The sequence below is a fragment of the Pecten maximus genome, chromosome 10 (assembly GCF_902652985.1).
Source record: "Pecten maximus chromosome 10, xPecMax1.1, whole genome shotgun sequence".
In the NCBI taxonomy this organism is placed as follows: domain Eukaryota; kingdom Metazoa; phylum Mollusca; class Bivalvia; order Pectinida; family Pectinidae; genus Pecten; species Pecten maximus.
This window is the reverse complement of record NC_047024.1, coordinates 4730862-4846071: the sequence shown is the minus strand read 5'-3', so window position 1 is coordinate 4846071 and position 115210 is coordinate 4730862. Positions and strand designations below refer to the sequence as shown.

Here is a 115210-nt window from a genome sequence, read left to right as displayed (position 1 = left end):
TTTTGATATAGTAGGTCGATATTTCGAGAGTTTGAGATAGTAAAATTATGAGATGATAGACCGATGGTTCGAGATACAAACACTCGAGGTACAATGAGTACAATCACTATCAGACTTAATTCGGATTCAACCTTGGCCGTATCCAGTTCCCTCCAGTATTTTGTATTCTGACGTCGAAGTCAACTTCTGAAGAAAGGAAAACAACAGGATAACACGCCAGACACAACAGATCGGAAAGGCTGATAAAAATGATTAAATCAATGGCTTACATCCGTTAAAAAACTTCCTAATACGTCGTTTATACCAATACACATCAACATATTGTTGACCGATATACACCACCCTCCCGTAGATATAAACTAGTAACACGATGTAGACCACCAATACTATACACCAACCTCCCGTAGATATAAACTAGTAACATGATGTAGACCACAAATACTATACACCACCCTCCCGTAGATATAAACTAGTAACATGATGTAGACACCCAATACTATACACCACCCTCCCGTAGATATAAACTAGTAACATGATGTAGACCACCAATACTATACACCACCCTCCCGTAGATATAAACTAGTAACATGATGTAGACCACTAGTACTATACACCACCCTCCCGTAGATATAAACTAGTAACATGATGTAGACCACCAATACTATACACCACCCTCCCGTAGATATAAACTAGTAACATGATGTAGACCACCAATACTATACACCACCCTCCCGTAGATATAAACTAGTAACATGATGTAGACCACCAATACTATACACCACCCTCCCGTAGATATAAACTAGTAACATGATGTAGACCAATACTATACACCACCCTCCCGTAGATATAAACTAGTAACATGATGTAGACCACCAATACTATACACCAACCTCCCGTAGATATAAACTAGTAACATGATGTAGACCACAAATACTATACACCACCCTCCCGTAGATATAAACTAGTAACATGATGTAGACACCCAATACTATACACCACCCTCCCGTAGATATAACTAGTAACATGATGTAGGCCACCAATACTATACACCACCCTCCCGTAGATATAACTAGTAATATGATGTACACCAATACTATACACCACCCTCCCGTAGATATAAACTAGTAACATGATGTAGATCATCAATACTATACACCACCCTCCCGTAGATATAAACTAGTAACATGATATAGACCACCAATACTATACACCACCCTCCCGTAGATATAAACTAGTAACATGATGTACCAATACTATACACCGCACTCCCGTAGATATAAACTAGTAACATGATGTAGACCACCAATACTATACACCACACTCCCGTAGATATAAACTAGTAACATGATGTAGACCACCAATACTATACACCACCCTCCCGTAGATATAAACTAGTAACATGATGTAGACCAATACTATACACCACCCTCCCGTAGATATAAACTAGTAACATGATGTAGACCACCAATACTATACACCACCCTCCCGTAGATATAAACTAGTAACATGATGTAGACCACCAATACTATACACCACCCTCCCGTAGATATAAACTAGTAACATGATGTAGACCACCAATACTATACACCACCCTCCCGTAGATATAAACTAGTAACATGATGTAGACCACCAATACTATACACCACCCTCCCTTAGATATAAACTAGTAACATGATGTAGACCACCAATACTATACACCACCCTCCCGTAGATATAAACTAGTAACATGATGTAGACCACCAATACTATACACCACCCTCCCGTAGATATAAACTAGTAACATGATGTAGACCACCAATACTATACACCACCCTCCCGTAGATATAAACTATTAACATGATGTAGACCACCAATACTATACACCACCCTCCCGTAGATATAAACTAGTAACATGATGTAGACCACCAATACTATACACCACCCTCCCGTAGATATAAACTAGTAACATGATGTAGACCACCAATACTATACACCACCCTCCCGTAGATATAAACTAGTAACATGATGTAGACCACCAATACTATACACCACCCTCCCGTAGATATAAACTAGTAACATGATGTAGACCACCAATACTATACACCACCCTCCCGTAGATATAAACTAGTAACATGATGTAGACCACCAATACTATACACCACCCTCCCGTAGATATAAACTAGTAACATGATGTAGACCACCAATACTATACACCACCCTCCCGTAGATATAAACTAGTAACATGATGTAGACCACCAATACTATACACCACCCTCCCGTAGATATAAACTAGTAACATGATGTAGACCACCAATACTATACACCACCCTCCCGTAGATATAAACTAGTAACATGATGTAGACCACCAATACTATACACCACCCTCCCGTAGATATAAACTAGTAACATGATGTAGACCACCAATACTATACACCACCCTCCCGTAGATATAAACTAGTAACATGATGTAGACCACCAATACTATACACCACCCTCCCGTAGATATAAACTAGTAACATGATGTAGACCACCAATACTATACACCACCCTCCCGTAGATATAAACTAGTAACATGATGTAGACCACCAATACTATACACCACCCTCCCGTAGATATAAACTAGTAACATGATGTAGACCACCAATACTATACACCACCCTCCCGTAGATATAAACTAGTAACATGATGTAGACCACCAATACTATACACCACCCTCCCGTAGATATAAACTAGTAACATGATGTAGACCACCAATACTATACACCACCCTCCCGTAGATATAAACTAGTAACATGATGTAGACCACCAATACTATACACCACCCTCCCGTAGATATAAACTAGTAACATGATGTAGACCACCAATACTATACACCACCCTCCCGTAGATATAAACTAGTAACATGATGTAGACCACCAATACTATACACCACCCTCCCGTAGATATAAACTAGTAACATGATGTAGACCACCAATACTATACACCACCCTCCCGTAGATATAAACTAGTAACATGATGTAGACCACCAATACTATACACCACCCTCCCGTAGATATAAACTAGTAACATGATGTAGACCACCAATACTATACACCACCCTCCCGTAGATATAAACTAGTAACATGATGTAGACCACCAATACTATACACCACCCTCCCGTAGATATAAACTAGTAACATGATGTAGACCACCAATACTATACACCACCCTCCCGTAGATATAAACTAGTAACATGATGTAGACCACCAATACTATACACCACCCTCCCGTAGATATAAACTAGTAACATGATGTAGACCACCAATACTATACACCACCCTCCCGTAGATATAAACTAGTAACATGATGTAGACCACCAATACTATACACCACCCTCCCGTAGATATAAACTAGTAACATGATGTAGACCACCAATACTATACACCACCCTCCCGTAGATATAAACTAGTAACATGATGTAGACCACCAATACTATACACCACCCTCCCGTAGATATAAACTAGTAACATGATGTAGACCACCAATACTATACACCACCCTCCCGTAGATATAAACTAGTAACATGATGTAGACCACCAATACTATACACCACCCTCCCGTAGATATAAACTAGTAACATGATGTAGACCACCAATACTATACACCACCCTCCCGTAGATATAAACTAGTAACATGATGTAGACCACCAATACTATACACCACCCTCCCGTAGATATAAACTAGTAACATGATGTAGACCACCAATACTATACACCACCCTCCCGTAGATATAAACTAGTAACATGATGTAGACCACCAATACTATACACCACCCTCCCGTAGATATAAACTAGTAACATGATGTAGACCACCAATACTATACACCACCCTCCCGTAGATATAAACTAGTAACATGATGTAGACCACCAATACTATACACCACCCTCCCGTAGATATAAACTAGTAACATGATGTAGACCACCAATACTATACACCACCCTCCCGTAGATATAAACTAGTAACATGATGTAGACCACCAATACTATACACCACCCTCCCGTAGATATAAACTAGTAACATGATGTAGACCACCAATACTATACACCACCCTCCCGTAGATATAAACTAGTAACATGATGTAGACCACCAATACTATACACCACCCTCCCGTAGATATAAACTAGTAACATGATGTAGACCACCAATACTATACACCACCCTCCCGTAGATATAAACTAGTAACATGATGTAGACCACCAATACTATACACCACCCTCCCGTAGATATAAACTAGTAACATGATGTAGACCACCAATACTATACACCACCCTCCCGTAGATATAAACTAGTAACATGATGTAGACCACCAATACTATACACCACCCTCCCGTAGATATAAACTAGTAACATGATGTAGACCACCAATACTATACACCACCCTCCCGTAGATATAAACTAGTAACATGATGTAGACCACCAAGTACTATACACCACCCTCCCGTAGATATAAACTAGTAACATGATGTAGACCACCAATACTATACACCACCCTCCCGTAGATATAAACTAGTAACATGATGTAGACCACCAATACTATACACCACCCTCCCGTAGATATAAACTAGTAACATGATGTAGACCACCAATACTATACACCACCCTCCCGTAGATATAAACTAGTAACATGATGTAGACCACCAATACTATACACCACCCTCCCGTAGATATAAACTAGTAACATGATGTAGACCACCAATACTATACACCACCCTCCCGTAGATATAAACTAGTAACATGATGTAGACCACCAATACTATACACCACCCTCCCGTAGATATAAACTAGTAACATGATGTAGACCACCAATACTATACACCACCCTCCCGTAGATATAAACTAGTAACATGATGTAGACCACCAATACTATACACCACCCTCCCGTAGATATAAACTAGTAACATGATGTAGACCACCAATACTATACACCACCCTCCCGTAGATATAAACTAGTAACATGATGTAGACCACCAATACTATACACCACCCTCCCGTAGATATAAACTAGTAACATGATGTAGACCACCAATACTATACACCACCCTCCCGTAGATATAAACTAGTAACATGATGTAGACCACCAATACTATACACCACCCTCCCGTAGATATAAACTAGTAACATGATGTAGACCACCAATACTATACACCACCCTCCCGTAGATATAAACTAGTAACATGATGTAGACCACCAATACTATACACCACCCTCCCGTAGATATAAACTAGTAACATGATGTAGACCACCAATACTATACACCACCCTCCCGTAGATATAAACTAGTAACATGATGTAGACCACCAATACTATACACCACCCTCCCGTAGATATAAACTAGTAACATGATGTAGACCACCAATACTATACACCACCCTCCCGTAGATATAAACTAGTAACATGATGTAGACCACCAATACTATACACCACCCTCCCGTAGATATAAACTAGTAACATGATGTAGACCACCAATACTATACACCACCCTCCCGTAGATATAAACTAGTAACATGATGTAGACCACCAATACTATACACCACCCTCCCGTAGATATAAACTAGTAACATGATGTAGACCACCAATACTATACACCACCCTCCCGTAGATATAAACTAGTAACATGATGTAGACCACCAATACTATACACCACCCTCCCGTAGATATAAACTAGTAACATGATGTAGACCACCAATACTATACACCACCCTCCCGTAGATATAAACTAGTAACATGATGTAGACCACCAATACTATACACCACCCTCCCGTAGATATAAACTAGTAACATGATGTAGACCACCAATACTATACACCACCCTCCCGTAGATATAAACTAGTAACATGATGTAGACCACCAATACTATACACCACCCTCCCGTAGATATAAACTAGTAACATGATGTAGACCACCAATACTATACACCACCCTCCCGTAGATATAAACTAGTAACATGATGTAGACCACCAATACTATACACCACCCTCCCGTAGATATAAACTAGTAACATGATGTAGACCACCAATACTATACACCACCCTCCCGTAGATATAAACTAGTAACATGATGTAGACCACCAATACTATACACCACCCTCCCGTAGATATAAACTAGTAACATGATGTAGACCACCAATACTATACACCACCCTCCCGTAGATATAAACTAGTAACATGATGTAGACCACCAATACTATACACCACCCTCCCGTAGATATAAACTAGTAACATGATGTAGACCACCAATACTATACACCACCCTCCCGTAGATATAAACTAGTAACATGATGTAGACCACCAATACTATACACCACCCTCCCGTAGATATAAACTAGTAACATGATGTAGACCACCAATACTATACACCACCCTCCCGTAGATATAAACTAGTAACATGATGTAGACCACCAATACTATACACCACCCTCCCGTAGATATAAACTAGTAACATGATGTAGACCACCAATACTATACACCACCCTCCCGTAGATATAAACTAGTAACATGATGTAGACCACCAATACTATACACCACCCTCCCGTAGATATAAACTAGTAACATGATGTAGACCACCAATACTATACACCACCCTCCCGTAGATATAAACTAGTAACATGATGTAGACCACCAATACTATACACCACCCTCCCGTAGATATAAACTAGTAACATGATGTAGACCACCAATACTATACACCACCCTCCCGTAGATATAAACTAGTAACATGATGTAGACCACCAATACTATACACCACCCTCCCGTAGATATAAACTAGTAACATGATGTAGACCACCAATACTATACACCACCCTCCCGTAGATATAAACTAGTAACATGATGTAGACCACCAATACTATACACCACCCTCCCGTAGATATAAACTAGTAACATGATGTAGACCACCAATACTATACACCACCCTCCCGTAGATATAAACTAGTAACATGATGTAGACCACCAATACTATACACCACCCTCCCGTAGATATAAACTAGTAACATGATGTAGACCACCAATACTATACACCACCCTCCCGTAGATATAAACTAGTAACATGATGTAGACCACCAATACTATACACCACCCTCCCGTAGATATAAACTAGTAACATGATGTAGACCACCAATACTATACACCACCCTCCCGTAGATATAAACTAGTAACATGATGTAGACCACCAATACTATACACCACCCTCCCGTAGATATAAACTAGTAACATGATGTAGACCACCAATACTATACACCACCCTCCCGTAGATATAAACTAGTAACATGATGTAGACCACCAATACTATACACCACCCTCCCGTAGATATAAACTAGTAACATGATGTAGACCACCAATACTATACACCACCCTCCCGTAGATATAAACTAGTAACATGATGTAGACCACCAATACTATACACCACCCTCCCGTAGATATAAACTAGTAACATGATGTAGACCACCAATACTATACACCACCCTCCCGTAGATATAAACTAGTAACATGATGTAGACCACCAATACTATACACCACCCTCCCGTAGATATAAACTAGTAACATGATGTAGACCACCAATACTATACACCACCCTCCCGTAGATATAAACTAGTAACATGATGTAGACCACCAATACTATACACCACCCTCCCGTAGATATAAACTAGTAACATGATGTAGACCACCAATACTATACACCACCCTCCCGTAGATATAAACTAGTAACATGATGTAGACCACCAATACTATACACCACCCTCCCGTAGATATAAACTAGTAACATGATGTAGACCACCAATACTATACACCACCCTCCCGTAGATATAAACTAGTAACATGATGTAGCCACCAATACTATACACCACCCTCCCGTAGATATAAACTAGTAACATGATGTAGACCACCAATACTATACACCACCCTCCCGTAGATATAAACTAGTAACATGATGTAGACCACCAATACTATACACCACCCTCCTGTAGATATAAACTAGTAACATGATGTAGACCACCAATACTATACACCACCCTCCCGTAGATATAAACTAGTAACATGATGTAGACCACCAATACTATACACCACCCTCCCGTAGATATAAACTAGTAACATGATGTAGACCACCAATACTATACACCACCCTCCCTGTAGATATAAACTAGTAACATGATGTAACCACCAATACTATACACCACCCTCCCGTAGATATAAACTAGTAACATGATGTAGACCACCAATACTATACACCACCCTCCCGTAGATATAAACTAGTAACATGATGTAGACCACCAATACTATACACCACCCTCCCGTAGATATAAACTAGTAACATGATGTAGACCACCAATACTATACACCACCCTCCCGTAGATATAAACTAGTAACATGATGTAGACCACCAATACTATACACCACCCTCCCGTAGATATAAACTAGTAACATGATGTAGACCACCAATACTATACACCACCCTCCCGTAGATATAAACTAGTAACATGATGTAGACCACCAATACTATACACCACCCTCCCGTAGATATAAACTAGTAACATGATGTAGACCACCAATACTATACACCACCCTCCCGTAGATATAAACTAGTAACATGATGTAGACCACCAATACTATACACCACCCTCCCGTAGATATAAACTAGTAACATGATGTAGACCACCAATACTATACACCACCCTCCCGTAGATATAAACTAGTAACATGATGTAGACCACCAATACTATACACCACCCTCCCGTAGATATAAACTAGTAACATGATGTAGACCACCAATACTATACACCACCCTCCCGTAGATATAAACTAGTAACATGATGTAGACCACCAATACTATACACCACCCTCCCGTAGATATAAACTAGTAACATGATGTAGACCACCAATACTATACACCACCCTCCCGTAGATATAAACTAGTAACATGATGTAGACCACCAATACTATACACCACCCTCCCGTAGATATAAACTAGTAACATGATGTAGACCACCAATACTATACACCACCCTCCCGTAGATATAAACTAGTAACATGATGTAGACCACCAATACTATACACCACCCTCCCGTAGATATAAACTAGTAACATGATGTAGACCACCAATACTATACACCACCCTCCCGTAGATATAAACTAGTAACATGATGTAGACCACCAATACTATACACCACCCTCCCGTAGATATAAACTAGTAACATGATGTAGACCACCAATACTATACACCACCCTCCCGTAGATATAAACTAGTAACATGATGTAGACCACCAATACTATACACCACCCTCCCGTAGATATAAACTAGTAACATGATGTAGACCACCAATACTATACACCACCCTCCCGTAGATATAAACTAGTAACATGATGTAGACCACCAATACTATACACCACCCTCCCGTAGATATAAACTAGTAACATGATGTAGACCACCAATACTATACACCACCCTCCCGTAGATATAAACTAGTAACATGATGTAGACCACCAATACTATACACCACCCTCCCGTAGATATAAACTAGTAACATGATGTAGACCACCAATACTATACACCACCCTCCCGTAGATATAAACTAGTAACATGATGTAGACCACCAATACTATACACCACCCTCCCGTAGATATAAACTAGTAACATGATGTAGACCACCAATACTATACACCACCCTCCCGTAGATATAAACTAGTAACATGATGTAGACCACCAATACTATACACCACCCTCCCGTAGATATAAACTAGTAACATGATGTAGACCACCAATACTATACACCACCCTCCCGTAGATATAAACTAGTAACATGATGTAGACCACCAATACTATACACCACCCTCCCGTAGATATAAACTAGTAACATGATGTAGACCACCAATACTATACACCACCCTCCCGTAGATATAAACTAGTAACATGATGTAGACCACCAATACTATACACCACCCTCCCGTAGATATAAACTAGTAACATGATGTAGACCACCAATACTATACACCACCCTCCCGTAGATATAAACTAGTAACATGATGTAGACCACCAATACTATACACCACCCTCCCGTAGATATAAACTAGTAACATGATGTAGACCACCAATACTATACACCACCCTCCCGTAGATATAAACTAGTAACATGATGTAGACCACCAATACTATACACCACCCTCCCGTAGATATAAACTAGTAACATGATGTAGACCACCAATACTATACACCACCCTCCCGTAGATATAAACTAGTAACATGATGTAGACCACCAATACTATACACCACCCTCCCGTAGATATAAACTAGTAACATGATGTAGACCACCAATACTATACACCACCCTCCCGTAGATATAAACTAGTAACATGATGTAGACCACAATACTATACACCACCCTCCCGTAGATATAAACTAGTAACATGATGTAGACCACCAATACTATACACCACCCTCCCGTAGATATAAACTAGTAACATGATGTAGACCACCAATACTATACACCACCCTCCCGTAGATATAAACTAGTAACATGATGTAGACCACCAATACTATACACCACCCTCCCGTAGATATAAACTAGTAACATGATGTAGACCACCAATACTATACACCACCCTCCCGTAGATATAAACTAGTAACATGATGTAGACCCAATACTATACACCACCCTCCCGTAGATATAAACTAGTAACATGATGTAGACCACCAATACTATACACCACCCTCCCGTAGATATAAACTAGTAACATGATGTAGACCACCAATACTATACACCACCCTCCCGTAGATATAAACTAGTAACATGATGTAGACCACCAATACTATACACCACCCTCCCGTAGATATAAACTAGTAACATGATGTAGACCACCAATACTATACACCACCCTCCCGTAGATATAAACTAGTAACATGATGTAGACCACCAATACTATACACCACCCTCCCGTAGATATAAACTAGTAACATGATGTAGACCACCAATACTATACACCACCCTCCCGTAGATATAAACTAGTAACATGATGTAGACCACCAATACTATACACCACCCTCCCGTAGATATAAACTAGTAACATGATGTAGACCACCAATACTATACACCACCCTCCCGTAGATATAAACTAGTAACATGATGTAGACCACCAATACTATACACCACCCTCCCGTAGATATAAACTAGTAACATGATGTAGACCACAATACTATACACCACCCTCCCGTAGATATAAACTAGTAACATGATGTAGACCACCAATACTATACACCACCCTCCCGTAGATATAAACTAGTAACATGATGTAGACCACCAATACTATACACCACCCTCCCGTAGATATAAACTAGTAACATGATGTAGACCACCAATACTATACACCACCCTCCCGTAGATATAAACTAGTAACATGATGTAGACCACCAATACTATACACCACCCTCCCGTAGATATAAACTAGTAACATGATGTAGACCACCAATACTATACACCACCCTCCCGTAGATATAAACCAGTAACATGATGTAGACCAATACTATACACCACCCTCCCGTAGATATAAACTAGTAACATGATGTAGACCACCAATAGTATACACCACCCTCCCGTAGATATAAACTAGTAACATGATGTAGACCACCAATACTATACACCACCCTCCCGTAGATATAAACTAGTAACATGATATAGACCACCAATACTATACACCACCCTCCCGTAGATATAAACTAGTAACATGATGTAGACCAATACTGTACACCACCCTCCTGTAGATATAAACTAGTAACATCATGTAGACCACCAATACTATACACCACTCTCCCGTAGATATAAACTAGTAACATGGTGTAGACCACCAATACTATACACCACCCTCCCGTAGATATAAACTAGTAACATGATGTAGACCACCAATACTATACACCACCCTCCCGTAGATATAAACTAGTAACATGATGTAGACCACCAATACTATACACCACCCTCCCGTAGATATAAACTAGTAACATGATGTAGACCACCAATACTATACACCACCCTCCCGTAGATATAAACTAGTAACATGATGTAGACCACCAATACTATACACCACCCTCCCGTAGATATAAACTAGTAACATGATGTAGACCACCAATACTATACACCACCCTCCCGTAGATATAAACTAGTAACATGATGTAGACCACCAATACTATACACCACCCTCCCGTAGATATAAACTAGTAACATGATGTAGACCACCAATACTATACACCACCCTCCCGTAGATATAAACTAGTAACATGATGTAGACCACCAATACTATACACCACCCTCCCGTAGATATAAACTAGTAACATGATGTAGACCACAATACTATACACCACCCTCCCGTAGATATAAACTAGTAACATGATGTAGACCACCAATACTATACACCACCCTCCCGTAGATATAAACTAGTAACATGATGTAGACCACCAATACTATACACCACCCTCCCGTAGATATAAACTAGTAACATGATGTAGACCCAATACTATACACCACCCTCCCGTAGATATAAACTAGTAACATGATGTAGACCACCAATACTATACACCACCCTCCCGTAGATATAAACTAGTAACATGATGTAGACCACCAATACTATACACCACCCTCCCGTAGATATAAACTAGTAACATGATATAGACCACCAATACTATACACCACCCTCCCGTAGATATAAACTAGTAACATGATGTAGACCACCAATACTATACACCACCCTCCCGTAGATATAAACTAGTAACATGATATAGACCACCAATACTATACACCACCCTCCCGTAGATATAAACTAGTAACATGATGTAGACCACCAATACTATACACCACCCTCCCGTAGATATAAACTTCTAAGGTGCTAGTTGACACCAATAGTTTAATCGGCTATAATACCGTATGCACTAATAAGCTCAGTCACTATGATGGCTATTTTTGTCTTGACGATTGGACAAAAGATGAAGTACAGAAATTGTTGACTGCACATAAATCGTGGAATTTGTTTATTCGTAGTCACAGTTACACGTACAATATATTACAGTTGTAAGCAATAAGGCAATAATGTTTCGGGGTCGTTTAGGGTCTAATAACTATTTGTAGACACAGGATTGGCCGCACTGTCAATAATTGTTTTATTGCACGTGACGCTGTATTGGCTACTCTTTCTTAGAACTTGCAGGGTCACGTGTTCGTAGTAGTCACGCCATTGGCTGCACTCTGGGAACATGCATGGTCACGTGTTCGTTGTAGTCACGCCATTGGCTGCACCATGGGAACTTGCAGGGTCAGTGGTTTTTTAAAACTCGGTGTTGGCTATGCTCACAAGGATATTCAGGATTTGTTTGTAGAAACAGTATCGGCTACACTCTCCAGGAACTTGTAGTAGTTATACTTGATATCAAACTGCATGTCGTACCAGAAATTAACTGTAACAAGAATATACCATTTTATTTCTTCTAGAGCGTCCTGTCGGGGAAATAAAACAAATACTATTACAAACAGGGCAGTTGTTATGTTTTTACCAAAAGAGAGTATTTTTCCCTAAGCTGGTGACTCAAAATCTGTCTCCACTCTCATAGCGAAAATAAAAAATAATACGAAAAATATCAAAAACGTACATTAAGTTTTGTTTTACCAGTAACGATTGAGGGTCTGAAATACCTTCTTTAGAGCCGCGGTAGTACGAAATATACCTGCAATACAGCCGTGTGATTGGCTGACGTGGTGAAACCAGAGTGATGGAAGATACAGCATCTGACCAGCATGAACGGTCACCTCCAGAGGTCGTGTGTGCCGATACTGGGGGTAGCGGTCAAGGTCTGGACACAGGGGATCAATCGCCACCCATGGCACCTATATAGGGAGTAACGTAGATGATGTAATCCTGTTAGTAGAGTGATCAATTTGTACAAATATCATACCATTTTCCTCAGATGGTAAGTTTAGACATGTATGTGAATGTCACAACCACTATAGGATGTATTCGTGTTGTTTTAGTGACTACACTTTCTCATCAGACAAAAACCAGTACACCATGTGTAAAATGTGTGAGATTGTATTAAATTGTTCCGAGATACTATACAACGCTTTACGAACCAGCCAAGAAGGCTGCTGCCAGGCCAATTCTTTTATAACAATCACACCAAAATCTTCTCTTAGCAAATAAAAAAAATACTAGCCTTCACTTGTAATCCATCAAAAGGCTCAAATGACCAACGAATTATCCAACTATTGATACAACCTTATAGATTTGTAACAATCCCCAGCACAGTATACATACTATATATATTATGGACCGTGGTTTTGGGAACGGTGCCGTGTCAATGTGTAAAAAGCAAATACTGGGAGATGAGTAAGTCTTGTCACATATAGTATAGGATGACAATGACAATTGTTTATTCTCATAAATAGTACAGCGCAGAGAATATGAACATTAACAAATGGATAACAATGATATATTGTAAAACACGATGGACATCAGTATTGTGAATTAATTATTGTGAATTAATTATCTTATTTATATCAATAATAAATTTAGTCAATGAATATGTGTTCTTGCTTGTCTTACCGAAATTAAGACCAATCAAAGTATAATTTTTCAAACCATTCTAGATGCATCATAGTACAAAAATGGTCATTTTAATAATTAGTGATATTTCAGGTATAAGTAAATTGTAGGAATATTTCAACATGAGACTATGGAATTTATATTGTTTATATTTTATTACTAGACATTTGAATTAGCTTGGCAGTCAGTTTTATTAGAATCGTATTGTATTTTAGAAGCTTTGATGTTTTTAGGAGTCAGCCAGGTAAACTGGATTAGCCTTAATTGAGTTGACACATATCTACCTGTGAACCCTCCAGCTGACAGGTGGTCACTCAACAGGCTCAATTAAAGTAATTGTAGGATAAACACTTTGAGACACAATAGGACTTTGTATGATTTACTACTGACCATAGCTGTTAGGTAATTGGTGTCAACATATCTTAATTACTATAGGCACCATCTAATAATTAAACTCCACCTCTTACTATTTTATTAACCAATGAAATTGAATGTTATAGTTTTGACTGTTTTGTAAAGAGTATACATAAATAGTTTTTAGAGAGAGAGAGAAGAGTGCAGAAGGAGAGAGCTAGATTAGGACCCAAGCGAGTGTGAGGGTGCTGGCCTTTTACAAGGACCCGTGGACTTTGACCAACTTTGAAGTAGGGGCCAGCACCAGAGTGGACAATTTATATAGAACTTCTGTATTGGTTGAACCCTAGTGAAATATTGATTCCAGTGAGTAAAAATAAATATCTAAGAAGAAGAGACTGTCTCCATATTGTTTCAAAGGAAATTACAGTTCACCACGGGGTTTATACGAAAGGGGTTTCATCAGGGTGTGGCTTATTCTACCAATGCTAATTCCCCAAACCAATAACTGTGTAGCCACATCCTGACGGACACACCCCACACAAGAAACACACACACCCCACAATCCTCGTGGTGACAGAATGTATCATAGTACAAAAATGGTCATTTTAATAATTAGTGATATTTCAGGTATAAGTAAATTGTAGGAATATTTCAACATGAGACTATGGAATTTATATTGTTTATATTTTATTACTAGACATTTGAATTAGCTTGGCAGTCAGTTTTATTAGAATCGTATTGTATTTTAGAAGCTTTGATGTTTTTAGGAGTCAGCCAGGTAAACTGGATTAGCCTTAATTGAGTTGACACATATCTACCTGTGAACCCTCCAGCTGACAGGTGGTCACTCAACAGGCTCAATTAAAGTAATTGTAGGATAAACACTTTGAGACACAATAGGACTTTGTATGATTTACTACTGACCATAGCTGTTAGGTAATTGGTGTCAACATATCTTAATTACTATAGGCACCATCTAATAATTAAACTCCACCTCTTACTATTTTATTAACCAATGAAATTGAATGTTATAGTTTTGACTGTTTTGTAAAGAGTATACATAAATAGTTTTTAGAGAGAGAGAGAAGAGTGCAGAAGGAGAGAGCTAGATTAGGACCCAAGCGAGTGTGAGGGTGCTGGCCTTTTACAAGGACCCGTGGACTTTGACCAACTTTGAAGTAGGGGCCAGCACCAGAGTGGACAATTTATATAGAACTTCTGTATTGGTTGAACCCTAGTGAAATATTGATTCCAGTGAGTAAAAATAAATATCTAAGAAGAAGAGACTGTCTCCATATTGTTTCAAAGGAAATTACAGTTCACCACGGGGTTTATACGAAAGGGGTTTCATCAGGGTGTGGCTTATTCTACCAATGCTAATTCCCCAAACCAATAACTGTGTAGCCACATCCTGACGGACACACCCCACACAAGAAACACACACACCCCACAATCCTCGTGGTGACAGATGGTGCAGAATCTAAAAGACCGGACCTCTCAACAGAAGCCAAGCCAAACCAAAGGCACTAGGATAACAGCAGCTATAAACCTTGAGGACAGAAGCCAAAAAGAAACAAAAGTGAGTACAGCCACTTTGTGCTTTCCTTATAGACACATGTGACAAACTAAAATTTTTGTAATAATAATTTGTTTTTCAAATTAGGCTAGAATAACAGTATGGCTAATAGGTATAGAGAAAGTCTTTGTAGGAAAAATAAGTGTAAACAAATGAGCCGTACAATTTCAAACATTTCAGTGGACAATGACGTCAAAATTCATAGTACGCCCATAGTAGGAAACAAAATTTTTGTTAAAGTAGGAAGCCAAAAGGTTAAAGCTTTAGTTGATACAGGAGCTGACATATCCTGTGTTACAAACTCATTTGTAAAACAGTCATGTCCAGGGACAGAGATCAGGCCTTGCTATTTAAAAATGGTTATTGGTGTTTGTGGCGAACGTCACACAGTTCTTGGTCAAGTGGAAATCCCAATAAAAATTGATGGCTTGATTTTATACCAAGATTGTTTTGTTCTGGAAAGGTTACATTCCACTATCATTTTAGGTGTAGACTTTCTGAAAACCCACCAAGCAAACTTAGATTTCAACAATAATATATTAGTACTGAAAAATGGTTTTGCTCAAATATCTCTAATTTCTAAAGTAGCAGAAAATTTAGTAAAACTTACAGATAGTGTCACCATACCACCATTTTGTGAGGCAACTGTGAAAGTAAATATTTTTAATGTCCCAGAGAAATCTTCAGTTTTGTTAGAACCAAGTCAGACACTACAAATGCATCATAATTTAGCTGGGAGTAAATGTTTGACAACTGTTAATCAAAGGGAAGGGTTCTATCAATTTTTAAATCCAACCAATGCTGAGGTGCATTTACCAAAATTTACAACAGTAGCCCTGGTTGCATCTCAGATAGATGACGAATCCATCACAACAGTATCAAATACAAATGCCCAGAGAAATAGGGACAGCCATCAAAGAAATCAGGAAATACATGTACATAATGCACAGGACCTTGGGATATCATTAGATGATGCTGACCTAACAGAACAACAGAAACAAGATCTACTAGCACTTATTGGGAGACATAGGAAAGCTTTTGCTAAAGACTTATCTGAAATAGGGAGAACAAATCTTGTACAACACCGTATAGAGACAGGACATTCCAGACCAGTGTCATCACCTTGCTATAGAAAAACACCACAGCAAAGGGAGATAACTGAAAAACTGACAGAGGATATGATGAAACAAGGGATAATAGAGGAATCAACAAGTCCATGGCATTCACCAGTAGTTTTAGTCAAGAAAAAGAAACTTTCACCGGACCAACCACAGGAATATAGATTCGCTGTAGACTTTAGGAAGTTGAATGCTATCACAGAAGATATGCATTTCCCATTGCCAAGATTAGATGACATCCTTGACACAATAGGGGACTCAAAAGCTAGGATGTTCTCCACGCTGGATCTTGCAAGCGGATTCTGGCAAATACCATTGGACCCAGAAACAAAACACAAGTCTGCTTTTGTGACACATCAGGGTGTTTTTCATTTCAACAGACTTCCATTTGGACTCAAAAATGCACCAATGTCATTTCAGGCTTTGATGAATAGAGTGTTAAGAAACCTCAACTTCAAATCAGCATTAGTTTATATTGATGATATTTTGGTATACAGCAAAACATTCCCAGAACATTTAGAACATTTAGATATGATATTCACAACATTAGCTCAAGCCAATCTCACCCTAAAACCTACAAAATGCAAGTTTGCTGCAAAGCAAGTGAAGTACCTAGGCCACATCCTCTCAAAGGATGGTGTCAGTGTGGATCCAGAGAAAACCAGTGCAGTTGCAGAATTTCCGGTACCAAAATCTTCCAAACAACTGAGAAGCTTTCTTGGCATGTGTAATTATTACAGAAAATTTGTAAAAGATTATGCCAAGATTGCTCAGCCTCTCAATGAACTCATGAAGAAGGACCTCAAATTTGTTTGGACAAAGCACTGTGACAATGCATTTCAAGCTCTGAAGACATGTTTGACAACAGCTCCAATTCTAGCATTTCCAGACTTCAGGAAGCCATTTGTTGTTTCAACAGATGCGTCAGACTTTGCCATAGGGTATGTACTAGGACAAGTGGACGACGAAGGAAAACGAGAACATGCTGTAGCGTATGGCGGTAGATCACTGCATGCAGGAGAGAGACGATGGAACATAAATGAAAAAGAGGGACTTGCTTTAGTAGAGGCTATCAATACATTTAGACCATATCTCGAAGGAGGAAAATTTACAGTTTACACCGATAATGCTACAGTCAAATGGATACAGAACAACAAGAAGTTAAACAGCAAAGTGGCACGATGGGCACTACAGCTGCAGGGATACAACTTTGAGGTAAAACACAAAGCAGGACAGAGGAATCTAAATGCTGATGGACTTTCAAGGAGGGAGTACAAACAAGACAAAGATTTACAGACCAAAGTACCTACAGAACAGACACCTGATGTTCCAGGCTATGAAATCAAATCAGATTCAATTCATGTAGATGAAATACATGTGCAAGAGATGGACCAGAAAGATTACATAACGGCAACCTTTGAATATTTCGCTGATTCAGAAAAGGCTGTTCGTGTATGTCAAACCAATACTCAGGACAATGTACAGGATCTAGAAGACGAAGATGAAGCAAGCATAGATGACGACCAATTGAAAGACTTTTATGAGGAATTTCAAATAAATCCAGTTCTTTCACAGCTACAGCAACAATGTCCAGATTTTGCCAGCATCTTTAGTTACAAGAAAGATGGACTGGTACCTGACAACCACATTACTGCAAGGAAGGTGGTGGCTGAAGCTTTCAATTATGAAATGAGGGATGGAATTTTATGTCACATTTTCCAAAGAAGATTCAAGAATAAAGAAGCAACAGAAAGGCTGGTTTTTCAAGTAGCGGTACCACAATGTCTTCGACATGAAGTTCTCCTTGCTTATCATGACAGTAAAGTAGCTGGTCACCAGGGACATGAGCGGACATATGAGGCAGTCAGAAGCAAGTATTATTGGCCTCGAATGTACCAAGAAATTAAAGACTATGTTCAGGGTTGTGAAATATGCCAACAAACTAAACGACACTCAGCTGGTCGTCCTACACCACTAAATCCAATGCCAGTAGAAGAAGTCTTCAGTAGATGGCACATGGACATACTAGGAGGACTACCTACAACTACAGAAAAGTACAAATACATACTCCTGGTAGTAGATAGCGCTTCAAAATGGTGCGAGGCATTTCCATTGAAAACACAGGCTGCAACTGAAATTGCAAATGTTTTGTTCAAAGAGATTTTTACACGCTATGGTGCACCACGGACCTTAATATCAGATCGAGGTAAAAACTTCATGTCTTCACTTATCCAAGCCTTGTCGGAGATGTTTCAAACAAAGCGAGTATTTACCAGCTCGTATCACCCACAGACAAACTCAGCGTGTGAAAGGATGAACTCCGTCATATTACAGCAGCTGAGAATACATTGCAACGAGAAACAAGACACATGGCCAGAGGTTCTACCAGCAATCATGATGTCATATCGTATGACACCGGCGACCCAATCGACATTACATTCTCCATATTACATCCTCTTTGGTCAGGAAATGAGGATGCCAATCGACTCAGATCTGATTCCGAAGCCAACACTGCCACAGAATTTCAGAGTACACCTCTCACAACATTTAAAGAATTTAGAAGTATCAAGAAAATTGGCAAAGGACAACATGAAGATTGCACAGGAAAAATACAAAAAGCAGTATGACAAGCAAGCCAAACCTACTGAGTTTGTAGTAGGAGATAAAGTATGGCTCTACTGCACACAAGTTCCTGTTGGTACAGCTCCAAAATTGCATAGAAAATGGGTTGGACCCTACAATATAACACGCAGGGGACCAAAGGACACATTTAAGCTCAGAAGATGTAGAGACAACAGAGATGTACGCTCACTGATCCATGCTACGAGGTTGAAACCATACTATGATCCAAAGAGGAGACCAATTCATCCTCCGGAACAGTATGAGGATGACACAGAGGAGGCAGAACTCAATGCAGAAGAAATTGATGAGCAGGATAGACAGCAGGAACCAGGGAACAATGTCCCACTAAACAATCCACCTCCACAACAAGTACATGTACAACAAAGGACACAGGATCAAACAAATATAGCACCACCAAACGATACATCTCAAACTCAACAAGATCCATTAGGAACTCAAAATCAGGATGACATGAAGAAAAGCCAGGACATACAGAGTCAAGTACGTCATAAGGAAAATAAACTGATTTCCAAAATATTGTCAGCAAAACGTAGCAAGGACACACTGTATTACTATGTACAGTATAAAGACAAAGACATACCAAATGCATGGCTCTTTCAGAGCATGGTTTCTGAAGAGCTCAGAAAGCAATTTCACGATAATAAAAACATGGATGGAAGAAAAAGGAAGCGTCCTCTCCATAGACACAAATTCTTCGACAAACAGGATGGAGATAAAGATGCTGTAATTGTTGCATCGGCTAATTATCATCGTCAAGCAAAGGACCAGTATTTTAGAGATCCATATCAAGTGCACACTACTCGCCGTAAATACAGGGAGTCAGACGGCATAACAAGAATAGCATATTCAAAACAACACAAGGCATTTTACTGTAAAGTTCACTACTTGGACACAAAAGAAGAATCTCCATGGATTCCACTGATACATGATGAATATGTCAACTGCAATGTAGGCCCAACACTCATACTAGAATACGTCACCAAGCAACAGAACAAGTTACAGGACAGAAATTTAAAATATTTATATCTAACAGAGGAACAGTTAAGACAACGAAATAGTGCCTGGATACTGGAAACGGCCTATGATGGGAAGGATACATCTTATCTGCTACAGTATCCAGGACATCGACCCGTGTGGACCAAAGATGCTAATATGGCTCAAGTTGCTTTTGGTAATACCCTCAACACAATGGTAAACTTAGTATGGAAAGCAGTATCTGAAATACCAGAACTCTGGTATAATCCAAAAAGTGTGTTTGCTCCTTATTAAGAAAACTTTAAAGGAAACACAATTTCTGTAATTGAAAAGGGATGCACAAGACTCAAATCAACTAGTTAAACTCAATTATCATATCGTTGTTTAAGTATTGTTTTTAAAAACTTAAAGTAAATTAAACCTGCTTATTTCTATCAATTAAGATCAAACATTATTTGCATATAGTTTAATAGCATGTTGTTTAGTGCTACATTTTGTAAATAGTAAGATTTTTTTTAAACGTTATTACAGTGTAGGTGACTATAGCATTAGAAATTTTGTTAAGGTATAGATTTAGGATTCCCAATACTGTACTAGAGTGTTTGCGAGAAAGCTAGCTGAGTTTGAACCAAAACCATGCTCTTAAACTGCTAGTAGACAACACAGTATGGTGGGGTAATACTTTAAGAAAAAAAAAATAGTATTCTAAAGTGTCAGATTATAAAAAAAAAAAAAAAAAAATGTAGAAATATTCTTGAATTGTCACATGAAGTCTTTTATGGAAAAAATTATAGCACATGATATGTGGTTGTATCTCTTAAAGTTTACTATTCAGCATACCAGTACAATGAAGTCTATAGGACAGAACCAAGTGGATTGTGAACCCTATTCCAGACTCAGTGATGCTATAGTAACTTCAAGGACACAAGATATATGTACATGTGTGAAACCAGGAGCTAATCGACAATAAGAGACAAGAGACAAACATATGGTTGATAAGAAAAGACAAACTCAGAGAAAGTGTTCCCTTACATACAGGATGTTATTTGAGGAAAAATAAAGTAACTGAACTCATAGTGATTAAGAATGATATACTTTCAATGTTTTGAAGGAAATGGTGCATTCAATAAATGATGGTGTAATTAAGTAATAGTGGCTTTTAAACTAAAGGACAGTGACAATTGCTCATGCAGCTCGAGACATATCTGTACTCAGAAAATGAAGTATTTCGTGACACATGGAATTATGTTATTGTGTGTAACAATGAAATCAGCACTGGATGATGTGCAGTAACTGTATGGATATATTATAAATGGATATTACAAAATGATAACCTGATGGACAGTGGCATTTATATCCAATATGAACTCGGTATACACTACAGAGTATAACAGTCATGGTACTATAATTAAGTCAGTGATAGACATTCACTTCTAAGGACCAATTATAATCAATGTTGATTTTGTTTTCCCTTCTCAAATGGATTACTGCAGTTTGTATATAAATTATTAATATGTATTGTGATAAGAAACATTTGTATTCCATGACTTGAGAGTGTGAGAGTGAACCCGTTAGAATAGATGTATAGTGGTTAAGTCTTCATTATGTGAAATATGTCTTCTTATTATATATATAGCTAAATTTTGTTATAAATATATCTGGTTATTACTGTTTATTTCAAGTTTAGGAAAAGTTCATATAAGATTTTTTTGTTAAAAAAAAACCAACTTAAGCTGTGCATTCATGTCTATAGTCTGATCACCTATATACATGAGTGTTATAATGTCTGTCTGTCATGACTTGATCAATCATACAGGCATGTACATTAAAAATTTATATTCCACACGCTTTTCTATGACGTAACATTTTGATTTTATATTGTGCATAATTAGGAATATAGCTATAAATTTTAATAGTTGTTTTAAACATGTTAAAATGATATTTTCTATAAATGTTTATTGTTGATAGATAGAGATATGTTATTATGTATTTTGAAATTTTCTAAGTTTGCGGAGCAAACTAAGTTGGTAGGGAGGAATGTATCATAGTACAAAAATGGTCATTTTAATAATTAGTGATATTTCAGGTATAAGTAAATTGTAGGAATATTTCAACATGAGACTATGGAATTTATATTGTTTATATTTTATTACTAGACATTTGAATTAGCTTGGCAGTCAGTTTTATTAGAATCGTATTGTATTTTAGAAGCTTTGATGTTTTTAGGAGTCAGCCAGGTAAACTGGATTAGCCTTAATTGAGTTGACACATATCTACCTGTGAACCCTCCAGCTGACAGGTGGTCACTCAACAGGCTCAATTAAAGTAATTGTAGGATAAACACTTTGAGACACAATAGGACTTTGTATGATTTACTACTGACCATAGCTGTTAGGTAATTGGTGTCAACATATCTTAATTACTATAGGCACCATCTAATAATTAAACTCCACCTCTTACTATTTTATTAACCAATGAAATTGAATGTTATAGTTTTGACTGTTTTGTAAAGAGTATACATAAATAGTTTTTAGAGAGAGAGAGAAGAGTGCAGAAGGAGAGAGCTAGATTAGGACCCAAGTGAGTGTGAGGGTGCTGGCCTTTTACAAGGACCCGTGGACTTTGACCAACTTTGAAGTAGGGGCCAGCACCAGAGTGGACAATTTATATAGAACTTCTGTATTGGTTGAACCCTAGTGAAATATTGATTCCAGTGAGTAAAAATAAATATCTAAGAAGAAGAGACTGTCTCCATATTGTTTCAAAGGAAATTACAGTTCACCACGGGGTTTATACGAAAGGGGTTTCATCAGGGTGTGGCTTATTCTACCAATGCTAATTCCCCAAACCAATAACTGTGTAGCCACATCCTGACGGACACACCCCACACAAGAAACACACACACCCCACAATCCTCGTGGTGACACATACAATATGCCAGCTAGAACACTACAGACACAATACCTTGCCTGTTTCTTCATCATCAACGATTTCAAATCCACCCTCTTCTTTCTCTCGGTAACAAGCACTTTGATATAATTCTGGAAAGAGATACAAATTTGCAATCACAATAACAGAACAGGGTAATATTTAGTAAAAGGGAACCGCACGATGGAGGTATTAATTATAACTTACATGTACAGAGAGTCTCGTCATAAGGAAGATATAATGGTCAACATACCATACAGGATATAGACGAGATCGGTCGGGGTATAATGGTCAACATACCATACAGGATATAGACGAGATCTGTCGGGGTATAATGGTCAACATACCATACAGGATATAGACGAGATCTGTCGGGGTATAATGGTCAACATACCATACAGGATATAGACGAGATCTGTCGGGGTATAATGGTCAACATACCATACAGGATATAGACGAGATCTGTCGGGGTATAATGGTCAACATACCATACAGGATATAGACGAGATCTGTCGGGGTATAATGGTCAACATACCATACAGGATATAGGCGAGATCGGTCGGGGTATAATGGTCAACATACCATACAGGATATAGGCGAGATCGGTCGGGGTATAATGGTCAACATACCATACAGGATATAGACGAGATCTGTCGGGGTATAATGGTCAACATACCATACAGGATATAGACGAGATCTGTCGGGGTATAATGGTCAACATACCATACAGGATATAGACGAGATCTGTCGGGGTATAATGGTCAACATACCATACAGGATATAGACGAGATCGGTCGGGGTATAATGGTCAACATACCATACAGGATATAGACGAGATCGGTCGGGGTATAATGGTCAACATACCATACAGGATATAGACGAGATCGGTCGGGGTATAATGGTCAACATACCATACAGGATATAGGCGAGATCGGTCGGGGGTATAATGGTCAACACACCATACAGGATATAGGCGAGATCGGTCGGGGTTATAATGGTCAACATACCATACAGGATATAGGCGAGATCGGTCGGGGTATAATGGTCAACATACCATACAGGATATAGGCGAGATCGGTCGGGGGTATAATGGTCAACATACCATACAGGATATAGGCGAGATCGGTCGGGGGTATAATGGTCAACATATCATACAGGATATAGACGAGATCGGTCGGGGTATCATGGTCAACATACCATACAGGATATAGGGGAGATCGGTCGGGGGTATAATGGTCAACATACCATACAGGATATAGACGAGATCGGTCGGGGTATAATGGTCAACATACCATACAGGATATAGGGGAGATCGGTCGGGGGTATAATGGTCAACATACCATACAGGATATAGGCGAGATCTGTCGGGGGTATAATGGTCAACATACCATACAGGATATAGACGAGATCGGTCGGGGGTATAATGGTCAACATACCATACAGGATATAGGCGAGATCGGTCGGGGGTATAATGGTCAACATACCATACAGGATATAGTCGAGATCGGTCGGGGTATCATGGTCAACATACCATACAGGATATAGGCGAGATCGGTCGGGGGTATAATGGTCAACATACTATACAGGATATAGGCGAGATCGGTCAGGGGTATAATGGTCAACATACCATACAGGATATAGGCGAGATCGGTCGGGTGTATAATGGTCAACATACCATACAGGATATAGGCGAGATCGGTCGGGGGTATAATAGTCAACATACCATACAGGATATAGACGAGATCGGTCGGGGTATAATGGTCAACATACCATACAGGATATAGGCGAGATCGGTCGGGGTATAATGGTCAACATACCATACAGGATATAGGCGAGATCGGTCGGGGGTATAATGGTCAACATACCATACAGGATATAGGCGAGATCGGTCGGGGTATAATGTTCAACATACCATACAGGATATAGGCGAGATCGGTCGGGGTATAATGGTCAATATATCATACAGGATATAGGCGAGATCGGTCGGGGGTATAATGGTCAACATACCATACAGGATATAGGCGAGATCGGTCAGGGGTATAATGGTCAACATACCATACAGGATATAGGCGAGATCGGTCGGGGGTATAATGGTCAACATACCATACAGGATATAGGCGAGATCGGTCGGGAGTATAATGGTCAACATACCATACAGGATATAGACGAGATCGGTCGGGAGTATAATGGTCAACATACCATACCATGCGAGATTCGTCGTCATTGTCATTGTCATTGTCATTGCGGGGATAAAAATGATCAACTTACCGTACGGGACATAAGCGAGATCGGTGGGAGGTATAAGTATAAATTTCTTCCATCCCTTCACCACACAATAGAGGTTTTCGTAATGATCTCTGTGCACTGAAGGAATAAAACATGACGTAGCGCATTGTTAAGATATTTTAATGAGACAGATGGTAAGAAATGACAACATGTCTTCAAACACAACCAGAAATTCCGTGTCAGATATCGTGTAATGGTTCGGATGTCATGTAGTTAATACATTACTACGGTCACGGAACGGATCAAACATACACATTAGATAGTGATATTTAACCCTAAAATAATATCACAACTTGGATACACCTTCTGACAATGGTTCCGGAAACGTTACATAAGAATAACCAGACCGTTTTGTTACCTGGCGGAAATACAAACCGGTTTTTTCTAAGTTGTAGTAATCAAAAACAAAGAACTGACTACCGACATGCGTGATTCTACTTCAAAATGAATAATACATGGCGAGATATTAGCAAAGTGTATATTCATAGCGATACTGCTGACATGAAATAGAAGTAAAATGAGGCCAGGTAATCCACAAGGTTAAGCGCCTTTTGCTTTATAAATGACATCCCTCACAAAAAAACTTCACCATGATCTTCGTCAACAGTGTCACAAAACACTAAATGCTGGAAATTTTGTTTTGTTGGCAGACGACATACATCTTTCTTTGAAATTAGGAAGCAATGTGAAATTATAATCGCAACATACTTATTTGTGGCATAAAGGAAGGAAATGCATGTCATTGGTTTACTTACTCATACCACACTAGATGACTGATATATATCTGATATCAAGGTACAGCTGACATGTCTCTAGCCAGAGTTTCCACTGGCCTTACATCAGACATGGTGTCAGGGCCATAGTAAACTCGGACTACATCAGACATGGTGTCAGGGCCATAGTTAACTCGGGCTACATCAGACATGGTGTCAGGGCCATAGTTAACTCGGGCTACATCAGACATGGTGTCAGGGCCATAGTAAACTCGGGCTACATCAGACATGGTGTCAGGGCCATAGTTAACTCGGGCTACATCAGACATGGTGTCAGGGCCATAGTTAACTCGGACTACATCAGACATGGTGTCAGGGCCATAGTAAACTCGGGCTACATCAGACATGGTGTCAGGGCCATAGTAAACTGGGGCTACATCAGACATGGTGTCAGGGCCATAGTAAACTCGGACTACATCAGACATGGTGTCAGGGCCATAGTAAACTCGGACTACATCAGACATGGTGTCAGGGCCATAGTAAACTCGGGCTACATCAGACATGGTGTCAGGGCCATAGTTAACTCGGACTACATCAGACATGGTATCAGGGCCATAGTAAACTCGGACTACATCAGACATGGTGTCAGGGCCATAGTAAACTCGGGCTACATCAGACATGGTGTCAGGGCCATAGTAAACTCGGACTACATCAGACATGGTGTCAGGGCCATAGTTAACTCGGGCTACACCAGACATGGTGTCAGGGCCATAGTAAACTCGGGCTACATCAGACATGGTGTCAGGGCCATAGTTAACTCGGGCTACATCAGACATGGTGTCAGGGTCATAGTTAACTCGGACTACATCAGACATGGTGTCAGGGCCATAGTAAACTCGGGCTACATCAGACATGGTGTCAGGGCCATAGTAAAATTGGGCTACATCAGACATGGTGTCAGGGCCATAGTAAACTCGGACTACATCAGACATGGTGTCAGGGCCATAGTTAACTCGGACTACATCAGACATGGTGTCAGGGCCATAGTTAACTCGGGCTACATCAGACATGGTGTCAGGGCCATAGTAAACTCGGACTACATCAGACATGGTGTCAGGGCCATAGTAAACTGGGGCTACATCAGACATGGTGTCAGGGCCATAGTAAACTCGGACTACATCAGACATGGTGTCAGGGCCATAGTAAACTCGGACTACATCAGACATGGTGTCAGGGCCATAGTAAACTCGGGCTACATCAGACATGGTGTCAGGGCCATAGTTAACTCGGACTACATCAGACATGGTATCAGGGCCATAGTAAACTCAGACTACATCAGACATGGTGTCAGGGCCAAAGTTAACTCGGACTACATCAGACATGGTGTCAGGGCCATAGTAAACTCGGACTACATCAGACATGGTGTCAGGGCCATAGTTAACTCGGACTACACCAGACATGGTGTCAGGGCCATAGTTAACTCGGGCTACATCAGACATGGTGTCAGGGCCATAGTAAACTCGGACTACATCAGACATGGTGTCAGGGCCATAGTAAACTCGGGCTACATCAGACATGGTGTCAGGGCCATAGTTAACTCGGACTACATCAGACATGGTATCAGGGCCATAGTAAACTCGGACTACATCAGACATGGTGTCAGGGCCATAGTAAACTCGGGCTACATCAGACATGGTGTCAGGGCCATAGTAAACTCGGACTACATCAGACATGGTGTCAGGGCCATAGTTAACTCGGGCTACATCAGACATGGTGTCAGGGCCATAGTTAACTCGGGCTACATCAGACATGGTGTCAGGGCCATAGTTAACTCGGACTACATCAGACATGGTGTCAGGGCCATAGTAAACTCGGGCTACATCAGACATGGTGTCAGGGCCATAGTAAACTCGGGCTACATCAGACATGGTGTCAGGGCCATAGTAAACTCGGACTACATCAGACATGGTGTCAGGGCCATAGTTAACTCGGACTACATCAGACATGGTGTCAGGGCCATAGTTAACTCGGGCTACATCAGACATGGTGTCAGGGCCATAGTAAACTCGGACTACATCAGACATGGTGTCAGGGCCATAGTAAACTCGGGCTACATCAGACATGGTGTCAGGGCCATAGTTAACTCGGGCTACATCAGACATGGTGTCAGGGCCATAGTAAGCTCGGACTACATCAGACATGGTGTCAGGGCCATAGTAAACTGGGGCTACATCAGACATGGTGTCAGGGCCATAGTAAACTCGGACTACATCAGACATGGTGTCAGGGCCATAGTAAACTCGGACAACATCAGACATGGTGTCAGGGCCATAGTAAACTCGGCCTACATCAGACATGGTGTCAGGGCCGTAGTAAACTCGGGCTACATCAGACATGGTGTCAGGGCCATATTAAACTCGGGCTACATCAGACATGGTGTCAGGGCCATAGTAAACTCGGACTACATCAGACATGGTGTCAGGGCCATAGTTAACTCGGGCTACACCAGACATGGTGTCAGGGCCATAGTAAACTCGGGCTACATCAGACATGGTGTCAGGGCCATAATTAACTCGGGCTACATCAGACATGGTGTCAGGGCCATAGTTAACTCGGACTACATCAGACATGGTGTCAGGGCCATAGTAAACTCGGACAGTCTACATCAGACATGGTGTCAGGGCCATAGTAAACTCGGACTACATCAGATATGGTGTCAGGGCCATAGTAAACTCGGGCTACATCAGACATGGTGTCAGGGCCATAGTAAGCTCGGACTACATCAGACATGGTGTCAGGGCCATATTAAACTCGGCCTACATCAGACATGGTGTCAGGGCCGTAGTAAACTCGGACTACATCAGACATGGTGTCAGGGCCATAGTAAACTCGGACTACATCAGACATGGTGTCAGGGCCATATTAAACTCGGGCTACATCAGACATGGTGTCAGGGCCATAGTAAACTCGGACTACATCAGACATGGTGTCAGGGCCATAGTAAACTCGGGCTACATCAGACATGGTGTCAGGGCCATAGTAAACTCGGACTACATCAGACATGGTGTCACGGCGATAGTTAACTCGGGCTACACCAGACATGGTGTCAGGGCCATAGTAAACTCGGGCTACATCAGACATGGTGTCAGGGCCATAGTTAACTCGGGCTACATCAGACATGGTGTCAGGGCCATAGTTAACTCGGACTACATCAGACATGGTGTCAGGGCCATAGTAAACTCGGACTACATCAGACATGGTGTCAGGGCCATAGTTAACTCGGGCTACATCAGACATGGTGTCAGGGCCATAGTAAACTCGGACAGTCTACATCAGACATGGTGTCAGGGCCATAGTAAACTCGGACTACATCAGACATGGTGTCAGGGCCATAGTAAACTCGGGCTACATCAGACATGGTGTCAGGGCCATAGTAAACTCGGACTACATCAGACATGGTGTCAGGGCCATAGTTAACTCGGGCTACATCAGACATGGTGTCAGGGCCATAGTTAACTCGGGCTACATCAGACATGGTGTCAGGGCCATAGTTAACTCGGACTACATCAGACATGGTGTCAGGGCCATAGTAAACTCGGGCTACATCAGACATGGTGTCAGGGCCATAGTAAACTCGGGCTACATCAGACATGGTGTCAGGGCCATAGTAAACTCGGACTACATCAGACATGGTGTCAGGGCCATAGTTAACTCGGACTACATCAGACATGGTGTCAGGGCCATAGTTAACTCGGGCTACATCAGACATGGTGTCAGGGCCATAGTAAACTCGGACTACATCAGACATGGTGTCAGGGCCATAGTAAACTCGGGCTACATCAGACATGGTGTCAGGGCCATAGTTAACTCGGGCTACATCAGACATGGTGTCAGGGCCATAGTAAGCTCGGACTACATCAGACATGGTGTCAGGGCCATAGTAAACTGGGGCTACATCAGACATGGTGTCAGGGCCATAGTAAACTCGGACTACATCAGACATGGTGTCAGGGCCATAGTAAACTCGGACAACATCAGACATGGTGTCAGGGCCATAGTAAACTCGGCCTACATCAGACATGGTGTCAGGGCCGTAGTAAACTCGGGCTACATCAGACATGGTGTCAGGGCCATATTAAACTCGGGCTACATCAGACATGGTGTCAGGGCCATAGTAAACTCGGACTACATCAGACATGGTGTCAGGGCCATAGTTAACTCGGGCTACACCAGACATGGTGTCAGGGCCATAGTAAACTCGGGCTACATCAGACATGGTGTCAGGGCCATAGTTAACTCGGGCTACATCAGACATGGTGTCAGGGCCATAGTTAACTCGGACTACATCAGACATGGTGTCAGGGCCATAGTAAACTCGGACAGTCTACATCAGACATGGTGTCAGGGCCATAGTAAACTCGGACTACATCAGATATGGTGTCAGGGCCATAGTAAACTCGGGCTACATCAGACATGGTGTCAGGGCCATAGTTAACTCGGCCTACATCAGACATGGTGTCAGGGCCGTAGTAAACTCGGACTACATCAGACATGGTGTCAGGGCCATAGTAAACTCGGACTACATCAGACATGGTGTCAGGGCCATATTAAACTCGGGCTACATCAGACATGGTGTCAGGGCCATAGTAAACTCGGACTACATCAGACATGGTGTCAGGGCCATAGTAAACTCGGGCTACATCAGACATGGTGTCAGGGCCATAGTAAACTCGGACTACATCAGACATGGTGTCACGGCGATAGTTAACTCGGGCTACACCAGACATGGTGTCAGGGCCATAGTAAACTCGGGCTACATCAGACATGGTGTCAGGGCCATAGTTAACTCGGGCTACATCAGACATGGTGTCAGGGCCATAGTTAACTCGGACTACATCAGACATGGTGTCAGGGCCATAGTAAACTCGGACTACATCAGACATGGTGTCAGGGCCATAGTTAACTCGGGCTACATCAGACATGGTGTCAGGGCCATAGTAAACTCGGACAGTCTACATCAGACATGGTGTCAGGGCCATAGTAAACTCGGACTACATCAGACATGGTGTCAGGGCCATAGTAAACTCGGGCTACATCAGACATGGTGTCAGGGCCATAGTAAACTCGGACTACATCAGACATGGTGTCAGGGCCATAGTAAACTCGGACTACATCAGACATGGTGTCAGGGCCATAGTTAACTCGGGCTACATCAGACATGGTGTCAGGGCCATAGTAAACTCGGACTACATCAGACATGGTGTCAGGGCCATAGTAAACTCGGGCTACATCAGACATGGTGTCAGGGCCATAGTTAACTCGGACTACATCAGACATGGTGTCAGGGCCATAGTAAACTCGGACTACATCAGACATGGTGTCAGGGCCATAGTAAACTCGGACTACATCAGACATGGTGTCAGGGCCATAGTAAACTCGGACTACATCAGACATGGTGTCAGGGCCATAGTAAACTCGGGCTAACACGTCTCTTACGATTATACTCACTGGAGGTTACCGCTCTGCCGTCACCCATCCAGAAATTAACAGCATCTGGAGCTTGTCCTACAGTAGAATATCATCACAGTTTAATGGCGTCATTTCATTTGGAATCGGACGGGTTAATGGGAAAATGAAATATCTCTGACCAATGAAGTTCTGCAAGTAATTTTAGCTCGAATGGCAAAACCTGGTTCAAAAACTGACATTCAAGTTCAATTATAATTGAAAGATAATAAAAATTAAGCGCAATAAAGTTCTGTTAGTTTATTGCTGATAAAGGGAACCTTATCTTCTCGGGTGGAATATGGAAACAAAGGCCTCAGCATTCCAGACCTTTCAAATTCCTCTGAGTGGCCCAGACAAGCAATTCCTGTCATGAGCTTGAAATAAATAAACCGACTTTAACGCGTGGAATCAGAAAATCGGATGAATATTGAAAGAAGAAAACCTGGCCGGGTATTTGTAGGTCGGTCAGTTGACATTTATGTCTAACTTACAGAATACGACAAAATGTTGTAAGGGCGGGAACAACCGTAGTCAATGGTAATAACTACCAGTCTGTCAATCGCTCGATCTACCGGGACTAAGTTAACATTAGACAAGCAGTTCCTGTATGAAGCTTGACCTTACTGAACTGAGGTTAATGTATGAAAACAGAGAATAGAACTATCTATCCGGACTTAGTTAACACTAACACACGATGACAGACGTTTAGTTAACACTAACACACGATGACAGACGTAGGTATGTTATATAAACGTGTTGATAGGACGTTAAACCGTAACAAACAAAAACTAAATTGTGGTCGTAAGATAATAGAAATCTCACCGAATGCCTCGGTGCCCCAGTCAATTTGAGTGTCTACATCACTGATGATATTGGAGAACTCGTCCGTCAGGTTCGAGTTCTGTTTCTGTATGTAGAACACTCTGTGATCGTCCGGTCTGTCCAACTCGTCCAGGAAATTAGACATCGACATTTTTCTTTCATCAGGCATCACAAATTTGCCGTCCGTTACGGCGTCAGCGTACCCGTTAGGAGTGACCGTCACAGATACCTCAACATCGCCGATCTTCTGTCTACAGAAAAAAATAAACAGCAATCAAAATTGATAAAATATCATTTACTGCCAATCAAAACACAAAGTTGGAAGCTTCTAGTGCCAATAAAAACACGCATCACATTATATAGATACTTGACAGCCAATGACGAATAAGATACACTGTTAACGTCATTTAATTGTAAATCGTCACACAATGTGTAGCGTTACGTCTCGTCTTTATTCATTCTTCCTCACACTTGGTCAGAGTTTTGTTTTTAACTCATGTCTCAATAAGGCGGTTTGGTCGCATTCGTTAAGATCAAGCTGTGATGCTTGCTCTACCGATCTTGATAAACTACACTACTGTAGTTTGTTTATTCAGTGGCACCACCAGTTTCCTCAGCTTTTATAAATTATGTATCTATTGTGTTATATAAAGTGAATATTGTATAAAAAATGTGAATTCAATTCAATAATTTCAAATATTATACACCAAAATATTACTGTGGATGCTATCAGGATTCATCGCGTGAAGACATTTGGTGTACGATTTGGCGCCAACTACACATAGACGATCTAATGTCGCCAACGCCGATATTCCTCATCACAAAATAAATCAACACAGAACAATCAGATCAATAATTTAAGAATTTTACTTAAAATGACGGCGGTATAGGACCCATGCCATTAGTACCTGAAATAAGACTCTTCCCAGAGATGTAGAGCCGGCCAGTGTTGGATGGCTCCTTCCACAATTAATGGTTTATTAGGGGCCACATATTCCCTGTAAAAGGTCAGCGGGGACACGGGAACGCTGAGGACGGGCACCTCTTTATCCAGGTACAGCTCTGAAACAGACATATATACATTGTATAGAACGGGTCATATACAACCAGATACAGCTCTGAAACAGACATTCATAGAACGGATTATACAGCAAAGTACAACTCTGAAAACAGACATATACATGTACAGAACGGATTATACAAAACAAGCTACAGCTCTAAAACAGACATTTATAGAACGGATTATACACAGCCAGGTACAGCTCTAAACAGACATTTATAGAACGGATTATACACAGCCAGGTACAGCTCTAAAACAGACATTTATAGAACGGATTATACACAGCCAGGTACAGCTCTAAAACAGACATTTATAGAACGGATTATACACAGCCAGGTACAGCTCTAAAACAGACATTTATAGAACGGATTATACACAGCCAGGTACAGATCTGAAACAGACATTTATAGAACGGATTATACACAGCCATGTACAGCTCTAAAACAGACATTGAAACATGTACAGATGGATTACATTATTACAATATTGCAATGAAAAATGACGTGATAGTATACAGTTATTGTATGGGTGTGAGGAAAATAGCACTTTTATTGTCCCCCGAGACATGAACTATTTTCCGAGGCGAAGCCGAGGGAAATAGTTAATGTCAAAGGTGACAATAAAAGTGATATTTCCAGAAATACCCAAACAATAACTGTTTTATTATACAAACATTTAAATCATTCCATTTTTTTCTCTCGAACCAGTGTTCATATCCTCTACTAATACTAATTATTTTTCCCGAGGATAGTCTTTCAGCATGCTAATTCACGTTTTTATTACCCTTTGTGTGTTAGCGCTGTCTTTTTCAGAAAAAACAAAATCCTCTCTAATATATATAGCATTTCTTCATCCAGATTATCGAAACCTGTAGATGAAGCCATTTTCCGAAGTGTTCCTGTATCATTCCCTTAAACGATTACTGTGTCTCTTCGTCTTGGTGACGAAAACGCGTATGCATTGTCCAATCACAATGAACGAAGCAAAAAAAACCCGCGAAAATCTGAATGGGCTCATTCCGGGTAAATAGCACTTTTGACTATTATAATTAACCTGGTTAATAGCGTTTTTGGAGAACGTGGTTCAAATAACATTTCTATTGTCTACCTTTTATATAGTGTAAAATAAGGAAAGGTATAATAATTAAAACAAATGTATATCAGATGATGATTCCTCATAGCTACACATGTAGGTGGACTATACAGATGAAATGTCCAATGATTGATTGTCTGTGTCGTCATGTTCCACAAGACAAATGATAATAAACTGACCCATGATTTTTGTTTGTTTACATACTAATTTACTAAACATTATTAATAATTTACTAAACATTATTATAATGTATTAGTTTAACAGAAACATCTAGTCTATAATAAACTTCATGTTGGTATCAAGTCTTGACAGCTATTGAGAAAAGTCATATTCATTCCAGAGGAGTTCAATAGATGTCTTTGGTGTAGGGTGGGTAATTGAAGTGATCGGAATCTTTCAACGGAAGAACATGACTATTGGATAGGTAGAAACAAAAGTTTAAATTTTAATACATGACAAATTTTCTCAACTGACAAAGGATAATGTTAACTTTTATATCTCCATTATATTTAAATGTAAATGTGTTTAAATCCAGATCGTTTTTTTTCACAGCTATTATTCATTTTTTATAAATAAATCTGTGTATTTCGTAACATTTTATCAATAAATCCGTGTATTTTATAACATCTTATCAATAAATCCGTGTATTTTATAACATTTCATCAATAAATCCTTGCATTTTATTACATTTTATCAATAAATCCGTGTATTTTAGGTTTTGGGATATAGTCAAATTGTGTTAAAACTGAACATGTAATGCAAAGTAATGGGACCAACGGATGAGTGACCGAGTCAATCTCTACCTACAAATAATGAGGTGTTTCATGTAAATATTTTATGTGGAAAAATCTGAATAAAAATGTCAAAAGTGAAAAAAAAAATCATGTGTTTCTTGAGAGATTCCATTATAATAGCTGTTGATATGTAAGAATAGATCAACAACAAAAATACGCTACAGTGTACATGTATTTATAAACGATTGATAGTGGTCCCGTGTAATATTATTTGAATAAGTATTTTGTAATGTTGAAGGACTTGAGCAAGACTAGTGGTCAGGAAGGTACATGTGTAGGCCAACGCTAATGGTCTGATAGTATAGCTGTATAGTAACTGTCCCGCAGACCTCATACAGTTGTAACTCTTAAATCTGACCATTTTAGGAGATGTGGTAACATGTAGATGTATAAAAGTATGTGGAGGTAGAATATTAAACCCTGCTAGTGTAACAGGGTTACCTACCCCTTGCTTCTTCCGCCACGTTCCTTATGCATTCTGTTATTCCAGTATGGATGTCAGATGTCATGACGTAATCCCAGCACACCTGACTGATTGATGACACATTACGTAATCCTAACAAAGTTGTGTTTAATAGGTTTGGCGGATATATAGACGAAACACGCTAATCTTCACGAAACCACGGACTTAGATGAAGCATAGCATGTGGCTGCCAATAAGAGTTTCAATACAAAGAGAGACAACTCTCACTGAAATCAATCGCATGGGCGCGAACCACAATATAAGTAATAAAACACTGCAGATTTATTCGAGTGATCGTATGCGGTTTTTAGGCTGATGGATTCAAGAAGTTGAAGGAAAGTCCAGTTTACATGGCCAGATATATTCACGACACGATTGTTTGCCGCTCCGTTGGAAAATAATGTATTCCTCAAAAATGGGAAGATAAAATATTGACAAGTTTTGTATGTTAGTGACTGTATACTTGTGCTTCTAAGGACCACCAACAAAAAATGCCATCCTTAAACAACAGAGCCGTTATGTAAAATGTAAAATCTACGTCTTCTGGAGGACGGCAGAATGATAAAGTACAGTACAAGACACGCGCGGGATCAAACTCCAAGGCGGAAGATGGGGAAACTCGGAGATAACGGTGTTGTAACGACTATTGTTATGCTAAATTTCTTGAAATGAGAGAACGTCAGCAAAGGGCTAAAATTCCTTCTAAATGTGTGGTTCTGTGTGCCATGTAGAGTTATTGTCGAGAAAAATTTGTATAAAAATCTTGAAGTTCAACGGATTTAGCAAGGAAGAAAAGTTATGAGACAGGATAAGGAACATAGAGGATATGTTATATCAAATAAAGTACTTAAAAGATGAAAAGAACAATCCTAGTTTTGTTACATTCACTTATACAACTGATAAATAAAGCTGTTTGAATAAAAAAAAAACACAAAAACACCAAAACACACACATGATAAAACGGAGAGATCTAAAACGGCGATCATACAAAGTCAGAAAGAAACACCGAATCAGAATTACAAGAAGCGAAGAAGCGTACAGCAGAAGAGTGATTTAAACCAATAATATTAATTACTTTGTTTAACTGTTTTATGATCACTAAACACATTTTTTTCTGAAATTGAATTTTTTTTTATTCAGATGATATAGGTCAATACTCAATAAGGTTTTATGTATGAAAAGTATCGGTAAATATTTTCAAGAAGTAAAGCTAGAAATAAGGGATTGTGCTTTTCAAGAACTGTTTAACCTTCATATAGAGGCCACAGGCATGCGTCCATTATTTATATTATCTTTCTATTATCTCTCTTACACCTCTCTGCTGACAGAATATGTTTTCTATAACGTCTGTTTATTCTGTGTTGTATTACAGATGATAAGGGTGTTTTGAACCTCTCTTTTTGTCAAATCCTAGCAGGTCTCATGTTTGATATGAAAGCATCTGATGTTCATTTTCCTTATCACGAATTTCACTTTCTTTTCTATCAAACTCGTAAGATTTATTTCCGCTGCTTTCAAACCTTAGATTCTAATGTTTAATCATGGACGATTATCTCTGATGTTTTTTCACCAACAGCGAATTTCAATACCAAGTTCGTGATCCTTTTCTCCTAATGTTTCTTTGGAACACTTATGTTTGCTTTCACATCCTCGGCAAATTTCTCATTTTTAGTTGAGAGTCCAGAAAAACTGGTCCTGTGACAATTGCTGGCAAACTTAAAATACTCGTGCTATAATAGAATAACATTTGAATATGATTCTATTTGAAAATCAACTTTTTGATATATCTCTTTTCATAACATGGACTTTAACTGCAATTTTGTGTTTTTGTGGGATCAGATTTTTAACATCATTTTAAATGTCTGTTTGACCTCTGATCTTTCTGTAGTTAGCATACGGTTAGTCTGCGCTCCACCTAAATTTAGGAATGTAACTGTGTTTTTAATGCTTTCCAGAATATGAGATATACCTCTGCTCGAATGGCTTGACGTGTTGGTACATGCCCTGGAAACCAGAATGTCCCGTAGAGGAATCTAACCCGTAGTAAAAGATATGCTGACTGTAGTGCAGTATTACTCATCAGTTTGTCCATAGATAACGATTCTGATTAAAATTCAGTTAAGCCTATCAGTTGATACTCATCTCCAATATTTTTCATTTGTAAATCTTCGGTTGACATCTCATCTGTCATAAGGCCCTTCTTCATAGCCTTCTGGAGCTATGTTTTTACTCCATGCTTCATTCCTCATGCAACGAATTACATCTGTTTTATTCCGGGTTCCCGTTTCACTTTATTCTAATGTATCTGGCGTAGTCTCTATAAAGGAAGGACAACAAAGCCACCAATCTTTATAGGGCCCTGGAGAGCGACATTAAACGGTCCCACCGTCTTTCCTATGGTTTATGAACTTTTATTGTAAAAAAAAAAAAAAAATATCCAAGAATAGCTTCATTTTCTGAGATTGTATTTCTTAATTAGTTGTACATGTTTAGTTTAAACTTTCTTTTATTCAAATATCAAAGTACATTACATACATACAATACAAAATAAAAGGAAAATAGAAACAAGTGTCTAAGACACTTATATAAATCTATCACCTATACATAAATAATCAATTGAAAAATGGACAGCATAATTAAGTCAACAATGTATTTAACAATGAAACCTATACAATTGGGACAGATGACAGAGAAAAATTAAATATAATGGAAGAGAGAAAATTAAGGTGGAAGAGAGGAAGGAAAGGAGTAAAGAGGGGTATATTGGGTTTTGTTTTAACTTGTACTGATTAATCACATATTATTCAATAGTTGAAAATCTGTACGTTTTCAAAATATAGTTCTGTACTGCTTCAAAGACAACCTTGGTTTCATTTATGGATAATGTCTCGTCCCCAAAAAGTATAAGATCTAGTGTAACATGGAAAGGTAATGAGTGTAAATATCGTATTCTATCGTCGGCATATCTAGTACATTCCAAAAGGAAATGTTCAGTTGTTTCAATTAGACCACATAAACACAAGAGGAATGAACAATATTATTACGAAATAAATAAACTGCACTCCATACGTATTCGGGTATCATAAACTTGCCCTTTACGGGTTCCAAATGTGTAATACATTGTAAATGGGTATTTTTAATGATTTTTTTTTATCAAAGTGGGATTTAAGTAAAGAAACAGAAGGATTAGATCTGACATCAGATGGAAGATTGTTCCACAGGTCTATTGGAAATGTTTGTCATCTTTTAAACTTCTGTTTCATTTGGGTTTTCTTGTGAATTTCCTTTAATGCCAATTTTATTCTCTGTAGTTAAATTAATATTTTACTTGGGGTTGAAGTTCTTCTCTATGCTGACAGTGATGTTGGGACATATTTAGAATCACAATATTACAAAGTTTACTTTTGATTGTGATACGTATTCACTATCATCATCATGGGATCGTTATAATCTTTTAAAATGTATTTTGATCAAGTAAGGATATCTATCTGGTAAACAAACTCCAATTTGATTTTCTTTACAGCTTCAACAATTCCGTTAATATATGATTTTGTGACTTGATATGTAGACAGACATGTGGAGATAGGACCAGATCAATGTCATTCCCAGAGATGGCAATGCTCGAGTCTCTAATACAATTAAATGTGATTTCAGTCAACAATTTGTTTCCATTGATTGTGTTTCCATTAAAATATCCCAAATTGGTTTGATTTCCTAAGCTAGAACCACGCTGATACAACAATGGAAATCTCATTCAATGCTATTACTGCTTAATGTTATTGAAAGATGGAGGCCATCCAAAAGAGCTACACATTTGTAAAATAAATCTATTTAATCTCATTCGGGATTCATTCTATTTCAACATATCAACAGTCCAACGCGGATTACCAGTGGAAGCGAACCTAGCATATTGGACTATTTTTATATTTTATATCTTTATATTGGAGGATTTTCAAATGAACATGATATGAGAAGGTCCCTAGAAATTAAAGTGGACTGGAGAAAAGTGATCATGCTATCATATTTTTAGACCTGCACAGAAAAGTATGAGAACAACAGAACAGTCAAGGGAATTACGTTCAAATCCAAACAGATTTATCAATTTATTGGAAGGAGATATAAAAAATATGCACAATGTGCAACATCAGAATATATTTTATAAAAATTTCAGCGAATTATTCAAGCCCCCCATTGATCTGCATATACCCAAATCAATTCTGTCAGCAATGAAAACAAGGACAGCGTTTGATAATCAAACAGTTCAGACAATAAAGTAGCAACACGTGCTGGCAGAGAAATGGAAAACAATATATATTGAAAATGATCGAGCCAGGAACAAAATAAACTCATTAGTGAGGAAATGGAAAGTGAATATTGAAAAGGATATCGCAAGTGAGGAAAAAGCAACCCAAGGATTTGTGGAAATACGAGGCCTCAAAAATCGAAAACTGGGATATCGAAACTACACGCGAAGATGGGAGAAATCACTGAAATAGCCCAAACCGACTAGAGAACAGCGTATGTGTTGTCCAAACTTACTGGGGAACAGCTTATGTGTTGTCCAAACTTACTAGAGAACAGCTTATGTGTTGTCCAAACCGACTAAGAAATACCTGTTGTGTTGACCAAACCGACTAGGAAATAGCTTAATGTGTTTGGGATTTTTGTCCTATCTTTGAAAACGACCTACATTTAGGTTATACTTACTACTCCCTGAAAACTCTCGATACTCGTGTAACTTTCGTTCGTCATCCGTTCTTAGTTCCTCTAAAAAATCACCTTGCATATCATTAACCCATTTTTCGGTAATGTTTTCGTTTACTGGTTCCTCAATTACATTTTCAAGTAAAATTATGGAACATGTTATTCTATTATCCGAGATCAAATGATAAAAATCAAGTACTTCAAAGTCATTCAACAACAAAAAAACATTTGATGATACAATCAAATAGACAACTAGACTTACAGTTTTTACACTGTTCCTGCCAACATATCTGTCATTTCCAATTCTACCATCGGCGATATAGGAATTACTAGTATTGCGAAATTCAACGGTACTTCAAAGGAATTTAGTCCTACTAGATCCTGACTTGTTCTTTGTAGTGTGGCAAGTGTCTCAAAACCATATAATTCATTATATAACTCAAATACATTCATCGATTCAATAAAATTATCATCCAATATTTCACAATCATTATAAAAAGATGTTCTGGTATCTAAATCGCCTGTAAGCATGACCTTTTTATCATTTTTCATCAAACTAATTTTTTCATCTTGAATTTAAGAGAATGATTCATTAGATGTGTACTTGAATGCTTCCGGTGGAACATAAGCACAGACTAGTAATAAAGCAGGGGAGTTACTACACACACGTATCTCTACACATTGAAAACATTCTGACAAACTTTCCAGAAATAAAAACACTGACTTACACTTGTCTTTAAATATTATAATAATTCCATTCTATTGATCTGTTTCTAGCTACATAACTATAACCAGATTCTAACTCAATAACGTTCAGAACATCCATTTTAGTCTCGACTAATATAGTGACTTGTTACTTGTCATCGAGCTCTTCTGCTTGGGAGCCTCCCTGAGCCATTTGGTTGCCTTCCCATTATTTCCAGTTCGGTATTTCCGGCAGTAAAGCAGTTGGGCAGGAATATGGCGGTCCTTTCCAGTGTTTGTTGATTTTTGATTTTAAGAAATTTAATGTTTCAGCACACACGGTTTCATTTGGTAAGGTGTTCCAGTTATTAATAACTCGTCATGATCAACAATATTTCCTTGTAACCGTTCCCTCTGGTACTGTTGTTAGTTGGCGGAAATAGTTTATCCTTGTCACAAGTGTTTATGTTGTTCATAATTCGATAAATTGCCAACCGTCAGCCCGTAAGCGACGGCTTTCTAATGAAGAGATTCTCAGTTCTTTCAATCGTTGTTGGTAAGGTTTGTCATTGGTGGATTTAACTACATGTAGTTTACTTGGTCTCCTTTGAACCTTCTCGAGAGAAGTTCTCCTTTGAACCTTCTCGAGAGCAGCTCTATCCTTCTTTGTTGTTTTAATTTTTAGTGCTGATGTTTCGTATTCCAGATGGGGCCGAACCAGAGATTTATACAGATGGGTTTGTCTATGGATTTAAAGGTTCTCCTTATAACTCCAAATACACGGTTTGCCTTTTAAGCAGAGTTCTCTACATATTTACGGAATTTCAGTTTGCGGTCGACAGTTATTCCCGAATCTTTTTCATTCTCAATTTCTGCTATGTTTTCCCCTATGATGTTGTAGGTGCCTAGGTCAGAGCTACCTAGATGCAGATGTTTACATTTGGTAGAGTTGAATAGGAGTTTCAATCGTTCGACCATTTGTCTGACAATATCTTGATGGGAAGCATTTTGGTCGTCGAGGGAGTCGACTGTCGAGGAAATTTTAGTGTCGTCGCAAACATATAAATCGTATTTCTGACGACATCGGGTAAGTCATTGATGTAAAGTTTTAGAAAAGTGTTGGCCAAAAAACACTCCTTTGTGGGTTTCCACTTCTGACACCAATCTAATCTGGGCCCCGTTGTTCAAAGGGTGATTAGCGTAATCATTAGATTAACGAGAATATCATTTCTCCTTTACCTCCAAAACTGTGTGTATTCCTTGAATTAGGCTGGTAAGAAGAGACATACGAGTGCTATAAAGTTTCATAATTTTGTCAAGTTAGTTTGCCAGAAATGATTTTATCATGATTTTAAAAATTAACTCAATCACATTTTGAACAACCGGGCCCAGATGATTTGCCATTAATGGTTATCCGTTGTCTCCTATTTGTAAGAAATTCTTCTATCCAGAGTAGAAGTTCAGTAGCCTTGTTAATTTTTAGTAATCTTTGGTGTGATACAGTGTCGAATGCATTTCGAAAATCAAGGTATAAAACATCAATACTGTCAAATTAACTTATTAGTTGTGTGACACAAGATCGACCTTTTCGAAACCATGTTAGTAAACACTGAGCAAGTTGTTTCGTTACATGTAGTCCAAACCTGTATCTTTTACTATCTTCCCGATGACCTATGAGACAACTGGTGTAAGGCTTATTGGAGTGTTCTTTTCTGGCAACTATTTTGATCTTTTTCTATGAATAGCCGTCACATCTACAGCTTTCCAGTCTTCTGGGACGATTCCCTCATTCGATTAAAGTTTGTTGTTGGTGGCCCCTTCTCGCGTAGTCCTTGGGCTGGTCCCTCCGGTCAGGGACTGGTGCTGTTTTTATGGGTATAAAGGGGGTGAGACTGAGTAAGGTTCCCTGATGACGTATCGTTTCGTTGTGGGCATGTTCAGATGTGTATGAGTTTTGATTACACGTACTGTTGTACATCCTTGTCTCTCATGTTTCTCACGTATACCAGTACAGAATTTAGCAGTCAATATTGTTTTCAAGGACGGGACGTCTGTGGGGAGGTCTCGCTGTCAGGGGATGATATCAACGACCCGACATGTAAGGTTTATATCCTCGTGAAATTTCGTATTAGATTATCTATTACAAGGCGCGATACGTCATTGGACACTCCCAGGGGGTAAACAGACGAACGCCTAACATGTAATATTTAATAAATGTGGTTTGATTGTGATCGACATTATTTGTATATTGTTCACGTAATTAAATCCTAAAAAAATGAGGAATTATTCCGTCAGGTATATTACAATCTTCCCGGAAGGGGACGCTGTAATGTGCTGCATCACCGTAAGTTCTATTCATGTTATCAATCAATGTATTGGTGTAAATATTTTCTTGTTTGAATATCATCAATAATCACTTAAGCGGATCAAAGCTAAATTCGCCATTCATAATATTTTAGATCCGTATTTTGACTAGATATCTTTAACGTGTCGTGAACGAGGCAGTGTACACTTGAAGCCTTAGTTATTATAACGTGTCGTTAACGAGGCAGTGTACACTCGAAACCTTAGTTATTATAGCGTGTCGTTAACGAGGCAGTGTACACTAGAAACCTTAGTTGTTATAACGTGTCGTTAACGAGGCAGTGTACACTAGAAACCTTAGTTTTTATAACGTGTCGTTAACGAGGCAGTGTATACTAGAAGCCTTAGTTATTATAACGTGTCGTTAACGAGGCAGTGTACACTAGAAGCCTTAGTTATTATAACGTGTCGTTAACGAGGCAGTGTACACTAGAAACCTTAGTTATTATAACGTGTCGTTAACGAGGCAGTGTACACTAGAAACCTTAGTTTTTATAACGTGTCGTTAACGAGGCAGTGTACACTAGAAGCCTTAGTTATTATAACGTGTCGTTAACGAGGCAGTGTTCACTAGAAACCTTAGTTATTATAACGTGTCGTTAACGAGGCAGTGTACACTAGAAACCTTAGTTATTATAACGTGTCGTTAACGAGGCAGTGTACACTAGAAACCTTAGTTATTATAACGTGTCGTTAACGAGGCATAACAGGAAGAACTCTCGTTGAAATCCTACATTGAAATCGACTATATTTTGCTGATAATTTATTTTTCTTGTTAAGTCTATGTTTTGATTTCTTTTAATACAATTGATATCTTGTATGTTATTAAGTTAATTTCAGCTTTCTGCCAGCTGTTTTGATAGAATGTGATACTTTCTTCATGCCATGATGATGACGAAAGAGAGAAAAATATAAAAAGCACACAATGGTAAAATGTGAGACAATTAAAACAAAAACAGATCCACTTTTCACTACCATTTTATTTCCTCCGACATGGTAAGGTAGCTATCATCAACAAAGTATAAACAATATATAGTTTCATCGTGTATATTAATCACTTTTTACATGTAATTGAAATTTAACAGTTATTGCTAAAGAATTTGAGCGAAAGAAAAAAGTAAAACAAAAAATAATGTGTACGTGAAACAAAAAGAGATATATACAAAATTCATGGCATTTATTCATTTGTAAGTCCTCTCACTGGCCTTCTGGGTTTTGTTTCTTTGTTATTTTTCCATATTATAGAGAAAATAAAAACGAAAATGTTATAACAACCTTCTCATTGATTATTATAATACTTCCGGTTCTTGTGTATGACATAATTTCCTGTTCATTTTGATGTCATTTCCTGTTTGGTATTGCGTAATTTACTGTTCGTTATTGTATTCACGGAGAACAACAAAATTCAATACGCAATAAGTTCAGAGCTCTGTAACTTTTGCAATACATAAAACGTAAATACATGTGTATTGAATGATGTGTGCATTCACTTAGTTTAATCCATGTAGTACAAACCAACCGTCACTTATTACGAATATCAACCCTCACACACTGTAGATCGTAAACTTAAATCACAATGAAAACCATCTTAATTTGCATAGACCTCAGTAATAGTATCTCAAGTACTATCTAATAAGTCATTGTGTATTTGCATAAGTCGCGTGCCACTCAGTACGTACTATTGTGCGTACAAGATTCCTGTATACAAACACCACATATTATGTACACTATTTACATCCTAATTAGGTTTGTATACAAAATCCGTTAGCTCGGATTGCGGATATATTACCAAAACAAGAACAAATATTTCCCTGGATGAATGATAACCGTATAAGTTAAACTATTTAAGGAATAATAAAAATAATACTAATACAGTTTTTATGTCAATAGCAGATGGATAATTCATTAACAGTGATTATTCAGTGTCTACGTTAACAACAACAGGATAATGAGTTAAGAATACTTTCCATTTTAATGAGTTAAAGCTGTTTCAGTGTCTATGTTAGCAACTCTGGAAAAACAGGTTAAACTGTTACAGTGTCAAGGTTACAGGAATACTACTTTAACTGGTTTAGTTTCTAGGTTAGCGTCATAAGATAAAGGGTTAAAACTATTAAAGTGTCTATGTTAGCGTCATAAGATAAAGGGTTCAAACTATTGCAGTGTCTGGGTAAGTGTCACAAGATATAGGGCTTAAACTATTGCAAGGTCTAGATAAGTGTCGCAAAATAAAGGGTTAAAACTATTACAGTGTCTAGGTTAACGTCACAAGGTAAAGGGTTAAAACTATTACAGTGTCTAGGTTAACGTCACAAGGTAAAGGGTTAAATATGTTTTATTTTGATAGTACAACACTGACCCGGTATGCTCGTGTTGATATATTCGAATAAAGCGTGTGTATAATTGGCGAGTTTGGAGTCGGTATGGTTTCTGCTGGTGTATTAGCCCTATAGACGGAAGGGAAGACTATATATACAGCACAATGGCTACTGACAGACATCAGATGGAATGTTTGTGCCAATGATAAGTGAAAGGTCCCAAAGGTGAATAATTTTATCACACTGCTACCGTATTGTGAAGCGTGTAAATACGTGTAAATGCTGCATTCACGCGTGTGTAACGAAATTCTTTTAACTGCTACAAAGCGGAATAGCTCAGTAATCAGAATATTTTTCTCCGAATCAAACAATAACTTATCTTATAGGAAGTTAACGCTTCATCGCTGTTACCATCCAAAGTGAGAAACGCACAGCATCAAAATGAGGGATAAATACGTTTACAATAGAAGTAAGTGTACGTTACTAAAACTCCTTGTGTCGTTTCATCAATTATTAAAACAACAATAAAGTCAAAAGATTCCGAATGTTACATAAATGTAGCGTGCTCTGATTGTGGTATCCTGAAATGACCCATTTATAACAAAAGTGCTACCTTTTCTTAAACAGATGATTATGTGTTTTACCGTGATAAACCAACAACAGTCGGACTCTTTTTTTCAGACGGTTGTCTCTGGCGGTTCTATCCGATAGGGTTTCTATTCTGAGCCCTATGGATAGGCTATTTCTTTTAACTATATATAGAATGGTACGTGTAAAGCATGGCGTCAAATCCAGCTGTACGTCAATACTAGTCATAAAAAACTGTGTCTTAACGTACTCAGGACGGTGATTATTAAACAGCGTTTAAGAAGTGAGTTTTAGGAAGGTTAAAGTATGGCCAATAATGAAAGAATGTATACATGTATATGGAAGTACGTTAGAGTACGTTCAAAATTTTCGACCTTTGGCAATGTCATAGTTATCTTTTAAGCATGTTCACAAGATATGTTTACAAGTTGGAAGTTAAAATATGCCAAGCTAAACAGAAAGTACGTTGAGTAAGTTAAACTACCGGCCTCTGATTGGTCCAAATTTAGATATTGTCTGATTTCAATGGAATAGGGGTATTATGGGACAGCAAATTCAACTTTATGGGTTTCATTTCCTTGGCAACAAGACAGTTTTACTTGTTTTTGTTTAACGTCCTATTAAAAGCCAGGGTCATTTAAGGACGTTCCTGGTTTTGGTGGTGGAGCAAAGCTGGAGTACCCGGAGAAAAACCAGTACCAGCTAGGTAACTGCCCGACGTGGGTTTCGAACTCGCAACCCTGAGATGGACAGCTAGTTATAAAATGTTGGGACACCTTAACCACACGGCCTCCGCGGCCCAACAACACATAGTCTTCCCATTGGTTGAAATTTAGATATTGAGCGATTTTGATGAAAACTGCTGAAACAGAGTTATCGCCCTCACTACGCTTCATTCTTTCTGTGACATCCTTCAGGTGTCACCCAACTAGTAAGTTAAACTATGCCGAAATAAACAGAATTACGTTGAGTAAGTTAAACAAGTCCAAGCTTAAACAGGAAGTTCGTAAAGTAAGTTAAACTATGCCGAGCTAGACAGGAAGTACGTTAAGTAAGTTAAACTATGCCGAGCTAGACAGGAAGTACGTTAAGTAAGTTAAACTATGCCGAGCTAGACAGGAAGTACGTTAAGTAAGTTAAACTATGCCGAGCTAGACAGGAAGTACGTTAAGTAAGTTAAACTATGCCGAGCTAGACAGGAAGTACGTTAAGTAAGTTAAACTATGCCGAGCTAGACAGGAAGTACGTTAAGTAAGTTAAACTATGCCGAGCTAGACAGGAAGTACGTTAAGTAAGTTAAACTATGCCGAGCTAGACAGGAAGTACGTTAAGTAAGTTAAACTATGCCGAGCTAGACAGGAAGTACGTTAAGTAAGTTAAACTATGCCGAGCTAGACAGGAAGTACGTTAAGTAAGTTAAACTATGCCGAGCTAGACAGGAAGTACGTTAAGTAAGTTAAACTATGCCGAGCTAGACAGGAAGTACGTTAAGTAAGTTAAACTATGCCGAGCTAGACAGGAAGTACGTTAAGTAAGTTAAACTATGCCGAGCTAGACAGGAAGTACGTTATAAGTAAGTTAAACTATGCCGAGCTAGACAGGAAGTACGTTAAGTAAGTTAAACTATGCCGAGCTAGACAGGAAGTACGTTAAGTAAGTTAAGCAATGCCGAACTAGACGGAAGTACGTTAAGTTACGTTATCCTGTGTGACCTCGGGTTTGAATCGCTCTTTATTTTTTTTCATTTTCATCATATCTAACATTTTCCGATCTACTATTATAGCATTACAGATATTAAGTTAAATACCCAGTACTACATAAACTATGATAGCTAATGATAACATTTTGTAGAGTTTAATGTTTATTTGCTGTGTGCGTAATTTTCCATTAGGGAACACCACTATCATTGGCAACTCGTTGATACATTGGCCACCGCCAGCGGTGCAGATATAGTACATCTGATATATATATATATATATATATAATCTTGGTATGAAATGACTATGTACAAGGACGTAGAATTGTTTTAGTTCGAACTATATAAGCTATCACTGATCAAAAATGATCTATTGCTGTACAAGAAGCATTTGGTCAATGCATAGATGAGCGCCTCTGTGGTGCTAGATCGGAGGGTAGGGAGGGTGAGAACTGGTCCAGACTTTTGTGAGACATGTCTGTAAGACGTGTTTTAATAGTGTCCGGTAACTCCAGCTGTTTAGCGCTATTGAACGCTCTCGAGGGATGATGAAAGGTATTGTTCCTATTTTGAAGTATATCTTTGCCAGGACAATTTGTTTGTACTAAATTAGACATCGATTCTTCACTAACTTTGTTAGGACAGGAGCTATCACTAGAACACGGGGAGTGACCAGGGGTGTCACTAGAACACGGAGAGTGACCAGGGTTGTCACTAGAACACGGAGAGTGACCAGGGTTGTCACTAGAACACGGGGAGTGACCAGGGTTGTCACTAGAACACGGAGAGTGACCAGGGTTGTCACTAAAACACGGGGAGTGACCAGTGTTGTCACTAGAACACGGAGAGTGACCAGGGTTGTCACTAAAACTCTGAGGGTGACCAGTGTTGTCACTAGAACACGGATAGTGACCAGGGTTGTCACTAAAACTCTGAGGGTGACCAGTGTTGTCACTAGAACACGGAGAGTGACAAGAATTGTCGTCACTAGAGCTCAGTGTGTGACAATGGTTTTCAGTAGACATATGCTGAATGTCATCAAGGTTGTCATTGGAGTTTTGCTGCATGTTTACATTTGACGGTGTTTCCCGTATCAAGGGCTCCAGTGGTAGATGGGGACTGTCGAAGTGTGTTTCTGGTATTTGTATTGGTTGGAAACCGGATGTGATGTCATTATTCGATGTATGTACACTAACAAAGCCAGACGGGCTTGGGGAACGGTGTGCCGAGGGACTGCGGGATGGGGTCGAATTTCTCAACGCTGAATTAGGCGATCGTATGCGACAGTTTTGTAACGGAGACGGTGTTCTGCTTGGTGTTGTTGATCTGTTGTTGTTTGGTGATGGACTTCGGTTGTTTGGTGATGGTGTGCTGTTGGTTGGTGAATGACATATGTTGTTGTTGTTGTTATTGTTATTATTGTTGTTTGTTGAAGGAGGTACATTGCCTTTTGGTGACGGTGTTCTCTCGATGTTAAGTAAATTTGAGATTGCTGTATTTCCACTTTGTGGGGATGTTTGGTTTGAATCTAAGAAAGGCGTGTTTGAATTCATTGAAGGTGTTCTGTTTGTGGACATTGGCGATGGTTTGTTTTCTACACTCTGTGATCCATTACTGGGGATAAATTTTGTTTGACTCTTTGGATTTGTTGTGCTGGACATTCCAGCTATATTTTTGTTCACTGATATGTCGGCTGTTGATAAAGGAGTTCTGCTTGTTGAGTTAACTGTGCCAGATAAAGGTGTGTTGACAGGACTAGTGTATGACAGGTTATCGGAACTGATATCAGAGGTGGTATACAATGTACTTCCGGTGTTATTTGTTTGTATGCTTTGGGAGATTATATTCGGCAGGTGTATTCTGCTGGCGGGCACGGCTGTATCTAGAAGATGCATACTGTTCGAGTGATGCCATGGATTTGGCAAAGGTAATCCTTTTGTGAGACTCGAACCATTTGGTGAGATCAAAATGTTATCTGGTAGTGTGGGGCGTTCAATTGAAGGTGTAATATCCGGGTCGGACGAACGTTTTACCGGATGTTGTTGCATAAAGATACCTGATGGTAACCCTGACTCACCAATGGCCGAATTTGACGGCATAGAGCGCTTCCTTGACGCTACACTACCATGTGGTGCGTCATAGTTTTTGTGCTGAGCTTTGTTTGGTATGCAGTTATAAGAATGACTATGATGTCCACAATCCAGACTTGGCAAATGTCCGACATGCGTACTTTTACGATCAAGTGTAATATCCGTTTCTGAATTAGGATTCAGTATTTGTTTATGATCTGGTGAGGAAGGGTCAATAGGAGCAGCAGATGGTACTTCCGGATCCTGAAGCAGCATTGGTGCTATTTCACTATCGCTGTATTCTATATCCACAGCTATTTCCATTGTCCGTCCACCGGATGTGCGACTTTTTAGCGAGTCTTTACTGCCTCCGGTAGAAAAAGTAAGACTATCACAATCGTCTGTACTACACGTGGTCACGATGATGTTGGTTTTAGACGGTCGGTTTTGAGTCGCATCCCCGACAATCGAACCTTCCTCTAGCTTGTCCTCCATACATTCATTGATCACATCATATGGTGACAAGGACAATCGTCCAGGACCTTCATCTCCAGTTTCCATATCAGTCACACTTTCAATATCAACACTTTGTAGCGGGGTAATATTGTCGGAGGACGATAGTCTATCTAGAGAGAAGCGTGAATTCTTGTCAATTGTTTCCGTCGACGAATACGAATCGACTGTTTCCTGTCGCTTCAGCAGTCGTTTGAGGGCCTTCAGTCGCCCTCGGATTGTGGGCGGGGTTCCGGGGTCGCTTTCTGTAGTTCCCTGTTGTGTCAAGGATTGCGATTTCTTTGCCTTTTTCATATCTGATATCCCCGACACAGTCCATAACCTTTCATTGAATCGCATCGAATGACTGTCCACTTTTGAAACGCCTAGTTTTCCCTCCCATTCCTCTGATTTACCCCTTTTCAATTTCGGTGTGTTTAGAAGGTTCCAGAAACTCGTGCCGTTAGATTTACCTCCGCCTATTGCACCCATAGCCAAACTAGCGAACGATCCCATAATGCCTTTTCCCGGACGCGAACTTGACCGGGCTGAAAGATAAAACAAGAGTATATTTGTTTCTGTTATAAGTTTCATAGACATTTCTTTTGGCCTATTATGTAAGAAATGTTTCATGTATTATAACCTTAATCGAGGTTTATATAGTATGAAAGATCACATAAAATACGAAGTACAAGACGATCTCCTGACGTGGTTAAAAGGCACAGATAACCTCCCCAGCTACCTGCCTTGTGTACGCCACAGAATGGACCTGTTACAAGTAACCATCTTGAGTTGCAATTCCTACTCCAGTGTGTGGGATATTATGTCACCATGAACATGGTTACCCCCTCAAGCAACAAACGTCAATAGCGCCATCTGATACTGTTTGCCTGAAGTCATTTTAGAAAACGAGACTTAAGATCCTATTATCATAAAAGAGTACATTTACTTTTGACGCTAAATTTATTTAAATTACCAATACGTACGTCGCCGGGTATAGAAATTAAGCAATGCAAAAATCAACATGGTTATTCCTTACCAGTCATGTGTGTGTGGAGTGCTGCCCTGGTGGAGAGTACAGAACTAAGGGAGGAAACCAGTCTATAATTAGACACACTCGGAACTCCGCGAATGATACCCACGCCAAATATCATCCGAGGAGTTCCGATTTTATAAGACATATATAAACTTACTCATGCTCTGCTGGATCCGGAAGTCGTCAACGCCTTCGCCTAAACATAGTCTGCGCAATGAATCGACCTGGTCCTGTAACAGAGCATACATGTAATATAGCGACATAAAGCCTAAGTGGACCGGAAAAATACATTTAACACAAGATGTTGTCCTACACGACCATCAGTTTCTTATGATGTGAGACATGTACGGGTATCATTAGATATCCATACTGAGGCCGATAATGACAAATTTACAATGATGTTCACTTACACTGAGTTTCTCCTTTTCCTGTCGAAGATTTTTATTATCGCTGTCGACTTTCTTCTTCTGAGTGTACAGCAGCTTCAACCGGAAGTGCTCATGATCTCGAACAACTACAACTAAACCTGAAACGAAGTTTTAAATGACATTTCATCTTATGTTATATTGAATCAAGAAGAAAACACTAAAGGCTCAACGTGTTTTACTATAATTTACCACCCTTTAAGAACTGAAGTAAGATGTTAGGTAAGGCAAAAGACATCATTTATCATCAATCGGAAAATAATGGACTTTCGAGTGTCTCCCAGATTGCATTCTATAGAAGCATATGGCAGTTCCGGTCAGTACAATATCGTCTAGACAAAAACGCTAGGGTAACCCGAACGAGCATTTGGTCAACTACCGAATATAAAATGGCATATGATAAGACACGGAAAAAAACACAGACAATGCTTTATTTGACATGTACGTACTCGATTTGCTATCTATAAAGAATGTGATTTTCTCTCATCAACGGATGAGCTATCAAACGGAAATACTGGAAAGTTGATTGACTGGATATGGAGAGCGATTGTGGAACAGTGAATGCATAGTTATAGTGGTAATTATTGGAACATTGCCACTTGTTCTCTGATTGGATCCATACAGTTGTACTAAAGATCTAGCGCGCGTGTTCATCAACCCACCACAACGTTAATTGCTAATTCAATCGCATTTGACAATTGGAATAAAAAGGGGATGTGCAGGACATTAAACGTCGATCGAATAAATATCCCCCATGTGCAATAATGATATCCACAGAGGTGTTCCGAGTAGAACATGCATCACCCTTGACGATCTAATTGCATTTTGATTGGTCAATAATTGACAGTAGCCGATATAACAGCACTCGAGTCACGTCTGTTGGGGACCTTCTTTCACGTGTATAACGAACTAAGGGGACAAGCAATCAGGTTTGAGACGGGCTCTCACAACATTCTAAATCAGTTTGAATTCAATTTACGTATCTCTGATAAAAACCAATAAATCAACAATAATTGGCTGAGCCATTGGCCTATCGAATGGATCCAAGAAAATAGCGCCGCCGGAGGCAGGCAACACAGCCATATACATGTACACATGCATTGCTCCATGCAGCATAAAGTTAACGTGCCGTTTTTTCCCAGTTTCACACATTGAGTTTCAAATCACCACTTTGATCTTTTGGTTTTGTTTTGTGAATCGCTTTTTTTAGGTATCATTGTATTCAGATTTGGTGATATACAATAGTTGCGAGGCTTGCTGCTATGTTTTCTAAGAAAAAACAAACATACATACAGATCACCTCGTATGGGGATTCGCGTTAGAAAAGTGTTGAAATCAATGCTATAGGCCTATTTCCTCCAACATTAAGACCCCTCGCGCGCTTCAATCCGAGCCAACAAGAGTGGTTAATATAAGATGAGATATAGAGATTACACAACGAGCTTAAGCGAGTATCTTTGTGTAACTATGGAAAACTAACAAGCGTTACTCACATACCAACAACCACAAGTTTGTGTGGCCTGTTTCTACCACAAACAGAAGCTATTCTGATGATGAATATATACAACAACCACGAGTTTGTGTGGCCTGTTTCTACCACAAAGAGAAGCTATTCTGATGATGAATATATACAACAACCACGAGTTCGTGTGGCCTGTTTCTACCACAAAGAGAAGCTATTCTGATGATGATTTAACCTATGTTGTGTCAATGTGTGTTCTTACCACAATATCAGTCCTGGCGTAAGGATATTATCTAAAGTGGTATGCCACTAATCAATATTCGAAATTTTCGGAAACGTGTGGATATATTACAATTTATTGCAAATCATAAAACTTTATTGGCAAATTTATTATTTTCAAAGTCAAAATTTGATGGAAATCTGTATAAAATATTAATGAACACAAACAAAAATAGCGAACTCCTTTTTGTGTGTAATCACATGTGGTTTAGTCTGAATGTGTTTTATCAGTTATAATGATTATTCATGCCTTGGGAGTTGAATAACACCCACCTATTGTGGTAGAAATGAAAATAAATAAATGAATACCGCCCTTGGCTGAACAACGAGCAACAAATGTTAATACCAACATTAAATTGATTTGAGCTTACATTCAAAGTCAGTTGAATACTACAGATTCAACACAAACTTAATAAAATGGGTCGTTTCTATTCAACAGGTGTAGTTCATTTTGATTTTCGGTGCCAACTGAAATCAGTTCAATGCTTAAGTATATGACGTCATTTACGACTATGATACGTACTGTTGACGACCCGGATGACGCCCCACGGTAGTATGAACGCCAGGATGTACACAAAATCCTCTAAAGAATAGGCGGACAGACCCTCCAGGAATATCAGATCCACGACGAACGATATCAGCACGATAAAGGCATCGAACACCTGTAACAGAGAATACCTATACGTTTATGTGTGATACCTGTGGTGAAACCTGTGCGTCCACAATGGCGGAATGAAGTCAGAAAGACTGTTTTCTTTAGATATCAATTGTATGAATAATATACAGCATTAGGATTACAGGACAATATATTTGGGGATGCGGCACCATCTTTGTTTTCCGGTATCGAACAAACCTTGGACGGTGTTACCACACGGTAACTGGATTAGTTTATTGATAGTGTTAACAGTGCATTGGTTCATGTTTTAGACTTTTTATCATAGCTTTACGTCCAAGGTCATATGCGGATATCAAGATGGATAACGAAGAAAGGGTAGACAAAGGTGTTCCAATGGATGGATGGTGCTGCAGATATATTCTGGTCACTTCAATGTCACCTACTGAGGAGACACAACAAAATGCAGGAGAAACTTTTTATACGAATTTACTGGGTAGAGTAAACAAATAGTTCCGGTACTTACTTCAATCTTATGTTCAAAGAATTGCTTTCCGAAACAGAACATCTTAAGTAGGGTCTCCACGATAAGCACACATACAATAAAGAGACTAGTTTTATGTAGAGCATTAGCCACCCGCTCTTCAATACTGACGGAAGATGAGAGGCCGGAAACGGTTACTGGAAAATCACAGGAAGAGCTTCCGCCGGCACTTCTTTTTACACGCATGTGCATTTGACCTGAATTTAATGTCAAAGAGTCGTTGGCTATGCTGCCATGCGTTGTGTTTGGTCTAGTTTCTGTAGCGTTGATGTTTGTGTAAGGGAGAGTCGTGGAAGAGCCCACATCGTCAACAAATTCCCAGTCTATCTTAGCTCGAAGTATCTGCTCATAAATCTTCTTCAGATCGTTAGTATCAGTATACACGATGTTCTCAGGATAGCTGGCCTGTAGTCTCTGTAGGAAAACTGAGGACGTTTTCTGAGAGTGGGACAGAATATCTGGAAAACAAAAGAGGATAAAGTTTGAATTACGCTCAAGATGATAAGACCTCGGTGTAAAGCTTTTAAAGACTTTTTTCTACACGTACTGATAAGAATAGATAATCAAGTCGTACGCGTCGAGTTTTTTTTCATTGGAATACAATCGGACAGTATTACCAGTGGTGATATACTATTTCGCAAAAAAAACAATTCCAGAGCAGTGCTAAGGTTTGCCCCTTTTCATCTTGTTGTTTCAAAAACGTTTTTTTCACAGAGTCGTAAAATATCGGTTTGCAAAATGTACGTCATACAGTATCGAAGTAAATGACGTATTTGTAAGAAATTGTTTGTATCAGACTGCTAAAGTACATCAAGCTGTACTGAAGCAAATGCAGTAATTTTGACGATCTGGGAGGACGAGATTGTTTGTTTTTTTTTGTTTTTTTTTTGTTTTTTTCGTTTTTTTGTTTGTTCAATTATATAGTCAGACCAATTGAATTAGAAAAATAATAGATACTCTCTTGTTTTAAGGACGGACTGGTCAAGTGGTTGTAGGTTTATGATATTATGGTATTCATATAAGGAGACATTTCGCGTTTTTATGTTAGAAATTTCATTTAGACTGAACAACACCGTCTGGCCAAAATTCTGTCGAAATAAATTGATACAATAATGTCGACTTTGCTGGTTATCTTTTTGAAAGATATTTTTTGTGACTATTCGTGCATTTAAAATCTCAACGAAAAGGACACCATTTCACAGTGTTAATATTTATATACATCCATGTAAAACTATCCTTAAGTGACAATCTCAATATTAACTACACATACATTTATTGTATAACATGATGACAATGAAGGTCAACATGGTGCTATGTACTACACCTGATAATAGGATTTCTTTATCTCCACACTTAAACAATATTCGTCAAGATTACAGGCGATATATTAAAGAAAAAATAAAAGATGATTTCCAGCACCTAAGTTTGCGTTAAACTGTTAAACCGCATCGCTATTGAGTACGAGGAACAATGTTATTTTTTCTGCTTTTTGATGAATTTATTGCCACAAAGGTGACATCCTTTTCTTCGTACTATCAAAATCAATAACTAAATAATAATGCTGCCAGTTGATTAAAAAAAAGTATGACATAGGGTCCTATCTGTTTTTGAGAGAGAAAAACACAGGGATTCCTTAAACACCTGTTTGATCAATATCAGAAATAAGTTGGTGAATCTAGCGGTTAGAAGTGTGAGATAGCGATATACACTAACGTGCCAAATTCCAGTTTGAAAGTGCAATGTTTTTACCTCCATTGAACAAGCGTTGTGGTTTATGTATACAATAAAAAAAACGACCTACAGTTGACATTGGATGATCGTAACAGCTGTTCTTATTTAATGCGAATGCTGCAGTTGTGATGCAGGCATGGCTTCCGACATAAACACTCCTCTCCGACTAAACAGTGCTCGCGAGCAGTGCGGGCTATTAAAACAGCGCGTTAGTGAGAGACAGTGCTCGCCAGGCAGTGATGCCGAGACATACACATCTCAATCGTTTGGTAATTCAATTCCTATTTAATACACAAATCAAACCTCGACTTTGCTTACGGAAACATTTAAAAAAAATGAATTAATGTTATTGTGTGCTACGTGACTGAACGTCTATCACCATTACCCTCTTGGTTTACCATCCACTGAGGAGTCAATGATCGGCTAATCATTATTTACAAAGCTTTCATTGTATAATTAATCTTATGTAGGCATACATTTGTACCGACAATTAATTCATTAGGGACGAGGAGCAATTAAAGCATTACCGCGCACGTGTAATATATAGCATTTTATTGCTCGTGTCTCGTTTTTTTTTCGTTTTTTTTTTTTTTTTTTAGATCCTGAATAATTTCATTAACTTTGTAAGACGTCTGGAAGGAAAATGGAGGCCACGTCCACATTTTACAGAATTAAAAGGAAATGTACATTGAATGCAACTGAGCTTTGGTAGTTTTCCACACAAATGTGATATAACCAAGCAAATGAGATCGATAGAATTCGAGGTATAAACACGGACTTCAATTACTGTTTTGATATTTTGTCTTTCTCTCTTGACACTTTCAATCAAGCTTGCTATGTAGAACAAGAATCAAAATGCAGTTTACATAATTGTAGTAACATTTTATACATCTTCGCCAAATTCGATAACAGATTCAATGAATTATTTGCGCAGCCATTCCAGCCTAGCTGAGATAAACCGCATGCACTGTTTTCACATTGGTAAGTGCTTATGCTCCATTAACCATAATTACGGAATGCTTTCAGAACAATATCTCGTCACGTGGAGAATTCTTTCATAATAGATCTAAGGAAGCTGTTGTCTTTTGGGATCAATAGTGACCTTACATGTTACGTCACGTTTGCTTTCTCTTTGTCTATCGATATCAATGGTGACCCAGATAGTAACGTTACGTCATGGTGTTTGTGATTTTTTGTTTTGTTTTGATTTTTGTTTTTTTTGTTTTTTTTTTTGGAATGAGGAAGATGAGTTTAACTTATTTGTTGTTATACTCTGATGTTCCTTCCGTTTGTGTTCATTACATTAGCATGTCTAGCCGGAAACCAGGTCTCGGAATAGTTTTCTGTTCGTACCTTTCACGTGATGGAGATCCAGCACGAGCTCACCCAGCACGAGGGCACAATCTATAACGTTGAGCACCACCACCAGTAACAACATGTGTTTACCGTGTAGGATTTTCCCGCCCCTGTGACGTAATCTGAAACAAAATAAATGTTACGTTATTACTACAAATCTTTGGTTATTCCAAGGTCTCCGTGAACTGGTACAGTGCCATTTATTTTTGTTAAATATAATGTAATAGCTAAGAATGGTTTGATGCTTTTAAAACACGACTCGATAGTAAAGGAAACGGACTTTTTTTTATTACTATGCAACCATTCAATTACATCACAGTGGAAAGAAATAGACGAGCTGTATCTAACTCTCTACTGACAACAGTCGATCCCCTCAATGGATTATATATGGTTAGATGTTTCTTCTTGTGTGAAAGGTATTACTTCAAATGTTTCAAACATCAACATGATTATCTTGGTTTATAACAAGTAACTCCAACGATCACTGTACTATAGCCTCTGTAATACAGGTGTGACCAGTCTATGGTTAATATCAGGAAATATTATTTTATGATAAATGTGGAAACAGATTATTTGTTTCTTTACATCAAACGTGCTGGTTGTAAAGGTTATGTTTTAGGCCAATAAAGCCATATTAATGAAACAAAGAGACCGTTAAATCTTGTTCAATCACAAAAATATGATCGGTCGCGGGCACGAAAAGAGGTAAATACATCTTGTGTTTATGTGTGATAGCAATCACAAAAATATGATCGGTCGCGGGCACGAAAAGAGGTAAATAAAATTGTTTATGTGTGATAACAAACTTAACACACTACCGACGTGCAAACGAAATAGACCTTACGGGTCAAATATGAACAAAATATCGATTTGCTCGGCAACCCTTAAAAACTGTAAAGGAGAATGAGACCATGCGTTCAGGAGTAGTAAGTGTCTCCTGCTTCATTGAAGCTACTATACAGGTCTAGGTTGAATTCAGGGTTAAGTCACCTCCTTTAAATGACAACAGGTGTGGTGAGAACGGAAACACGGAAATTTAAATTGTAATATTTTCATACATTTCCGAAATTGCCAGTTTTGCATATTGATAAGCGGTCTTTCACTTTAGGTAATTTCCTTATTGTGAAAAGAACACACGTTCAATTCATTCTCAGGATAGCCTTTCTACTGTGGTGGAAACAGGTCACACAAATTCATGGATATGTAACCTCTATATATATCATTTGGTAGTAAATGTCGATTTAGGTAACCTTTTCAATTTCGACATTTCCAATAATTTCCGAGTGACCGGGGACAGAATAACATTTCAGTATGAGAGCAGTAAAAATTAAAAAAAAAAAAAAAAAATGAAATGCAAATCGGTTTTCCGAATGAGGAAATATTATCAATATTACAATATTCTGAATTATCTTACTTTTTATTTCGATTGTAATTACTTCAAATGACATTAAGTGACATTAATAGAAAGGCGAAAAAATGTTACCAGCAACACTTTAAACCTCTACTTATATGTAAGTGTGTGCATTAGAAATTGCGAGATACAAACTAACCCTGAATTCCTGTATTGGCTCGGGAGAGTGTGTAGTTTCGCGTTGTTGTGTGATGATGACATGAAGCTACCGAATGATTTATAATATTTCACGTATATTGTCAGCTTTCCAAAAGTTTTATATCACAGATGTATATTTGGTATCAATCCAATATAATCTACAACAGGACGACATGTTGTCTTCCTCACGGCTGGTATGTCCCTGTATCTGATATCACCAGTAGAAACAAACCTTTGTTGGGTTACTCCTGGTCTTTAGTTAATTGTACTCGCATTTCACTTAATTAAATTTAGATTTTTTTCGATAGAATCCAAAATTAATTTACAGAATACAATGTACTTTGTGGTCTGTAGTATTATGGTAACACAGTAAAATAATAATTCAGAACTTTCCATTTTTTATCTTTCCCAACAAATATTAAAAGGTATCCAAAATTAATATACTGATTACACAGTAAGTTTGATTGGTGTAGCATAATGTTGCAATAACCGTACAAAAGAAAAAAAAAATAAGAGAAAAAATTAAGGAAACATGAGAGCGGGATAGTGTCTTGTTTTATATAATACAGTATGATTCATTACCGTTTCAATTATAGATAGCAGAGTTTGGTGGTTTTATATAGACTTAATGTAATTGTCTCTTTATCAAAAACAAGATGAGAAGCTTGTGAGAAGCTGCTACTATTGCTCAATCGATGGAGTCACATTGATCTCGGTGAGGGAGATGCTTTTGCGGGTGGGCAACATGTGTTGTGTAGGCGTGTGGAGTGGTCTTGAGGAACTAATCGGCATATGCAGCATACCAGCCGAAAACATACAGCTGATCATGATAGAAAAACCTTACTGTATAGATATTAATAAATAAAACAACCACTGAGAAAACTCCACTTGGATACTTTTATACGTTATATCCCTTCTGAAGCTTGGGGATTACATAAAACAATAGATATTGAGAAAATATATTGTTTTTGTTACATATAAACAGAAATCAGGGAAGAATTAATAGAATAAGGAAGATTACATAATAAAAGTATTTACTGAAACTGGCGATATCCGACAATTGTACGAATGTATCTGAAATAAATGTTACCAAGAGATGATTGAACAAGGCATGTGGGATTAATCATGTAGGATTGGATTAGGGCATTTATAACAAACGAAATGCAAAGTAGTTTATCGAGTCTGTATGAATGACATTGATTCAGTATTTAAGTCTTCCCGTTACATATCTATCTGTTATATTTTGTTTTAAACGGTACAAAATAATCTTAACAAGCAAAACAAAGGGAATATCGAAAAACATCATTTTTAGAACTCAAGATTAATACATAGTTATGAATTGTACGTGAACTTATCTAAGACTAGGAGTTGGTCTAGGGAAACACACCTAGCATGAAATCGTGAGAATGATTGAATTTCTGATCGACGACATCTTTGTTGAGATTGGTAACCAGATTTACCAACAGACTGTTGACATAACACACTGTTGTCCCTCTGTTGGCTGTTCTTGTTTTTGTACGAAGCTGATTATATTAAAGAGGGACAGTTTACAACTTATTCTCCATTCCTAGGTAGCAACATCAGAAGCAGAAGACGCTTACTCTTCCGGAGCCATTGGTTTAATTCTCCTTATACTCCATATTAATCTGGGGTTTTTTCTTCTTAATTTTGCCCTCGTTTGATTTATTTTGATGTTGTTTTCGCTATTGTTAGTACTTTATTGTTTTTGTAGGAGCATCTCGTTAGTATTTATATTAAGACGAACGCCACATAATCGTAAAGTAAAATCGCTATACAAACGGAAACAGGAAATTACAAACTTATCAAAGCGATCAAAATTTACCACAGCATACGGACTGAATAAACTTTTTAAAAGCTACAGTTTGTAATTATCTACATGAGTGCATACGGCCCGTGTGGTTTTAACCTATATCGTCTGTACACTAGTTTGTGGTTGATGTATTGATAAAGTAAAAACATTGATTTGGGGGAGGACTCAAATCCCCACTTCTGATCTATAAACCATTACATCACTTATACAATGTTGAGAGTTACAACTGGTATGTTTCATTTATGAAATGCATGCATTAACATTTTGATAAAGTCGGACAATTCCAATATATAATCGAGATGATAGATACATTTATTTTTTTTTGGGGGGGGGGGGGGGGGGGTATATAAAGCTAACAACAAAATCATAAATGATACGCGATGTCGTGTTGCCTTTGACACTTTGATCACATTTTGTCGTATACCTGCCTACACCATAAACACATGGTATGTGCTTTGTTGAAATTAATTTGATTTTAAAATTAATTTTTAAAATTTTACAACTGAACGACGAATGCTACAATCAAACTCATTGAAAGCAAGTGGTTTTCCCTTTAGGCAGTATAGATCAGAATGATAGTGTGCTGTTATCACTTTTAAATGATTTCATATGCACACTTCACATGGAACCCTGATAGTCCAATACAATCATTTTGCATTCTATACCAACTGAAATATATTGAGTAAAGCTCGATTCTTAATTGGTGTACAGCTAAAATCACATTTCAGTTTGTATATCGCGTGTCTGTTTACATACTCATCCAGCTCGGTGTTGATACCCACGAGGGAACCATTTATTGACATGCTAAATAATAATAATAATAATACAAGTCTTTATCTATACTTAATTCGTCCTAGTTTCTCATATACCATGTGATATATAAGGGCATGTGTACCTATCGTCGCCTTACTATTCCGTAACAATCAACATCCATCATTATTATATTGTTCCATATGTTATTCTATTGGACGGGGTTTAACCTCCTCCGAACAGCCAGGGCCGTATTAGTAGGATATAATACTAGTACTGGTTCAGCGACCTGTTACCTATTATCACACAGTCTACCATATCACACGGACCTACCATATCACACAGACCTACCATATCACACAGACCTACCATATCACACGGACCTACCATATCACACGGACCTACCATATCACACAGACCTACCATATCACCACTGTAAGAGTCAGGGCCGTATTAGTAGGATATAATACTAGTACTGGTTCAGCGACCTGTTTTATCACACGGACCTACCATATCACCGCTGGTGTCTTAGATTTCACTCGTAGAGTTCAATATGTTCCCTCCCAAACTCCGCCTAAACCATATATACAACAAATGAGGATTTGTTGCGCTCATTTGATTAAAATTATCATGTGAACAATCTGCCATGATTCTAAAATTCATTTTAAAAATGTTTTTAAGTCACTAACGAAATTAATATTTTGACTAGTCGATTCATTCATTGCTGGCTGTCCGTTATGATTTCAGACCAATGTTATCAGTTTCCCATGGGGAGCCTAAAAAATCACGATTTTAACTGAGGACGTGTCGATGACATCAGAAAGCACGTGCTGTAAAGGGGTTCAATGAGGTCTTAAACCATCGAGTCCGCGTCAGCGAGACGTTAAACCACTCAGCCACTGACAGTCGTTTCTTGTGTCATTCCGAATCCACACATAATTTATATTTTACTGCCATTCAACTTAAATAGATGGGAACAACAATGGACTGTTTCAATAGCTTCACCACATATTTTCATCTTAAGCAGTACGAATTATTAAACAGTACGGTATATACCAGCGATAAGGTGAACCACGGGTAATCGGAATTATCTGGTATACATTTGTATATGGTATTCATTAAACAAGTCTCCCTACCTAAGGTCGTCTCTTTACGTAGGTCGTCTGTTTACTAAGGTCGTCTGTTTACTGAGGTCGTCTGTTTGCTAAGATCGTCTGTATGCTAAGGTCGTCTGTTTACTGAGGTCGTCTGTTTGCTAAGGTCGTCTGTTTACTAAGGTCGTCTGGTTACTAAGGTCGTCTGTTTACTGAGGTCGTCTGGTTACTAAGGTCGTCTGTTTACCGAGGTCGTCTGTTTGCTAAGGTCGTCTGGTTACCAAGGTCGTCTGTTTACTGAGGTCGTCTGTTTACTAAGGTCGTCTGGTTACTAAGGTCGTCTGTTTGTTAAGGTCGTCTGGTTACCAAGGTCGTCTGGTTACTAAGGTCGTCTGTTTACTAAGGTCGTCTGGTTACTAAGGTCGTCTGTTTACCGAGGTCGTCTGTTTGCTAAGGCCGTCTGGTTACCAAGGTCGTCTGTTTACTGAGGTCGTCTGGTTACTAAGGTCGTCTGGTTACCAAGGTCGTCTGGTTACTAAGGTCGTCTGTTTACTAAGGTCGTCTGGTTACTAAGGTCGTCTGTTTACCGAGGTCGTCTGTTTGCTAAGGTCGTCTGTGTACTGAGGTCGTCTGTTTGCTAAGGTCGTCTGTTTACTGAGGTCGTCTGTTTACTGAGGTCGTCTGTTTACTGAGGTCGTCTGTTTACTAAGGTCGTCTGTTTACTGAGGTCGTCTGTTTGCTGAGGTCGTCTGTTTGCTAAGGTCGTCTGGTTACTAAGGTCGTCTGTTTACTAAGGTCGTCTGGTTACTAAGGTCGTCTGGTTGCTAAGGTCGTCTGGTTACCAAGGTCGTCTCGTTACTAAGGTCGTCTGTTTACTAAGGTCGTCTCGTTACTAAGGTCGTCTGTTTACTAAGGTCGTCTGGTTACCAAGGTCGTCTGGTTACTAAGGTCGTCTGGTTGCTAAGGTCGTCTGGTTACTAAGGTCGTCTGGTTACTAAGTTTTGTTTCAAACTTATTATCATGACCTGCTTATGAATGCTTAACTGGTTCCTTGTTACATAAGCATGGTAAAGTAACAGGAGTTTGTTGTAGTTGGTCGATTGAGGAAATTTGCCACAATTCATATCGAGTCTGTGATTCATCTCCATCGTGATTCATTACGGTGTTAAACTAAACAAAACAAAAATCAGACTTACAAGGTGATTATTTTTATCCCGTTTTTGGTTATTTATTTTCAGGACGTTATCAAATACACAGACTTCTATCGATTGGAAAGGAAGATTGCTAGATATTCTTGTAACGGTGATATATGGTGATGGCTTGTGTATCTCTAAAACATATGCTTTGAAACAAGCAGATCAATAGCTGTGTAGATTTTATCAGGGTCAAGTGAAGGATTAGCTCAGGAGTTGTGTATGTAAATGAATGTTTTTAGGAGAAAATTATTTCCCATAAAACAACTATATGAAATAGAACGGCGGTGTTCGTTTATGTATTACGTGGTGTTGTACGTTAAGCGGGCAGTTGTTCACTCGTATATTGCTGTAACAATGACTATCAATTTTAAAGCTTATTATAAAACGTTAGACAAGAGAATATGGATGTGTCGCCATCAGACTGGGATATGTCTCGTAGTGAGGAAACTTTCTCCCAGAACAAATAGAAACAATAGATAACTTATTGTCTGACATAGGCTGGGCCCGTTATCCAATATCTGGAGGAGGCTTCAACGTGTGGTGATTTCATTTAAAGTTTCACGAAAAAATCAACCAATATCATTATTGCTTCTAATGCTTTTTGAATATGAATATACACAGACATGCTCCGTTTAAATTGTGGAATATTATAAGGATCTCCCTGTCTTTCCTTCTGAGTTTAAACACATATGGCCCATAAAATCCCTGATTAGTCCTAAAAGGACAGAATAGCTGTATGATATACCTAGCATCACTGACGAATCCTTGAAGGACGAAACAGCTGTATGATGTCCCTAACGTCACTGTCAAGTCTTAGAAGGACAGAACAGTTGTTTGATGTTCCTAACATCACTGACGTGTCCTTGAAGGATGAAACAGCTGTTTCATATCTATGTCTAATGTCACTATTGAGTCCCGAGAAGAAGGAAATGTTGTTTGATGTCCCTAACATCACTGACGAGTCCCAGAAGAACGAAACAATTGAATGGTATTTCTGAAATAACTGACTAGTCTTAGAAGGATGCAACAGCTGTATTATTTCCATAACATCATTGACGAATCTGAGAAGAACAAAACAGATGTGTGTTGTTTGTTTATCTTCCATATTTGGAATTTACTGTACCTGTCACTTAACTCACATTTATTGACATTCACTTCAGTACGTTTTTTACAGTCCTTGTCAGCATGCTTTGTCTCTGAGGAGTTTAAATGATTTGTGTGACAATATAACCGACTTAATGTATTTGATGTTGTCGGCATATCTAGGACGACAGCAATTGCAATCTCATAAAACAATCAAAGATTGGAGCTCAGTCATGGCTGAATCTGGGACAGAGACACACTTAATTTTTAAATGATCAATTTGACATACATGTATCTAGTCAGACCCTAGTTTCATAAACGTTCCTTAACTTTATTTCTTGAAATTAAAGTTGTGCATACTTTTCCGTGGAATATGCAGTGTCTGGCCAAATTCCATATCGCATAAATCTATATTGAAGGTTGTTGTTTTTACAATCTGGTTTTAATTTATCCATGTCCTTGTCACATAATGCCATTAGAACAGTAAATCGTTGGAAATAATGTTTCCTTTTACACAAAGCCTGATTTTGATGTTCCTAATTATTCTGACCCCGTGAGTCCTAGAAGCTAGCCAATATTCGGTATTTTCAGGTGTTATGGTGGGTTTTTGAACTATTCAATTCAAACAAGTTATACATGTATATGATATTATATATCTATCTTTGATAAATAGGAAATATATCACCCAAGTGTTCCAAACTATTAAAAATGAAATCAGACATTATATAATAATCGATTCTTGATGGTTTTTTTTTTTTTTTTTTTTTTGCAACAATTTCAGTTTTGTGTGTTATATCGATATATTTGTCAATTAAATAATCGACTTTATTTAACAACAAGTATCAATATACCGACACTTTTATCGGACGATATTGGCCAGTATTAGAGAAGAACACAGCCATCAATCATCGTGCCAGATGGAAATGCTATGCGATACTGTTATCCGCAGATCAGATATGCTGTATAAGGGTTTTTTATCACTGCTGATTGTGCGCCTGCGTGGCTCTCTGCCACGTGACCTTACATATAGACAGTAATTACGACAACTGTTGATAACGATCGTCCAGATAGTCGCTGACTGTGTTTATCATATTGTGGCCAGGCACTTTCTATCGAAATAATCGTTTTCTCTGTAATAGAAGATGACAGTCCTAACCCAAAAGACTTTCTATAAACACTCGATAGTTATAGATGTATTGGAGAAGTCAGTTCATATAAACACTCTATATTCGTTTTTTGTATTCCATATCAACATCAATCTATATAATGTTTTCCATGTTTTCGGTAAACAAATGTTATGCTTGCATCAAGATATACGTTATAATTATATCAGCAGGAGATATCATGATGAAAACGCATCGACATAAAATTTACTTCCAGAAGCCCATAGGAAAAATAATAAATACATTAAACACTCTCCTTGTAAATTTGATATATTGGGTACCGAAAGTAAAAGCCAGACAGATTTGCTAGTAGTTAATATTTATTTCAATCCTCGTGGAACACAAGTATGAATACGTAATACTTACATGCGCACATTGACACTGCTGCCTTGCAGGTAGGGCATAAGAATAGCACCTGCTGCCCTCATTGCATGATCGTAAGAGATGTAAGAGGCGACTAAATTTGGGATCCTATATTTTCTCTTCTTTCTGAACAACGTTCTTCTCCCTAATGTCTCCCTTGACAATGCCTCACATTTGGCCTTTAGTTGAGCTTTCGCCCCTGTGACAAAGGCTTTTTGTATTCTTTCCCCTAGCCGAGACATACCACAGTCTTGAAAATATTATATATAGTCGCTTCTCATGTTTTGCGCTCAGTATATTGGGAGTGGGACGACTGGTTTGCCTGATTTCAGTATAATGTGACCGGGTGGGGTGTCATGCTGGGTGTCTTCGGCAGTATGCTTCAGTGAGGTAGCCCTATAAATCGGAAAAAGTTCGGGACTATCACAAGGAGACTTAACACGAACATACCGCAGCCTCCGAAAACACATATCGAAAGCAGGGGAGGCCGTCCTTCATTGATATTAGCTGTTGATAGGACGTTAAACAAATAAAACCAAACCAAAACCAAACATTGACACTGTTGGAGCATTCAATTAGACAAGTTAAGGATATGAACATATTAATTCAAATCAGGAACACAAACCATACGTAATTGACATCCGAGTCTCCAGAGGGTACGTCATACACCACATGCCGTACCCATAATTGGAGCTCATAGTATTATTTGGGGTATAGTTGTGAGACTGTCTGCTAGGAAACCCTGGTAAAGTAAATTATAGCTAAACAGAAACTTAATTACAAAGCATGAAGATAATATAAACCCGGATGTCATGGGCGTTCATACTAGGAATGTAAATTTTAAACCGCAGTTTGTCACATGTCTCAAGTGCCCTTTAGTATATTATAGCAATGCTTTTCTACTTTAAAACCCTATTACATTTATCTTAAAATATTAAGTGTCTTTCGCACCGGGATTTTAACTTCAGGAAAAAGATAAACTACACAGGCAAATTTCCTTTACGTGAATTTTTTCACATAAAATTCACATGAAAATGTTCATGTGAATTTCACATGAATTTCACGTGAAGGAATTTTCCCTTTGTACATTGATAATTCTTGAAAGAGATATGGGTTCTCAATTTTATATACTAGTAATAAATAGTATATCAACCTGAGCGTCCAATCTCTTTCAAGAATTAACTTACAGCGCAAAAAGAAATTCCGTCATTTTTTGTCTTGGTACATTTCCCATAGATAGTGTTCGATCATCGGTTACCATGACGGAACGCCTAGAAATGGAACTTTTCCGCGCGTCACATTGTATAGGTTATTGCCAACTGTTCAAAAGGAAATTGAAGTTGTCACATCACTTGAGTGAGTTGGACTACGTTTACCTCTGTTTTTAAATCACGTGATACGGATGTAATGTAGGTACTCGATAGACTTGGCCCGGAGCCAAGCCTAACAGAGAATGATACTCATCTCTGTATCTCTGTGTACCGTTTTGGCTGCCTCGTCCTGACCCGGAGACGTTCGACCGGCAGTCCTTATATCCATTACCCCACGCCCGAGTACGTCGACAGGAGCATTCGTGATTTATATCGACGTTAAGTCTGGCAACGCTGCAGAATTACAACATTTATATCAAATCCCTTTTGCTGCGACTTTATGTTAACGTAAGTCCTTGTTTGATGTAGAGTTTGTATTTTTTTTTTTTTTTTTTAAGTTTTAAGTAATAGGTTTTACTTCCAAGACGTAAATCGCTACATATATAAAGAGAAGACCGTACCTCAGGGCCTCTATTAAAGCATGTTATAATTTTCCTGAAATTGTCTCATGCTTTGAGATCAGTTTTTGTCGTGTACATTACCAAAGCCATTAAGGATCACTGGTGTCAGTCTCGCTGGTAGATACTTTATTTGTTAACGTATTTGATCTGTTGGCCAAAAAAGGTACATTGTGTGTATCGATTCGTACTTTTCAATCTCAACCTGTATACTGATGCTCAGATGAAAGCTTTTGACTCTCGGCAACACAAGGGAAACGTAAAACTTTAGATGAATCAGTATATCATCAGGTATCGCCCGATTTGCGACTTGCCTACAAGGTAACCCGAAACTCTCCAGTGTGCACGTGATGTTACGTATATACATATCCTACTTGAGATAATCCATATCGACCCTCATATATACCGCTTTAATGGATTGTAAACACGACCGTCTACATGTCGTGCCCTTGGCATTCACGTTTACATTTTGGGTCCAAACCTCACCTCACAATATCGGTAAATGGTATTACAACTTTTTCTATTGATAACTAGGATTGGATTAACGAAACATAATATATTTGGCCCTATTCGAATACAGAAGACTTCTGGTGGCCCAGTATTCTCGTCTCCTATAATTCTATTTCTCATTTAGCTGAATCGAGACAGTTATGTGGGTAACACATCTCTTCAGTATAATCTGAGTGTTCAATAATGACAGATGATACTGATGATTTTTTTTATTAAACTTTTTTTTAACAAAAACAAGAGACAAGTTGGTATATAGTGACGTGTTCTTGTTAGGCTATATAAAAGAGAAACTATAATTAGGGAATTGGTCGCCATTTTGAAATTAAGTCAGTTGTTCGGTTGCGGCGTAACGACGCAGTAGCATTTCACATTTTGTAGCTTGTAAAGGTACCGTTCATGACCGTCTGAAATATAAACCAATACATGGTCCGTTCTGAAACAGGCTCAACTATTCAAACTTGTCCTTCGCAATAACTGTTTTCATTGTGCAAACAGTTTGTTTGATTTTGTTATTTATCTTTGGCAGTTTCAGGCCGTCAAGTTTACAATGTCCCATCACTTTAAAATTAAACTTTACAGAAAGAAACATTAAGAACGACAATATTAAGAATTTAAGTACATGAGAAAATTTCAATTTGACAGAAGTGTTGTCATTAGATAAAACTTGTTTGTGTTTTAGACGCATCGGGTCATAATTTTCATATTCCTTGGACAAAGAGGTAGGTTTATTATAATGAATGTATTACTCGATTGTTCTAGGCTGTACACTTGTATTTTACAGCTCGATCGGTAAGGACAGGTTGATTTGTTGCGATGAAATTTTCTAGGAAAACATTTGATATAAAAAGGAAATACTCGATCAGTATTAAAACAATTCGCCCTAATGCGCTAGTCCTGAATGTGTATCTGGTGTTCATTGAAACTCTTCTTTTTTTCTTATCGGAGATGTTAGGAGTTGTTAGAATAATAATAGATCTACTCTGTCGGTATACACCGCCTTCAATCTGATTGTTTGGATTTCTCATTTTATTGTTTCTAAGTAGTCAATTTTCAGTGACATAGCAACAAGGATCAGATAGATACAGACAATAACAGGGGGACTTACAGGGGAAAGTAAACCGGGCTTCGTAGACCACAGCTCTATAATCTTACGCTGGTCTATAACAAGGGAAAGTAAACTGGGATTGGTAGACCACAGCTCTATAATCTTACGGTGGTCTATAACAAGGGAAGTAAACTGGGATTGGTAGACCACAGCTCTATAATCTTACGGTGGTCTGTAACAAGGGAAAGTAAACTGGGATTGGTAGACCACAGCTCTATAATCTTACGGTGGTCTGTAACAAGGGAAAGTAAACTGGGATTGGTAGACCACAGCTCTATAATCTTACGGTGGTCTGTAACAAGGGAAAGTAAACTGGGATTGGTAGACCACAGTTCTATAATCTTACGGTGGTCTGTAACAAGGGAAAGTAAACTGGGATTGGTAGACTACAGTTCTATAATCTTACGCTGGTCTATAAAAAGGGAAAGTAAACTGGGATTGGTAGACCACAGCTCTATAATCTTACGGTGGTCTGTAACAAGGGAAAGTAAACTGGGATTGGTAGACCACAGCTCTATAATCTTACAGTGGTCTGTAACAAGGCAAAGTAAACTGGTATTGGTAGACCACAGCTCTATAATCTTACGCTGGTCTATAACAGTACAGTGGTAGTGTGATAAAGATCACTAGTTTGTGTTGGGGGGTTTTCAAGGCGATAATTCTACATAAGGTATTTACCTGCTAATGTTGCTACAACTGGATAAACATGACGTGTGTAAATATACTCTAGGCTCTTTGTACGTTTATGATAAACAATTAAAGAGTAGCATATGCTGACGTATGCAAAAGCACGATGACGTCAACTGCCAGAGTGATGTAGCCCGTATGACTAAATAGCGAAGAGAACCATGATGACGACCCGGATGTAAAGACAGGGTCGTCAACACGCTTGCTTTTAATGACCCCATGATGTTTACGTTCCTGTGATGTGTCTGTACGTGAATATAAACGATCGGAGTTCATAATATGCCTGATTGATGGTGCCATCGTCAGACTGTCCAAAGACGTTTAGTTAATCAATGATTATCTGTTGATAATGACATTGAATGTAAATATAAAGACTAGTCATCTCTCCGGTTTGCAAAATAAGGTGATTCATTCAAAGTGTCGCCAACATTTCATCCGACAAGGTTTCTGAACGGCGATTGGTTCTATCGAGTGAAGAGACAGTTAGACGATAGTAGAGAAACACGGGCTCTGTCAATGACATATATCAAATGTATATGGCTGTGGACAATACCGGGATGTATATCGCGAAACCTAAGGCAAAGATGACATATAACGAGGATAAAATCGTGAGTTGATTGGCTGATAACATCCTGATTGAATTGTGTTGCAATATCTTCCAACATACCCTTCTGATACAAAACATGGTCCTATTCTGGCCAACTTGTTTTCACAGCAGGCCGGTTTGATTTGACCGAGCGGGTAAAAAAAACCTTACAGAACCCTTGAATTACACCGTACTGATGACCTGTTGTCTGAATAGCCCTTTATCGTATAGAACTTTAGGCACACCAGTCACTTATTTTCACCGTAACTAACAGGGACAGCGCACCAATAAGTTGGATGATCATATGATGATAAGCGTGAGGATTTAAATATCCAAATTGAGAATTTTTATTAATAGATAACAACAACACGGTTTCCTCATGTTTCCATGAAATAGTTGATAACAAGATCATAAGATATTCAACGTCTTGTTCCCTATTTCAAATTTTATGTGATAGATGCTGGCTTATCGCAGATAAAAATGCTTACAAAGCATGGTTTCGAGAGCTTGACGAATATATGGAAATCATTTTGTGATAGGCATCATGACCTGATTGGGAAGTTTTACATCTTCTTGTATTACATAAACGTAAAGGTTACTGATTACCATGCTCATTGTCCAAATCCGGATGCAAATTTCCAAAACTCGACTTTAACACGATTAGATCCTACCTTTCCGGGACACGTGATTTTATTCTCCCTGTGTATTTTTATGGCCCTGTGTCAAGTTTTTAAAGTCCTTGTAACGACCAGAGTCTCAAGAACTGCTCCGACCAAGCATTCAACTATATTACATCGTGAAACATAATAATGTGATATTTATAGATACTTGTTCTTGGATAGAAGTACACCTTGTGTACCACGTGATTGATGACGTAAACAGTGGTTATAACCTACCTGGCTATAGTGGTGTCCGGGATTTTCTGTCGGTCCCTTTCTATCTCTGTCTCCAGTTCCTGTTCTAAGACATCTATGGCCGAATTCGCTTGACCGTTGGAATAGGCTTTCACAAAGGTCAGGGATCCGGCCGCAAGTTTCTATAAAGCAATGGATGAAGAATTCGATCAATCAAAAGGAAAGATTCTAAACATTTATTTATATATTACTCCAGGAATCAATTGTTTACAAAGCATTTCTGCTATGGCGAAAAATAATAGGTATCCTTAAGGCGTTAAGTAAACGTGTTAGCTTTTACGTAAGATACATTGTCATGTTCAAAACTAACCTTAATCAGGCATATTAGGTCAAGCTAAGACTTATGATATGTATTAACTATAAAAACCAAAGTCCGAGTCCTGTAATCCGAGCTGGATAGGAGGCAAGATTACACGAAGATTAAATATATATAGGGAAGTGACTGCGGTAGTCAAATCACAAATAAAAAAGAGGAAAACAATTATGACGTATTGTTCATAGTTCTGTTTACATTATATTCTTTCAACAGCAAAATGCTAAAGAAACTTTTTTTTGAAATTGCCAGGATTTGGGAGTCCTGGGGTCGCCCCCTACAAATGTGTCCTCACAAAAGGTTTTCTTTTCATCCATCAAATCTTACTACAAACATCTGATTTACATCAAGTAGTCTTTGATAATATTAGGCCCCAATATCACAGAAACATATCAGGTATTTGGGGCCTATAAATAAAGATATACACAACTTGATTCCACTATGTAATTGTACCAGTAGACACATTGAGTCAAAGGTACACTCCGTCTAAAATAGTGAGATACCACCATGTAATTGTACCAGTAGATACATTGAGTCAATGGTACGTTCCGTATAAAATAGTGAGATACCATCATGTTAAGTTAGTTTGATGGCAGTCGTACGGAATCAATTGTTAGCCTTCATTTCACTTACCCTTTAATATCAACCAACTGATTGTTGGAATTTAGTCTAAAATGGCAGAGAAACTGTTGCGTTAAGTAGTGAACGTAAAATAGCATTATACTAATACAAAAAATGGTAAAATCAGTGTCATGCCCACAAAACTTGTCCCACGACAGGGTTTGTCATCACCCGTAACCTCTCTGCTCTTTGGACAAACGAGAACAAAAGAACGAATGGCGAAAAGAAAATGTGTTGTTTCACTTTTTCAGAAGCATGTTTGTTAACAATCAAACGTTGCAAAATGAAAGCAAAAGACCGTTGGATGAATGTAAGGCGGGATATCTATACTGTATTCGGATGTGAAGAGGTTTGTTTCGCTATCAACGAAGGATTTCAAATAAAAGGAAACGTAATTGAAGGAAGCTTTTTATTTAAAATAAAGAAAAAAAAAAGAATTCACAAATATGTCGGACATAAGTAAATCGCAATCGATAAAGAAATGTCAGATTCCGAAGGAGCCAACAAACGTTAATGTATATTAGCCATCCTTTTAGAATGAATACATGAAGACTGGACGAAAGCACCATGTCATGGCGATCTACGAGAATGACAGCATATACTTAAGGGGGGGAATAGCGGCCAACCTTACGTCACGAACGAAGGTTTACTGGACACGACCTTATATAACCGACTAGACAGAAAGGTTTTATATCTGGCTGTTTCACGACCTTCCAGACCATGAAAAATCGACAGACGCCATACATCATGGCGATCCGATTGACACTACCTGTATAGACTTGTTAATGGCGAGGTGCTTAACTAGTCAGGCGACACATCAAGGATTCTACAATGACCAGTGTCAATGTTTGGAGGAGGCGACATCAACCATTCTACAAGGACCAGTGTCAATGTTTGGAGGAGACGACATCAAAGATTCTACAAGGACCAGTGTCAATGTTTGGAGGAGGCGACACATCAACCATTCTACAAGGACCAGTGTCAATGTTGGGCGGAGGCGACATCAACCATTCTACAAGGACCAGTGTCAATGTTTGGAGGAGGCGACATCAACCATTCTACAAGGACCAGTGTCAATGTTTGGAGGAGGCGACATCAACCATTCTACAAGGACCAGTGTCAATGTTTGGAGGAGGCGACACATCAACCATTCTACAAGGACCAGTGTCAATGTTTGGAGGAGGCGACATCAACCATTCTACAAGGACCAGTGTCAATGTTTGGAGGAGGCGACAACATCCATTCTACAAGGACCAGTGTCAATGTTTGGAGGAGGCGACATCAACCATTCTACAATGACCAGTGTCAATGTTTGGACATCAACCATTCTACAAGGACCAGTGTCAATGTTTGGACATCAAGGATTCTACAAGGACCAGTGTCAATGTTTGGAGGAGGCGACATCAACCATTCTACAAGGACCAGTGTCAATGTTTGGAGAAGGCGACATCAACCATTCTACAAGGACCAGTGTCAATGTTTGGAGGAGGCGACATCAACCATTCTACAATGACCAGTGTCAATGTTTGGAGGAGGGGACAACAACCATTCTACAAGGACCAGTGTCAATGTTTGGAGGAGGCGACACATCAACCATTCTACAAGGACCAGTGTCAATGTTTGGAGGAGGCGACATCAACCATTCTACAAGGACCAGTGTCAATGTTTGGAGGAGGCAACACATCAACCATTCTACAAGGACCAGTGTCAATGTTTGGAGCAGGCGACACATCAACCATTCTACAAGGACCAGTGTCAATGTTTGGAAGAGGCGACATCAACCATTCTACAAGGACCAGTGTCAATTATATGGACATCAAAGATTCTACAAGGACCAGTGTCAATGTTTGGAGGATGCGACACATCAACCATTCAACAAGGACCAGTGTCAATGTTTGGACATCAACCATTCTACAAGGACCAATGTCAATGTTTGGACATCAACCATTCTACAAGGACCAATGTCAATGTTTGGACATCAAGGATTCTACAAGGACCAGTGTCAATGTTTGGAGGAGGCGACAACAACCATTCTACAAGGACCAGTGTCAGTGTTTGGACATCAAAGATTCTACAAGGACCAGTGTCAGTGTTTGGACATCAAAGATTCTACAAGGACCAGTGTCAATGTTTGGACATCAAAGATTCTACAAGGACCAGTGTCAATGTTTGGACATCAAAGATTCTACAAGGACCAGTGTCAATGTTTGGAGGAGGCGACACATCAACCATTCAACAAGGACCAGTGTCAATGTTTGGGAATCAACCACTCTACAAGGACCAGTGTCAATGTTTGGACATCAAAGATTCTACAAGGACCAGTGTCAATGTTTGGACATCAAAGATTCTACAAGGTCCAGTGTCAATGTTTGGACATCAAAGATTCTACAAGGACCAGTGTCAATATTTGGAGGAGGCGACACATCAACCATTCAACAAGGACCAGTGTCAATGTTTGGACATCAACCACTCTACAAGGACCAGTGTCAATGTTTGGAGGAGGCGACATCAACCATTCTACAATGACCAGTGTCAATGTTTGGACATCAACCATTCTACAAGGACCAGTGTCAATGTTTGGACATCAACCATTCTACAAGGACCAGTGTCAATGTTTGGAGGAGGCGACATCAACCATTCTACAATGACCAGTGTCAATGTTTGGACATCAACCATTCTACAAGGACCAGTGTCAATGTTTGGACATCAACCATTCTACAAGGACCAGTGTCAATGTTTGGAGGAGGCGACATCAACCATTCTACAATGACCAGTGTCAATGTTTGGACATTAACCATTCTACAAGGACCAGTGTCAATGTTTGGACAACAACCATTCTACAAGGACCAGTGTCAATGTTTGGAGGAGGCGACATCAACCATTCTACAAGGACCAGTGTCAATGTTTGGAGGAGCGACACATCAACCATTCTACAAGGACCAGTGTCAATGTTTGGAGGAGCGACACATCAACCATTCTACAAGGACCAGTGTCAATGTTTGGAGGAGCGGACACCATTCAACATTCTACAAGGACCAAGTGTCAATGTTTGGAGGAGTGCGACACATGACACACCATTCTGCACAAGGGACCAGGTGTCAATGTTTGGAGGAGCGCGACACATCAACCATTCTACCATCGGACCAGTTGTCAATGTTTGGACATCAACCATTCTACAAGGACCCAGTGTCAATGTTTGGAGGAGCGACACATCAACCATTTCTACAAGGACCAGTGTCAATGATTGGAGGAGGCGACACATCAACCATTCTACAAGGACCTTTTCCTTAGGAGTTTATAGAAATGTAACACACAAAATCACCGGGTTTATGACAATGTATCACACATAATCACCAGTTTTATAACAATGTAACAGTTAACACACAACATCACCGGGTTTATAACAATGTTACACTCAAAATCACCAGGTTTATAACAATGATACACTCAAAATCACCAGGTTTATAACAATGTAACACACAGAATCTCCAGGTTTATAACACACAGAATCACCAGGTTTATAACAATGTAACACACAGAATCTCCAGGTTTATAACACACAGAATCACCAGGTTTATAACAATGTAACACACAGAATCACCAGGTTTATAACAATGTAACACACAGAATCACCAGGTTTATAACACACAGAATCTCCAGGTTTATAACAATGTAACACACAGAATCACCGGGTTTATAACAATGTAACACACAGAATCACCAGGTTTATAACAACGTAACACACAGAATCACCAGGTTTATAACAATGTAACACACATAATCACCGGGTTTATAACACACAGAATGACCAGGTTTATAACAATGTAACACACAGAATGACCAGGTTTGTAACAATGTAACACACAGAATCACCAGGTTTATAACAATGTAACACACATAATTACCAGGTTTATAACAATGTAACACACATAATCACCGGGTTTATAACAATGTAACACACAGAATCTCCAGGTTTATAACAATGTAACACACAGAATCACCGGGTTTATAACAATGTAACACACAGAATCACCAGGTTTATAACAAGGTAACACACAGAATCACCAGGTTTATAACAATGTAACACACAGAATCATCAGGTTTATAACAATGTAACACACAGAATCTCCAGGTTTATAACAATGTAACACACAGAATCACCGGGTTTATAACACACAGAATCACCGGGTTTATAACAATGTAACACACAGAATCTCCAGGTTTATAACAATGTTACACACATAATCACCGGGTTTATAACACACAGAATCACCGGGTTTATAACAATGTAACACACAGAATGACCAGGTTTATAATAATGTAACACACAGAATCACCAGGTTTATAACAATGTAACACACAGAATCACCAGGTTTATAACACACAGAATCACCGGGTTTATAACAATGTAACACACAGAAACACAAGGTTTATAACAATGTAACACACAGAATCACCAGGTTTATAACAATGTAACACACAGAATCACCAGGTTTATAACAATGTAATACACAGAATCACCGTGTTTATAACAATGTAACACACAGAATCACCGGGTTTATAACACACAGAATCACCGGGTTTATAACAATGTAACACACAGAATCACCGGGTTTATAACACACAGAATCACCGGGTTTATAACAATGTAACACACAGAATGACCAGGTTTATAACAATGTAACACACAGAATCACCGGGTTTATAACACACAGAATCACCGGGTTTATAACAATGTAACACACAGAATGACCAGGTTTATAATAATGTAACACACAGAATCACCAGGTTTATAACAATGTAACACACAGAATCACCAGGTTTATAACACACAGAATCACCGGGTTTATAACAATGTAACACACAGAATCTCCAGGTTTATAACAATGTAACACACAGAATCACCAGGTTTATAACAATGTAACACACATAATCACCAGTTTTATAACAATGTAACACACAGAATCACCAGGTTTATACAATCACACGAATCACCGGTTTAAACAATGTAACCAACAGAATCACCAGGTTTATAACAACACAGAATCACCAGGTTTAACAATGTAACACACAGAATCCCAGGTTTATCAACACAAATGTCGTTAACAGACACAAGAACCGGTTTACTAACAAATCGTTAACACACAGAATCACCAGGTTTATAACAATGTAACACAGAATCCCAGGTTTATAACAATGTAACACACAGAATCACAAGGTTTTATAACACAAATCCCAGGTTAAACAAGAAACAGAATCACCGGTTTATAACAAGTAACACAAATCACCAGTTTATAACAATGTAACACACAGAATCACCAGGTTTATAACAATGTGTAACACACAGAATGTCCAGGTTTATAACAATGTAACACACAGAATGACCGGGTTTATAACAATGTAACACACAGAATCACCAGGTTTATAACCATGTAACACACAGAATCAACAGGTTTATAACAATGTAACACACAGAATCACCAGGTTTATAACACACAGAATCACCAGGTTTATAACAATGTAACACACAGAATCACCAGGTTTATAACAATGTAACACACAGAATCACCAGGTTTATAACAATGTAACACACAGAATGACCGGGTTTATAACAATGTAACACACAGAATCACCAGGTTTATAACCATGTAACACACAGAATCGACAGGTTTATAACAATGTAACACACAGAATCACCAGGTTTATAACACACAGAATCACCAGGTTTATAACAATGTAACACACAGAATGACCAGGTTTATAACAATGTATCACACATAATCGCCAGGTTTATAACACACAAAATCACCAGGTTTATAACACACAAAATCACCAGGTTTGTAACACACAGAATCGCCAGATTTATAACAATGTATCACACAGAATCACCAGGTTTATGACAATGTATCACACAGAATCACCAGGTTTATAACAATGTAACACAAAATCGCCAGGTTTATAACAATGTATCACACAGAATCACCATGTACGATGTTATACAAATAAACAGTAAGTCTTTAATGATTTGAAGCAGCAAGTCAAAAGAAACAACCCTATAACCAATTCCTTATTATCTGCAATCGACATGAACAAGTAAAGAATACGAAAGGCTATTAGTGGAACTATCTACTATCGCAAGTGATAAATGCTTTTGTGTTTTAATCCATCATTCGGTACACAACCTTAACGATATGAGCTGTAACTTATTAGCCTGCAATCTTTCACGGACAAATATTTCCTTTCACAACGTAGTAACATGCCCTCCCCTCCACTCCACTCCACCCCACCCCACCCCCACGTTGCAAAGTGACATCGCCTCTTACGACGAAAATTAATATTAAAATAAACAATTAATAACATCATATTAATGAGATTGGCCGGAATTGTCATGCTTTGAATAAAATAGGCACAATCGGTCATCTTTCAATTGATGTTTTTGAACGACATCAAATCTAGCTTTGTTCAGACATGTACATAAAAACCAGCAACCATTTTAAATATTTGAATTAATTAGGTAATTAGGTGGAATCGCTTGTTTCCTATAATTGTTTATCCATGAAATAACCTAGTTTACAAGATGCCAACACAATGATTCCGTTCGTGTGATAAATGGCATAGATAAAGAAGTGAGGCCGAGATCTCATTTATCAGGCCGAGATCTCATCTATCACGTCCTCTGGAGGGTGTAATCGTACCATTTATGTTATAATTGATTTTATTTATATTTTTAAAATGCTGAAAACTACCAGCAAATTCTAAATTGATACAATTTGAAAAGCAACTGTAGGGAGCTTCCAAATTGTTTTCGCCCAATTCGAAACCGTTCTACTTTTTTTAATTGATGGTTATGTTTAGACTCAAACACTGCAGGCACATTTAACTATGACAAATGAATGAAGAATACTAAACATAAGGCATTGTCTTTATCCAGAGTAAAATACATGACTACAGGAGACTAATCATTAAACCTCTGTAACACTACAATACAGCTCTATCTCACCACTACAACTCTCATATCTCACCACTACAACTCTCATATCTCACCACTACAACTCACATATCTCACCAATACAGCTCACATATCTCACCACTACAACTCTCATATCTCACCAATACAACTCACATATCTCAACACTACAACTCTCATATCTCACCAATACAACTCACATATCTCACCAATACAACTCCCATATCTCACCACTACAACTCTCATATCTCACCACTGCAACTCTCATATCTCACCACTACAACTCCCATATCTCTCCACTACAACTCTCATATCTCACCACTACAACTCTCATATCTCACCACTACAACTCCCATATCTCTCCACTACAACTCTCATATCTCACCACTACAACTCTCATATCTCACCACTACAACTCTCATATCTCACCACTACAACTCTCATATCTCACCACTACAACTCCCATATCTCACCACTACAACTCTCATATCTCACCACTACAACTCTCATATCTCACCACTACAACTCCCAAGCGCACCATGACAACTCTCAAGCCACCACACAACGCCGAGAGCGTCACCACTACAACGCTGCAACGTCACCACGACAACCCAGAGCGCAACACGACAAACGCGCTAGAGCCACCACGTACAACGCGCATACCCCACTACAACGCGCAGATCCACCACGAACAACCCGATACTCACCACGACAACTGCCAGAGCGCACCAGTAAAACTCGCATAGCTGCACCATACAACTCGCGGAGTCTGCACCACGACAACTCCCATGGAGCACCACTACAACGCCCAACCACCACTAAACGCCAGATGCTCACCACGACAACTCGCAGGCTCACCACTACAACGTCGCAGAAGCACCACGACAACGCGCAGAGCGCACCAGGAAAACGCGCATAGGCTGCACCAGGACAACTCGCAAGGCACCACACAAACCGCATAGCGCACCACGACAACGCTGCATAGCGCACCACGACAACGCCATAGTCGCACCACTACAACTCTCATATCTCACCACTACAACTCTCATATCTCACCACTACAACTCCTATATCTCACCACTACAACTCCCATATCTCACCACTACAACTCTCATATCTCACCACTACAACTCCTATATCTCACCACTACAACTCCCATATCTCACCACTACAACTCTCATATCTCACCACTACAACTCCCATATCTCACCACTACAACTACCATATCTCACCACTACAACTCACATATCTCACCACTACAACTCTCATATCTCACCACTACAACTCCCATATCTCACCACTACAACTCCTATATCTCACCACTACAACTCCCATATCTCACAACTACAACTCCTATATCTCACCACTACAACTCCATATCTCACCACTACAACTCTCATATCTCACCACTACAACTCATATATCTCACCACTACAACTCCCATATCTCACCACTACAACTTACATATCTCACCACTACAACTCCCATATCTCACAACTACAACTCCTATATCTCACCAATACAACTCACATATCTCACCACTACAACTCCCATATCTCACCACAACTCCTATATCTCACCACTACAACTACCATATCTCACCAATACAACTCACATATCCTACCACTACAACTGACATATCTCAACACTACAACATCTCAACTCCCAAATATCTCACTACAACTGCACATCTGTATCCCATCACTACGGTACATTTCCTATGTATCGCCATTATGATACACCATTATTTGAAGACTAACCCGGACAGACAACTGTATCGTGTTGCTATGCTGTATTGCACATTTATCATGGTTTAATCGGATTAAGTGAGCAGAACCGCCAGGGAACTTGGAGATTTGGTTTAGGTCGGCGATCTGTACGCTGAACTTTTACTAGCCAACTGATTCCCGCCCGGCGGGACTATCAACGCTTTGACAGCTATCATTGCTTCTGTTTGCTCGCGATTGTCGCTGATTTAAATGATGTCGAGAAAGTGGGAATTAAGATAAGGGGAAACGTGAATTGCATGCATATTGCGGAATGCAGCCTTAGGTTGTATGATGTTCTTTACATGATAATGACGTGTTTAACTAACAGGACATACAACATAGAGTTTAGGAACAGAAGCACGACCTCAACATTGACCTGAACTACACCACAAACTCTAACAGCATAATCAGAGATATGTAGAAACCCATACACACTGTTTTATCCCTACCTTATAAGTGTTCATCTTCCCTCTGACGGATACAGGTATATCCCTGGGTATTTGTAGTAGACGCCGTGGTTCATTGTTTGTACTGACACAAAGGTCATGCTCTATCTATACACTTGCACCATTGTGTAACACAGCTAATGTCCCTTCATCGTTTTTTACATGCTTTAAAATGGATCTGATATTTGCGTCGCGCGGAAGATCTTCCAGTATATAACATCATGGCGTGATTGTATTATTCTTGTTTTCAGCAGCTGTATGGTCGAATTGGCCTTAGTTAAATCACAATATAACTGAACGATAGCCTTTTACGCAGATAAACATTTCTCTTGTCCTTCAGTTTTATGTATGATATAGAAAACAGGCAAAGGACTGTTCTGGGAGTGTCTATTGGTCGTAGAGAGGAAGGAAACAGACAGCTCAAGTCAAAACGAGAGAGTAACTTGGCATCACAAAGTACAAGTAAATCAAGTACCCCACCATCATTATACATGGACAAAATAAAAACCCGGCGTCAATAGACAAGGACAACAACAAAACCCGGGAGGGGAGACAATGAAAGGAGAGGTGGCAATGAGGAAAAGGGGAATCACCAAAAATGGATGACAACAAAAACTCACGAGAACTCACGAAAACGACGACAGCAGCAAGAACAGAAGAAAGACAAGGTAATCAAAACCTAGTATCCAACCTAAGGGGGAGTCTGGTACTCCAAAACACCTACGGGGAAGCCTGGTACTCCATAACACCTAAGGGGAAGTCTGGTACTCCACAACACCTCAGGGGAAGCCTGGTACTCCATAACACCTAAGGGGAAGCCTGGTACTCCATAACACCTAAGGGGAAGCCTGGTACTCCAAAACACCTAAGGGGAAGCCTGGTACTCCATAACACCTAAGGGGAAGTCTGGTACTCCATAACACCTAAGGGGAAGTCTGGTACTCCAAAACACCTAAGGGGAAGCCTGGTACTCCATAACACCTAAGGGGAAACCTGGTACTCCAAAACATCTCAGGAGAGGCCTGGTACTCCATAACACCTAAGGGGAAGCCTGGTACTCCAAAACACGTTAGGGGAAGCCTGGTACTCCAAAACACCTAAGGGGAAGCCTGGTACTCCAAACCACCTCAGGAGAGGCCTGGTACTCCATAACACCTAAGGGGAAGCCTGGTACTCCAAAACACGTTAGGGGAAGCCTGGTACTCCAAAACACCTAAGGGGAAGCCTGGTACTCCAAAAACACGTTAGGGGAAGCCTGGTATTCCAAAACACCTAAGGGGAAGCCTGGTACTCCAAAACATCTCAGGAGAGGCCTGGTACTCCATAACACCTAAGGGGAAGCCTGGTACTCCAAAACACGTTAGGGGAAGCCTGGTACTCCAAAACACCTAAGGGGAGGCCTGGTACTCCATAACACCTAAGGGGAGGTCTGGTACTCCAAAATATCTAAGGGGAGGCCTGGTACTCCAAAACACCTAAGGGGAAGCCTGGTACTCCAAAACATCTAAGGGGAAGTCTGGTACTTCAAAACACCTAAGGGGAAGTCTGGTACTCCAAAACAGCTAAGGGGAAGCCTGGTACTCCATAACACCTAAGGGGAAGCCTGGTACTCCAAAACACCTAAGGGGAAGCCTGGTACTCCATAACACCTAAGGGGAAGCCTGGTACTCCATAACACCTAAGGGGAAGCCTGGTACTCCATAACACCTAAGGAGAAGCCTGGTACTCCATAACACCTAAGGGGAAGCCTGGTACTCCATAACACCTAAGGGGAAGCCTGGTGCTCCATAACACCTAAGGAGAAGCCTGGTACTCCATAACACCTAAGGGGAAGCCTGGTACTCCATAACACCTTAGGGGAAGCATGGTACTCCATAACACCTAAGGGGAAGCCTGGTACTCAAACACGCCTAAGGGGAAGCCTGGTACTCCAAAACACCTAAGGGGAAGCCTGGTGCTCCATAACATCTAAGGGGAAGCCTGGTACTCAAACACGCCTAAGGGGAAGCCTGGTACTCCAAAACACCTAAGGGGAAGCCTGGTGCTCCATAACACTTAAGGGGAAGCCTGGTACTCCAAAACACCTAAGGAGAAGCCTGGTACTCCAAAACACCTAAGGGGAGGCCTGGTACTCCAAAACACCTAAGGGGAAGCCTGCTACTCCAAAACACCTAAGGGGAAGCCTGCTACTCCAAAACATCTAAGGGTAAGCCTGGTATTCCAAAACATCTAGAGGGAAGCCTGGTACTCCAAAACACCTAAGGGGAAGCCTGGTACTCCATAACACCTAAGGGGAACCTGGTACTCCATAACACCTCAGGGGAAGCCTGGTACTCCATAACACCTAAGGGGAAGCCTGGTACTCCATAACACCTAAGGGGAACCTGGTACTCCATAACACCTAAGGGGAAGCCTGGTACTCCATAACACCTAAGGGGAAGCCTGGTACTCCATAACACCTAAGGGGAACCTGGTACTCCATAACACCTAAGGGGAACCTGGTACTCCATAACACCTAAGGGGAAGCCTGGTACTCCATAACACCAAAGGGGAGGCCTGGTACTCCAAAACACCTAAGGTGAAGCCTGGTACTCCATGACATCTAAGGGGAAGCCTGGTACTCCAAAACACCTAAGGGGAAGCCTCGTACTCCAAATCACCTAAGGGGAAGCCTGGTACTCAAACACGCCTAAGGGGAAGAATGTACTCCATAACACCTAAGGAGAAGCCTGGTACTCCATAACACCTAAGGGGAAGCCTGGTACTCCATAATACCCAAGGGGAAGCCTGGTACTCCATAATACCCAAGGGGAAGCCTTTTGCTCCAGAAGGTTGTTTGCCGTCAAATTCAAGAAAATATCTAAGTTACACATGTTCTTGTGTGAGAATGTCTTAATCATGATGGACGTTGAAATCGGGTAAATATGGTGGCTATAAAACCCTAAGCATATTCAAACAGATCAAGTAGAACCCGTCGATAAGACGTTTAACAAACACATTTACATTGAACGCATTCCTCCATAAGCAAAGAAAGCTGGAAAGTGTCTAGCAAGAAAAGGAAAGTAGCTGTATTAAAGATAAGTAAGTGATAGAGTTTGGTAGTGAGGTGATTATCGATACGTTGTAGGTCGGAATATCAGTCTGAATTAGGATGCACGTGTGATACACAATAGTGTTTAAATTGATGTTGATGTCGTAAATGTACCCGAAAATATGTGACAAATACCTTTCATCTGTTCTTAATCTGTTGCATGCATAAAGATAGCTTCATGAGAATGCAAAAAAAAAATGGTCAAGAACAGGATAACTGTCCATTCACGTGGGAATATTGAAAGTCATCAATCCACTTTCATCAAAATTGACTCATATTATTCTATTACCAAAAAGAGGTATTGACCACACGTTTGAATTAAAATTCTAAAGTTCCAATTTTCATAAAAATATTAAGAAGAATGGTTGGAGAAAAACTGTATGTTATTTTTAAAAAAAGGATGTTAGCATTGGGTGTGTTAGTTTTCACTGTTCCTGTATACTCACCAGTGACGTCGTGAGATGGGACTTAAACTTTGTCATTGTACTGTGGTAACACAATGCACTGTTGTTGTAATATCCCGTTATCGGCAACACAAACACTTTGTAGCATCCACCCAACTTTACCATGGATACACCCAATATCTAGTATCCACCGTTACTATTGATGCACACAATATCTAGTATCCACCGTTACTATGGATACACCCAATGTCTAGTATCCACCGTTACTATGGATACACGCAATGTCTAGTATCCACAGTTAATATGGATACACGCAATATCTAGTATCCACCGTCACTATTGATACACCAATGTCTAGTATCCACCGTTACTATGGATACAACTTATGTCTAGTATCCACTGTTACTATGGATACACCTAATGTTTAGTATCCACCGTTACTATGGATAAATCAAATGTCAAGTATCCAACATCACTACGGAAATAAGCAACTATTTCTAGTATCCAAATCTATCCTGAAAGCAAGCAATGGTTTAGTATCCACCGTTGCCATTCACACAAGCACTATAAATTATATCCAATGTTACCATTGAAGAAGGAAATGTTGTTTAGTATCCGCCGTTGGTTACCATGTATACTAGCACAGTCTAATTGCTATCGTCACTATGGACACACGCACTATCTTGTTTCCACTGTTACTATGGACACACGCACTATCTTGTTTCCACTGTTACTATGGACACACGCACTATCTTGTTTCCACTGTTACTATGGACACACGCACTATCTTGTTTCCACCGTTACTATGGACACACGCACTATTTTGTTTCGCCGTTACTATGGACACACGCACTATTTTGTTTTCGCCGTTACCATGGGCACACGCACTACCTTGTTTCCATCGTCACCGGTGACATATACACTGTCTAGTATCCATCTCTATCAAGGACTGTCGTCTAGTGTCCGTACTAACAGGGGGTAGACACGAAGTATTATATCTCCTCCTGGTCACTGTATGTTTAATATCACTGAGGAACACCAAGCTTATAAGTATATCCTACTAATATATCTATCTATGGTGTTGAACGGTTAGTTAATTATTACTGTTAAAAATCATTCAAGATTTGGTTAGGGAAGTTTTCAATTTTTCAACTAAACTTTCCCATGGTGAGCATCCTTTTAAATACAGATCCGAGCGACTGTGACAGAATATGTGCACATTGCTCACATAAACAGCATCGTAATCATAAAGTGATTCGTCTTTGTGCTAAAAATAAACGCAGTCCTCTGGCATTTTTTTGCCAAAAGGAAACAAGTGATGAATAATCGTGTAATACCGGGATATATGGATATTGTTTCATTACTCACAGCGTGACTGGAAACAACATATAATATAAAACGCCATTACGGGTTGAGTAATTCCGGATCGTTTCCATCTTTATGGTCCGGTTTGGGGAAAATCGAACTCGCATATACAAAGCCTACCTCACCTGGCATTGTCTTCTATACATCAAATGTTGAGACAATACAGTACCGAAATAGTCGACGCATGTACATAAAAATTATAGATGTTGCATTGACGTCATTAAAATCAATTAAGTTATTAGATTAATCAGGGGAAATGTGTTTCTTGAAATTTTGCAAACTCATTAAGCTAACAATGTTTTGACGACTGGGCCAGGTGTGAAACTTGACTCCGTATCAGAACTCTGTATACCTTTTTATAGAGAAAAAAACACATGGAAGGTTAATGATTCACAAGTTATATGGCATTGTGGATATAAGTCATAAGAACTGATGCGGAAATTCATCAAATCTGCTGGGAAACACACACACGTGTGTGGTCGGCTCTAAATAACGCCAAAATAGTATTTCTACCAATTCCCCAAGCTTAGCGTTATACCACATGCACCTATTACATATCGTGTCATACCCATGCGCAAATGTCGATTTCAGTAAAAATGTTAACGTTTCGAATATTCCCACGCTTAGAGGAAATGACAACGGATATATCATACCGTAATCACGTGATCAATATTTTAGAATTTCTATGTCATTTTTGAAATCTTAAATCCGTCCATCTCTATGATGCATGCATTGTTTTCGTTGTGACCTCATGATATAATAAAAAAATAGATGAAGTCATAACCCTAAATACTATTATTGTAACACAAATTAAAAGGTGTTTATTGTTCCCCTGACGTAATCATTAGTGTATCAGATGACTGAAGCATATTGTACAATCTTATTGAGGTGTGAAATCTTGTGTAATGATTATTGTATGAGATAAGTATATTGTACGATGTTATTGAGGTATGAAATCTTGTGTAATAGTTATTGTATGAGTGAAGTATATTGTACAATGTTATTGAGGTGTGAAATCTTGTGTAATGATTATTGTATGAGTGAAGTATATTGTACGATGTTATTGAGGTGTCAAATCTTGTGTAATGATTATTGTATGAGATAAGTATATTGTACAATGTTATTGAGGTGTGAAATCTTGTGTAATGATTATTGTATGAGATAAGTATATTGTACAATGTTATTGAGGTGTGAAATCTTGTGTAATGATTATTGTATGAGTGAAGTATATTGTACAATGTTATTGAGGTGTGAAATCTTGTGTAATAGTTATTGTATGAGATAAGTATATTGTACTATGTTATTGAGGTGTGAAATCTTGTGTAATATTAATTGTATGAGTGAAGTATATTGTACAATGTTATTGAGGTGTGAAATCTTGTGTAATGATTATTGTATGAGTGAAGTATGTACGATGTAATTGAGGTGTGAAATCTTGTGTAATAGTTATTGTATGAGTGAAGTATATTGTACAATGTTATTGAGGTGTGAAATCTTGTGTAATGATTATTGTATGAGTGAAGTATATTGTACGATGTTATTGAGGTGTGAAATCTTGTGTAATAGTTATTGTATGAGTGAAGTATATTGTACGATGTTATTGAGGTGTAAAATCTTGTGTAGTAGTTATTGTATGAGTGAAGTATATTGTACGATGTTATTGAGGTGTGCAATCTTGTGTAATAGTTATTGTATGAGTGAAGTATATTGTACGATGTTATTGAGGTGTAAAATCTTGTGTAATAGTTATTGTATGAGTGAAGTATATTGTACGATGTTATTGAGGTGTGCAATCTTGTGTAATAGTTATTGTATGAGTGAAGTATATTGTACGATGTTATTGAGGTGTGCAATCTTGTGTACTAGTTATTGTATGAGTGAAGTATATTGTACGATGTTATTGAGGTGTAAAATCTTGTGTAATAGTTATTGTATGAGTGAAGTATATTGTACAATGTTATTGAGGTGTGAAATCTCGTGTAATAGTTATTGTATGAGTGAAGTATATTGTACGGTGTTATTGAGGTGTGAAATCTTGTGTAATGATTATTGTATAAGTGAAGTATATTGTACGATATTATTGAGGTGTCAAATCTTGTGTAATGATTATTGTGTGAGTGAAGTATATTGTACAATGTTATTGAGATGTGAAATCTTGTGTAATGATTATTGTATGAGTGAAGTATATTGTACGATATTATTGAGGTGTGAAATCTTGTGTAATATAAATTTTATTGTATGAGATTAGTGAAGTATATTGTGCAATGTTATTGAGGTGTCAAATCTTGTGTAATGATTATTGTATGAGTGAAGTATATTGTACAATGTTATTGAGGTATAAAATCTTTTGTGATAGTTATTGTATGAGATAAGTATATTGTACAATGTTATTGAGGTGTGAAATCTTGTGTAATGATTATTGTATGAGTGAAGTATATTGTACCATGTTATTGAGGTGTGAAATCTTGTGTTATCGTTATTTGTCTCACCGTGTTCGTCTTCGTGCGTTCGTAAACAATTGTTATTTTCGACACCCCTAAATCATTCTGTCAACTTAAAGTAAAAATTGTTTACAGGAATGTCCCGCCAATGTTCAGTATATATATCGACTGGTAACGCTGTTGTATGGAACGCCATAGATGTCACACATGGCCTTAAAATAATATATTGACTGATTTTATCATTACATCATTAGACTGTATCAATATATTATTCGATTTTGTCAATATATTAATCGAGTCTATCATTATATTATTTGAGTTCATCGTTGTTTTAAATGATGTTATCATTATATGATTACATTACACCATTATATTATTCGATTGTATCGTTATATTATTCGATTTTGTCGTTATATTGTTAGATGTTGTCATTATATTATTTGATTTTATCATTGTATTATATTATGTTATCATATATATGGAGGTAGTAATATGGCAAAAAGTGACCCCGGCGAAAAGTTCCGTTTACTTCGGTTTCGCGAAGACGCTTGTCAGTATCGTATCTAACGTATAATGAAGTTGTGCAATAATATAATGATACTGTACAATAATATAATGGTATGTTGTACAATAATATAATGGTATGTTGTACAATAATGTAATGGTATGTTGTACAATAATGTAATGGTATGTTGTACAATAATATAATGGTATGTTGTACAATAATGTAATGGTATGTTGTACAATAATATAATGGTATGTTGTACAATAATATAATGGTATGTTGTACAATAATATAATGGTATGTTGTACAATAATATAATGGTATGTTGTACAATAATATAATGGTATGTTGCAATCATATCGTGGTATGTGTGAATAATATGATGACGGAATGGTATAATGGATAATATAGAATAATATAACGGGAAAATTGAATAATATAACGAGAAAATCGATTAATATATTGATCAAATGTAATAATATATTGATACAATCTAATGATATAATGGAAATATCAATTAAAATATTATTTTAAGGTCATGTGTGACAGCTATGGCGTACTGTTGGGTCTGTTTAACTGTACTTTACTAAGAACTCGTTTTTTTATGTACAAATGTCCGTTTGATCACATTGTTAATATTTCATGGTATGGAAAATACCAGACAGGGGGTTAAGTAGGCTGAACAAAATAATAGGCAATCATCAGGCTTTGAGCTGTGTTGTAACCGTGTTATAATCGACATTACGTGATTGGTAGGCCGATTATACAGTCAAACTCGTCAGGCAGAAGAGAAAAGTGGCATTATACACAGGTTAAAATAGTAGGTGGTCTTTATAGACAAGTTTTTTTTGTTAAATAATGGTGGCATTAAGAAAAGGTGATATTTCATTGTATTTTCGACATTCTGCTATGTGTACCCTCATCATTTTGATAAAAATAAAATTTACTCTGAATTTTACTTTATTTACAGCATAAATTTCATGACAGCAACCAGAAAAACTGCGCCAGGACTCGCGTGGCTGTTTTCTGTACCGGGTTGATGCTATAAGGTGCTGTATCAGACTTTCGTCAGTACGACCAACCAAATCCACAATTAAAAAAAAAAAGTTTTTACTGTTTCCACGTGCGGTGCATATGTACTTGACGCCGTGTCTCGTTTCCCCATCTTTCTGGTTGTCCGTGCATGTTATACAAACACACATCTAACCACGAGATGTCTGCCGTAACTGTATACTCGTACACAACACCTTCACATCTTATTTACCAATGATCTTATCAAATGTAAATAAACGAACCGTACTCGAGCACGTGAAATTTACCAACATTCCGCTCTACTGATCGTCAAAATATATGGAGGGGTGACCATACTATCTTCTTATAACACTGACGTCATTGATATGACGAAGTGACGATGTGATCATTTTTAACCCTCCCTGCTATCATCTCAGGATGGTAGCATTATAATTAGTTGTTGTACCAGCCATATTGTGGGGATTTCACTTCGATAGTTTGTCTACTTTGATTGGCATTAGCATTATTGTTTATACGCAGTGGTTGGTTACCTAATGTCTGCGATGTCACCATTCGAAGAGGTACCATTGGGGAAATTAATTGCAAACAAATTGTGATTGATAAAATCAGTGATCTATTATATGTTCATACATATGATTGTCGGACATTGCTCAGCTATTACATGCACGGCTGCACTGCTGTTTGGTTATGGTCGGAAATCGATAAAACCAGGGGGGCATGCGTATGATTGAAACTTGTCAGTAGCACGTGCACCTGATCAACAGGTTAATAGTTGCCGTTCGTGGAAGTACTTAAAACCAAATTATATCTCTCATAAATAAATTCTCAGCAAAACTACCATGCACGCTTCTACAAACCCATCTATCCCCCTTCCTATTACTGCTTACTAATACATAATGCTGTTGGTAGCCCTCTTAGCTTCTTAAAACGGCCAATACTTGTGTATCATTGTTTAATGAACAACAGGGTCATATTTAAGTGATGAAGGAGAGGGTGGTGGTGGTGGTGGTGATGGTGGTGCCATGGTAGAGGTAGTGTAGTGTAACCGATCAGTTTATATGTAGGTCAGTTGGCTTAAATTAAGGCGAATCTTTCTTCTAATTGAAATGTTTTTTTTTGAATTTTCTCATCAAAGAAAGCATCTATATTCTTGGCAACAGATTATGTTGGGTACAAGCAAAAAAACAACCCCGCCCAGTACAAAGAGTAACCATGGAAACTAGACCGATAGTTCGACAGTATTAATCAAAACATGATCATTTAAAATAAATACAAATACGTCTATAACGGTGAAGTGGTAGTCGGGAGGGACGTATGTGTTTACTGGAGAAATCAACTCATTATTACGTGAATCGTGTAGGGCCATCTGTGAACGGAAGTAATCTGGGTCGGATAAATGCTTGAATATCAATCACATTTTTGTCGTTATTGGAAACTCCCTGAAGACAAAGAACAATACATGGATAAATAGGAAATCAAAAGAGAATTGATATCCATCTCATCAACACGATATATATATATATATATAATAAAGGGAAAGTGCTGCTATGAGAGATAGCAGCACTGCTTCCCCCTGTTCACATTAAAAACTTCGGCATTTGAGGAAGACTGATATAAGTCTACAATACTGTTTTATGAAGTAAAATGGAGATTTCAGTAAACTGTTATACCGTGTGTATATAATAACTCTGTACATCTCATTGTCTGTACTTTGTATGAATGAGATACTAGGGTAGATCCATCTCTATCGGAATTAACTAATTATCTATCTTTATAATGCTATTAGATGGACGTTATTAGATATTAAACAACGCAATTTTAGGATAATTTGTTCCAGAGTGTAGCTTCCCCCCAATTGAATGAAAAGCGAGCTCTTGTTATTGATAAAGACAGAAATTCATTTATGATTCGCGACCAAGTTATCCTGAGTATGTTATTTCATGTGGGAATTTAGGCCGAGTAAGAATAATTTAAGTGAACGTTGCTCTGGTGTGAGTAAACTAGTTAGGTTCCAATTGTCAGACCTCACTTGTCGATTTCCTCCAGACACGGTAGAAAAGGACATGTCTGTGACACTTTGATCGGACGGTGTGAACTAGTAGGACTTCCAAACCGAGTGCGCCCGTGCCGTCTACAAGGATTGGATGGGTATTGTAAAGATCGATGGCGAATGAAGTCTCGGCCAATTACTGTAACGTAAAGGCGGATGGCGCATTTGTTTTATTCTGCTAATTATCTCGGCAGACCCAAAATGTCAATACACAAACGTTCGCACCATCGTTTCTGCTACCTCATCCGGAAATATCCCGACTCAGGCCAGAGAAACTCCAACGTTTCATCTCGACTTCTTAAATGCAATTGGTAAATGAAACGTACAAGTAACCCACAGGTTGTATACATAGTTTTAACAGAGAGAATGAGAACAGTGCCATGTGATGCATACAAACATTGTGTAGTTTCACCGTCAACTCTTATGCCCCTGTCACACTTTACCGGATTGGGCCACCGGACGTGAAACGGATAACATTTTTGGATATCCGGTGATGTTCGTCAATATCCGTTTTATGTCCGTTTTATGTTCGGTTCATTCGTTCCATGTCAGGTGATGTACGGTGCGTCCGGTGGTATCCGTTGGAAAGTTTTGTGCATGCACAAAACTTGAAACGGACAGTAACGGATAAGAATATTCGTTGGCTGTCCTGTGCATGCCCGTTTTGTCCTGTATATATCCTGTCATTGTTCGTTTATATGCGGTAGGTGTACGGAGGGCATGCGTTACCCAGTCCGTTGATGGAACTTGAACGCACACGTCACGCATAAACCGGACCTTCAGCGGACACATAACGAACACATAACGGACACATAACGGACAAACACAGGATGCTTGCAGGATTAACACCGGACACGACGAATAGACAAACGGATTGAAAACGGATAACACGCACAGAACGGGTGAATACAGAATACCTACACGATACCTACAGGGGGAGGAACTGACTACCTTCCACTTCACCTGCATTACAAGTATCAACTTCTACTTCGCCACCTTCAACTGGAATATCATCACCACCTCTGTTTCAGTTTCGGTTTCCTGTGCAACAGCATCGACAGACACTTCTTCTGTGTCTTGCGCTTTTGCAGGAACGTCAGCACTGTAACTTTTTGACAACTGATCGCCGGAGAAATGCATATATCTTGTTTTTTTCTGCACGCGCGCGCTAATGTCCGCTAGGTGTTCGGTTTGTCCGGAATGCATCCTGTACACGTCCTGATTCACCGGTTCATGTTCGTTTGTTGTTCGTTACTCATTCGGAGACACCCGGTTGGTAGTACGGTAGCCGTACGTTACATGTTCGTTATTGGTACGTTTTATCCGTTCCATATTCGGTGCAAGTACGTCGTCAGTTTGGATTTTTCTACCGGACTGACAACTTTGCCACCGTATACCACCGGATAACAAAAATTTCTATCCGTTGATGTCCGGTACACCAATCCGGTCAAGTGTGACAGGAGCATTACATCTAATTAGTTTTCCTTTGTATACTTCCTCTACAATGGTCACCTCGAGTATAAATGTTACTGGTTCTCCCTCTACAATGGTCACCTCGAGTATAAATGTTACTGGTTCTCCCTCTACAATGGTCACCTCGAGTATAAATGTTACTGGTTCTCCCTCTACAATGGTCACCTCGAGTAACATGTTACTGGTTCTCCCTCTACAATGGTCATCTCGAGTATACATGTTACTGGTTCTGCCCTCTACAATGGTCACCTCGAGTATAAATGTTACTGGTTCTCCCTCTACAATGTCACCTCGAGTATAAATGTTACTGGTTCTCCCTCTACAATGGTCACCTCGAATAACATGTTACTGGTTCTCCCTCTACAATGTCACCTCGAGTATAAATGTTACTGGTTCTCCCTCTACAATGGTCACCTGGAGTATAAATGTTACTGGTTCTCCCTCTACAATGGTCACCTGGAGTATAAATGTTACTGGTTCTCCCTCTACAATGGTCACCTCGAGTATACATGTTACTGGTTCTCCCTCTACAATGGTCACCTCGAGTATAAATGTTACTGGTTCTCCCTCTACAATGGTCACCTCGAGTATAAATGTTACTGGTTCTCCCTCTACAATGGTCACCTCGAGTATACATGTTACTGGTTCTCCCTCTACAATGGTCACCTCGAGTATAAATGTTACTGGTTCTCCCTCTACAATGGTCACCTCGAGTATAAATGTTACTGGTTCTCCCTCTACAATGGTCATCTCGAGTATAAATGTTACTGGTTCTCCCTCTGCAATGGTCACCTCGAGTATAAATGTTACTGGTTCTCCCTCTACAATGGTCACCTCGAGTATAAATGTTACTGGTTCTCCCTCTACAATGGTCACCTCGAGTATCAATGTTACTGGTTCTCCCTCTACAATGGTCACCTCGAGTATAAATACTTCTGGTTCTCCCTCTACAATGGTCACCTCGAGTATAAATGTTACTGGTTCTCCCTCTACAATGGTCACCTCGAGTATAAATGTTACTGGTTCTCCCTCTACAATGGTCACCTGGAGTATACATGTTACTGGTTCTCCCTCTACAATGGTCACCTCGAGTATAAATGTTACTGGTTCTCCCTCTACAATGGTCACCTCGAGTATAAATGTTACTGGTTCTCCCTCTACAATGGTCACCTCGAGTATAAATGTTACTGGTTCTCCCTCTACAATGGTCACCTGGAGTATACATGTTACTGGTTCTCCCTCTACAATGGTCACCTCGAGTATAAATGTTACTGGTTCTCCCTCTACAATGGTCACCTCGAGTATAAATGTTACTGGTTCTCCCTCTACAATGGTCACCTCGAGTATAAATACTTCTGGTTCTCCCTCTACAATGGTCACCTCGAGTATAAATGTTACTGGTTCTCCCTCTACAATGGTCACCTCGAGTATAAATGTTACTGGTTCTCCCTCTACAATGGTCACCTGGAGTATACATGTTACTGGTTCTCCCTCTACAATGGTCACTTGGAGTATAAATGTTACTGGTTCTCCCTCTACAATGGTCATCTCGAGTATACATGTTACTGGTTCTCCCTCTACAATGGTCACCTCGAGTATAAATGTTACTGGTTCTCACTCTACAATGGTCACCTCGAGTAACATGTTACTGGTTCTCCCTCTACAATGGTCACCTCGAGTATAAATGTTACTGGTTCTCCCTCTACAATGGTCACCTCGAGTATAAATGTTACTGGTTCTCCCTCTACAATGGTCACCTCGAGTATAAATGTTACTGGTTCTCCCTCTACAATGGTCACCTCGAGTATAAATGTTACTGGTTCTCCCTCTACAATGGTCACCTCGAGTATAAATGTTACTGGTTCTCCCTCTACAATGGTCACCTCGAGTATAAATGTTACTGGTTCTCCCTCTACAATGGTCACCTCGAGTATACATGTTACTGGTTCTCCCTCTACAATGGTCACCTCGAGTATAAATGTTACTGGTTCTCCCTCTACAATGGTCACCTCGAGTATAAATGTTACTGGTTCTCCCTCTACAATGGTCACCTCGAGTATAAATGTTACTGGTTCTCCCTCTACAATGGTCACCTCGAGTATAAATGTTACTGGTTCTCCCTCTACAATGGTCACCTCGAGTATAAATGTTACTGGTTCTCCCTCTACAATGGTCACCTCGAGTATAAATGTTACTGGTTCTCCCTCTACAATGGTCACCTGGAGTATACATGTTACTGGTTCTCCCTCTACAATGGTCACCTCGAGTATAAATGTTACTGGTTCTCCCTCTACAATGGTCACCTCGAGTATAAATGTTACTGGTTCTCCCTCTACAATGGTCACCTGGAGTATACATGTTACTGGTTCTCCCTCTACAATGGTCACTTGGAGTATAAATGTTACTGGTTCTCCCTCTACAATGGTCATCTCGAGTATACATGTTACTGGTTCTCCCTCTACAATGGTCATCTCGAGTATACATGTTACTGGTTCTCCCTCTACAATGGTCACCTCGAGTAACATGTTACTGGTTCTCCCTCTACAATGGTCACCTCGAGTAACATGTTACTGGTTCTCCCTCTACAATGGTCACCTCGAGTATACATGTTACTGGTTCTCCCTCTACAATGGTCACCTGGAGTATAAATGTTACTGGTTCTCCCTCTACAATGGTCACCTCGAGTATAAATGTTACTGGTTCTCCCTCTACAATGGTCACCTCGAGTATAAATGTTACTGGTTCTCCCTCTACAATGGTCACCTCGAGTATAAATGTTACTGGTTCTCCCTCTACAATGGTCATCTCGAGTATAAATGTTACTGGTTCTCCCGATACGGACTGTTCGTCCGAGCCTCGGAAACGTTGGCTTGTCTCTCACAAACATCTCTTGAACATATTTTAATCGTGTTGCAACTCAGGGGAAATACCAACTTGTAATAAACAAACTGAAGGCAAAGGTCGAAATATAGCATCGCCAATCTGTCTGATGATTACGTCGATCCAATTACGGGGACTAGTGGTGAAAATGTCTTCAAAATACCTACCTGTTTGAGTCCACATTTATATCTTATCATTCAAAATATACACCAACATGAAGCATAACTTGTTACAGTAAAAGACACCTGTGTATCTGTTACCATATCTTTAAACAAAACAAGCATCTACACAAATTTACTACAACAGGAAAACGTATCAGCATTCCTTACCATTGGTATTTGTATTTATTTTGCAAAATGTTTAAACAGATCATTTAAATGTACAGCTATGTATCAATCAATCTTGTCTACAACTCCAATCATATGCCCTTATTTAGTCTATCAATGAAATTCTATTTTTGATTTACCGTGAGCTGTTTTTCGTTCGAATATTCACATGTACTTAATCAACATTCTTCTATTTTCTTTAATAAAAAAAACATGTAAGTTTCCCATTTAGAAATTGTAGCGGTAGCATCCTTAATTTCCTCAAATATAAGTAATGTTTCAATAATAAAATCAAGAAATTCATGTCATCTTTTTTTCCGTTTCCAAAATATCGAGCAACATTAGTATATCGTTCACTTAACATTTAAATCTCAAGGTGTACAAGATGTACACAGAGACGAGACAACCTCCCTAGACTCAATGTAATGGAGATATATAACGGATGTACACAGAGACAGGACAACCTTCCCAGACTCAATGTAATGGAGATATATAACGGATGTATAGAGACAGGACAACCTTCCCAGACTCAATGTAATGGAGATATATAACGGATGTATAGAGACAGGACAACCTTCCCAGACTCAATGTAATGGAGATATATAACGGATGTACACAGAGACGGGACAACCTTCCCAGACTCAATGTAATGGAGATATATAACGGATGTACACAGAGACAGGACAACCTTCCCAGACTCAATGTAATGGAGATATATAACGGATGTATAGAGACAGGACAACCTTCCCAGACTCAATGTAATGGAGATATATAACGGATGTATAGAGACAGGACAACCTTCCCAGACTCAATGTAATGGAGATATATAACGGATGTATAGAGACAGGACAACCTTCCCAGACTCAATTTAACGGAGATATATAACGGATGTACACAGAGACAGGACAACCTTCCCAGACTCAATGTAATGGAGATATATAACGGATGTATAGAGACAGGACAACCTTCCCAGACCAAATGTAATGGAGATATATAACGGATGTACACAGAGACAGGACAACCTTCCCAGACTCAATGTAATGGAGATATATAACGGATGTATAGAGACAGGACAACCTTCCCAGACTCAATGTAATGGAGATATATAACGGATGTACACAGAGACAGGGCAACCTTCCCAGACTCAATGTAATGGAGATATATAACGGATGTAAAGAGAGACAGGACAACCTTCCCAGACTCAATGTAATGGAGATATATAACGGATGTATAGAGACAGGACAACCTTCCCAGACTCAATGTAATGGAGATATATAACGGATGTACACAGAGACAGGACAACCTTCCCAGACTCAATGTAACGGAGATATATAACGGATGTACACAGAGACAGGACAACCTTCCCAGACTCAATGTAATGGAGATATATAACGGATGTACACAGAGACGGGACAACCTTCCCAGACTCAATGTAATGGAGATATATAACGGATGTACACAGAGACAGGACAACCTTCCCAGACTCAATGTAATGGAGATATATAACGGATGTATAGAGACAGGACAACCTTCCCAGACTCAATGTAATGGAGATATATAACGGATGTACACAGAGACAGGACAACCTTCCCAGACTCAATGTAACGGAGATATATAACGGATGTACACAGAGACAGGACAACCTTCCCAGACTCAATGTAATGGAGATATATAACGGATGTACACAGAGACAGGACAACCTTCCCAGACTCAATGTAATGGAGATATATAACGGATGTATAGAGACAGGACAACCTTCCCAGACTCAATGTAATGGAGATATATAACGGATGTACACAGAGACAGGACAACCTTCCCAGACTCAATGTAATGGTGATATATAACAGATGTACACAGAGACAGGACAACCTTCCCAGACTCAATGTAATGGAGATATATAACGGATGTATAGAGACAGGACAACCTTCCCAGACTCAATGTAATGGAGATATATAACGGATGTATAGAGACAGGACAACCTTCCCAGACTCAATGTAATGGAGATATATAACGGATGTATAGAGACAGGACAACCTTCCCAGACTCAATGTAATGGAGATATATAACGGATGTATAGAGACAGGACAACCTTCCCAGACTCAATTTAACGGAGATATATAACGGATGTACACAGAGACAGGACAACCTTCCCAGACTCAATGTAATGGAGATATATAACGGATGTATAGAGACAGGACAACCTTCCCAGACCAAATGTAATGGAGATATATAACGGATGTACACAGAGACAGGACAACCTTCCCAGACTCAATGTAATGGAGATATATAACGGATGTATAGAGACAGGACAACCTTCCCAGACTCAATGTAATGGAGATATATAACGGATGTACACAGAGACAGGGCAACCTTCCCAGACTCAATGTAATGGAGATATATAACGGATGTAAAGAGAGACAGGACAACCTTCCCAGACTCAATGTAATGGAGATATATAACGGATGTATAGAGACAGGACAACCTTCCCAGACTCAATGTAATGGAGATATATAACGGATGTACACAGAGACAGGACAACCTTCCCAGACTCAATGTAACGGAGATATATAACGGATGTACACAGAGACAGGACAACCTTCCCAGACTCAATGTAATGGAGATATATAACGGATGTACACAGAGACGGGACAACCTTCCCAGACTCAATGTAATGGAGATATATAACGGATGTACACAGAGACAGGACAACCTTCCCAGACTCAATGTAATGGAGATATATAACGGATGTATAGAGACAGGACAACCTTCCCAGACTCAATGTAATGGAGATATATAACGGATGTACACAGAGACAGGACAACCTTCCCAGACTCAATGTAACGGAGATATATAACGGATGTACACAGAGACAGGACAACCTTCCCAGACTCAATGTAATGGAGATATATAACGGATGTACACAGAGACAGGACAACCTTCCCAGACTCAATGTAACGGAGATATATAACGGATGTACACAGAGACAGGACAACCTTCCCAGACTCAATGTAACGGAGATATATAACGGATGTACACAGAGACAGGGCAACCTTCCCAGACTCAATGTAATGGAGATATATAACGGATGTATAGAGACAGGACAACCTTCCCAGACTCAATGTAATGGAGATATATAACGGATGTATAGAGACAGGACAACCTTCCCAGACTCAATGTAATGGAGATATATAACGGATGTATAGAGACAGGACAACCTTCCCAGACTCAATGTAACGGAGATATATAACGGATGTACACAGAGACAGGACAACCTTCCCAGACTCAATGTAATGGAGATATATAACGGATGTATAGAGACAGGACAACCTTCCCAGACTCAATGTAACGGAGATATATAACGGATGTATAGAGACAGGACAACCTTCCCAGACTCAATGTAACGGAGATATATAACGGATGTACACAGAGACAGGACAACCTTCCCAGACTCAATGTAATGGAGATATATAACGGATGTATAGAGACAGGACAACCTTCCCAGACTCAATGTAATGGAGATATATAACGGATGTACACAGAGACAGGACAACCATCCCAGACGCAATGTAATGGAGATATATAACGGATGTACACAGAGACAGGACAACCTTCCCAGACTCAATGTAATGGAGATATATAACGGATGTACACAGAGACAGGACAACCTTCCCAGACTCAATGTAATGGAGATATAACAGATGTACACAGAGACAGGACAACCTTCCCAGACTCAATGTAATGGAGATATATAACGGATGTATAGAGACAGGACAACCTTCCCAGACTCAATGTAATGGAGATATATAACGGATGTACACAGAGACAGGAAAACCTTCCCAGACTCAATGTAATGGAGATATATAACGGATGTACACAGAGACAGGACAACCTTCCCAGACTCAATGTAATGGAGATATATAACGGATGTACACAGAGACGGGACAACCTTCCGAGACTCAATGTAATGGAGATATATAACGGATGTACACAGAGACAGGACAACCTTCCCAGACTCAATGTAATGGAGATATATAACGGATGTATAGAGACGGGACAACCTTCCCAGACTCAATGTAATGGAGATATATAACGGATGTACACAGAGACAGGACAACCTTCCCAGACTCAATGTAATGGAGATATATAACGGATGTACACAGAGACAGGACAACCTTCCCAGACTCAATGTAATGGAGATATATAACGGATGTATAGAGACGGGACAACCTTCCCAGACTCAATGTAATGGAGATATATAACGGATGTACACAGAGACAGGACAGCCTTACCAGACTCAATGTAATGGAAATATATAACGGATGTATAGAGACGGGACAACCTTCCCAGACTCAATGTAATGGAGATATATAACGGATGTACACAGAGACAGGACAACCTTCCCAGACTCAATGTAATGGAAATATATAACGGATGTACACAGAGACAGGACAACCTTCCCAGACTCAATGTAATGGAGATATATAACGGATGTATAGAGACAGGACAACCTTCCCAGACTCAATGTAATGGAGATATATAACGGATGTACACAGAGACAGGACAACCTTCCCAGACTCAATGTAATGGAGATATATAACGGATGTACACAGAGACAGGACAACCTTCCCAGACTCAATGTAATGGAGATATATAACGGATGTACACAGAGACAGGACAACCTTCCCAGACTCAATGTAATGGAGATATATAACGGATGTACACAGAGACAGGACAACTTTCCCAGACTCAATGTAATGGAGATATATAACGGATGTACACAGAGACAGGACAACCTTCCCAGACTCAATGTAATGGAGATATATAACGGATGTATAGAGACAGGACAACCTTCCCAGACTCAATGTAATGGAGATATATAACGGATGTACACAGAGACAGGACAACCTTCCCAGACTCAATGTAACGGAGATATATAACGGATGTACACAGAGACAGGACAACCTTCCCAGACTCAATGTAATGGAGATATATAACGGATGTACACAGAGACGGGACAACCTTCCCAGACTCAATGTAATGGAGATATATAACGGATGTACACAGAGACAGGACAACCTTCCCAGACTCAATGTAATGGAGATATATAACGGATGTATAGAGACAGGACAACCTTCCCAGACTCAATGTAATGGAGATATATAACGGATGTATAGAGACGGGACAACCTTCCCAGACTCAATGTAATGGAGATATATAACGGATGTACACAGAGACAGGACAACCTTCCCAGACTCAATGTAATGGAGATATATAACGGATGTATAGAGACAGGACAACCTTCCCAGACTCAATGTAATGGAGATATATAACGGATGTACACAGAGACAGGACAACCTTCCCAGACTCAATGTAATGGAGATATATAACGGATGTATAGAGACGGGACAACCTTCCCAGACTCAATGTAATGGAGATATATAACGGATGTACACAGAGACAGGACAACCTTCCCAGACTCAATGTAATGGAGATATATAACGGATGTACACAGAGACAGGACAACCTTCCCAGACTCAATGTAATGGAGATATATAACGGATGTACACAGAGACAGGACAACCTTCCCAGACTCAATGTAATGGAAATATATAACGGATGTACACAGAGACAGGACAACCTTCCCAGACTCAATGTAATGGAGATATATAACGGATGTACACAGAGACAGGACAACTTTCCCAGACTCAATGTAATGGAGATATATAACGGATGTACACAGAGACAGGACAACCTTCCCAGACTCAATGTAATGGAGATATATAACGGATGTATAGAGACAGGACAACCTTCCCAGACTCAATGTAATGGAGATATATAACGGATGTACACAGAGACAGGACAACCATCCCAGACGCAATGTAATGGAGATATATAACGGATGTACACAGAGACAGGACAACCTTCCCAGACTCAATGTAACGGAGATATATAACGGATGTACACAGAGACAGGACAACCTTCCCAGACTCAATGTAATGGAGATATATAACGGATGTACACAGAGACAGGACAACTTTCCCAGACTCAATGTAATGGAGATATATAACGGATGTACACAGAGACAGGACAACCTTCCAGACTCAATGTAATGGAGATATATAACGGATGTATAGAGACAGGACAACCTTCCCAGACTCAATGTAATGGAGATATATAACGGATGTACACAGAGACAGGACAACCATCCCAGACGCAATGTAATGGAGATATATAACGGATGTACACAGAGACAGGACAACCTTCCCAGACTCAATGTAACGGAGATATATAACGGATGTACACAGAGACAGGACAACCTTCCCAGACTCAATGTAACGGAGATATATAACGGATGTACACAGAGACAGGACAACCTTCCCAGACTCAATGTAATGGAGATATATAACGGATGTACACAGAGACGGGACAACCTTCCCAGACTCAATGTAATGGAGATATATAACGGATGTACACAGAGACAGGACAACCTTCCCAGACTCAATGTAATGGAGATATATAACGGATGTATAGAGACAGGACAACCTTCCCAGACTCAATGTAATGGAGATATATAACGGATGTATAGAGACGGGACAACCTTCCCAGACTCAATGTAATGGAGATATATAACGGATGTACACAGAGACAGGACAACCTTCCCAGACTCAATGTAATGGAGATATATAACGGATGTATAGAGACAGGACAACCTTCCCAGACTCAATGTAATGGAGATATATAACGGATGTACACAGAGACAGGACAACCTTCCCAGACTCAATGTAATGGAGATATATAACGGATGTATAGAGACGGGACAACCTTCCCAGACTCAATGTAATGGAGATATATAACGGATGTACACAGAGACGGGACAACCTTCCCAGACTCAATGTAATGGAGATATATAACGGATGTACACAGAGACAGGACAACCTTCCCAGACTCAATGTAATGGAGATATATAACGGATGTACACAGAGACAGGACAACCTTCCCAGACTCAATGTAATGGAGATATATAACGGATGTACACAGAGACAGGACAACCTTCCCAGACTCAATGTAATGGAAATATATAACGGATGTACACAGAGACAGGACAACCTTCCCAGACTCAATGTAATGGAGATATATAACGGATGTACACAGAGACAGGACAACCTTCCCAGACTCAATGTAATGGAGATATATAACGGATGTACACAGAGACAGGACAACCTTCCCAGACTCAATGTAATGGAGATATATAACGGATGTATAGAGACAGGACAACCTTCCCAGACTCAATGTAATGGAGATATATAACGGATGTACACAGAGACAGGACAACCATCCCAGACGCAATGTAATGGAGATATATAACGGATGTACACAGAGACAGGACAACCTTCCCAGACTCAATTTAACGGAGATATATAACGGATGTACACAGAGACAGGACAACCTTCCCAGACTCAATGTAATGGAGATATATAACGGATGTACACAGAGACAGGACAACCTTCCCAGACTCAATGTAATGGAGATATATAACGGATGTACACAGAGACAGGACAACCTTCCCAGACTCAATGTAATGGAGATATATAACGGATGTATAGAGACAGGACAACCTTCCCAGACTCAATGTAATGGAGATATATAACGGATGTATAGAGACAGGACAACCTTCCCAGACTCAATGTAATGGAGATATATAACGGATGTATAGAGACAGGACAACCTTCCCAGACTCAATGTAATGGAGATATATAACGGATGTACACAGAGACAGGACAACCTTCCCAGACTCAATGTAATGGAGATATATAACGGATGTACACAGAGACAGGACAACCTTCCCAGACTCAATGTAATGGAGATATATAACGGATGTACACAGAGACAGGACAACCTTCCCAGACTCAATGTAATGGAGATATATAACGGATGTACACAGAGACAGGACAACCTTCCCAGACTCAATGTAATGGAGATATATAACGGATGTACACAGAGACAGGACAACCTTCCCAGACTCAATGTAATGGAGATATATAACGGATGTACACAGAGACAGGACAACCTTCCCAGACTCAATGTAATGGAGATATATAACGGATGTACACAGAGACAGGACAACCTTCCCAGACTCAATGTAATGGAGATATATAACGGATGTACACAGAGACAGGACAACCTTCCCAGACTCAATGTAATGGAGATATATAACGGATGTAAAGAGAGACAGGACAACCTTCCCAGACTCAATGTAATGGAGATATATAACGGATGTACACAGAGACAGGGCAACCTTCCCAGACTCAATGTAATGGAGATATATAACGGATGTACACAGAGACAGGACAACCTTCCCAGACTCAATGTAATGGAGATATATAACGGATGTACACAGAGACAGGACAACCTTCCCAGACTCAATGTAATGGAGATATATAACGGATGTACACAGAGACAGGACAACCTTCCCAGACTCAATGTAATGGAGATATAACAGATGTACACAGAGACAGGACAACCTTCCCAGACTCAATGTAATGGAGATATATAACGGATGTATAGAGACAGGACAACCTTCCCAGACTCAATGTAATGGAGATATATAACGGATGTACACAGAGACAGGACAACCTTCCCAGACTCAATGTAATGGAGATATATAACGGATGTACACAGAGACAGGACAACCTTCCCAGACTCAATGTAATGGAGATATATAACGGATGTACACAGAGACAGGACAACCTTCCCAGACTCAATGTAATGGAGATATATAACGGATGTATAGAGAGACAGGACAACCTTCCCAGACTCAATGTAATGGAGATATATAACGGATGTATAGAGAGACAGGACAACCTTCCCAAACTCAACTTTGCCTTTCTGCTTCACTTAATATGATATCATCATACAGTATTCGGTGAAAGACTCTGAATTGAAAATTCTGAAGTTTTATGAAATCTGTAACATACTTTTGAATTAAATGAAACTTCACCCAGGATGTTTTTTTTTTTTTTGGAATGTTCAATGAACCTTGACTTGTCATTGGTATCTTATAAAAAGTATTTGTAAACTTTTCATGCTTCTTCAAATACTGAATCAATTTAAATGGATTTTTCCTGAATTGGTTTACTTCTTTGAATTATGATTAATTTAAACGACCTTAGAAATGAATTCCAAACTCAATCTTTCCAATGATGTTTATATTCACATGCAATTTCTCGGAAAAAATTATCATCTAAAAATTTTTTAAATCTTATTTCAACAATATCACAAAAAAATGAATTTCATTCAAACAACGTTATAGTATGTATTAGTCAACGTTATAGTGGTGTTACCTGTATTAGTCCACGTTATAGTATGTTACCTGTATTAGTCCACGTTATAGTAATGTTACCTGTATTAGTCCACGTTGTAGTAGTGTTACCTGTATTAGTCCACGTTATAGGAGTGTTACCTGTATTAGTCCACGTTATAGTAGTGTTACCTGTATTAGTCCACGTTATAGTAGTGTTACCTGTATTAGTCCACGTTATAGTAGTGTTACCTGTATTAGTCCACGTTATAGTAGTGTTACCTGTATTAGTCCACGTTATAGTATTACCTGTATTAGTCCACGTTATAGTAGTGTTACCTGTATTAGTCCACGTTATAGTAGTGTTACCTGTATTAGTCCACGTTATAGTATGTTACCTGTATTAGTCCACGTTATAGTGTTACCTGTATTAGTCCACGTTATAGTAGTGTTACCTGTATTAGTCCACGTTATAGTGTTACCTGTATTAGTCCACGTTATAGTAGTGTTACCTGTATCAGTCCACGTTATAGTGGTGTTACCTGTATTAGTCCACGTTATAGTAGTGTTACCTGTATTAGTCCACGCTATAGTGTTACCTGTATTAGTCCACGTTGTAGTAGTGTTACCTGTATTAGTCCACGTTATAGTGTTACCTGTATTAGTCCACGTTATAGTGGTGTTACCTGTATTAGTCCACGTTATAGTAGTGTTACCTGTATTAGTCCACGTTATAGTGTTACCTGTATTAGTCCACCTTATAGTGGTGTTACCTGTATTAGTCCACGTTATAGTGTTACCTGTATTAGTCCACGTTATAGTGTTGTTACCTGTATTAGTCCACGCTATAGTGTTACCTGTATTAGTCCACGTTATAGTAATGTTACCTGTATTAGTCCACGTTATAGTGGTGTTACCTGTATTAGTCCACGTTATAGTAGTGTTACCTGTATTAGTCCACGATATAGTAATGTTACCTGTATCAGTCCAAGTTATAGTGTTACCTGTATTAGTCCACGTTATAGTGTTACCTGTATTAGTCCACGTTATAGTAGTGTTACCTGTATTAGTCCACGTCATAGTAATGTTACCTGTATTAGTCCACGTTATAGTGGTGTTACCTGTATTAGTCCACGTTATAGTAGTGTTACCTGTATCAGTCCACGTTATAGTGTTACCTGTATTAGTCCACGTTATAGTAGTGTTACCTGTATTAGTCCACGTTATAGTAGTGTTACCTGTATTAGTCCACGTTATAGTAGTGTTACCTGTATTAGTCCACGTTATAGTAGTGTTACCTGTATTAGTCCACGTTATAGTAGTGTTACCTGTATTAGTCCACGTTATAGTAGTGTTACCTGTATTAGTCCACGTTATAGTGTTACCTGTATTAGTCCACGTTATAGTGGTGTTACCTGTATTAGTCCACGTTATAGTAGTGTTACCTGTATAAGTCCACGTTATAATGTTACTTGTATTAGTCCACGTTATAGTAGTGTTACCTGTATTAGTCCACGTTATAGTGGTGTTACCTGTATTAGTCCACGTTATAGTAGTGTTACCTGTATAGTAGGACGTTATTGTACCCACACCATACTATATAATACGACGTTATTGTACCCACACCATACTATATAATAGGACGTTATTGTAACCACACCATACTATATAATAGGACGTTATTGTACCATACCCACTATATAATAGGACGTTATTGTAACCACACCATACTATATAATAGGACGTTATTGTACCCACACCATACTATATAATAGGACGTTATTGTAACCACACCATACTATATAATAGGACGTTATTGTACCATACCCACTATATAATAGGACGTTATTGTACCCACACCATACTATATAATAGGACGTTATTGTACCCACACCATACTATATAATAGGACGTTATTGTACCACACCATACTGTATAATAAGACGTTATTGTACTCACACCATACCATATAATAGGACGTTATTGTACCCACACCATACTATATAATAGGACGTTATTGTACCACACCATACTATATAGTAGGACGTTATTGTACCCACACCATACTATATTATACGACGTTATTGTACCCACACCATACAATATAATAGGACGTTATTGTAACCACACCATACTATATAATAGGACGTTATTGTACCATACCCACTATATAATAGGACGTTATTGTACCCACACCATACTATATAATAGGACGTTATTGTACCCACACCATACTATATAATAGGACGTTATTGTAACCACACCATACTATATAATAGGACGTTATTGTACCATACCCACTATATAATAGGACGTTATTGTACCCACACCATACTATATAATAGGACGTTATTGTACCCACACGATACTATATAATAGGACGTTATTGTACCACACCATACTGTATAATAGGACGTTATTGTACCAACACCATACTGTATAATAGGACGTTATTGTACCCACACCATATTATATAATAGGACGTTATTGTACCCACACCATACTATATAATAGGACGTTATTGTACCCACACCATACTATATAATAGGAGGATTTGTACCCACATCATACTGTATAATAGGACGTTATTGTACCCACACCATACTGTATAATAGGACGTTTTTGTACCCATACCATACTATATAATAGGACCTTATTGTACCCACACCGTACTATATAATAGGACGTTATTGTACCACACCATACTATATAATAGGACGTTATTGTACCCACACCATACTATATAATAGGACGTTATTGTACCCACACCATAATATATATAATAGGACGTTATTGTACCACACCATACTGTATAATAGGACGTTATTGTACCCACACCATACTATATACTAGGACGTTACTGTACCCACACCATACTATATACTGGGAAATTATTGTACCACACTATACTATATAATAGGACGTTATTGTACCCACACCATACTGTATAATAGGACGTTATTGTACCCCACACTTTACTATATAATAGGACGTTATTGTACCACACCATACTATATAATAGGACGTTATTGTACCTCACCATACTATATAATAGGACGTTATTGTACCCACACCATACTATATAATAGGACGTTATTGTACCATACCATACTATATAATAGGAAGTTATTGTACCATACCATACTATATAATAGGACGTTATTGTACCTCACCATACTATATAATAGGACGTTATTGTACCATACCATACTATACAATAGGACGTTATTGTACCCACATCATACTATATAATAGGACGTTATTGTACCATACCATACTATATAATAGGACGTTATTGTACCCACACCATACTGTATAATAGGACGTTATTGTACCCACACCATACTGTATAATAGGACGTTATTGTACCCACACCATACTATATAATAGGACGTTATTGTACCACACCATACTGTATAATAGGACGTTATTGTACCCACACCATACTATATACTAGGACGTTACTGTACCCACACCATACTATATACTAGGACATTATTGTACCACACTATACTATATAATAGGACGTTATTGTACCCACACCATACTGTATAATAGGACGTTATTGTACCCCACACTTTACTATATAATAGGACGTTATTGTACCACACCATACTATATAATAGGACGTTATTGTACCACACCATACTGTATAATAGGACGTTATTGTACCACACCATACTATATAATAGGACGTTATTGTACCCACACCATAATATATAATAGGACGTTATTGTACCACACCATACTATATAATAGGAGGTTATTGTACCACATCATACTATATAATAGGACGTTATTGTACCCACACCATACTATATAATAGGACGTTATTGTACCCACACCATACTATATAATAGGACGTTATTGTACCCACACCATACTATATAATAGGACGTTATTGTACCCACACCATACTATATAATAGGACGTTATTGTACCACACCATACTGTATAATAGGACGTTATTGTACCCACACCATACTATATACTAGGACGTTACTGTACCCACACCATACTATATACTAGGACATTATTGTACCACACTATACTATATAATAGGACGTTATTGTACCCACACCATACTGTATAATAGGACGTTATTGTACCCCACACTTTACTATATAATAGGACGTTATTGTACTACACCATACTATATAATAGGACGTTATTGTACCACACCAAACTGTATAATAGGACGTTATTGTACCACACCATACTATATAATAGGACGTTATTGTACCCACACCATAATATATAATAGGACGTTATTGTACCACACCATACTATATAATAGGACGTTATTGTACCACACCATACTATATAATAGGACGTTATTGTACCCACACCATACTATATAATAGGACGTTATTGTACCCACACCATACTATATAATAGGACGTTATTGTACCCACACCATACTATATAATAGGACGCTATTGTACCCACACCATACTATATAATAGGAGGTTATTGTACCCACACCATACTATATAATAGGACGTTATTGTACCCACAACATACTATATAATAGGACGTTATTGTACCCACACCATACTGTATAATAGGACGTTATTGTACCAACATCATACTATATAATAGGACGTTATTGTACCCACACCATACTATATAATAGGACGTTATTGTACCCACACCATACTATATAATAGGACGTTATTGTACCACACCATACTGTATAATAGGACGTTATTGTACCCACACCATACTATATACTAGGACGTTACTGTACCCACACCATACTATATACTAGGACATTATTGTACCACACTATACTATATAATAGGACGTTATTGTACCCACACCATACTGTATAATAGGACGTTATTGTACCCCACACTTTACTATATAATAGGACGTTATTGTACCACACCATACTATATAATAGGACGTTATTGTACCACACCATACTGTATAATAGGACGTTTTTGTACCACACCATACTATATAATAGGACGTTATTGTACCCACACCATAATATATAATAGGACGTTATTGTACCACACCATACTATATAATAGGACGTTATTGTACCACACCCTACTATATAATAGGACGTTATTGTACCCACACCATACTATATAATAGGACGTTATTGTACCCACACCATACTATATAATAGGACGCTATTGTACCCACACCATACTATATAATAGGAGGTTATTGTACCCACACCATACTATATAATAGGACGTTATTGTACCCACAACATACTATATAATAGGACGTTATTGTACCCACACCATACTGTATAATAGGACGTTATTGTACCCACACCATACTGTATAATAGGACGTTATTGTACCAACACCATACTATATAATAAGACTTTATTGTACTCACACCATACTATATAATAGGACGTTATTGTACCCACACCATACTGTATGATAGGACGTTATTGTACCAACACCACACTATATAATAGGACGTTATTGTACCCACACCATACTATATAATAGGACGTTATTGTACCCACACCATACTATATAATAGGACGTTATTGTACCACACCATACTGTATAATAGGACGTTATTGTACCCACACCATACTATATACTAGGACGTTACTGTACCCACACCATACTATATACTAGGACATTATTGTACCACACTATACTATATAATAGGACGTTATTGTACCCACACCATACTGTATAATAGGACGTTAGTGTACCCCACACTTTACTATATAATAGGACGTTATTGTACCACACCATACTATATAATAGGACGTTATTGTACCACACCATACTGTATAATAGGACGTTATTGTACCACACCATACTATATAATAGGACGTTATTGTACCCACACCATAATATATAATAGGACGTTATTGTACCGCACCATACTATATAATAGGACGTTATTGTACCACACCATACTATATAATAGGACGTTATTGTACCCACACCATACTATATAATAGGACGTTATTGTACCCACACCATACTATATAATAGGACGCTATTGTACCCACACCATACTATATAATAGGAGGTTATTGTACCCACACCATACTATATAATAGGACGTTATTGTACCCACAACATACTATATAATAGGACGTTATTGTACCCACACCATACTGTATAATAGGACGTTATTGTACCCACACCATACTGTATAATAGGACGTTATTGTACCCACACCATACTATATAATAGGACGTTATTGTACCAACACCATACTATATAATAGGACGTTATTGTACCAACACCATACTATATAATAGGACGTTATTGTACCCACACCATACTATACAATTATTGCCCTCGTTCTGGGTTGACATGAATATTTGACCACCCGAGAGGTGTCATGTCAC

General features: G+C 38.9%; 2 protein-coding genes across 2 annotated transcripts; both read right to left on the bottom strand.

The window, feature by feature from the left end:
• Nucleotides 1-12992: 12992 nt before the first annotated feature.
• Nucleotides 12993-37122, bottom strand: LOC117335654 (bifunctional peptidase and (3S)-lysyl hydroxylase Jmjd7-like). The gene is made up of 8 exons (XM_033895800.1): nt 36906-37122; nt 34423-34576; nt 33515-33765; nt 32693-32749; nt 26454-26549; nt 24222-24298; nt 13714-13873; nt 12993-13446 (listed from the first exon to the last, which is right to left on the bottom strand). The coding sequence occupies exons 1-8, from the start codon at nt 36967-36969 to the stop codon at nt 13352-13354; spliced, it is 954 nt and encodes a 317-aa protein (XP_033751691.1). The 5' UTR covers nt 36970-37122; the 3' UTR covers nt 12993-13351.
• An 8515-nt stretch (nt 37123-45637) lies between these two features.
• Nucleotides 45638-73981, bottom strand: LOC117336161 (putative uncharacterized protein DDB_G0277255). Its single transcript, XM_033896548.1, has 7 exons — nt 73866-73981; nt 59282-59406; nt 56180-56655; nt 55564-55702; nt 53285-53400; nt 53032-53104; nt 45638-52386 (listed from the first exon to the last, which is right to left on the bottom strand). The coding sequence occupies exons 2-7, from the start codon at nt 59364-59366 to the stop codon at nt 49673-49675; spliced, it is 3603 nt and encodes a 1200-aa protein (XP_033752439.1). The 5' UTR covers nt 59367-59406; nt 73866-73981; the 3' UTR covers nt 45638-49672.
• Between the last annotated feature and the right edge of the window lie 41229 nt (nt 73982-115210).

Bases quoted from the DNA above. Each gene is read 5' to 3' on its own strand.
- LOC117335654 (XM_033895800.1), bottom strand. From the start codon at position 36,969: ATGACATCTGACATCCATACTGGAATAACAGAATGCATAAGGAACGTG. The intron at 13,874-24,221 runs GTATTGTGTCTG...CTCCCTATATAG, and splicing joins ATGATGAAGAAACAGGCAAG to GTGCCATGGGTGGCGATTGA. The intron at 13,447-13,713 runs GTATATTTCGTA...TTCTTGTTACAG, and splicing joins ATCACACGGCTGTATTGCAG to TTAATTTCTGGTACGACATG.
- LOC117336161 (XM_033896548.1), bottom strand. From the start codon at position 59,366: ATGTTGTTACTGGTGGTGGTGCTCAACGTTATAGATTGTGCCCTCGTG. The intron at 53,105-53,284 runs GTAAGTGAACAT...GCTCTGTTACAG, and splicing joins AGGAAAAGGAGAAACTCAGT to GACCAGGTCGATTCATTGCG. The intron at 52,387-53,031 runs GTAAGTTTATAT...TTTATCTTTCAG, and splicing joins CCGGATCCAGCAGAGCATGA to CCCGGTCAAGTTCGCGTCCG.